Source organism: Camelina sativa, chromosome 11 (genome assembly GCF_030686135.1).
Source record: "Camelina sativa cultivar CO46 ecotype springtype chromosome 11, ASM3068613v1".
NCBI lineage: Eukaryota > Viridiplantae > Streptophyta > Magnoliopsida > Brassicales > Brassicaceae > Camelina > Camelina sativa.
The window spans coordinates 17,100,973-17,211,389 of NC_141890.1; the positions used below are offsets into that span (position 1 = coordinate 17,100,973).

The 110,417-nt window shown below is 36.5% G+C and overlaps 9 protein-coding genes, 2 long non-coding RNA genes, 2 other non-coding genes and 5 pseudogenes across 20 annotated transcripts; 13 read left to right on the forward strand and 5 right to left on the reverse strand.

Moving 5' to 3' along the window:
* Positions 1–2,866: 2,866 nt before the first annotated feature.
* LOC147934135 (small nucleolar RNA R71) lies at positions 2,867–2,973 on the forward strand. Its single transcript, XR_015573299.1, has one exon. It is a non-coding gene; the product is annotated as a small nucleolar RNA R71 (small nucleolar RNA).
* Positions 2,974–12,993: 10,020 nt separating this feature from the next.
* LOC147934136 (small nucleolar RNA R71) lies at positions 12,994–13,100 on the forward strand. Its single transcript, XR_015573395.1, has one exon. It is a non-coding gene; the product is annotated as a small nucleolar RNA R71 (small nucleolar RNA).
* Positions 13,101–22,961: 9,861 nt separating this feature from the next.
* LOC104728071 (putative F-box/LRR-repeat protein At4g15060) lies at positions 22,962–25,213 on the forward strand. The gene is made up of 4 exons (XM_019232743.2): positions 22,962–23,121; positions 23,442–24,428; positions 24,511–24,651; positions 24,739–25,213. The coding sequence occupies exons 2-4, from the start codon at positions 23,664–23,666 to the stop codon at positions 25,009–25,011; spliced, it is 1,179 nt and encodes a 392-aa protein (XP_019088288.2). The 5' UTR covers positions 22,962–23,121; positions 23,442–23,663; the 3' UTR covers positions 25,012–25,213.
* Positions 25,214–25,673: 460 nt separating this feature from the next.
* LOC109125146 (putative F-box/LRR-repeat protein At4g15060) lies at positions 25,674–27,560 on the forward strand. 4 transcript variants are annotated; one of them, XM_087471882.1, is made up of 4 exons: positions 25,711–25,845; positions 26,108–26,697; positions 26,800–26,940; positions 27,029–27,560. In XM_087471882.1, exons 2-4 carry the CDS (start codon positions 26,152–26,154, stop codon positions 27,314–27,316), a joined length of 975 nt encoding a protein of 324 aa, XP_087328008.1. In that variant the 5' UTR covers positions 25,711–25,845; positions 26,108–26,151; the 3' UTR covers positions 27,317–27,560. The 4 variants fall into 4 exon arrangements, with proteins under 4 accessions (XP_087328009.1, XP_087328007.1, XP_087328008.1 ...); XM_087471884.1 differs by having other exon boundaries at positions 27,018–27,533; XM_087471883.1 differs by having other exon boundaries at positions 25,674–26,697.
* Positions 27,561–27,811: 251 nt separating this feature from the next.
* Positions 27,812–30,909, reverse strand: LOC104728070 (indole-3-acetic acid-amido synthetase GH3.17-like; annotated as a pseudogene).
* Positions 30,910–32,056: 1,147 nt separating this feature from the next.
* Positions 32,057–34,396, forward strand: LOC147934137 (uncharacterized). The gene is made up of 2 exons (XM_087476302.1): positions 32,057–33,826; positions 34,028–34,396. The coding sequence occupies exon 1, from the start codon at positions 33,029–33,031 to the stop codon at positions 33,752–33,754; it is 726 nt and encodes a 241-aa protein (XP_087332428.1). The 5' UTR covers positions 32,057–33,028; the 3' UTR covers positions 33,755–33,826; positions 34,028–34,396.
* Positions 34,397–42,434: 8,038 nt separating this feature from the next.
* Positions 42,435–45,831, reverse strand: LOC147934138 (zinc finger BED domain-containing protein RICESLEEPER 2-like). Its single transcript, XM_087471027.1, has 2 exons — positions 45,580–45,831; positions 42,435–44,839 (listed from the first exon to the last, which is right to left on the reverse strand). Exon 2 carries the CDS (start codon positions 44,414–44,416, stop codon positions 43,148–43,150), a length of 1,269 nt encoding a protein of 422 aa, XP_087327153.1. The 5' UTR covers positions 44,417–44,839; positions 45,580–45,831; the 3' UTR covers positions 42,435–43,147.
* A 4,475-nt stretch (positions 45,832–50,306) lies between these two features.
* Positions 50,307–52,430, forward strand: LOC104723652 (uncharacterized). Of its 4 annotated transcripts, none has more exons than XR_015571786.1 (5): positions 50,307–50,864; positions 50,948–51,108; positions 51,633–51,694; positions 51,874–52,059; positions 52,223–52,430. It is a non-coding gene; the product is annotated as an uncharacterized LOC104723652 (long non-coding RNA). The 4 variants fall into 4 exon arrangements; XR_015571787.1 differs by having other exon boundaries at positions 50,319–50,898; positions 50,988–51,108; XR_015571785.1 differs by having other exon boundaries at positions 50,452–50,898; positions 50,988–51,108; positions 51,633–51,777.
* A 1,488-nt stretch (positions 52,431–53,918) lies between these two features.
* Positions 53,919–58,142, reverse strand: LOC104723651 (putative protein S-acyltransferase 19). Of its 2 annotated transcripts, none has more exons than XM_010442043.3 (10): positions 57,988–58,142; positions 57,599–57,884; positions 57,329–57,442; positions 56,738–57,127; positions 56,557–56,625; positions 56,385–56,456; positions 56,175–56,303; positions 56,004–56,084; positions 55,460–55,660; positions 53,919–55,350 (listed from the first exon to the last, which is right to left on the reverse strand). In XM_010442043.3, exons 2-10 carry the CDS (start codon positions 57,641–57,643, stop codon positions 54,295–54,297), a joined length of 2,157 nt encoding a protein of 718 aa, XP_010440345.1. In that variant the 5' UTR covers positions 57,644–57,884; positions 57,988–58,142; the 3' UTR covers positions 53,919–54,294. The 2 variants fall into 2 exon arrangements, with proteins under 2 accessions (XP_010440345.1, XP_010440346.1); XM_010442044.3 differs by having other exon boundaries at positions 57,599–57,881; positions 57,988–58,129.
* Positions 58,143–58,897: 755 nt separating this feature from the next.
* LOC104723649 (DNA-directed RNA polymerase V subunit 7 pseudogene) lies at positions 58,898–67,360 on the forward strand (annotated as a pseudogene).
* Positions 67,361–68,034: 674 nt separating this feature from the next.
* On the reverse strand, positions 68,035–68,919 carry LOC147934139 (uncharacterized; annotated as a pseudogene).
* A 534-nt stretch (positions 68,920–69,453) lies between these two features.
* LOC104723648 (protein FAR-RED IMPAIRED RESPONSE 1) lies at positions 69,454–73,540 on the forward strand. Its single transcript, XM_010442041.3, has 8 exons — positions 69,454–69,742; positions 70,022–72,253; positions 72,342–72,395; positions 72,524–72,592; positions 72,687–72,749; positions 72,843–72,911; positions 72,992–73,039; positions 73,135–73,540. The coding sequence occupies exons 2-8, from the start codon at positions 70,136–70,138 to the stop codon at positions 73,186–73,188; spliced, it is 2,475 nt and encodes an 824-aa protein (XP_010440343.2). The 5' UTR covers positions 69,454–69,742; positions 70,022–70,135; the 3' UTR covers positions 73,189–73,540.
* A 298-nt stretch (positions 73,541–73,838) lies between these two features.
* LOC104723647 (extradiol ring-cleavage dioxygenase) lies at positions 73,839–75,278 on the forward strand. The gene is made up of 3 exons (XM_010442040.2): positions 73,839–74,264; positions 74,401–74,780; positions 74,860–75,278. Exons 1-3 carry the CDS (start codon positions 74,028–74,030, stop codon positions 75,050–75,052), a joined length of 810 nt encoding a protein of 269 aa, XP_010440342.1. The 5' UTR covers positions 73,839–74,027; the 3' UTR covers positions 75,053–75,278.
* Positions 75,279–83,588: 8,310 nt separating this feature from the next.
* LOC104728068 (putative serine carboxypeptidase-like 30) lies at positions 83,589–88,588 on the forward strand (annotated as a pseudogene).
* On the forward strand, positions 85,759–86,350 carry LOC147934140 (uncharacterized). Its single transcript, XR_015571677.1, has 2 exons — positions 85,759–85,925; positions 86,025–86,350. It is a non-coding gene; the product is annotated as an uncharacterized LOC147934140 (long non-coding RNA).
* A 28-nt stretch (positions 88,589–88,616) lies between the features above and the next one.
* LOC104723646 (cytochrome P450 97B3, chloroplastic) lies at positions 88,617–91,957 on the reverse strand. Its single transcript, XM_010442039.2, has 14 exons — positions 91,651–91,957; positions 91,252–91,432; positions 91,051–91,158; positions 90,885–90,969; positions 90,551–90,792; positions 90,287–90,460; positions 90,175–90,222; positions 90,041–90,100; positions 89,869–89,955; positions 89,703–89,791; positions 89,530–89,621; positions 89,363–89,424; positions 89,127–89,276; positions 88,617–88,994 (listed from the first exon to the last, which is right to left on the reverse strand). Exons 1-14 carry the CDS (start codon positions 91,788–91,790, stop codon positions 88,776–88,778), a joined length of 1,737 nt encoding a protein of 578 aa, XP_010440341.1. The 5' UTR covers positions 91,791–91,957; the 3' UTR covers positions 88,617–88,775.
* A 1,119-nt stretch (positions 91,958–93,076) lies between these two features.
* On the forward strand, positions 93,077–94,846 carry LOC104728067 (putative polyol transporter 2; annotated as a pseudogene).
* A 9,600-nt stretch (positions 94,847–104,446) lies between these two features.
* On the forward strand, positions 104,447–105,318 carry LOC104723645 (VQ motif-containing protein 22). Its single transcript, XM_010442038.3, has one exon. It carries the CDS (start codon positions 104,499–104,501, stop codon positions 105,078–105,080), a length of 582 nt encoding a protein of 193 aa, XP_010440340.2. The 5' UTR covers positions 104,447–104,498; the 3' UTR covers positions 105,081–105,318.
* Positions 105,319–110,417: the final 5,099 nt, after the last annotated feature.

The following is a 110,417-nucleotide window of genomic DNA, read 5'->3' on the forward strand; positions in this document are numbered from 1 at the left end:
ACCACCACTCGGCCGAGTGCATGATCGAGTGGGGCGTCGAGTGGCCCTTCCAGCTTCTCCTCTTGATTCAAGGCTAGCATCATGACGTTCCATGGAGGTTGCAGCGGTTTGTTGAGACTTCCTAGTGATTCTTGAAGACATTTTTCAAATAGAACTTAAGGGAATAGACTCAAAGCTCAAAGTTAATAGGTTAGTGAACCAAAAACTTGAAAGAACTAAGCTTGAGCAAAAGATAAGCTATGAGAGAGACTTTAAAACTTGAATTCAATGGTTTTGAGCAAATGAGAGAATGTGAGAGGTATAATTTCGTGCAAAGTCTATATAAAGAAGCTAAGGGGACAAAGAGACAAGGGTGGAGCGTCCATACCATTCAAATTTGAAATGGGAATCTTTGACCTGCTTTTTGCTGCCACTCGACCCCACACTCGACTGTACACGGTCGAGCACCTTGACCAAACTTTGAAATTTCAAAAATTTTCTTCTTGTTCTTCCCTCCACTCGATCGTTCTAGCGATTTGAAGATCAAATGGGCCTCAATTCCTTCCTAGCTCGGTCGAGTACCTCTCGTGGGTAGGTCGAGTGGGCTTGCGAGTCTCCTTCTCCAAGTCTAAATCTCTCCTTACCCAACTACATTTTCACCTAAAGGCCTGTCCAACGCAAATATAAAAGAAAACACATCAAAACTACAAGGAAAATAAACCATATTTACAAAGGATACCTTAGGGACTTCCTCCCTAGTGAGCTTGTTTAAAGTCACTAAGCTTGACTTTGGTTGCCTTCTTAAGCCTTGTTTAGATACCAAGGAGGTGATGAAATCCTCCCTGGAACCTCTTGATCACTGTGAAGTTGATCCTTGATCACCTCACCCTTAACACACAAACCATGTTTCTTCTTGATTTTGAGCATTGGTCTTGCCTTCCTTAAGGACCTCTTGTTCAGCTTAACTTGAAGATCCTCAACCATACTAGTCAACTCTTGAACTGACCTCTTAAGCTTTTCCACAGAATCATCTTGAAAGGAGAGCTTAGCCTTTGGAGTTGCTTCACCACTTGAACCTTCTTGACCTCCTTTGTCCTTGATAGTAAAAGGTTGATCATCAATGGTAGGAAGGTTGGTTGGGTTATAGATGTTAAACTTCATGGCTATATCTTCAGCTATGTTTAAGGTCACAAGACCCTCTTTGACATCAATAACTGCTCCAACAGTGGCTAGGAATGGCCTTCCAAGAATGATTGGATCTTCAGGTTCCTTGTCCATCTCCAACACCACAAAATCAGTGTGAACCCTTGCCTTCCCTATCTTGACTGGGGCATTCTCCAACCTTCCAACTATCTCCTTGTTTGACCCATCAACTAGACATATATGAAGGTTGGTGGACTTGAAATCAGTTCTCCCAAGCTTTTGTGCTATGGAGTATGGCATCACACTTGTTGAAGCTCCCAAATCACAAAGGCATTGGTTGTAGTGAAGATAGCTAAGTGTGCAAGGCAGATAGAATGGACCTGGATCCTTAAGCTTGATTGGAATGATAACTCCTCCAAGGTCCTTAAGATCCTTCTCATCTTGAGCTTCAGCCTTCTTCTTTGACAAATCAAGCAAAAAGTCTTTGTAGAGAGGATATGGATCATACTGTTCCAAGGCAGGTCCTCTCTCTTCTTCTTGGTAAGCAATGGTGATCTCTTGTATGGCCAACACTTCCTCAACCACAGCTTCTTCCTTTAAAACCCTCTCTTCTTCTTGTTGCTTAGCCATCATCTCCTTTCTCTCAATGATTTCCCTAAGCTCCTTAATCTTTTGTGCTTTGAAACGTCCTGGGAATGGAAGAGGTGGCTTGTAAGCAGGAGGAGTGTACTTAGCAGGTTTGACAGCTTCTGAGTCTGCAACTCGATCGACCACTCGAGCATGCACTCGATCGAGTGGCTGTTCGAGTACTTGGTCGAGTGCAATAACGGACTCCAGTTGCTTTGCACAAACGTCACTTGGGGCTTCAGTAACTAATGAATTCCCCCAAACTTGGACTTCACTGTCCTCAGTGACTTCCTCATCAGAGATATGAATGGCTTTTGCAGTGAACTCCCTTGGATTTTGAACAGCTTTTCCAGGGAGTTGGTTGGGTTTAGGAGCTGAAGTAGAGGCAATGTTACTCTCCATATACTTCATTCTGGAGTTGAGACCTTCAAACTTCATGTTCAGATCATTGTACTGTGATGTGAGCCTTTGATTCAACTCATCAAACTGCTTGGCTTCCTCAATCTTGCCTTGTGTTTGCCCAATCAACAACTGTTGCATCATTGCTCTTAACTCTTGTTCCTGGCCCTGGTTAGTCTGAAACCCTGGTGGGGGACACAATTGGGGCTGGAACACTTGGTGTTGTTGCTTGGGGATGTAGTTTTGTTGCTGTTGAGGTTGTTGAGGTGGATAGACCTGGTCTTGAGGGTTGGCCACATTGGTGCTCCTATAAGAGAGATTGTTGTTCTTGAAACCTCCTTGGTTGTAGCCTTTGAATCCTCCCTGGTTTTGCATGTAGCACAACTCAGCAAATTCAGGCTCCCCCTCTTGAACTGGAGCTTCCTCTTCACCAATGAAGTGAATGGACTTGGACTGGCTGAGGAGTATCTTGTCAAGCTTCTCATTGACCATCTTCAAATCCTTCTTATACTTGTCCTCTTGATCAGTTGAGGAGCTCCTTATGGTCCTATCATAGTCCTCATTATAATTGCCATCAGATTGAGCAAGATTCTCAACTAATTCCCATCCTTCTTCCACATTCTTGTTGAGGAAATTGCCATTAGAGGCTGTGTCAAGAAGCATTCTTATCCTGGGAAGCACTCCTCTATACAAGGTGCTTAGAAGTGACTCATTGCTGAAGCCATGGTGAGGACACTGAGTTTGGAATCCTTTAAACCTCTCCCAAGCTTCACAAAAGCTCTCATTATTCCTTTGAGCAAACCCAAAAATCTCATTCCTCAGCCTAGCAGTCCTTGCATTGGAGAAGAACTTGGCCAGAAAAGCTTTCTTGCATGCATCCCATGTGGTGATAGCTCCAGTAGGTAGAGTCTTCTCCCAAAGGTGAGCTTTGTCTCCAAGAGAAAATGGGAAGAGCCTTAATTTGAATCCATCTTCACTCACTCCATTGATCTTTGTGAGGCCACATATTCTGTCAAACTCATCAAGGTGATATAGTGGATCCTCCATTGGCAACCCATGAAACTTGTTGGCTTGTATCATTGAGATCAATCCACTCTTGATCTCAAAGTTATTGTTTGCTACTGAAGGTGGCACAATTCCAGCCCTTTGGTTGTGGGTATTGGGTGCATCTCCTGCACCAATGTGCCTTGGTCTTTGCTCATGGATAGCTTGTTGCTCCATGATGTCTTGACCTTGTTGTTGTTGAACTACTCTTCCTTGCTTATGTCTCAAACCCTTTTGTAGCCTGTGGATGTTGTCAATAGGCTGTTGAAGACTATCTTTGCCTTTTGACCTTGTGTGCATCAACAAACTCTACTACAGACTCGAACAAGTACACGGTCGAGCGCAGGCTCGAGTGGGTGGTCGAGTTGACTGGGAAGTAATGGCTAATTGGATCCGGCTTCTGGCTCGATCACAGCTCGGTCGAGTGGTGGTCGAGTAGGTGGTCGAGTGGGTACCTGAAACACAAAACAGCCAAGCAAAGGAAGATTCGAGTTCAGTAACGTCACAAGTGTTTAAACAAACTTAATCTTAGACTAATAATGATCCTAAATGTCACAAAACACACTCAAATGGGCAACGGCGCCAAATTGAAACTGACTTTCTTTGTGGTGTATGAATGAATGATGTATGGAATGAATAGAAGTCAGGGTGTTTCAATTCCCCTTATGCAGTTGCAGTATAAGAGGTGTCAATCCTATCTGAGTGATTGTGAACAATTAAGATGTGCTTATGAGTCTAAGTCAAGCCAATTGTAAAGATTGTTTGTCACTAACAATCCTAAAATGAGATATGAAATGCAGAAAGTAAAAACAACTAGAACAAGATACTAAATGCAAACAGAACAGACAAATTAAAGCTATAATGAAACTAAAACAGAGATAGAAACTATGCTAATGAACTAATGCAAGACAAGTAATGAACAGGAAACTACGTGAATGCAATGGAAATGAAACAGGAATGAAACAAGACAATCACAAATCAAAAACACAAGTTCTGGGGATGAACTCGAGCAGCACTCGACCGAGTGTAGGTCGAGTACGTGGTCGAGCTAGACTTAAACGTGAAAACAGAGCAACACAAGAAAAACAGAGCAATGCTAAAACTAATCAAACAACAAGCAAGCAATGATATTTAGACTAAGATTTCAATAAACAAAGAAGGCCTTGAGGAGGGATTCATGGGCTGAGCTAATCATTGTGGTTATCTAACTTGGTCAACAAATCTCAAGCAAACTTTGAGCTGATCTCTAGACATACTATTCCAAGACATGTTTAATCCACTCTCATGGCAAGAAACAATCACACCTATGCAATTCTAGACTTGTTCTCACAAAGTAAAGAATCTACACAAGCAGGCATTAAGCAATACATCTCAAACCAAACAAGACTCCTAATCTCTTAGCAAGCCTAATGGTAAGCTCTAGATCTAGCCTTATTTATGCTTCTTAGACATTGGTGTGATGTTAAGATGCTTGAAATCAAACCCTACCTTCTCAGATATAGGATCAGCATTAAGATCATCTAGCCTAGAAGAGATCTACAACAATCAAGCTTGACCAAATCAAACAAACCACAAGATCAACCCAGCCTAACCCATCCTCAAGGTCCTAAACAAACTACTCACAAGAACACATGGTGAAATATGTCAAAAACCCAGAAAATAATGAAACTTGCATCATTAGAAAGATGAAACAGAGATCTACAATATTGATGAAGGAATAAAACTCGAAATCTTAATACTTTGAAAGTTATGAAACAAACAAAATATAAGAATCTAGTCTTTCTCTCTCAAACAAGTACAAAATCTAAAATAAAAGAAAAGTGCAAAAGGAATAAAATCTAAAAAAGGTAAAAACTAGGTTTTAGACTCTCTAAAAAGCTGGACTCTTTGGTGGCTGCAGGTACAAGGGCTTTATATAGGAGATGAGGTGGAAGCCCTAAAAATACAAAAAGTCAAAGTAGTCAACGGCTCGGTCAACTCGACCAGTGCTCGGTCGAGTGGCTGGTCGAGCTGGCTTCTCTCGTGCATTCTCCACTCGGTCGAGTCCTCCTCAGCACACGGTCGAGTGGTGGTCGAGTGGTGCGGTCGAGTTGGACTCCGGACCTTGATTCTACAGCCTTAACTCTCTTGTTTTCTCCTCAGGACAGCTTCACTTCTCCTCAGCATTGCTTCCATGCTCCTTAAGCTCCAAAATCACCTGTTTATGCATGAAAAGATGCAAATGCAATGCAACTATACTCTAATGCATGATTAGTCCTAAAGCTACACAATAATGGCCTAAATGGATAGCAAAAGATGCAAAAGTTGTGAATAAACTAAGGGAAAACAAGGTAAAATATATGAACATCATTTAGTGGCGAGATGGCGAGACTTCCGCGTACGAGACCTTGGCGAGCTCAAGTTCATGATGTTGTCATGGGGTCACCATACGAGACACGTTGATGAGATTACCATTTGCGAAGAAATTGACGAGCTCGTACGAGTCGAGATGTGCGCGTGTAGCTGGACAGTGGATGTTGTATGCGGGTGATAATGGTATGCGAGATAGAGCAGTACGCTGGATGGTACATGTTGCGCAGTATGGAAAACGAGGCAGTACAATATGCGGGATGGTGATAATGCGCAGTGCATGGATAATTCTGGTGTGATCGATCTATCTCGAATACTATGGCGTTTTTGATGTGGTTGTCGCTTTAGTACTGATCGGTTGCTTGGTTGGTTTTACAAGGTCTCGCGCCATGGCTTCTGGAGATGATGTCTTTGGTGACGTTCCGGAGGAGTTTGGAGATGATCAGTATTGTGCGCTAGAGAGAGGTCTCGATGAAACTAGAGTGGGCTGTCCTTCATGGTGGAAACCGATGGAGGAGGAGGGCGTCCTACCTGATCTTACGGACGAGGATGTTCGGAATCTCGAAGACATGTTTCCTGCGGATAACCAGCACCTTAGTCTGATCCCACATCCTTCAGGTCAGCACCGCGCAAAGGTGCTCTCGTACGAATGTGGTGGTCACTCTCGTAATCTCATCAAGATTGACCTCTTCTTCTGCTTCTTCCAATCGGTCGAGTCCCTCTCCTCACACGGTTGAGTGTCTGGTCGAGTATGGTGGTCGAGTGGACTTCCGGACCTTGGTTCTCTTCTGCTCTAGCTCCTTTTTCTGCTTCTCTTGATGGCTCCACTCTCCTTCAGCACTTCTCCATGGTCCTTTGGGTCCTAAATCACCTGATTATGCAATAAACAATGCAATGCAATGCAAACCTACTCTAATGCATAAACAGTCCTAAAATTACTCAATAATGGCTAAACAAGCTAGTAAATCATGCAAAAGGTGTAAATAAACTAAGGTAAAACAAGGTAACATATATGAACATTAACACCCCCAAACTTAGTCTTTGCTTGCCCTCAAGCAAATAAATAAGACATAAATAGGGAAGTGAGGTTTAAAAGTGGGATCTCAGCTCCTAAAGCTTGATAATACACTAGCTAGAATCAATGTCCAAGTTACTAATACTATGATGCAAGGTGAATGAGTTGTACTTAAAGATTTTAGACAAGCCTTTCACAACCTTAACTGATTCAAGCCTTAGACTTCCACATGCATTCAAATCAACCATTTCCTTTAACATTCATTAAACAAGAACATGAATCAACTTATGCAATGCTTAAACTCATTTGGCTTGGTAGTAAAAGATTTAGAGACAATGATGGTCTCTCTTTAGAGTGGGGCTTATCAATATCAAGGTTCTCTCATAAAAAATGGATTGAGCTTTAGAAGAAGGCTAAAGGTAAGAACACTTAGACACATACAAGATCAAAACCTTGTCTACCCAAAGGCACCCAAAGTGTTTGATCCTAAAATTCTAATCCCAAATGATCCTAGTTCTACCATTTAACTTCATCTCTTCTCAAATACCCTTTTCTCTTTTGGTTTTTTAGCCTTAGGAGAGGTTTCTTATTTGAACTCTCTAGTGGAATGGAGGTTTCTTTCTTATTGCTATAGTTCCCTTTTCTTTTTATTTCTTAAGACATTAAAGCTTTTTGCTAGCCTCTTCTTTACTTTCTTTCTTTTCTTTGACTAGAACCATCTCTTATCAAATTTAGACTTCCCCATTCTTTCACTAGAACTTAAATTATTTAAACACATTTCCCTCATAAAGACTCTAACCTTTTCTTTTTGTTTTCCCTCTTTTCTTTTTTTTTTCAAACAAACCAAGTCCCAAACCCAGAAATCAAACCACCTAGTCCTATCTAACTTGAAAATTGCAAACTAGAACTACACAAGGCTTTATTCCTGTCAGCTCAAACCTAACACTTTCTTCCAAGCTCAATCCCAAAAAGGCCTCACACACACAAGAATAGACATGGCTTGAAAGAAAGGTTGGTTAAGGGTAGGGAAAACTGATTTTAATGATGAAATCAGCTACTTGGATCAACAAGAGTGGTAAAAAGGGGAAACATGATCCAAATATGTATATGGTATCCATGAGTTTTAAGCAATGCACAAACTGATAATTAAAAGTCAATATTAGGTTCTTATAAATAGGAAATGACATCAAATCACAACATGCTTCAGTTTAGACAGAATGCAATATAGGAATTCTAGACTTGGTTCAATCTTATGTTTCTAACCACTCAACTAGCATCAAAGTACTATTAACCTGGGCATTGATCCTAGTTTAGTGAATTTAAACAAGTTAACAAGGCTAAACTCATCATTGATCTCTAATACAACATATGAAACAATCCTATATGAAACATGCTAGCAAGATCCTAATATGCAATGCAAACTACATGAACACTCTTTTTTTTTTATAAAGATTTTTGTAAAAATTTTCAAAAAAATTTTGGTTTTTCTATGCCTTATATGAAATGCAAATATAAACATGATAATGCTAAAAATTTGAAATAAGAAAATAAAACACAACATCAAATACTATCTCAAACCCTTCCCCCAAACTTAAATTACACAGTCCACTGTGTAAGAGAAATTTGAAAGAGGATTCAAGACTCAAAATAAAACAAAACAAGAAATGCAATGGTATTTATATTGAAATGGGTGATGGTGGTACCTCATGGGTTGTGGAAGAAGCTATCTACAGCATCGCTCATGCGGTCATAGGTGTAGTTGGGGTCTTGATTATGACTTGGAGATGGAGAAACAGGGTACTCGACTATGGCCATCGATTTGGACTCGGTCGAGTGCTCGGTCAAGTGGACTGGTCGAGTGAGTGGTGGTGGGTAGAATGGTTGACCTTGCTGCCCATAGTATTGTTGCATGAGGGATGGGTACATGAAGTACTGAGGTGGAAAGGGAGGGTAAACTTGGCTATAGGGATAGCATGTAGGAGCTGGAAAACCATAGGGAGGTCTGGGCAAGTACTCGGCCGAGTGCATTGAAGGTGCTCGGTCGAGTGGGTGCTCGAGTGTACCGGTCGAGTGCCTTGGAAACTGTTGTTCTGTGCGAACTGGACCTCTTTTCCTCTGAATTGGCTCATGCAGCGAGGCTCTTGCTGGTACCACCGGATTTTCAGCTCTAGACAATGCTCTAGTTGAGCTACTCCTCCTCAAAGGTCTAGCTGGTGATGAATTTCCACTTTTCAATTCAGCAATCTCTTTCTTTAAACCCTTTATGGACTTAGTCATCTTCACCACTTTCTTCTTCAATTTATCCGCAGTCTTGCCATGCCACTTGTTCCACTTTTGAAGAAGTGTCACCCTCGTGCTAGTCTCACTAACTCCTTTAAAAACTCTTGGACTTGGCTCATAATCTTCAAAATAGAACTGCTCTTCCCCATCAGCCATCTCCACATCTTCAGCTTGGTATTCTCTCCTTTGGGTTGTACCATCAAACAACAATTCAGCAGCTGGCCAAAAGTCAATGTTTAGCCCTTCTCTTATGGTGGTGAGTGCTTGATTAGGTAGAACGAGCTGAGTCTTCCCCAATGTTGGATGCTCAAAGTTGAAAAGGTGCTTCCCATGGTGCATCTCCTTGGCTAGAATGAGAATGGAGGTGAGGTATTGGGTGTCAATCCATCTTGGTTTGACATTCTCTCCTTGAAGTGGTACACTGGCAGCTACTAGGATTGGAGTGATGATGCCTCCAATGGTTAGAACTCCAGTTGAGTTCCTCTTATGTAGCTTGCTCACCCAGCTTCTATAATAAGTAAATTGGTCAATGAGGACCATAGCCAAATCTGTTTCCACAGTACTCCCAAGAATGATGGTCCCATCTCTTGTTTGTGTGATGATGCCATAGAGTGCTGCATCAATCATCTTAAGCTCTCCTTCATTCAAGTTTCCAGTCTCCTTCCTAGCAAAGAATGGGTTTGCTAAGGCCTTGTGGAAGTACCTTAGGACTGGACTCCTTATCTTTGAGCTCTTGGTCTTGGAAGAAGAATAGAGCTTGTTATTTCCAATTGTTTCCCAAACAGCAAAGAGTTCTTCCCTTGGTATGACCATGTTCTCTTCACTTCCAACTTCAAACCCATATAGTGTAGCTAGCTGCTTGAGTGACAACTCATACTTCTTGCCCTTGATGGTAAAATCAATGTAACCAGCTCCCATCTCTTGATCCATCCTTGTGAAGAAATGCAACTTGATGGTGGCTAAGAGTTCACAGCTCTCTTCTCTATACCCCTCCATGCACAATCCCATGAATTTGCTTAAATTGCATTTCTCAAAGAGAAACTCAACATCTTCAGCAATACCCAACTTCTCCATGGTCTCCTTATGTGGGTATCTTGTTCCTTGGAAGCTCATTTTCATGAAGGCTTCATAGAGTTGGCTAGGAGTTAGGGCACCAGATTCTTCTTCTACCTCTTCTTCTTCCTCACTCTCATTCTCTTCTTGTTGCACTTCAGCTGATGGCCTCTTCCCTTTTGCATTGTTTCTTTTTATGTGCTCTTCAAGAGTAAACTCCATCTCCTCATCACTCTCAGTTCTCTCTGGATCTTCCTCAGCAGGTTGATCTTTCTTCTTTGACGTGCCACTCGACCCCCTACTCAAACTGGCACTCGGTCCCCTCGAGTATGTGGTCGAGTGCGCTCACCAATCTCTCTTTTTGAGACCAACAGTGCATCACGACGATCCATAAAACGATCAGTGGCTTCCTTGGCAGCAGCTTCGCTGATAGCAGCTTGTTGTGGTATTTTCTGTATTTGGAAGACATTTCAAAAGAAAACTGAAAGGAATAGACTCAAAGCTCAGAGTTAATAGGTTAGTAACCCAAAACCAAAAAAACTAAGGTTGAGCAAGAAAATGAAACTTGAGAGAGATTTTCTAGCTAGATTTTGAGTGTTTAAGCAAATGAGAGAGTGTGAGAGGCTTAGGATCGAGTTTACCTCTATATAAAGAGGCTAAGGGAACAAAGAGACAAGGGTGGAGCGTCCATACCATTAAAAATTTGAATTTGGAATCTTTGACTCACTTTTGCTGCCACTCGACCCCACATGGTCGAGTGCTTGACGGAAAATTGAATTTCGAATTTGAATTTCGAATTTGTCTCTCCCTCCACTCGATCGTGCAAGAGAAATTTGAACTGAGTGGGCTTGGGCTTCCATGTCACCCGATCGAGTACCTCTCATGAGCTGGTCGTGTGGCCTTAAAAACCCATTTCTACAAGTCCATTTCTTCTCAAACCCATCTATACTCTCCTTAAAAAGTCTGCCCAACACAAACATAAAAGAAAAAGATCAAAACTACAAGGAAAATCAAACTTATGTACAATGATACCTTAGGGATTTCCTCCCTAGTGAGCTTGTTTAAAGTCACTAAGCTTGACTTTTGATGTCTTTTCAGGCTTGGTTTGGAGACCAAGGAGGTGATGAGATCCTCCCTGGTATAACTTTATCACCATGAACCTTGTCCTTGGTCAAAACATGCAATCCATTTGAAACTTGTTTATTCTTGATCTTGAGCCTTGGCCTTGCTTTCTTAACAGACTTCTTGTTGAGTTGCACTTGGAGATCCTTCACCAGATCAGTCAACACTTGAACTGAAGTCTTAAGGTTTTGAACAGCTACCTCATTGTTTGAAACCTTGACCTTCGAGTCCATTTCTTTCTTAAGAGACTCATCAGCTGCTTTATCTTCTAAAACAAAGGGTTGGCCTCCTATGGTTGGTTGGTTTGTTGCATTCTTGACATTAAACCTCATAGTCAACCCATCAGCAATGTCCAGGCTGATCATACCCTTTTTAACATCAATGACAGCTCCAGCAGTGGCCAAAAATGGTCTTCCAAGAATAATAGGATCATCAAGCTCCTGTTCCATCTCTATAATGATGAAGTCAGTTGGTATCCTTGCCTTGCCAATCATTACTGGAAAGTTCTCTAGCTTGCCAACCACATCTTTCCTAGACCCATCAGCAAGACTTATGAAGAGGTTGCTTGGCCTGAACTCTTCATATCCTAGCTTCTCTGCTATTGAGAAGGGCATGACACTCACAGAAGCTCCAAAGTCACATAAACACTTGTTGAAGTGCATATAGTTCAGTGAGCATGGTAGATTGAATGGGCCTGGGTCTTCTAGTTTTGTTAGGATAACAGCTTCCCCAATCTCTTCAAGATCCCTCTTGTCCTGATTCTGAGCTTTCTACTTGGATATCTCAAGTAGCATGCCTTTGTATAGAGGGTATGGAGCATAATGTTCCAAAGCAGGTCCTCTCTCTTCTTCTTTCTCTTCAATGACAACCTCTTGTTTCAAAGCCATCACTTCTTTTTTTTCAATTCTTTCCCTGAGTTCCTTTAGCTTTTGTTCCTTGAATCATCCTGGGAATGGCAAAGGTGGTTTGTAAGCAGGGGGAATGTATCTGGCAGGTTTAAAAGCTTATGCGGGAGCAACTCGATGATGTGCTCGATCGTGTGTGTGGTCGAGTACATGGTCGAGTTGTTTTTCTGCTTCAATCTGTTGAGTAAAACCTTCACTTTGAGCTTCATCTTGCGACAAATCCTCCCCAACTTGAACCTCACTGTCCTCAGTGACAGCTTCCTCATAGAAATGGATAGATTTAGCTGTAAACTCCTTTGGATATTAAATAGCTTTACTTGGTAGTTGGTTTGGCTTAGGAGCTGATGTAGAAGCAATGTTGCTCTCCATGAACTTGACTTTAGAATTCAAGCTCTCAAACTTAATGTTCAGGTCATTATAAGAAGAATCCAGCCTTTGGTTTATCTCAGCAAACTTTTTTGCTGTCTCAAACTGCCCATTTGCTTGTCAAAGTAACAATTGCTGCATCATAGCTCTTAAGTTTGGTTCCTAGGCTTGGTTGGTCTGAAACCCTGGTGGGGGAGACATTGGAGCCTGATAACCTTGTTGTTGCTGCTTGGGTACATAATTGTGCTGCTGTTGTGCTTGTTGTGGTGGATAGACTTAGTCTTGTGGGTTTGCCACATTTGTACTCCTATAAGATAGATTGTTGGGCTTGAACTGGTTGTAAGGCTTGAAACCACCTTGGTTCTGCACATAACACAGCTCAGCTACCTCATTCTCCCCATCTGAATTGTTGTATCCTCATCACCAAGAAAGTGAATGTTCTTCTGTTGACTAAGCAGAATCTTGTCTAACTTATCATTAACAATCTTCAAGTCTTTTTTATACTTCTCATCTTGTGCAGAATCAACAAACCTTATTGTTCTATCATAGTACTCACTGTAGTTCCCATCAGATTAGGCCAAGTTCTCAACTAGCTCCCAGCCGTCATCTACATGCTTGTTGAGGAAGTTTCCATTTGATGTTGTGTCCAGCAACATCTTTATCTTGGGAAGAACCCCTCTGTACACTGTGCTGAGCAGTGACTCATTACTGAACCCATGGTGTGGACACTGTGTTTGGTAGCCCTTGAATCTCTCCCAAGCTTCACAAAATGTCTCATTGTTCTTCTGTGCAAAGCCTGAAATCGCATTCCTTAACCTTGCTGTTCTGGCATTGGAGAAGAATTTGGCTAAGAAGACCTTCTTACACCTATCCCATGTGGTTATGGCTCCTGTTGGTAGTGTCTTCTCCCATAAGTGAGCTTTGTCTCCTAGAGAGAATGGAAACAACCTGAGCTTAAAGCTATCCTCACTCACACCATTGATCTTTGTGAGGACACAAAGCCTATCAAATTCATCTAGATGATTCAAAGGATCCTCCATTGGCAATCCATGGAATTTGTTGGACTGGATTATAGTGATTAGCCCACTCTTAATTTCAAAATTGTTGTTGGCTACTGCAGGAGGTATTATGCCAGCTCTCTGTGTATGTGTATTGGGAGCATCTCCTGCTCCAATTTGCCTTGGCCTTTGATTCTGTTGCATTGGTGGATCCATCAGTAACTGTTGTTCCTATTCCTGAAGGATTCTGGTTTTCTGTTGCCGCAAGTCTCTTGGTAGGCGGTTGATATGATCAAGGTACCTTTGAAGATTCTGGTTTCCCTTGGATCTAGTTTGCATCAACTGACTCGATCGCTAGCTCGAACAAACACTCGGTCGAGCACAGGCTCGAGTTGAAGACTGAACCGACTGAGACGAGAAGACTAATGGCTCGATCAATCACTCAGACGTGCAGACGGTCGAGTGTTGGGTCGAGTTGGTACCTGAGATTCAAAACAACCAAGCAGATGAAGAAGTTAATCAGTAGTGATCAAGTGAACAATAGAACTTAATCTTAAACTTGTGTATATCCTGAATGTCACAAACATTTACTCAAATGGCAACGGCGCCAAATTGAAACACTTTGTTTTGGTGTGGTTTCTTATGAATGAATGAATGATGCAATCAAACAAACAGACATAAGTATGGATGATGATGAATGGTCAGGTGGAATGTAAGAGGTTTCAATTACTCTTATGTTGTTGTAATATAAGAGATGTCAATCCATAATGAGTAAGATGCAAGCAATCAGGATGTGAACACTTATCTAAGTTAAACCAAGTATGAAAATGGTTTTGTTCTAACAACCTAGTGATAATGATGAAATGCAGAATGTAAAACTACTAAGATAAGAGACTAAATGCAAAGTGAACAATGTAAATAAAACAAAAATGATCCTCACAAGAGCAAAAACTACACTAATACAAGACAGTAAATGCAGCAGGATTAAACAAGGGTGAATGCAATGAAACAGGAATGAAACTAGAAAGATGCAGAACATAAACAAGAACTCTGGAAGGAGCTCGAGCAAGCACTCGATCGTATGCTCGATCGAGTACTAGGTCGAGTGGGTTGATACGAAGAACAAAACCAAAATCAACAATCAAAACAGAGCAAAATGAAAGCGAATCAAACAGGAAGCCAATAACAGTAATCAAATAGAGAAATCAATAAACAAAGTAGGTCCTAGGGATGGGTTCATGGGTTGGACTTAAGTTATAATCACCTAAACTGATCAACAAATCTCAATCAACAGTGAGCTATCTCTAGACAATGATCTTCTAATACTTGTTAATCCATTCTCATGACAATAACAATCAAGCTTAGATACTCCTAGACCTAGTTCTCACTAGCTAAGACATATAAAAGCAGGCATTAAGATCCAGATCATCAATGTCAAAAATCATCTTAAACATCCAATCTCTCAGGTTAAGCATGATAATCTCTAGCATTAGCTTTATCTAACAACTTAAACATTGGTATGATGCTAAGAAGCTTAAGATCTATTCTTACCCTCTTAGATATAAGAACAACATAGAGCATATCTAATCTAGAAGAGACATTTAAACAATCAATCTTGATCAATCTAAGCAACCATAACTCTTATCCAGCCTTATCCATCCCTAAGATCCTAACACACTACTCAGAATCACTAAACATGATGAACTAAATCATAAACCCAGAAATTAATGAAACTTGCATGATTAGAAAGATGAGACAAAGATCTACAATATTGAACAAAGAAGCAAACTCAAATTAATACTTTGAAAGTTATGGAACCAACAAGTATCAAAAATCTAGAGAAAAATACAAGAAAAAGTGGCTAATGATCTAAGCAAAAACTAAATCATGATGAACAAAATCATAAACCCAGAAATTAATGAAACTTGCATGATTAGAAAGATGAGACAAAGATCTACAATATTGAACAAAGAAGCAAACTCAAATTCTTAATACTTTGAAAGTTAGGGAACCAACAAGTATCAAAAATCTAGAGAAAAATACAAGAAAAAGTGGCTAATGATCTAAGCAAAAAATAAATATTTCCAAAAGGGTAAAAACTAGGTTTCTTAGATATTTTCTCTCTAAAGTGGCTTCTTGGCGGCCATAGAGTACAATAGGTTTATATAGGAAGGAAGGGAAGCACTAAAATGGCTAGAAGACAAAATAGGGAGGCGGCTCAGTCAACTCGACCATGTGCTCGGTCGAGTGCATGGACCTCTTCTTTTGCTTCTTCCAATCGGTTGAGTCCCTCTCCTCACACGGTCGAGTGTCTTGTCGAGTGTGGTGGTCGAGTGGACTTCCGGATCTTAGTTCTCTTCTGCTCTAGCACCTTTGTCTGCTTCTCTTGATGGCTCCACTCTCCTTCAGCACTTCTCCATGCTCCTTTGGGTCCTAAATCACCTGATTATGCAAGAAACAATGCAATGCAATGCAACCCTACTCTAATGCATAAACAGTCCTAAAATTACTCAATAATGGCTAAACAAGCTAGTAAATCATGCAAAATGTGTAAATAAACTAAGATAAAACAAGGTGAAATATATGAACATCACTCTCTATATCAGTCATGACCCTCTTTATATTCTCTTTGCAGTCAATTTGAAATGACCTGATCCATTTTTTTTTAATAATAAATAATAAATATATAAAATAATAATAATAATAAATACACTACAACTAGTGGTCCCATACCCACTAGCCACCTAACCACAAGCACACCAAACAACAGAAATAATAAACAATACTAATGAATATACAATAATAAACAACCAATATTCAATAATCGGCTTTAACTCATAATAAATAATCAAACTACATGAATCAAAGAACCAGCAATCCTAAACAATGTTCTAATGACTCAACTCTAGCAACCTAGCATAACCAGACAACCACCAAATGAGACACTAGAACATCCTCCTCTTCATTGTCTGGATTCCACGATCACACTTTGCCTTTACCTGCACCACAAACACAAATTGCAATGCATGAGTATTTTATAAACACTCAGTAAGGCAATCCTCCCACCTACTGGGCTATACACACAAGAAATAGAGATATCTCTAACCATCAACCAACAATCAATAACCAAACAACAACAAACTAGGGCTCTGCATCGACCGACACCAACACATGCATCGACTGACACCAACTGGGGTTTGCATCGACCGACGCATGGTCTAAATCGACCGATGCAAGGTTCACTTGCATCAACCGATACTCACATCGCATCGACCGACGCATGCTTGACATAGTACGAAATCCCTAATAGCATCGACCGACGCCTCCACATGGCATCGACCGATGCTCCTAGGTCAAACGCGCCGTCCTTGCAATGCATACACCGACACACATGCCGAGCATCAATTTCCCCAAACCTTCTCGCCGGATCTTCGTTCCTACAAACGTCAAACTCGATCCCAAGCCACAAGAAAGCCTCACAAAGCCTTAAATAACATTCTAAGATGCCACACAACACATAATCAAGCAGATCAGAGAAATCTCCAGCTTAGATAAGCCATGGTCATGCACTTACCTTTTCCAAGACGATTATGAACCTTACACAAGAAGGAAAACGTTCTTAGGAAGCTCCTACAACGATCCCAGCTACAGATCTCTACAGGAACCGCCTCAAATCATCCAAAATCTTCAAGAAAACTCAAGAACACTTTTCTCTCTTTCTTTTCTCTCAAAAGCGGCTAAACACGACTAATGAGACAAAACCTCGACTTAAGGGTTTTTTCCCTAACCCAAAACGCAGCGTTTTACTTAAGTTGAACCGCACAAACGGGACCTTGCATCAACCGATGCATTACCAGCATCGACTGATGCACATCTCAAACCGGGATTCCGGTTCGCGGATGTTACACAATTATATTCTTCAGAGACTAACCATGGCTGAGAGCATATTCTGATCATAAGTCGCAAATGTCAATGTCCTCAACAAAAGCACCATCAGAATTTGATACCAGTAAGAGCCAGTAAAGGGAGGCTGTTCGATCAAGAGGTGAGTATGGAATTCTGTTGTTGTAGACTGACAAGATTAGAATCAAAGTACAGCTTTTTTCTTAAAGTTGAGATACAACTGTGATTGTCTGATTGTCTGGTTAAAAATCATATCTCGTTTGGTTATAACTTACATTTATAAAGTGAGTTATCAATTTGACGAAAACTTGGGTCCACTTAGAAAACATACAGTTCTCATATCGACTGGCTTATGTTTGCTCATAAACAGCATATAGAGATCAGAAAACGTCCCTGTTTACATGCATCATATATTCTTTAAAGGTTCTAGAGGTCAGCTTTTCATATACTTATTGTTCTATAGTGACGTGTAGTATGGATCCTGCTAGTATTGTATCATCTCTCCGTTTGATTCATTTGTTAGTGTTTTTTTTGTTTTCAAATTCCTGTTTTGCATCTAAATGATGAATAATCAGAGTTTTCTTGTTTTTAAATCATACTTTTAGTAATCTGTATTTTTTTGTTTTGCAAAATTGAAGTCTTTAGTATTTACTTTTCTCATATCTTTGTTGATTTTTGTTATGATTTCAAAGGTATTTCCTTCTCTCACTGCTTATTAGCTTCTCGCATCTTCGCTTGTTGCATCTTCACCACTTCTTAGGTATGTAGAATTCCATTACAATTTATTTGAAACCATTTATCATGTCTAAATATGTGATTTGTAATATTTGATTTATTTTAGTTGTGGCTAATTCATACTAATTCATCTTTTATTTTATTTGGCAGGAATGGAAAACAGGTATCCTAAGCGCCTTATGGAAGTTAGAAATGAGCCACAAGTTGGCCAGATAAATAACTCATATCGAACGTCTATTTTACACAAGATCAAGAGCGCATTACCAGAGGAGTATGAGATTGTGAAGGGTGATCCAGTTTTCTCACATATATTTGCATTGTATGAGAATGGTCTTGGGTACTCAGCTCGGTTGATACACAACATCATGTGTAGGCAGTTGGTGACAAAGAGAATACATGAGCTGTGGTTTGTGTTTGGTAAGAAGCCACTTAGATTTTCCATGCAAGAATTTCATGCAGTTACTGGGCTAAAGTACAATGACGATTTAATGGTGATTCAGAGAATTGGACAGACTATAATGGGTTTTGGAGTAAATAATTGAAGAGAGGTGGGATCATTACCATTCAAAGTTTGATGAAAACCCACCTTGAAGCAGCTCCCACGTGGGGAAAAAAAGAAGATGAGAAGATGAGAAGATGAGAAGAAAGCAGCTCCCAACATTGAAGCAGCTCCCAACATTCGGTTTGTGTATGTTTGTGTAATTGTTGGGTTGGTAATGGCTAAAGATGAGAAGAAAGCTATACCACATTCATACATCAAGCTGGCAATGGATCTTGATAAGGTCAGGACTTATCCTTGGGGTCTTGTAGCTTTTGACCATTTAGTTAACTCTATCATGGAAGCAAGGAAAAAACTGAAGAATCCCATAAGTTACATCCTCAATGGTTTCTCATATGCTCTCCAAGTTCGTGTTATTGGAGAACTGTTGGGAGAGAAGATTGACAAGGAGATTACAGCTACTCGATGTTCTAATTGGAGAGGTGCTGCAAAAGTATCCTATGATGAACTCCTCCTCGTAGAAAAAAATCAATTGGAAAAAAGGTTAGTTGACTACTATTCATTTTTTATTTATCTCCCTTATCTTTGAATATATTGAATTTTTTAATAATTGATAAACGAATTGAATGTATGTTGATTTGTTTTTTTTGGCAGGATGTAGTTTATCCATACATTTCCTCCACCAAAAACTATGATCTATTGGAGGCTGCAGAATTTATGAGTCACTAGATCAGTACTTGCGCTACGCCGCGGGTTTTTCCTATTCGTATTTTATAGTATGATAGTATATAATAGATGTGTCTTCAACATATGCTCAAATGGACAGTTCGGTTGAGTTATTATAAACCTTTACATTTACAATCATTTAGAATCTAGAACTACAACCGTGCAAGCGCTTTTGTATTTTATATTAGATTTTCTCTACTTACGTGGGAGAGATATCAATTTTCTCTACTTAATTAACTGCAGTTCGATTTTTCTTTAAATCAATTATTTTTAGCATTGTTTGAGTTTTCTTCTTGTACTTTAGTTTTTTCAACGTCTTAGATAGATAAGAAAAAACCTTGAAAAAATAGACTCATCTTCTTTCCTGAGAACTCCATCTACTCTTTCATCCTAAATAGATTCAAGTTTATTTTCAATGGGAAGAGGATCTCAACAACATTTTGTTATTTAGGATTGCTGCAACATCCATCAGTGTATTTTGTATTTTAGAGTCTGCTTGTTAGTGGTTTTGCCTTTAACCCAAGTACCGAATACAATTGACATAGTGCTGAAAACACTACAAACTCAGAAAGAAATTTTTTAGCATATATATCTGATGAAGCATCGCCTAAGATAAAATTACTCTCTGGGATATCGTACGTAGAATATTTTGGAGATTTATTTACCCTAACTAATTTAGTTTTGAATGCGTTTTGCAGTAGTCGTGCTCATGATTTATATTGAACAGCCATCCACAACAATGTCAAGAAATCCTCTTTGTGGTAATTCTTCACCTATAAACCTACAATAAATTCAAAAATGTTAGGATGTGTATGTATTCTAAAAGTTAAAAGTCTGTAATATGTTACCCGATAAATGAAAGATTATTTTATTGAATCAAAGATCATTTTTTTTTTTTTTTTAATTACATGTGAAACTGTGTTCAAAAGGAAAAATAACTTTTTACATTTCTTTTGGCAGCTAATACAGAGTATTGCTTTTAAATGCTGAAAAAATTTAGGACTTTTTAATGCTGGAAAAAAAAACTTTAGGACGAGACAAAGTTTAGAGGTTGAGTCGTTAGACACGAGTTGCAAGCCAAGCTTGTAGGCCTTTCCCAAAGACCATTCTTTAAGAATCCTATATAGGAGAAGATTGAACATCTTAATCTTATTCATCTCAGAGCTTCATATACGTTATAATCAAACTCGATTTGTTTTTTATTGGTCGTATATGTACCTGTTATTTTTACCTATAATATTTCATGAAAATTATTGTTTTGTTGCAGGTTGATTTTAAAAGCTCAAATGAGGAGACTACGTCTAGAGCTATAACAAACTATGGATATGTTTATAAAACCTTAAAAATTACAAATCGGTTCTACATAATTGAGAACCATCTCTGAGGATTTTACCTTGACAATATGCATTTGGCAGATCAAAGGCTTTTACATCTCCTCCGATAATGAGTTTCATAATCATTGTGCTACCATCTTAATTAAGACCCTGCAGGAATAAGCTGATTCTTCCACCTACCAAACAAAAATAAAACAACATTTCTACTCTACACTCGGTTAAATCTTAGTTTCATTAATGAATAATACCTAACAACAATTAAAAAAAGAGACAATGAGAACAGATACGAGCAAAGCTCTCAAAAGAGGTTTCTGTACTGAGGGTATCCTTGAACAGTCTCTTAGCCAGCCTTGCTCAGTTTTCCTATGCCTCAAAGCTAAAGTATTTCTAGAAGAACCGTCGACTCAGCTCATCAGCTTCTTAGCATTTTTAGTTTTTCCTCTCCTCATCTTCAAATAATATACATCCTTCATCGATCTCACTGTAATCATTCCGTGCGGCTTCTTGTTTGGATATCCCATGAGGCTGAATCTCAATGCGTACAATACCTTAGCGATCGCTGATCTTTATCTAGATTTCAAGTCATATTGCGCGGCTGCCAAAGACTTTGGCGGGGAGTGGCTTCTGTTTGGCCTAGGAGTCCTCATGAAACAAACATATTAATTAGTCTAGTATGCAGATTGCAGAAGATAGAGAAGATGAAACTGAAGAAGAGAGCCAATTGAGTGTATTTGTGTAGGTAACGGAGAAAACGTCAATATATACCGGTATTACAATAATGATCTTCCTCAATTCTGATTTTTATTATTAGAGCAGTTATACCATCTTCTAAAACGTAAGAGAAGTCCAAAAGCTTAGGATTTTTTTTTTGTGCTTATAGGTGGCACATTCTTGCATGCTGATGTGGCACTCAAAAAAGGACAGTTGGTCATCTTTCATATTATAGATGATTAGATTCTAGTTATTTTTAAAATATATAAGTCATTCTACTTATTAACTCCAACATATTAGTCATTCTAGTTATTTTCCCTTAATTTTTTGTTTGATATCGAGTAGGCTTATAGAATATACGGAACCTAAAAGGCTTTGTGGGATATATGGTTGTTCAAGATTTTACAAAAATAAGTATGATATCAAATAGATTGAGTGAACATTTATGATTAAATTTATGGAATTGACATTCATCGACGCCAACAATTTTTAATTAACCATCATGAAATTTAAATTAAGAGGACAAGCATGTTTGTCGGCCTAGGCCGTAATTAGATATATCATCCCAAGTCCAAACCTATGATAATTAGAGAAAAGTACGATTATTCTGAAAAGTACGATTATTCTGCCACTTGTTCACTAAAAAAAGAAATGTCAAAATCTGAACCAAGCGGACAAATAACTCTCTCTCGTAACATAGTCCAAGAAGAAGCTAAGAGGTTGCTGCAGTCCGTATAGGCTAAGTTGTATCTAAACTTCCAGTTTTCTCTATTAAATCACAGTTTTTGGACGGTGTATGTACCTACGTACGTACCTGAGAGTTGGTGTGACACCCTGGTTTCAGAGACTTACGCAGAGGTTTAAAAGAATTGATTTGGCAACCTATGTCACCAAAGTGCACTTATTTTTACGGTCAAGGGTCCTGAGAGAACTTCACAGTTAAGCGTGTTTATGATGGAGTAGTCTTAGCTTGGGTGACCTTCCGGGAAGTGACTGTCGGAACTGTGCGAGTGAGGACAAAACACAGGAAAAGATCATGTGGTGATTTGTAGGGACGGTAACAAGTCTTTAAAAGCCTCCCGGAGATAGCAAACCGGCCGTCGGATATGGGTGGGCTCACGGGCCTAGTGAGAGAACATGAGACCCATTAAGGAAGGTGGCCTCATGGACTGGGATTAGACATAGGACCCACTAAGAGGTGGCGGTCGGGACGTTACAGTTGGGGAGTGTTTGATGGTTTTGAAATTGCATAGTTTGTTTTTTTGAATTCGCTCTGAGTTTTGGAACATTGTACGTACCTGTTACCTAGTCTAAAATATCATGGAAATCATAGGGTTGGGAGTGTTTGATGGGAGAAGAATGAAGACCATACCTCTGTAGCTAGAGAAGACTAAAGAAAAACAACTTTTATTTTGTTTTTCAAGATTCAACATATAGAAGAAAGTAACATGAAATGTTTATATAAAAAAAAAGTGGGCATTGATAGCAAATTATAACAGCATGGAATTTGTAAATGCTATATATTAAGATGGTACTTGAAATTTGGCCATATACCATGAAAGACTACCCAAAGATTCGTAACATTTTTGTTTGACAATGTTAGATTTTGGTTTACATACTTTGACCATATTTAAATAAGTCAAACTATTTTTGAATACTTAAACGGAAATTACTTTATAAAATAGGACAACGTCGTTTTTGGTTCTTCTCGAAATGACGTCGTTTGGAAATTTTAAAGGGTATTTAGATATTCCTAGGCTTTGAAGATAAGACATGATACCTACTAAGAGAGAGAGAGAAAAAAACGGCGATTTTAATGGATAGAAGAGGGTAGACGGAATTTCTAAAGAGTTCATAATTAAGAAGCAAGCGAGATCTAAACCGATTCTATATCAAGACGCAGTTGGATACTCCATTTTCTTGAGAACATGGGGTAAGTTGATACAATTATGATTTTTACATAATCGGAGAAATGGGTGTGACATTAAATTTGTTACACATGAAATTTTTGGTTTGATTTTGAATACGCTTGTATATATGGAACATAAAAGGGTTTGCTGGATATATGTTTGTTCAAGATTTTACATAAATATGGTATCAAATATTGAGTGAACATTTACGATAATTTCAAGGAATCAAGAGGACAACCATGTTTGTCGGCCTAGTCCTTATATATATTATTTCAACTCCCAACCTATGACAATTTAAGATTTTCTTCGGTTATCTTATGTTCTTCTTTTATTACTTACTCAGAGAGACCACAATATTGGTATTGCAAGACGGCGCGTAAGTCATTGACAAGAGAAATGACAAGAGAATCAACGATGAGAAAAAAAAGAGAAATGTCAAGATTCTGAAGATAAGGATAAGATTAGTGGGTTGCCTGATGAATTACTCTTGAAGATATTGCTGCTTCTCCCAACTAAAACTGCAGTTAGGACAAGTATTTTATCCAAGCGATGGGAGTTTCTTTGGATGTGGTTGCCTAAGCTTGAGTACGATTGCTCTGATTATTCTCCTGATGAGCAAGAGAGGTTTAATCGTTTTATCAATCTGAATTTGCCACTTCATAAGGCTCCAGTTATAGAAAGTTTGCGTCTCAAGTTCAATGGACCAGTTCAAACATTTGAGCCTCAAGCTATTGAACTATGGGTTGCATTTGCAGTTTCTCACTGTATCCGTGAGTTTAGTCTTGCCTTCAGGGTAATTCATTCAGATTATGTTATGAGGCATCCTGCTAGATTGCCTAGTAGTTTGTATATATGCAAATCGCTAGTGATCTTGAACCTGAATGACGATGTTCTCATCGATGTTCCTCGCATGGCATGTCTCCCCTTCTTGAAAACTTTGTTCCTTCGACGTGTGACTTACTCATATGAGAATTCTCTTACGAAACTCCTTTCCAGTTGCCCTGTTCTTGAAGATCTAGTGTTGGAACGAAGTGAATTTGACTATCTTGGAACATGGAAGGTAATTGTCCCCTCCTTACAGAGACTAACTGTTGAGATATTAAGAACTAATGATTTTCGTGAGCTTGTGGTAAGAACTCCTTCTTTGAAGTATTTCAAAATTATTGATGGCGGTGCTAGTGAGGATGATAATTACTCCTTTGATTCTAACACTATGCCCAACCTGGAGGAGGTTTATATTGATTCCGTAAACCTTGGTTTGGACAAGTTTGTTTCATCGATCACATATGTTAAGCGTCTTACATTATGCATAAGAGTCGATACCCAAGAGGTAATAAATATTTTCATATCGATATCATTTTAGACACTAAACCAGGTTTCCTTAATTTTGAATCATTTGCCGTCGTGTGCAGGCGTTATATCGTGCGGGTATTGCCTTCAATCATCTTAAACATCTGAAGTTGTGTCAATGTGATTCAAATTGGTCAAAGTTACTTGCCCGGTTACTCAACGACTCTCCTAATTTACAAGAGCTGGAGATCTATCAGCATGCTGTGAGTTTGTTCGTTTAAAGTCATTTTCATTTGGTTTAATTTACTTTTCAATTAATGTTTAAGCTAAGCTCTCATGTTTGATCTCAGGATCATGAAATGAGTCTTTTCAATCCATGGGTTAGCTGGGAGAATGAACTAAATTGTGTTCCTAAATGTTTGTTATCGACTCTTGAAACTTTCAAGTGGACAAAGATGATTGCGACGGAGAAAGCGAGTCATCTGTTGAAATATATCTTTAAATATGCTTCTCGCTTAAAGACTGCGACAGTCGTGCTTGAGAACGCTCCAGAGGCGACGGTCCAGGAGACTGCAATCACTTTTAGTTCAACAGCATGCCAATTCGTATGTGAATTTGAGTAAGGATTTTTATCAGTGCATGTTTTCGTTTATATGAACTTTGATGATCTTGCATAATGAATTTTATCTAAACAAAAATAAAGTTATTTGATCATGTTGTTTTTGTAGCTCTTACATGACTTTGAGCTCCTCCAGATTTTATACATCTGAATAAATGTGGCTTGTAATATCATTTTTTCATTGGCTATGACCAATTATTTCCCTCTAGATAATTGGTTTTTATTATTTGGTCATATATATTACGTCATCATTATATGTTTTTATTATTAAATATATAATCTCGTTCAGACATTCACGAAAAAAAAACAATATACTTATATGTAACATTTAAACTGAAAAAAATTTCATAGACAACTTTAAAAGTTTACTTAAAAAATGGTATACTTGTACTATTTTTATTATGGATTCTTTACATAACCACTACAAGTACGAACAGCTCACAACAGCTTCCACATTTTTTTTTTCTTTTTTTATTCAAAACCCAAAGTTTCTTATAAAAAAATTTCCATAAATGTTGTCAAAAAAAAAACAATTTCTATAAATTTTATTCATTGAAATAATTAACTAAAGGACTAAAGAATTGTTGTCTGTCCCAAGCCCTAGATAGTAATTAGATATGTTAGAGCCCGGCCCTAGTGAAGCCTGTTCATCATTAACCCTAAGCTACAAATATTAGGTTTTCTTCTGTTTCGTTGCTTCTTTGTGGCTGTTCTTCCACAAGGTTGTGTTTATGTCAATGATAAAAGCATCTTGGTTAAAATCAACAAAAGATCTTGGAAAAATTGTGAAGAGATGGACGACAGGATCGGTCAGTTACCTGATGAACTGCTATTGAAGGTACTATTTTTTCTTCCAACAAGAACCGCTGTAAGCACGAGTATTTTGTCGAAGAGATGGGAGTTTCTTTGGATGTTTTTGCCTAAGCTTGAGTACGAGTATACCAATCTCTCACCCTCTGAAAAATTGAGTTTAAGGGCTTTTGTTAATTTAAATATGCCATTACATAGAGCTCCCGTCATAGAAACCTTTCGTCTCAACTTGACCAATAGCTTTGGATCAATTAAGTCTAAGGATATCAAAATGTGGGTTGTAATTGCAGTTTATCGCTGCGTCCGTGAGTTAAGTATCAACCTTCATTGTACTATGTGTCGTCCTGCTAAACTGCCGAGTAGTTTGTATACCTGCGAATCGCTAGTGGTCTTGAAACTGATAGAAGAAATATTCGTGGACGTTCCTCGTATAGCTTATCTTCCCTCTTTGAAAACTTTGCTCCTTCGTCGTGTGACTTACTTAAATGACAAGTCTCTTCAGCGACTTCTTTCCAGTTGCCCTGTTCTTGAGGATCTTGTTATGGAACGAGGTTTAATGGACTTTCCCGACTATCCAGAGGATTTAGTACCACTGAAGGTAACCATGCCGTCCTTGCAGAGACTAGCCCTAAAGATAGCAAGAGATGTTGATTTGAATGAGCTTGTCATAAACACTCCTTCTTTGAAGTATTTCAAATTAATTACACACTATGATTGTGAAAGTGAAGTTGATCATAGCTACTCCTACGATTTTAAAGATATGCCTAAGTTAGAGGATGCTGATATCGAATCTAGATACCATGATACCAACAACTTCATTAGATCCATCACATCCCTCAAGCGGCTTTCGTTATGCATAAGATCATTCAACGGGGAAGAGGTAATTTGTTTACATCACATCAATAGTTCTCATTTTAGAACACCAATTTAATTAACCTGGCTATTCATTAACCTTTGTTTATTCGTTTTCCATCTTGTACAGGCTTTAAATTGTGACGGTATTGTCTTCAACCAGCTTAAGAATTTGAAGCTCTGTCCATGTGATACAAATTGGTCAAAGTTGCTTGCCCGGTTACTCGAGAAATCTCCTAATTTACGAGAGCTACAGATTGATCTGAATGATGTAAGTTTTTTTTCGATATAGTCCTTTTTTCTTTTGGTTTAATTTAGTGCAATTAATCTTTATTCCAAACACTCAAGTTTGATCTCAGGATCATAAAGATAGTTGTGTGGATCCACCACTGGTTTCCTTGGAGAGTGAATTGAATCCTGTTCCTCAATGCATGAGGTCGAGTCTCGAAACTTTCAAGTGGAAAGGGATACATGGATCGCAGAAAGAGGTAGATGTGGTTAAATACATTTTAAGAAATGCTTGTTGCTTAAAGACTGCGGCAATCTTGTCTCAGTCTACTCCAGAGACAGAGGATAAACGTAAGGTGATGATCCAGGAGTTGTTACATTCTTTTCGAAGTTCAGCAACCTGCCAACTCGTGCTTTAGTGAAGATATCTAATTTAGGATTCTCACTTGCATTTATATGAACATTGAGGATCTTAAACAGCGGTTTTGTGGATCTGTTTTTGAAGTTTCTTCTTAATTTTTTAGATTTTCGAATTTAATAAAAACTCTTAGTTTTAAGAAAAGCCATTCTTGTGACCAAGGATGTAATACATTAAGAAAACCACATCACTTTGGTGATCTTAAACAGCGGTTTTGTGAATCGGTATGAAATTTCTTCTTAGTTTTTCAGATTTTCCAATTTAGTAAAAACTCTTGGTTTCGAGAAAGCCATTTTTGTGACCAAGGATGTAACACATCAAGAAAAACACATCACTTTGGTCTCTTACTTGCATTTTCACCCAAATAAAAGTTTGCTACGATAAAGTCTAAAATTTATTCTTCATGCGTAATCTCACATGACTATGAGAACTCTTAGTAGAAGTTGCATTAGAGGATTCTCACTCCCTCTTAAAAAATTAAAAATAAACAGAAAAGCTAAGAATCTAAGCCAAGTTGTTCCCATTGAGGAACTCTTTTGCTGAAGAACCTCCCAATAACTCTGGAATCGAGAATCTGAAGAGCTCCTCCAGATTTCACACATCTTGGAGTCTTATACTGATTCACTGAAGATCCTTGAGAGATACTAAAGTCCATTAACGAATCAAAAGTACCCAAACTCACCACTCTTATCTCCAATGGACCTATTGATTTGTCTTTGTTCCTGCATCTTCTGTACACGTAATCCAAACTATCCTCCACCTCAGAGCAACAATCCTCCATTATCTTCTCGTTTAGCTTTGGAGGGTCGTTATCGTGAAGTGACTTCAGCTCCCAGAAGAGCACGTAATGCCCTGGGATTGATGACGTGTCCGCATAGCTCGTGTACTCAGTGAGCAAGAAGCTTGAGGGTTTGGCTTGTGCCACTGCCTTCATTAAATCTTCTTCGCTAGTTTTGTCTGTGTCGATGCTTAAGACAACGTTTCTTCGCTCCACGAAACTGAACTGAGGCGCCTTGTTGTGGAAACCGGTCACCTTCAGAATATTACTTTGTATCTGTATAAACCTGTTTAGAAAAAAGAGCCCAAAGAACTCTTGTGTTACACGTTTCCCTCACTAGGTCAAAGAATCTAAATTGAACATATAAAAATCAAACTAAACTGAACTGATTAAAATTTCTTCAAACAGTTTACAGAACATAACATTTTTTTTTTGTATGGTAAACATGTTAATCGTGTCAATTTCAAGAGAGAACTGACCTGCGAACGTGGTGATGACGAGTTCATAGTATCGGCCGGTTTCAACATTAACAAGATCGACAATACGATCTTCGTCCTTAAGAGTACCATATGATCCAGAGTGAATCTCTTCATGTGATTTTTCATCGACGGGCAAGAACTCAAAGTAAGCCATGTTAGGAAGAAGTGTGTAGGAGACATCAGATGGCTTACACAGTGGATTAATGTTGATACCAAAGAAACACTCAGAGGAAGCATACATTACCGAAACCAAAGGCAAACCTCCGCTATAGAACTCGAGTGTCGGAATGTATTGAGCCATTGAGCCAGTTACAATCACCTCTATGTACTTGGTCTTAGGCCATATCCTTCTCAAGATTCCTTCCCATGACTTAGAAGAGCACAAAGCCTCAACCTCATCAGCCAATTCAGGATTTGGACCATTAAGGATGGACAAAACCGACTCTCGACATGTCGAGTCAGTGATCCAGCTTGTGACAGTACCTGTCCTGATGTCGGCACAGAGCTGAGTGAAATTATTCTCCAAGAACTTGACGGCTCGGAGAAAGGCAGAGGCGAAGATAGCACCGAGTCTTAGGACATGCGATCGCTGGACTAAGCCGCAGAGAAGCTGACAGTACATGCTTTGCTTGCTGTCTTCACAAAAAATGGTCTCGTTAGGACTGGTGATAACATTGTACTTGTTGAATGGTCTGTTCTTGAATTGTTGACTTTTGTAGTAACTTGTTAACACAGGACGAGCCTTTAGACCAGAAGGAGTCTTGATCTCTGGTTTTATGAACAGAAGATACATTCCCTTACCTTCATCTAGTCCATTCACATACCTAAAAAAACCCATATATAACACTGTTAATCTCATTCCCTTTTTAATTCTTCTTAATTGAGATGTGAATCAACAAGTTATTATTAGACTTACTTATTCATGACGGGGACAAGCATGTTGTAAAAAAACGTCTTCCTATCCAATTCTTCAGCCATAGAAGGCATCAATTTCGGTTTGCCACCAGAAGTACCCGAGCTGCATCATATATTTAATTATTTATCCAAGAATTACTAAATGCAACCCCAATAATTCAAGAATATGCGAGTTTGATAATGTAACCTGATTTATTTCACTGTTTTCAAAAATATTTTAGATTTATATTTGTATACGAAATACAGTAGAACCTCTATAAATTAATACTCGGTAAATTAATAATCTATATAAATTAATAATTTTTTTAGGTCCCAAGATGAGACTAGTGTAACTTTGGACACAATTCTATAATATAATAAGATAATAATTTTTTTGAAAATCTTTTGGAAATATATGGTCCATCAATAATATAAATTAATAATTATATAAAATTATCTAAATATATGTATATATATATATACACATCAATTTTTATTTGAGTTTATTTTTAATATTTTTCCTATATAAAAATCTTTGAGTGTTATATTCAAAACATGATAATTGTTATTTTCCTTGTAATTGATTTTATAAAAATATTAGTTATAGCGATTAAATCTTATTTTTTATTTTTTTCTAGCAAATTAGGAAAGTCTCTCTATAAATTAATAATTATTAATTTATTGAAAAATAAAACCTCTATAAATTAATAGATTTCCATGGTCCCAACATTATTAATTTATAGAGGTTTTACTATATGATGTAAAAAATACAAATCAATATAGGTAATACCATAATAGTTGTGTTACATTAATTGTTAACTTACATAATGCACAAAACTAATACTTCTTAAGTTTTGGTATTACATGCTAAAATTATAATAATTATTTATTGAACGTTTTAATAAAAACATATAGATCAAAAAAAACATAGGTTATTAGTTTAAACATCTCCTCAACAAAATATAGGTTATAAATGAGAATAAATGTTTTTAAAAGTTATTATTTTAAAACCATGTGGGGTAATACAAAAAAAAAGGAAGACAACTTCAAGAATTGATTTGGAGATGACAAAGTATAACATAGTTTTGTAGAGTTTTTTATATTTGTATAGATCATTATATATTTTGATATACACAAAATGTGTTACCTAGTGAGGAGCTCAACGATAGGTTGAGAAGAGAGGATATCAGATGATTCTCCATCAGTGATTCGTTCGATGAAAGGCTTCATGTCCTCATAATTCACCACCGGGACTTTGTTCTTGAAGCTTTCTTGATTCTTATCAGATTCTCCATCAAGAAACGACTTGAGATACTCGGTTCCACAGTTTCGAGACAGTATTTGGTGGAGAACTTCTTGCTGGATTGTATCTGCATTTGTGGTTAGATCATCGAGAAGCTTTAGACCAGCCTCTGTATTAGTTGGATCGTAACTTGGAATCATTACTGTTGTTTGTTTGTTGAGTGAGAAAATCACTTCTTCTATGTTCTTGAGGGTTGGTTTTGGTTGTATTGTAGGACTAGAGGGGAGGCAAGGGGGGTTAAATAGTAAAGTGGTGGATAAGATTTTTATGAAATGGTGAAATAATTGCTACAAGAAAAAAAAATTGTATACTATTAACACAAAATTAGATTTTGACTGTTGTAATATAGAAAGCAAATATTTTGGCGTAGAAACTATTTGTTGACAGAAGAGTAGAAAATTTCTTATTTCCAAGTTCAAAATATATTCCATCTTCTAGTCAACTGTAAAAAACGGAAATAAAATCTCAAAGAATCGTAAATACATGATATATAATAGTTAAGTATAGTTTATTTGTAAAAGTCATCATCACACCAAAGATCGAGTCCTGCTTCTTATTAACGTAGGAATTTGGTTAATGGCCCAGCCAGTTGTGGTCCAATGGTTGATAAGAAAAACAAATTATAGACCTACGAAAAAATAAATCTCAAAAATCCTAAATACATACAAACAGTTATATTATTTTATAAACTACATTTGAAAAAAAAAACTATTTATGCATTATTTGAAATTCTTAAATAGAAGTACTAGTCTTGTAAAATTAATATATTATATCTTCTTAATATAATTGGAAAATATCTGAACGTTTATGGTAATGTTTTTTTTTTACGGGCTGTGTCTACCATATCATTGTGGATCTCAGTTGGCTTTCTAAAAGAATGAGTGACAGACAAAATAAGATTTTTACTAATAGAGAAAAAAAAATTTAACTTATTGATAAATATAAAAATTGTTCAAAATAATTTATATGCCAATCTTATTATATAAGTCTTGATGTCAAAATTACTTATTAACAAGATCGTGACACGTGTCGATTGTATCATTTAGATGTTGACACATGTCAATTCTATAATTATTAAAACAATTTAAAATAAAAATGTAAAAAATTCAAAACCTACCACAAAAAGGTTTTATATAAAAGTAAAATAGAGAAAAGAAAACCTAATTTTATTTAAAATCTTTTAAAGAAAAAATACCTTTGTAAACTTCCAAATGTAAAACAAAAGTATTGTTTTTAACAGTTTTAAAAATATTAAAAGGCAATTATAAGAAAATTATAAAAAAAATTGAATTGAATCAAAAAATAAAAATAAAGCTCGAATGGCGATGGCGATGGCAATGGCGATTACTGCTGTTTGAGGTTTTTGAATGGTGGGATTGGGTGTCGATGAGAGACAGAGGGAGGGTATCTCGTGTTCTCCGCGGAGTGAGAGGTTTCGGGGGCAGATCGGAAGTCTCTCTCTCCTTTTGAATGGGATTACCCCTTTGTCTCGAGGTCCTGATTGTGCAAGAGGGATCTTGTTGCAGTCGGATCTATGGGATTGGATCGGATTTGATAGACAGGTCTCTGTGTGAGATGTTAGAGGGATTTGTTTCCGGGTTGTGGGGTTGTTCCCTGAATCGGATTTGGATTCGATGGTATTAACGGTAGGGATTTCGATTTCGATCGGGGTATTTAAGTCTAAGATCTAATGGTCATATCGAGTTGGGAGATTAAGTTTCCATATCTTCTGGTGTGTGGGATCTGGGTTTGATAGGGGATTAAAGAAGGTTTTGCAATTTGGGATTCTTTTGTTTGGCGTATCCCACCAAACGATTCCAAGAATTAGGGTTTCCGTATGGGTATATATGTTACGCATTGCATACGACTTGTTATACCATTGGTCTCTGTTCAGTGTGTTTCTCTATTTTTTTGGCTGTCATCGGCGGTGTGTGGTGGTTCGGGTTGTTCGACGAATTCTGATGTCTCAATCAAACTTCCTCAAGGGTAAGGCTCCTTTGGTGCGCACAGAGACTGTGAAGATCTCTAACTCAGTCTTGGCTCAAAGGATTCAGCAGTTCTCTCTCACCCTTATTGAGAGACTGATGAATCCTTCGGTTCAGAGAATGGATTCCTTGGTATCCACTTTGCCGAATTTGGAAGCTTGAGGACGATGTGGTGGGAGCAGATCTGGGCCAAGACACCTTTCAGTTCAATTTCTCAGAGGAGGCTGACCTGCAAGGAGTTTTACACAACGGTCCTTATCATTTTGATGGCTGGATGATCTCTTTGGTTAAATGGGAGCCAATCATATCATCAACTTATCCTTCTGCTATCAATTTCTGGGTGAAAGTTACTGGTATTCCGATGCACCTTTGGGAGGTTGCCACTTTGGAGGCAATTGGTAAGAAGATTGGACTTATTCGAAGCATTGATGAAGAATCGGGTAGTATATGTGTTACTGTTAATGGCTTTAATCCCCTGCTCTTTAAACTGGTAGTGCCATTTGATTCTGGGGATGAAGTTATAGTTAATCTTGAGTATGAAAAGTTGTTGGGATTTTGTGAGAATTGCTCTCGGCTCACTCATGATGTGAGGGTTTGTCCGGAGCTTAGTAAGTCAGATGGTGTTCAGGTTTTTGAGCAGCAACATGATAAGAGAGGGATTCAGCGACAGCAAGGTATGGTGAAACAAGGGGTGTTTCATAATGAGGGTGGATGGGAGAAACCTAGGAAGTTTGCCAAGAGGGCTCTAGATTTCCAATCACATGATGGTTCAGTTGGGGCTGGTAGTTCCGGTTCTTACTATCAGGGCAGACATGGAGCGGCATGTGATCAGAAACGTTCAGTTGGTGTGTCTGAGTTGGGCAATGTTGGTGGCAAGCGTGGACCTCTGGTTGCTACAGGTGAGCAAACGAGTCAGGTTCCTCCTTTTCATCTAAACAGGAAGGGGTCAGGGTCAATTTGGCCTAAGCCTTTAGTCTCCCACAGGAGTGTGATGTTGTGAATGGGCAGGATACTGAACCTTTGAGGGGTTTAGGATCGGAGGTCTTTGATTCATCTGAGGTTAATGTGCAAGGTATCCTTTCCTCCTCTTTACCGATTGATTTGGGTGTAAGTGTTGTTAGTTCTGCTTTGCGCAAGGTTGATCTAGGATCAAAGGCTGGTGATTGTTCGAGACTTCATAGTTCTCGAGTCAAGAACATTTTAAAAAAACCGGTCTTGTCATTGGCTTCTCTCGGCAAGCGTTTGCTAGCTAAAGCTCTATCTAATCATGCAGGTGAGGGTCTCAAACTAAAAGGGATGGGCAAACAAGGGACTAAAGCCATGGATGGCAAACCTAATGGTGGCGGTCGACCAGTCAAGAAGGGGATGGTGGCTCTCCCAAAACCACCGGCTCAAACATGAAGGTCATGAGTTGGAACTGTCAGGGTATTGGGGCAGACCTGACAGAGGAGTACTTGGGAGATTTGTGGAAGAAACACCGCCCAGATATTTTATTTTTATCACAAAACAAAAAAATGTTAATTCTTATTTACAAAAGTTTCAGAATAAATTTGGTTATGATAATTTTAATTCGGTTGATCCATGCGGTTCCCGTGGTGGGTTAGCTATTTTTTATATGAATGAAATAAAACTTTCTATTTTATTTGAAAGTAATCGGTTAATCGATGTTCAAGCCTTTGTGGGACAACAGACGGTATTTTTGACTTTTGTTTATGGGGATCCAGTTCCTCAACATAGACATAAGGTTTGGGACAAGTTAATTGATATTGGTTCGTATCGAATTGACCCATGGTTAATGATAGGCGATTTTAATGAACTTGTGGGGAATCATGAGAAAAGAGGTGGTGCTTTAAGACCAATATCCTCATTTGTACCCTTTAATTCTATGATCCGACATTGCGGAATGCTAGAGTTTTCCTGTTATAGTGAGCAGCTATCCTGGCGAGGTAATAGACGAAATAATCAGATCGTCTGATGCCGCCTAGATTGTGCTTTAGCTAATAAGGATTGGCATTGTCTTTTCCCACATTCAAAGGTTGATTATTTAGAGATGATTGCCTCTGATCACTGTCCTATTTTGGCCTCCTGCTTTAAAACGGATTTTCGGTGGCAACATCAATTTCGGTTTGACAAGCGTTGGCTAGGCAAGGATGGGTTATCTGGGGCGGTGGAGTTTGGGTGGAATCGTACAAAAAAATTTCGGATACCGGTATTTGTGGACAAGTTAAAGAATTGTCGTAATTCTATTTCTTGGTGGCGGAAGAACAATGTTTCTTTTGGGCCCACGCTTATCTCCTCCTTGAAGGCAGCCTTACAGGAGGCAAAAATGGATGACTCGATTTCGCAGAAAGAGATCCATAGTATAGAGAGGAAACTGAAGGAGGCATACCGGGATGAGGAGGTTTATTGGCAACAGAAGAGTCGGAAGTTCTGGTTACGGGTTGGTGACAAAAATACTAAGTACTTTCACGCTTCTACAAAACAGCGGCGGGCTAGAAATAGGATCTCTGGCTTATTCAGTCCTGAGAATGTATGGACGGAATCAGACTCTGATATGGAGGATATTGCGACTAAATATTTTGCGGATCTTTTTAAGCGGTCTGATGTGAGGGGGATTTACCAGATGCTACAGGAAGTTCCCACTTTGATTTCAGATAGTATGAACAGGATTTTAATAAAGGAAATTACGGAAGCAGAGATTCGCAGGGCTTTGTTTGCGATGCACCCCGAGAAAACACCAGGACCTGATGGGATGACAACCTTGTTTTTCCAGAGGTTCTGGGCAACCCTAAAAGAGGACTTGGTGGCTTTGATTAAAGAGTTTTTTCGTACGGATCGCTTTGATCCGCGATTGAATGAAACAAATATTTGTCTCATTCCTAAAAACGAAAGGCCTCAACGGATGACAGAATTTAGACCGATCAGTCTTTGTAATGTGAGTTATAAGATTATCTCTAAAGTCCTCTGTTTTCGTTTGAAACGGCTCCTTCTGTCTCTTGTCTCAGACACCCAATCGGCATTTGTTTCTGGTCGTTTAATTACAGATACTATACTGGTTGCTCAAGAAATGTTTCATGGCTTAAATACAAATCCTCGATGTAAGACGGACTTTCTTGCCTTTAAGACGGATATGAGTAAAGCTTATGATCGCGTTGAATGGGACTTTTTAGAAGCTTTAATGGTTAAATTGGGGTTTGATAGGAAATGGATCTCCTGGATTATGTGGTGTGTATCCTCGGTTACATATCAGGTACTTATCAATGGACAGCCACGGGGTTCTATTAGGCCACAGAGGGGTTTACGTCAAGGAGATCCCTTATCTCCTTACTTGTTCATACTTTGCACAGAGGTTTTAATTGCTAATATTAAGAAGGCTGAAAGAGAGGATAGGATCACCGATATTAAGTTGGCTCGGGATTGTCCGCCCATCTCACATCTGTTGTTTGCAGATGACAGTTTCTTTTTCTGTAAAGCAGAGGCGGCAGAATGTTCTAAGGTTATGGAAATTATAGGAGATTATGGGAAAGCGTCAGGGCAAGAGGTAAATTTAGAAAAATCCTCTATTATGTTTGGGAAGAAAGTTCCGTCTGATCGAAGGATTCAATTGAAATTTGTTATGGGTATCTCCAAAGAAGGTGGTATTGGTTCGTATCTAGGTATTCCCGAGAACCTCCAGGGTTCGAGAACTAAGGTTTTTAGTTATGTGAACGACCGTTTGGATGATCGAGTGAATGGTTGGTCGGCTAAGTATTTATCCAAAGGGGGGGAAGGAAGTTATGATAAAATCAGTAGCGTTGGCTCTCCCAACTCATTTCATGTCTTGTTATAAATTAACGAAGGAGCTGACCTCTAAATTAATGAGTGCTATCTCAAACTTTTGGTGGAAGTCGAATGATAAGGCATGAGGCATGCATTGGTTAGCATGGGATAAGTTGTGCACGGATAAATGTGATGGTGGTTTGGGGTTCCGGTCTTTGGAACAATTCAACGATGCAATGTTGGCAAAGCAGTTTTGGCGGTTAATTCATTATCCGAATTCGCTGATGGCTCGGGTAATGCGAGGACGTTATTTTCGAAAACAACATCCTTTACAAGCCAAAAAGCCATACTCCCCCTCTTTTTCTTGGAGGAGTATTTTTTCAACTAAATGTTTGGTGGTACACTGATCACGTTGGGCGATAGGTTCAGGTTGTCAGATTTCGGTCTGGCGGGATCCCTGGATTCCGGATAATCCACCACGACCAGCGAATGGTCGAGGAAGATTGTTACTTCCCAGTTTAATGGTTAATCATTTGATTAATCCAACTACTAAGGAGTGGCACATGCCAATTCTTGAGGAGTTTTTGGACCCCTTGGATGTCCAAATTATTCACTCTATGGAGATTAGTAAAGTTTATAAACCCGATAAATTGATTTGGCACTATACTAAATCAGGGAAATACACGGTTAAATCGGGTTATCGGTTAGCCCGGTAATTAATCAAGGAGGTAGAATATGGACCGTCGTGCACGACGCTTAGGGCACAAGCTTGGAAACTTGAGGTTCCTCCGAAGGTTCAACATTTCTTCTGGTAGATTGCTTCCGGCTCCCTCCCTGTAATGGAGCGGCTGGCACATCGGGGTGTCCGGTGCGATACTCTATGTAAACGATGTGACTCGGAGGTGGAGACTATAAATCACGCTCTTTTTAAGTGTTCCCATTCACGTCGGATCTAGGATTTGTCCCCGATTGCCTCGAACCCTGGGGGGTTTCCCTATGGTTCAATATATTCGAATCTAGATTTTCTCTTTTGGCGGGCATTATCCCAGACGGATGTCCCGGATATATTTCTACGTTTACCATGGCTTTTATGGTCAATTTGGAAGGATAGAAATAAAAAAAAAATCAAGGAATTGAAGCGGAACCAATTGAGGTTATTAATCAGGCGACCCATGACAAAGTGTTATGGGAAGAGGCCAGGTCCTTCTACTCAGCTGCACTAGATCCTTTGCCTGTGGAGGTTCGGGACCCTTCTCCCCGGTGTCAGGTTGATGGTTCTTGGAAGGTCTCGGACCCTTTTGTAGGATTGGGTTGGTTGTTTTGTGACAGGGAGGATATCACTGTGTTAATGGGAGCACGAAGTCAACGACAGAGCCCTTCTCCCCTACATTCGGAGCTTCAGGCCTTGATTTGGGCGATGGAATCCCTGCTGGCGAGGGATGTCGATTGTCAACGTTTTGAGACGGATTGTACAGAATTAGTGGCGATGGTACAGTCTCCTGATGAGCGGCCCGCTTTCTCCAACCTGTTGGATGATTTTTGCTTGCTCCGCTCTTCCTTTCCTTCTTTCACGCTTTCGAAGATTCCAAGGACATCTAATGTTCGGACATATCGTCTTGCTCGTTCCTCGAGATCTTTACCTTCTGAAATTTCTTTTGTAAACTCTTATCGTCCGGTTTGGGCAACGAACCTTGGAGTTATTTTCTAGATCAATGTTTGGTTGACAAAAAAAAAATTATAAAATTTAAACAGCTTTAAAATTTAGAAAATATAATTATAAGGAAATTATATATATATATATACATCTTATTATATAAATCTTGATGTCAAAGTTACTCATTAACAAGATCGTGACACGTGTCAATTCTATCATTTAGATGTTGACACATGTCAATTCTACATTTATTAAAACAATTTAAAATAAAAATGTAAAAATTCAAAACCTACCATAAAAAAGATTTATATAAAAGTAAAATAGAGAAAAGAAAACCTAATATTATTTAAAATCTTTTAAAGAAAAAAAACCTTTGTAAAATTCCAAATGTAAAACAAAAGTTTTGTTTTTAACAGTTTTAAAAATATTATAAGGCAATTATAAGTAAATTATAAAATTTAAACAGCTTTAAAATTTAGAAAATATAATTAAAAGGAATTCATATATATATATATATATATATCATAAAATTCGAAGTTATAATATTGTTTACTTATTTTAAGTTTAAGTTGCTAATTTTAAAAGAAAAATGATTACGTTTTATATAAGATAAAAAAAATGATTGTGAAAATTATACAATTAATTACTATTTCTAAAAAAAATGTAAATACTCACCTTCACATAAAGAAAAAGACTGTTGAAGTAAAAAATAAAAAATAAAAATAGAGCATCTCATATTTTTTCACCAATCAAATCATTTATTCAAAAAGACTGCTATTGTAATATATAAGATAGGAGTATGTAAGATTAACATATACGTTTTTGTAACTATAAAAATGTTAAAGTGAAGAGACATATAATAGATTATTTAATGTGTCGTAAAGACAATTTATTGATAGTAGTAAAGACTAAAAAGTATATTTTAACAGTAAAATATATTTGTGTGTACAAATACACTTTTAGTAGTAATGTAGATAATAGATTTGTAAATTAGCAAAAAAAAACAAAAAAAAAAATTTTTGTTAAATTTAATTTAATTTTAATAACTTTGAACTCATCTACAATTTTTTTTGTTACTAAAAGTGTATCTATTTACTTTTTTTTCAACCAAACAATAAATTAAAAAGAAATTTCTCGGTTAGTTCCCAAGCCGGAGGGAAGGGATTTACAAAAGAAATTTCAGAGATAAAAGAAAACGAAGCACGGGTAAGACAATCAACCTTCGTATTTGACGCACGCAGGATCCAAGAGATGGAGAATAGTGGGAAGGACTCTTCCCAGGCTAATTTATCGCCCAAAGCCTGAGCAATTATATCATTCATCTCGATCTCTAAACCTTGAAAAACTTTTTTATTTATGGCCTTCCAGATTGCCCATAAAATCCATGGTAATTGAATAAATTGATCGGGATCACCTTGTTGAGAGACATCCCTACAAAAAACAAAATCCAAATACGAATACACCAACTTATATGGAAAACCCTCTGACAAGATCGGAGTACACCGACACGACAACATCGCCAAGGCCCAAGGCTTCCCTCATAGCCTCAAATGAAGATGACAGCGTTCAATGAGTACCAAACTGTGAGCCGTTTTGAAAATCTAACATAAAATACCTGCTATTTTTTATTTATGAGTTATACGAAAAGAGAGACAGTGTGCCGTCTCTCTTTTTGCCTTTTTCAGTCAAGTGATTACTTATTATTAGACCAGGTCTATTACTCTAATAAGTTTTTGATAAATTTCTAAAATTTTTCCAAAACACCAATTTAACCATATTAATTTTCACAGAATTGTCCAGATTCAATCACCACAACACTAGTAGTAGACTCATCATCACAAGAAATCACCAATAAAACTTAGTTATTCAAATTTCAAAAGAGTCAGAGATAACAACTAATAAATCACAATTTCAGAGCCTTGGTTAAATCACAATTTTCAGAGCCTTAGAGTAGTCTTGGATTTATATAATGAAGCATAACTCCACAAGGGAGTAAGAGACTTTAAATCAACTATTTCTTTGCATAAATTAAAATTTTGGATAGGAAATGAATTTAAGGAGGTTGGTTGAATATCTACATGGTTATTGGGTGGGCACGTGCCCCACCCTAAGGTTTAAAAATTGTCTAATGGACTACAGTATAATTTGTTCTCCTAGTTCATTTGGTATTAGTGTGCCCCATGCACCATTGGTAAACGAGTTCGATTCTCCTCTGAACCTTTCGGTTGTATTCATTTTTTTTTCTTCCTTTTTCCATAGCCAAAGTTCCCTTATTAAGTGGTCTACCATATGTTTTTAATTATTCTTTATGATTGGTTCAATAGTGTTTCAGTCTTATTTATTTTCCTACTTCTTTATACTTATTAACAATATTTAAATCTTCTTTCCTACTACTAACTATAATTATATTTACATTAAAAAGTATTTGAAAAATTAGTATACAATATTGTCAAATTTTTGTAGTTTATCTAATATATATAGAGGATAATCTTGTGTGAATAATATATGTTTAAATATAATTTTTATTTTAACTATATCTAATATGCAATTATATATACATTTAGAAATCATATAAAAATAAAATTTAAATTACTAAAAATGGAAAATTATATTTAATATTTTTGTTATGTAATTTTAATATTAATAATAATGAATTATTTGTGCCCATACTAATAATTTTTCTGGATCCGCCATTGATTGCTTACCTGCAACTTGGAGACATTTTTGCACAAATTTTTCTCTTTTAATCAATAAAAGGAATTCATTAATATTCAAGCAGTAGAATGATAGAGTTCAAAACATGAGAGCCTTTATCAAGCTGAGCTAAAAGTAAAGCCTCTAACCTTAGGTATTTGTTATGGTGTTTAAATGGAAGTACTTTATGACATAGTATGTCTCCATTAATAATCTTGGGAACTTAGCTGCATAGAACTGGTCTAACCCTTCAAGATTGCAAGGTCAGTGTCATGGTAATGAAATATGTTACTAGCTTCTTGTAAGAAAGTAAGTCTTATCTCAGATTCCCAAAACATTGGATGGAGCAGATTCTAATGCACTAAGCCTGTCAGTGATCATTTTGTTTAATGATTTAGAAAACAAATCCAATTTCTGATGTGTCACTTGCAGGCCTAGTGCATCAGAAGCTCTGCTCCATCATAGGTTAAACCAAAAAATCTTCCCTCATAGGTTCAACAAAAAAAATATTCCCTCACATTTAGACATTTATGAATTTAGTTAGTAGTTTCATTATCAACCTAGACCACAATGTTGCTCTGCTCTTAGATTAATTTTGATTTCGAAAGTTATTCAACCTATATATATATATATATATTAATCAAAAAAAATTACTTAAGTGACTGAGGGGATGACTCATGAGATAGATGCTAGTTGGTCCCATATTTGAAAGCTTTGCAATCAAAGTATTTGCTTACTTATAATTTGGACACTTCAGATTTCAAGTTTCAATAAACTACTTCCAATTAATGTAAATATGCAAGTCCATTAGGTATATTCATACATCACATCACAAATAGCCCAAAAAATATTAGTCGTAAAATTAAAAGTATAACATCAGAACAAAAATATTATAAATTAAGCATAAAATTTGAAATTTAACTTAATCTCATTAACTATTGCACTACATGTGGCATAAGGTCCACAACTTCTCACAAGACATTTCCATCCAATGGTATCTCTAAATAACCTTAGCTGGTTTGCTTTTTTCTTTACTTTGTCCATGAAAAAGATGATCAAATCTTCTAGATCACATATCCAAGCCTCAAATCAGAGCTAATTAAGTGAAGTACTCTCAAAATCATAACCATGGAAACATATGACTCTTGCGTATTTGTATGATGCATTGTGAAAATTTTGTTCAAAATCTTGGACCTCAGATTGGGATATTACAAAGACATTTTACATCCACTGCTTTTCATGATTGAGAAAAACCCTCAAATACAGATGACTTTTTCATTTGCAATATTTTTATTCATTATAAAGATCTATTAATTTTTAGATCTTTTGTTTTCAAGTCTGGAACACCAAACATATATTCAGAAAAATATATATATATCAAAATTATAGTTATAATAGTAATTATATTTAATCTAAAATTTTAATTTTACATTTACCGTAGGTCTTTTAGTTTATATATGTGGTAATAAAAATAACAAATTATATATGTTAAATGATATTGGGTTGTAGCCTAATAATAATATGAAGAATTCGAACAAGTTAAAGGAAAAAAAAAAATAAAAGAAGACATAAATAGTAATGGTGTTGACCGTAGATTAGTAGATTCAAATTTAATTGCTTTATACAAATGACATATAATTAAAATATCCTATAACTATAACATGGATCCATCCACCAGTATTGATAACAATCACAAAAAATGCATCTAATCTAAACATATGAAAATTACTTTTATTGCATATGAATTTTTGGACTTTTTTCAGAACCTGAAGTTTGCTGCTTAATAGTAGATTACTCAAAATTTTGAACAAATTTTTTATTAGTACGCATTTGTTGAGTAGTAATCACTCATTTCTCATTCAACTGAATTTCACTCTTTAATCACTGCGCACTGTACATTAGAACTTTAATCATGTAGTGAGTCAAGCAACTTCTATATGGGTCTAGGATTCTATTACTGTTGCTAAAAGCTTATTCATATGCAACAGAAGACACTTGCATAGCAAATACATCCTTTGCTATTGAGGCTAGAATAGGATACTTAGGACTGTTGATCCTCCACCATCCCAAGACATCAAACTGCATCCCTAGCTGGTTAGCCTTTGAAATTTCTACTTTCTCCTTCAAATATATTTCCAACTTTGTACTTACATCTTGAAAAACGATCTCATTAACCAACTCATTGTACATAGTGTCCATCCTTTGATATTCAATATCACTGTCAAAATCCATTTTGTGGTTCATATCACCCTGAGACTCTTGTCTACTCTGAGATGATGTTGCAGTTTATGGTTGAGAGCTTGATCCAATCGCATTAGCATTACACTCGTCAAACAGCTTTCCTAGAACATCAGTAACTGCTTTATTAAGCTCCTTAGACTCGTCACTGTCTTTACCATACAGCATATCAAAACAAAGACTTGCAAACTTCATTTTGTTCCTTGGATCAAACACACTAGCTATGATCAACATCTTATTTAGCTTCTTTGATCTATCCCAGTACTTATTGAACTTATCTCTCATTGCCTCTGCCTTTAACCTAAGCTTCTGATCAGAATTAGTACTCAATGCTAATAGATTCCTTTCTATTGTTACAATTTCTTTGTAACACTTGTAGGAGCTAACAGTAGATGATGCTGAAACCACTAAGGTAGAGTTATAAAAGATTACTAAAAACCTTATTAACCTTTCAATTCCATCCCAATTATCTTTACTTGGCGGTCCAATCCTCTTTTTCTCTTCAACGGTTTCAAGAAAATAATCATTATACAGCTTATCTTCAGCCTTCATTCTATCAAAAGCCAACCTGAACTTCAATGCTCTTGTTAACATCAGAAAAGTGGAGTTCCATCTTGTTTTGCAGTCCAATGATAAATTGCCTCTTGTCATCTTTCCTGACTCAACTTTCTGTTCAAATGCTTCAAGTCTTTTACTAGAAGCTCTAACATACTGAACACCATTCTGAATAGCCTCCACATTATCATTAAGCTCATATAAACCATCTCTCGCAATTAAATTAATAATGTGAGCACAACAACGCAAATGCAGAAACTTACCACCTAACACCATTGCATCATTTGCTACTAAGCTGAATGATTCCTTAAACTTCTTCATAGCATTAGTGTTGGCTGTGGCATTGTCAACAGTGATTGTGAAGATCTTCTTTATCCCCCATTCAGCCAAACAATCAAGAAGAACAGAACTTATGGTTGACCATGTATGATCAGAGACATGCTTGAATCCAATTATCACCTTGCGTAGGCGCCAACTTGCATCAATAAAATGTGTTGTGATGACCATGTAGCTAGCTCCACTCGTAGCTGCAACCCAAATATATGTTGTCAGAGAGACCCTTTGCTTATTAGCACCAATAGCCTCCATCATGTCTGCTTTCTTCTTCACGTAAGCCTCCACAATATCTCTTGTTGCAGTTCTCCGGGAGTGAGGTTTGTAGAGTTTAACCTTATTGCAAAAGTTTTTCCAAGCCAAACTTTCAATAAATGAAAGTGGCAATTCACCGAGAACCAACATCTGATTAGAAGCTTCTCTAAACATATCCTCAGTAACTCTGGCCAACTACAAACTACCGTTATCATCACTAGGATTGAGAACATTTTGAGTCTGACTTCTGCTTTCCTTCCATGCCTTGTACTACTTGCAGATAAGGAGATGATCCTTCAAACAAGAAGTTCCATTTTGAGTCGCACAGCCCATATTGACAGTATAATAATGACAGCAGAATCTATCTTTTTCCCCGTGGATTCTTGTGAAATGATCCCATACCCATGACCTTTGTATTACCCTAGCTGCCTTCTTCTTCTTTGTCTTAACCTTAGGAACTGAACCATCTGCATCTGCTTGTTTTTTCCTTTTTGACCCAGTTTCATGACTGATTGTGTGACCAGCTTCATGAGACTCTACTACTTCTCCATCCTTTTCATTTTCATCATTTCCGGGTTGATATGAGCAAGAATCCATCTTTAATAATCCATTTGCAGAGAAGAGACAACTAATTAGACAACACACTAGACAGCACACATTAGATAACAAAATTAGACACATTAGACAACACACTAGACAACACACATTAGACAACACACTAGACAACACACTAGACACATTAGACAAACGCAGCTTAGACAGTTAGACAACACACAACAATCCATAATGGATTATCCATTTTCAGAGAAAAACGGAGCTTAGACAGTTAGACACATTAGACAACATTAGACAACACACTAGACAACACACTATACAACACATTAGACACATTAGAAAAACGGAGCTTAGACAGTTAGGCACATTTGCAGAGACAAACGAACCTTAGACAACAAAACTGAGAAAGAATAGAGAAAGAACAGTTTCATAAATCATCATCAACATTCAACAACCTAAGATCAAATATTCTGTCTCTAGGTTTCATAAATCATCATAGACATTCAACAACCTAAGATCAAACGAAGCTCAAAGAGAGAAAGAGAAACAGAGAAACCATAAACAGAGCTCATCTTAAGTCTTAAGACTCTTAACATTGAAACTTATTAAATGAAGCACAAAGAGAGAAAGAGAAACCATAAACAGAGCTCATCTTAAGTCTTAAGACTCTTAACATTGAAATTTATTAAACGAAGCACAAAGAGAGAAAGAGAAACCATAAACAGATCTCATCTTAAGTTCTTAACATTAAACGGCCTAGATTCTGGGAAGAACATACATACCTGCGATTGATTCCTTGATGCGGCTGACAAAGGATAAGGTAGGTCTCCTTGGGTTTCCAGTTTAACAATTGGGCATTTGGGGGTTTATAAAGCAAATAAAAGTAGGAAACTAGGGTTGAGAGTTGAGATCAGCTTTGAGTCGGCAAAAGTTGTGTCGAGAGGTGAGAGTCGAGACAAAATAGGTTTGGGAGAGGAAGGACAGTCACGGTCTCACAGAGGTGTTGGGGAGAAGAAGGACAGTCGACTCGAGACAAAACATGTATCCTTATGTGTGTTTCGATTTAACGGATAACCGATCGGATTTCGGTTTAAAACTGAAAACCGAATCACAATCAACATAGAATCTGATCGGTTTTAACAGTGAATCCGAAACCGATCCAAATCGGTTTTTTCGGATTGGTTCGGATCGGTTTCTTCGGTTTTGAATTATTTGCCCAGGGCTAATTAGTAGTGTGACTGGAACAAAAGAGGCTCATAAGCAATACGACATCGTCTGCTTCTTATTTTACTTTTATCAATACGATGTCGGTTTACGAAAGGGTTTATTCCTTGTTTACAACGTAAGGTTTTTTATCTTTTATTCTTCTTTTCGATCACTCCTTTTAGGTTTCGTTATGTTGGTGTTGTAAGGAATGGAATCCTTGGTTGTGCTTTTCGATTAATCCAGGTTCGTATTGCTTACCTAGTTTGATATCCTTGTCGATATCTTCTCGGCTCTGCGTCTCAGTTCCAATTTGTCAGATTTTATTTGAATTGAGTTTTCTCCCCTGATTGTCTATGTGTTGATGATGCAGGAACATTTGTTGGGTGAGTCGAGGATGATGATTTCGGATTGCCACAAACGTCTCGAGGCTGCATTAGCTGACCTCAAGTCCACTTTGGTAAATACACTTTCCATTCTGTATTGCTTTCTAAGTGTCGTTCTACTTCTACCTTTACTATTAGTCCATAAGAAAACGTAGAGCATTTCATTCTCGCAAACTTCAGCCTTTATATAAGAAAAATAACGAATAAGCACGCAGAGATAGTGGAACCATGAAAACTGCTACTTTGTATTGTTTTATCTCTTAATAAAAAAAACTGAATTTTGCTGGCAGAATTGGAAGAGATGGATGAGCAAGAAGGTCAAGAGATTGAATATGCAAAGAATACAGTCGCTGACGTCCAATAGCCATTTCACACTGAAGAATGATGCCTGATTTTAGCATTGGCCGTTGCTCTTCTTAAAAAGCTTGTGGACGAGTGGAAGGATCATTCCCTCAAACTAACATCATCACCGAGAGATACTCTCACTCTCACTCAAACTATGAAGAAGAGCTTCAGGCTAAAAGTTAATACCTCTTACTCTTCTAAGCTTTAACTAATTTCACCCTTTACCTCAGTTGTAATTTCCATCTCTGACTTAAAGCTGTTGTGATATTTTGTTTAGAACAAAAAAGCCATCACTAAAGGAGGAGCCAATGCTTCTCTTTACAAAGAAGCTGACAAGTCCTGCAAAATTTATCTCGCGGAGACTCTCCCATGGAAGGTTTACAAACATTACTGCCTCAAATCTACTGCTTCAGTTGTTCTATCTTTCAAACCGGAGCTTAAGAACCTCTGGGGAACTCATTGCATCCGCAGCTATACGTCAATGCAATCACCACAGCATTAAACAACTAAGAGAGAAACATCTGATATTGGGATTTTGTGATTGTCTATATAAGTTGTCTTAACTACTGTCACCTGCTGAACTCATTGGATCTGGTGAACTCATTGGATATGCAGCTATGGTGAATGCATCGCCGTACATAGGTGCAGATCCAATGAGGTCACCAGGTGCTTAAGCTCGGTTGTAGCAAAGATAGAACTACTTGTTCTAGCAGCTGCAGCAGATCCAATGAGTTCACCTGGTGAACTTTCACAATATCTACTCTCATAGCAATGACCACAATCAGAAATTCACAAGAAAAAAGATACCTGGTAGGAGATATTACTAATGCCTCCAAGGCAAGACCATATGAAACCTCTACTCTGAAGCTGGCTAACGAAATATCTCCCGTGTTCAATACAAACAAGAACTTTCAAGTTCCACTGCTCCAACACATACAGTGATATCATAACTTAATTATTAAAACCTTAAGTTAATAAATAGACAACACTTTTTACAATAATATATACAATCAACAGCTAAAATGCAATATGCGCAAGTACAAAACGCCATTTTTTTTATTTTTTATAAAGGTTACAAGGCAAAAAGCCCAAGACGGCCACAGGCTCAGTACAATATAGTTAAGAGAGAATTTAGCTTACCGTGACACTTACCAACAGAAGGGTCATAATTCCGAGCAAGTTCAGAGGCATCAAGGATCCTGCCAAATGACCAGAGAAGATCATGTCATGCAATAATGTTCAAGAATGCTTAACTTATCCTGTCTATCATATACGTACCATAATATTTGTTACTATTTTTTTTTTCACCACTTAGATTTTGTTATATGAGCGAAAAAAAAAAAACAACGAAGGAAGATTTTTTTTTTTTTTAAAACATAGTACAAGATTGTTTTTTTTTTACAACGACGAAAGAAAATTTTGTTATATGAATAAACCATAAATATAACTTATTACAAACTGAATACATTTGAAAAGTTTAACAAAAGGAAAAATTTAATACTATAAAGTTTTCAAATTAAACTATATTAAAGATATTTAACTACACGATGGTAATATTATATCGATCATGGATTTGAATTTGAGATTGAATGTTTGGATTTTAGTTTTAATTTAAGGTTTACAGAATATGGAAAAATAAAATAAAAAAGTCACAAATTAACCACGAAATAATTACAAATATCTTGAAACACAATATGTCGATAATTAGCCACAGTAAATTTATGGCAAAGATTGTTGCTAAATAGCCACATACTTGTTGTTAGCTAATTTATGTCTAATTAACCACAATTAGCCATAAAATATTTCTTTTGGCTATATTGCCACAAATTATTACAACTTAGCTACGAATTGACCACAACATTTTTTTTTGTCTGCTTTGTAGCTAATATATGAGCTATAAAAGGTTTGTGGCTGATTAGTGGCTTGAAGAGTTTTTCTTGTAGTAAATGAAAAATCTAATAGACTTGTTGGGTATTTAAAGAGTGTTTTGAAACTCTCATTTCATAAGCATTGTCATAGGTTCAACCAAAAAATATTCCTTAGCATTTAGACATTTATGAATTAACTTGGAAATCATTTTCATTATCAACCTAGACCACAATATTGTTGTTCTGCTCTTATAGTTAATTTTGTTTTCAGAAATTATTCAACCTATCAATTGATATAGAAATCAAGCAAACACCAAGAGAAAAAAAAAAGAACCTACTTGGGTGACTTAAGATGACTCATGAGAGAGACACTTTGTTCTCCATATTTGAAAGTTTTGCAATCAAAGTATTACCTTACGATATAATTAATTTGTACATTTTTAGGTTTAAATATCCATAAATTACTTCCAATTTATGTAAGTAGGCAATCCCATAAGCTATATTCCTACGTCATTCACAAATAGCTCAGCAAATATTAGTTGTAAATTAAAAAGTATAACACTACAACATAAATATTATGAATTAAACATAAAATTTGCAAATATTATGATGCGTTGTGGAAATATTGTTCAAAATATTTGAGACCTCAGATTCAGATAAACCAAGGCGTTTAACAGCCACTGTATCATGGTTGACAAAATCCCTCAAATACCAAATACTCTCTTCCATTTGCAATATTCTTATTCATAATAATTTTTTTACAATGAATAAGAATATTACAAATGCAAGAGAGTATTTGGTATTTGCATGAAGTCTCCAAAATTGTTAACTTTTTTACGATTGAAAGAGCTTTTAGTACATTTTTATCGGAATGATTTTTTTTGCTTTTTATTTGAGAACATCCAGCATATATTAAGATATATATATAAATATATATATATATATATATATATCAAAATAATTATCATAATAGTTATTATGTTTAATCTAAAATTTTATTTTACATCTACCGTAGGTTTTTAATTATTATATATATGCTGATAAAAAGAACAACTTATAGTGTATATTTATATATGTTAAACGATTGGATTTTTAGCCTAATAATAATGAGAAGGGGTCGAATAAGTTAAAGTAAAAAAAATAAAGAACACAGATATGCAAAATGAACGACATACAGTATGTAAAATTACTTTTGTTGTCATACAAGCAATACGACGTCGTCGGTTTTTTAGTTTTTTTATTTTATTTTTGACAACACGCCGTCGTATTGCTCGTGAGTTGATTCTATTTCACAGTTTTTTCTAATTTTCCCTTTAGTGAAGAGTAATTGAGTAAATGTGATTGATTCTCGTAGTAATATCGAGATTTTGCTGTGTAAGTTTTGCATAGAACTCGACGATTTCAAATCCAATCAATAAAATCAGTAATTGTATTCTTTGGTTGAGTTTAATTTTAACACACCAATTTTAAGCAATCACAACATAGGAATCAAAGCGTCTCTGAGTTGTTTGCTGGTGATGTAGAAACAACAACCGTAATCTTTGTGATTTGCATTCAGGCAGAATCAAATGGTAAGAAACGTGAAGGTAAAAATATCAACGTGTAAAAAGGATTGTGAAAGAACTTCACTCTCTATGAGAGATAGGTTGAGAGAGAACTGCTAAGAGTAAGACTGTTTATATGAAGGACAAAGGTGCTGATCCTTATGACCATTCCCGCAAACTATCATCATCACCAAGAAATGTTACTTTCAGTATTCTCACTCAAACTATGAAGAAGAGCTTTATTAGGGAAGATGTGTATCTTGCGGACCAAGTAATATAGACGGTAAAGCCCAAATTTTTTGTTTTTCATGACGAGAGAAAAAACAATCCTTTTTCGTCTTAAGTCTTAAAAAGAAAAAAGTTCTTCCTCTCATCCATTGTCCCTCTTTCCATTAACCCTAAATCTTAAAATTCCCAAAAATAAATGTTAAAGCCGACAAACTCTTCTCACACAAATCCTAAGGCTTCTCCTTCTTCCCAAATTCCTCTATCTCTCTCTGTTTTTTTTTCTCTCTATCTCTTTTGAAGAATATGAATTCGGCATCTTTCGATGAAGTTGAGATCTGCTGGAGCAAGAGAACCCAAACTTCCCGTCGAAGCTCCTTCCTCTTCGGGTATGACAACCGATGTTCCAGGCAAAACCACCAACGACGCTTCCGCTTCCCTCCGATTCAAATTCTGGATCTGAGATTGATTACGACTCTGAGCGAGCTTGGTGGTGGTGGGTTTGAGACCAAAGATTTCTCTAATTAATGGTATCTAAAATCTTCTTTCTCTTTTAGTTTACTTTGGATTTTTATCCAGCGAACGCTTAGTATCAGCGGCTAGAGACGGCGATTTATAGGAAGCCAAGTAGTCACCCTCGGTGTATCAAGATCTTGGTTTCGGACTATATACCAAGTGTTCCCATCTGTTGGAGCTTGTTGAAGAATAATAAATCCTCAATTGCTGATTTTTGATCCAAGGTAAAAAAGTGTTTTTATTTTTTTTATTAAGTCAAGATATTTAGGTGAAGTTAGTTTTTTTCTGGGATCTCATTGTAGATTGTTAGGTCTGCTAATTCGCATATTACCAATTCAGTGACTTGTGGTTCCAAATTCGTTTTGGTGGTCATAGTCTTCTTTAGTCATGGTTTGGTTCTAAGCGAGTAAGAATCTCTTTCCAATCTTCTCTGTTTTCTCTCTTGTGGTTATGTGGTTTCTGTTTTTCTCTCTTGAGTTCTTAGCAGATAAGTGATATCTTTTGGTGTGAAGAAACGTTGCAGATCTTAAGAAAACAAATACTTTTTGCAGATACAGATTTAGCTTACCAATGTTTGACACCTCACCCCATCTCACCTGATTACATGATTTGTATGATTAGCTGTGAATTGTACAGTCAGTGATTTGTTAATAACGTTGTCCGTTGATTTGTTACTTGACGGAGTTTAGTTAGCTTTGTAGGAATCTGTACTCACATGTGATTTGTGTTCTTTGGATGTGTTTTGCAGTGTTCTTCACGAAGTGGTCAACAGAGCAGACGATGGTGGAATCACACCTCTTCATAATGAATGTAGAGATTCTCTAATTGAAAAAAATAATTCTGTAGTTTTGTTTTCGCTTTGGCGCTTTGGTTATCCATTTTAGGTGCTGGGGGTAAACAACTCTCCATTATGCTTCATGTGGTGGAAACACGCAGTGTTTTGTTTCATTTGGATCATATATGAATTCATTTGGCATTTGTTTTCACAGCTATTGATCGATAAGGGGGCCTGTTTTATCTGCCATGAACTCCAACGAGTTTGTTCTTCTCTCTATTTCTCCGCCTGTAAGATGGCTGCAGGATAGGAAGCCAAAAGCACATCTGCTTTGAAGTCCCAGATTGAATAGCTACAACAGGAGAGGGATGGATTTCAGAGGATGGTGATTGGAAACCAGGTTTGTAAACACTTTAAATCCATTTTCCTGTTCTTCATATCCCTTGTTTAATCCTTTGTAACATTTGCGAGTTCACCAACCTTAGGAAAGTAAGATTTTTACCATTGCTTATGACCGATTCAATTTTATTATGCTGACACTCTTTTATTTTTCCCACTTACAGTTACTATAAGGTGATCTGCTGATGATATGAGTGGAGATCTATTAGCCTTCTTCGGTTTCTTTATGACTTGGTTTGGTGAAGAAATGTACTTGCCTTCTTTTTCTTTATGACTTGGTGATTCAAACATTTGTATTTTTTGGGTATTTGATAGAATGATTCTATGTAAAATATATGTTTTATAAATTTAATGTAAGATTAATTTTACTTATGAATCAATTTGCAATTTATATTTTATGCACTATAGGTTTCAAATAATTGAAATATAGAACATAATAATAATATACATTACAGCAGCATTACCAAAACAAAACAATATTTTATAGCACAAATAACATGATACAAAACAATAGTCTATAGCACTTACACAACACAAAATGTTTGCTATAAAAACAAACATAATAGCACGAATTAAGCGCTAGTTAATAATATTAAATAGCGGAGTATTAGCGCTATAATAGATCAATCTATCATACCGCGTAAAAAATGCTATGGTAGTGGGGGTCTACTATAGCTGCTCATTATACAGGTTTTTCAAATGCACTACGAAAACCCTTTAGTAGCATTTTTCGTGTGCTAGTAATGTCCATATTTCTTGTAGTGTCATGCAAAATTTATCTCGCAGAGACTCTTCCATGGAAGTTTTACAAACATTACTACCTCAAATCTACTGCTGCAGTTGTTCTATCTTTCAAATCGGAGCTTAAGAACTTCTGGTGAACTCATTAGATCCTCCTTAAGAACCTCTGGTGATTGCATTGTAACCAAACAAGTATATCCACATATAGAGCTCGGAGTACATTTTTGGAGTACAATAGGGTGCCATCACTTTTTGCCAACTTCGGGTCGGGTTTTTAACTAAAATTATAACCGATTCAATTATTTGGATCCTCCTTAAGATTGCCGAATATTTTGGACCGGTTTTTAATCCATAGCATACTTAATTACATCCAATTAATGCCCATTGTATCTTAGGAAAGCTCTAATTTGCATGCCGAATTTTTTGGACCGAGTTTGACAAAAAGAATTGATAACCCAAATTATGTAATCACATCCTCTTAATCACATCCCTATAATATAGCAACTAATTCAAGATGAGTACATCTTAGAAAATATCTAATTTGCGTTTAATAAACGATTACATATTTGGTAAGATCTTATTAGCTTTAAATGTACACTATTAATCCAATAATATCAATTGAGAATCATAATAAGAATATGCCAGATCATTCATTCCTAAATCATAACTAACAAATCGTAAAATATATATTCTCAACTTGCGAATCAAGAGTTTCTACAAAACTCTACCTACAACCATTAACAATATAATAGACCCGTGGTATACCACGGGGTAAAACCTAGTATAAAGTATAAACACGCAGTAAGGATTTGAGTAGGCATGGTACTTCCGTTCGGTTATTTTGGTTATTGCTTATTGGTTAACCAAAGTAAATTTGAAGGTCATCGAAATCAATCAAATAAATTTCGGTTTGGTTCTCGGTTAATATTAAAACAAAATTCACCGATTTTTAAAAGTCAAAACTATATAACTCAAAAAAAAAGAAAGTCATCGTCGTTTCTGTTGGTTTGGCAGCCGGGGCCGTCTACCGAGTGGTTTCCGCGTTGGCGCCAACAGTAGATTTTCATTTTCAGCGTGGTCTACTTTGTTCATATATGTAAGCAAAAGTTCACTCTTATATTTTTGGAGATAGAACAATAGATTACTCAATTTTCTGGATTTTAAAAAAAAAATAAAAGATGACAATAAGAGGAAGAGGTTAGAGATTCATGGAGTTATACAACAAATATTGGTTCTAAAAAGCGAATTGTGAAGAGTCATATCTGGCTAAGAATATCGAACCCGTGGGAGAAGAAATTATCACAAAGGATTCTACTTTCTACCTCATCAACTCATCTGCAAACCAATCCAAGAGATTCACACAATCATATCAATCCCAGAGACTTTCCTGCAACCGTTAAGCTAACTCCATCGGTTTTGGCCCTCAAGCCGCTACCTGTCCTTGTTCTGTCAGTCCTTATATCGGCGAGATCAAAGCCTTGAAAGAGTGATGGTTTTACTTGCGGGTACCCACAGGAGCAAACACTGGAAGTTGGTTTGAGGTTGTGTCTCTTTTGAATCTAGCTTCCCGAGGCAATGTCAATGTTATTCTGTCTTGTCCCTCTCTTCCCGAGTCTCCTTCGTGTCTTAGGCTATCTCTATTCGGGATATTTACCAAGGGGCCTCCAAAGAAGATTGAGTCACCTGTATACGTCAGCCTCTCTCCTTGCTGCTGCGGATGTGGAGCCTTTCCAGATGAAGAAGAATCTTGAGGTGGAAGAACAACTGGTCTTGGATTCTGAGTGTTACCAATGTGTGAGCTAGGAATGGGCTGGTTCTGTGAGGACAATCTGGTTTTTGGTTCAGATGTTGTTGCAGGAACTGATATATATCTGCCGGCTTCTTGGTCCCAAACAACTGATGTTCTTCTCACATCTCTCAGAAGAGAAGCGGCAGGAGCAGGGAGAAGCAGTGGATCAGGATGGTTTCCTTTTTGCATTATCTTTTCATCAAAGGTTGAGTGGAGCATGTGATTGGTTGCTGGATTAAGAGGTGGCCGGGAAGAATTCGACACAGCCGCTGCAGTGAAGCGGTGGCCAGCTGTATGATACTGGGGGAGAGGACTAAGTGAGACAGTCTCGTGAACATGACTTGGACTGCTGAAACTGCTCATACTGTGAGTCCCTGTCTCGTAATCGTCCCGACTACCTTGGCTTGGAGCAAAAGAGTTTCTAGAATGAGAAAACCTTGGATCATTGTTTCTCATCTCTTTACTCAACACACCCCCATTTGCATCTGTGCTTACACTGCTGACAACACTGATGGTGCCACTCCTGGAACTAAGTTCATCATCATGCAAATGACGGTTTTCTATTGGTCTAAGGACAGATGAGGATGCTCTGGCTCTGGCTGCTGCCCTAGTAGCTTCATTTGAATTCAACTTTGCAAGCTTCCAAGCACTAATTTTGACAGGTCTCTTTGGAATCTTGTTGCCCCTCTCTGCTGATTCAGTTGCATCTGGATCTACAGTCGATGGAATCATTCTGGGGTCCAAATGAGGAATCACTTCGTCCTGTAACATAGATAACAAGTACCAAGCAGACATATTATAACTAAACAGAAACCTAGTGGAAGCTCTATGAAAATTGTCTAACTAGAGCTCTTGGAAAAGCAAATGATACCTGATAATCAACAAATACTCTAGGAGGAGTGCACCAGGCACCCTTGTAAGGTAAACCGAGGGAGCTTCCACCACTAAAGCCAGTCGTGGCAGATCCAGAGGGAGAATACAGCACGTTAGGAAGTTCCTCATCAACAGAAGCTCCAGCTGGTGCCTCGCTCATCGCTCTCATTGCCACAACATACTCATAAGTTGTAATTCCCTATTGGTGTTACACAAGAAAAATGAGTTCACATCGCTTAGAACATGTGATCAGCCCAATTACAAACAAAGTAGAGGACATATATTATATACCACATCTTTAAAGCAGTGAGACGAGTCAGAGGAATGGATCATATGGACTTAATCATGAAGGGAAACAAATTCTATTTCACAACTATGAAGATCATGCATTTTCATGTGCTACTCAATTATTTTGGGAACCATGTTGACTACATGATTAAAATAACAATGAATTCTTTTTATACTTTCTTACCAAGATTCATACCAATAAAGCAAATACATTACAAGCATATAAAAGCGATATTGACTTCTTCCATACTCACCTTTTTAATGAGGAGCATGTGGAAAAAGAAAAGTTCACCCAGAGGAAACAATGCCAGCATGGAAACAGCAGTACAGACACCCTACATAAATTGTAAGAAAAAAATCAGGAACATCAACGATAGATGCTAACCCTATTGCAACTGCCACAGCCTTACACTAAGAACACTTACAACAACCGTAGCAAAAGGTGCGCGAGAAAATCCATTCCCAAGTCTATTGACGATTTCAGTTTCCATGTCCTTCTTATTAACAAATACACGCACTATAACTGCAATTCCAACTCCTGCTTCAATAAGGAGCTGAGAAGGAGAAAATATTATTAATTACTGGCTAAGAAAACAGTGAGCTTAAGAAATAGCATATCAGGAGAATATACGTACCCAGAGAAGACTGACAGCCATCAGTGATATAAACGTCATATAATTCTTGCGACCAACACAATTGTTAAGCCACTGTTACATTTAAATACAGCTGTGTCATTATTTGATCACACCCATAAACCGCTAGTCAATAAGTTCCAAGAAACAGTCAATTGTCATGTAAGAAATTTACCCGGCAATGATGATCGAAACAATCTACACATTTGTCGCAACTTCGACAATGCTTGCTGAACTTACGGACCTGTGACAGAGAACACAAATGAATATTAAGAACATACATATGCACATGAAATATTTATGCATTAGATGTAGCTTCCAAAAGCAAAGAACTAAAGCAATTGTAAACATAATACCTCAGCATTGCACAACGTACAAAACAGGGCTTCTTCCCTGTCCCCCTGCTGTTCATCGCTCTCTTCCTTGCCGCGACAATCTTCATAAACAAACACGCCACAGCATATCGCCAAAGGATTAAAGCAAGATTTTTTCTGAGTAGCTTCCACTCTCTGAGCATCTCCAACAGATCCCTTCACGCTAGAGTTTGCAGGTAAAGTAGAAGTCCTCGAGGCAACAGAAGGAGAAGACTGCAGCTGGCTGCCCATTTCATCAAATTTTCTCGAGATATCTTTGGCAGCAGGTAAGTCATCACCTCTGTTTGCACCTCTTTCGAATTCCGACATGATCCCTGGATCTGCAGGATTGATCGCAGTACACCGAACATAAAGAATGAAAACAACAAGAGCCTGCAAACACATGACATAAAGCAGCATAAGAGCGTCAGATATGATTGTCTCGTTACAAAAGCATCAAATAAACCCGGTTAGCCACCTAATCTGCCTTGTCCCCTAACTCTTTATCAGTTCAATGTCATTGCCTAAAGTGATCTAAACCCAACAACGAGCCTGAATCATAAAACCACAGCTTGAGGGAATAAGGTTACATACCACAGGAGAGTAAACACCAAGAAGAATATACTCCCAGATGCGTCCTCCAACAAAAGGAGCGAAGAAAGCATAGTATGCAACAGCCAACAAGCAGAACACCGTAATCGCAACCACCTGCACAAAAGTTCACAAAAGACCACAAATTTCATTAAGCAAAACGCATCAGAAGAAACAAATCAACTAAAACTCAAATTCGTGGACAAAGAAGCACAATGCAGAGAGAATCAAATGATATATCTAAAATTGTAGAGAAGGTTGGGAAATAAAGACCTGAAATTTGTGAGCAGGAAGTTGCCAACCATGTTTCCTCACCATTTTTGCTATCCCCCCCCCCCCCCAAAATAAAAACCTTACTACTTCAAGAATCACAAAATCCAAAAGCGAAACCCTAACGCCGCCGCAAATCGTGAAAAAGATACAATTTTGCTCGCAGTATCGTGGAACCCAGAAGAATAAAAGGGAAACCCAGCTGAGAAAATATCTTTTTTGTCTTCGTCTCTCTCTAAATATATGGTAGGTCAGTCATAGTCAAGTGACGAAAGAGGAAAGTAGACTGCTGTAAATAAATTAAATGTAAATATTAGAGATGAGCTAAGCAATTTCATAATTAGCCAAATATATCTATACTCGAATAATAGGAAGAAAAAGAAGAAACTTACAGGGTAGCCATGGCGGAAGACCAAAGTAGCTGGAGAAGGAAGAAGAAGAGAGAATGTTTTTAAGAAGAAGAGAGAAAAAAAAGACAAAATAGAAAAGCGTTGACAGGCTAAAAGAGTGCGAGACGGACAAATGAAAGTGGTTACTGGTTAGTAGTACCAAAGCTGTATTCTCTGCTGACGTGTCTACTAGGATATTTTCTCTTTTTTTTTTTTTTTTTGTAAATTTTAGAAAGATAGAAAGAAACTATGTGTAATGATTAAAAGAGAATATTGATATAGACTTTGTGTTTTCTTGTTTTTGGGTCAGAATATTTTGTATATTTATAATTTGGATTTTTTTTTATAAAGACAAAATGAATTTATAGAACTTTTGGATGTATGAGTACTTTTTTTGTTATGCTAAATTTGCTAAGCCAAAGCCAAAAAAGAAGTTTACATTTTGGATCTATTCATCCTAGCGCTAACGAGGTAACTTTAATCTTACAAAGTTCACATTTTTTTTTAATTACCCATATCTAAAAATCTTTCCTTGTTTTGTTGTTGTTGTTGTTATAATGATGTGGGAACAACACTTCTTATCTTTGAGAACTTTTTAGGGTTTAGTATGTTTTTGTGGATAGATTTAAAGACTTTAAAGACCATAGAGAACTTTTCACTGAGTGATTGACAATTGTGTAGTTTTCATTCCTATGAGTCCAGTTCATATTTGACATGGACAGTTGTTATGTTAATCTTTTGCTACTAGGAGGAAAAAAATATCTTCCAATATCCGGTTATAAGTTTTTATGTAAATGGGAAAAAATGACATAAAGAAAGAAGAATGTTCCTTTTTTTGGTATGCATATTTGGATGTATGATTTTGTTCCTTTATGTTCCTATTTGACAATGTTTTTGGTTTTGGTTTTGAAGGTTGAAAAATGTTTATCAAAGTCAAGTTACAATGGAACGTGATGATTGCAGCTAAAACATGGACGCGAAAGGGCTGATTTTAAAGAGAGCTATACTCGTAGAGTTACTAGACGCATTTGCTTCCAAGAAAGCAACCAAGGAGCTTGGCTACTACGTGGCAGTGACAAATCTGGACAAGACTGGAGAAGGCAAAATCAGGGAGCACACGGGTGAAGTTCTGTTCCCGGTGGTGTTCAGGGGAATGCCTTTCAAGATCTTTAAAGGAGAGATAATTCACGGTGTGGTGCACAAGGTTCTGAACCACGGTGTGTTCATGAGGTGTGGTCCTATCGAAAATGTTTACCTCTCATACACGAAGATGCCGGATTACAAGTACATCCCAGGAGAGAACCCGATCTTCATGAATAATAAGATGTCTAGATCCCTGATTACAAGTACATCCCACGGTGGCTTTTTGTTTTTTCAAGTCGTTCAACTAACAAAAACAATGATCTTTAAATGTAACAGGAAAGGCTGGTCTAATTTAGGTATGAATTTGTCGGGAAGTCATGATGGATTCCCAACGGCCTTACGAGTTTTCTCGGAGTTATGAATTTCACAGCCGCAAACCGACGGCCATATCCGTTGGCAACCCGTCGGGAAAACTCGTAAGGTCGTTGGGAATCCATCATGACTTCCCGACAGATTATCAACGGACTTATGATTTTTTTTTCAGGTTTAATATATTAAAATTTTTATAATTTACTTTTTAAATTATTGTCAACGGAAGATCGATGGATCACCGACAATTTTCAAAAAACTTTAATAACGGTAACATATGACCGGCGGAATAACGACAGTGTTCCGACGAAACTTTCTAACGGACATTGTCTGTTAGGATTCTGTCGGGATATGGTCCAAAATTCCCAACGGACTAAATCCCGTTGGTATTGTCCGACGGATTACCAACAGATTACGACGGTTCAAATCTCGTCATATATCATTCGAAAATCTATCAGAAATAGCCGACTGGAATTCCGTCGAATATCGCTTTGTTTTCTGCTTGCTTGGCAGGTCTAAGACCCTAAATAATATGACCCTACGGCTACGCGTATAAGTGGAGTATCTGATTATCAAGTCTGTTGATCTTAATCAACTCTCGTTGATCTCATCATCAAATCTCGTTGACCCTCTAAACATCAACTCTCTTGATTCTAATCAACGTCCCTCGTTGAGTTTTTGAAAAGAAGGAACTTGAATCTATCTCCATAGATTTACTTTCTTGTTTGGGCTTCCAAACTGAAAAGAAGGGGATGCATATGACCTTTACCATGACAGGTGCGCTTGCTTGGCAGGTCTAAGACCCTAAACAAAAAGATACAAAGTTTGGTTTCATGGATTGCAGGGTATTAATTGGTTAATATTCATTCTTGTCCTGGAGCTCCTTCCCCCTATACTGTGCGTCTCTCTTATCTTCCTGCTGTTTTCATATGTTTCTTGAATACGATCTTTGTGAATGAGAAGATGTCTTGGATTCAGGTTGAGACTACGGTTAGAATTTTGGTGATTGAAACGAAGTGGATGTAGCGTACCAAGTTTCAATTTCGGTGATTAAAGGAATAGACATCGTTTGGATTTTAAAATTGTTCAATATATAGTTTTTGGTCATATCATCATATGCTTGTGTTTGTAATACTCAAAATGATTTCTATGATTACTTTTTTTTCCTGGTTACTGGTTAGCTACCAAACTTTAAACAGACAAGATTAGCCAGTAAAGACATATACTCGATCGAGTAGTTTTATAAAGGACATATAACTCCAACCAAACTCCAACCGGAAGTCATCAACAAGAAAGATCTCTAACCAAAGTTAATCAAATTAAGCCAATATATCTACATAGTCGAGGTTTATATCTTTTATATATCGCATGGGTTATATATGCATTTTAATTTATGTATTAACTTGAAATAGAGATCGAAGTTTCTATTCAATTATATATGTCTTGCAAAATAATTTTCATAAAACTACGTTCAACTACAATATAATATTATAATTTATACATGTTATATATTGTTTCATAAAAGGCTCATGATGAGATAGAGAGAAAAGTTAAGTATATGTTACTAAATATTTGTGGTTACAATGTATTGTTGAAATTATTTAAACAATATATTTTTATAATAATAGAACCATTACTTACAGCAAAACTAATTATATTTGGAGTTTTTGTTACATATGAAAGCACATATTTGTGGCTAAGTCTACTTACGTGTATAATCAATTTCGAGTTTGTGTGAGTATAAAGTAAATAACACTCGAGCTTTGTTCACGACATTCAATTTTTCCTATATCATCGGGACCTAGTTCACAACAAATTCACTAGAACAAGATAGCAATTACAACTGCATATGATACAAGCACAATGCTTAAAGCACTACTATACTTATCATTCTTTTCTAGATGAATAAACTATCAAAAGATCTCTCTATCTTGTTGATGAGGCGATATGTCGTATAGGATTTCTTGTGGACACATCTTGTGTGCATCTCTTCAAACTACCTTGAAGCGCGCAAGTCTTCATGAAGGTATTTATATCAATTGCACAACCCATAAGATTGACAACTTTCCTATTATAAAACAAATAGGAAAGTTCCTATTATACAACAAATAGGAATTGTGAGATTAACAATTGCACAACCCCTAGGGTTAACAATTTTCTTATTATACAACAAATATGAAAGTTTTTCTCAATGATCACATCTTGAATCTTCCATTCAAGACAAGATGTTCATCCAGCTCAGCACCCGCCACTTGGCTTGTCCAAGTCGGCTTTAACCTTTTGTACTTCAAATTCTTCAATTCAGCTTCTTATACTACTTCTTGTATTAGCGTCAAAACTAGTACAAGAACTGCTTCAGACGTTTGATACATCCTCTGGTATATCTAATTGCATGTTCCTTGATTCAACACAACATATTCTCTAATTTGTGACAATTACTATGTCAGCACAATTACCAAGTGCTACTTTTGCTTTGCTCTACCAACATATGTATCAAGTAATAATTCATCCTCTGTATCAGCTTTACCAGCATTTATATAAAGTAATACTTCATCCTCTGTGTTAGTTTTGTTTGTCTTTGTCTTAACTATTGCACCATCATTGAGACATCTATGATGTATCTCTGTATTCATGTCTCATCTATTACAGTCACTTAGTAGCAATTTCACCACATGTTCTAAACCTTATAAAACTTCAGTCAACACAATATTTTCAAAATAGTTAAGATAAATTATATTTATATCTATATTTGCTTTTTTTGGAAAATAAAAAACTGAAGAGTAGTCTAGAAAGAAAAGTGTAAGACCTTACTTAATTACTTTATTATATAATTTTATGTTGTCCTATATATTAATTTCACTGTCACCTAAAAGTAATAGCTAACAACAAATAATTTTAAATACGATAAATCAATATTAAAATAATTTATTAAAATAATATCACAAAACAAGTATCTTATACTCTAAGTTTAACTCCTTTTTAATAAACATTCATGAAAATAAAAGTGTGTCAAATTGAATAGTTTTTTTTATTTTCTATATATTATCTCTATTTCTGATCATTTTAAAATAGATACTATGATTAACAATAAATTAAATTTTGAAACTATTTTTTTCTGTTATTACATTAGGTGATAAAGAAATTATGTTATGATACCATTCTGTTTATTTATTTTATTTCAGTACATATGTTTTAAAGACAGTCAAACTGTAACTTTAAAATAATAAATATAAATTAAAAATTATTTATGATTATTAAATATAATGTGAGTGTTTCATATATTAGAAAATCTACTTTATTTTTAAATTAGACTATCATAAATTAATTTAGTTTCAGTTTTTACTTTAAAATGTATGAAACATTTTCTAGTAATAGGAAAATTAGTTATAGTGAAGTCAATTAAATTTGGTCATTTTGTTAAATAGTTAATATAAATTAATTTATTTATAGAGATTAGTTATTTCTATATAGAGAACTCGCTTACGATCTTGCATCAATTCTTCAAAAACTGAAGAACATGATGTGGAAGAAGAAGATGATAGGATCGATGATGAGTTATTATTTCTGCAATTTTATGTCATCTTATTTTTATATATATATTTTTTGAAATCTCTCAAAATTACATCTTTGTGCTTTTTCATCCCTATTTTTTAACTAAAAAAGTATTAAATAATATGAGATTTTAATCAAAATCCTCCAAAAACTTTAGGGGGGCAAGGTATTGAATTAATTTTTTTTGGAGGATTTTGATTTTTTTTTGGGAGGGGGAGGGGGTATCTACTAAATATTAAAAACTAATGTTAAAAATAATGCATCAATATACTTTTAAAATATTATATATATATATATAGATATTTATATTTTTATATGTTAAAAGGAAATATATTTAGCAGATGACTATTTTTTATTAATTACAGTTGGTCGCGCTCGCGCATAGGGCATTGGTTACTCCCCTATTATTAATTCAGAAGTATATTTGGCAAAGTAAACTTTTATTTGTATAATTCAAATAATTAAACTATTGCCATGTGAATAAATATCAAAAGTTGAAGTTATTTATTTTTAGTATCCAAAAAACATACTTAAAGTAATTCTAAAAGAAATTAGTATATATAATTTAAATATTTTAAATACTTTAACTTGCTAAAAAAATATTCTTGCAGATCATATTATTGAGCGGGTTAGAGTTTACAAAAATATGATTATTTAGCTTTTTACAGGTTGGTCTTTGTGTATTTTAGTCTGATATCAAATAAGTTAAGTTAACAACATGTATTTTTTTTTCCTTCCAATGACTTTATTTAGGACCAAAATTAAGGTCTGAGTTCACAACAAAATACAAAAACATTGGACATACATTATACAAGGCATATAGTTGGGTACTAGCGACTGCCGCTTTACTTAGAATATTTGCACATGTATTCTGCTCTCGATATGTGAAAGAGAACCGTATGGCGGCCATGATCATATTCAGATAGTGTTGCAGGCGAGGATTTGTCATCTTAGTATTGATGAGCTTGATAATAGTGGAATTATCGCCTTCAAATTCTACAGAACGATATCCTAAACCCCATGATGATTGAATTGCCCAAATAAGTGTTGTACATTCTGATTCTTCAATGGTAGCGCGTCCATGGAATTTTCCCATGCCGGCTTCAAGGAATGCACCAGTTGTATTGCGGAGGATCCATCCTAAGCCTGAATCTCTGTCACCTTCATGGTGTGAGGTATCGTAGTTACATTTAACCCATCCTTGGTCTGGTGGTTTCCATTTCTCACCTCGTGGGCTGGATCTGTGACCCCCATGAACTTGGACTGTTTGTGATGACGTATTGGAAAGCCATTCATTTGCATCAGTAAGTGCTTGTGTGTTGATGACATTTTGATCAATCAATTTGTGACTGAATACCAGGTTGTTATGACTTTTCCAGATGTGAAACAGCAACCAGAACGGAGCATACCTAGTGATTTTAGGGAGGCTAGTGTCCTGATGAAGATTTAAGAGGTACCTCAGTTTGTCATCGTAGGCAATAGTCGAATCTGCTAACATGGTAGTAGGGATACTTAGTGTTCTCCATATCGCAATAGTCCTAGAACATGAGAAAAATATATGTTCACTTGTCTCAAATTCTATACAGCAGGTGGAGCAGTACAGGTTGACAAGGATGTTTCTTCGTCGTAGATTATCAGCAACTCCTATTGCTCGAGAAGCCAGTCTCCACAAGAAATGTTTTAGTTTTGGACTATTATCCGAATTCCAAATATTGGCAGAAATATTTGGCTTAGTAGCTAGTGGAGCTTTAGGTGTGTCTTCATTTCTTGTCAAGGCTAGAGCCTGCCAATAACCAGATTTCACATTGTACAGACCATCTGATGTGAGGCTCCAGAGATAGGCATCTGACGCATCTATCTGAGGGAGATATATCTTCCGTATAAGATAATGGTCGTTCGGGTCAATATATGTGGCTAGCTTATCCTCGTCCCATTGGTTGGTGGCCTGATCAATCAATAGTTGCACTGGTAGCTCAAGACTATGCGCATTAAGTACAGTCGGAGGACGTGGGGGTGAGGTTGGCAACCAAGGGTCTATTCCTATCCTTGTCTTTTGTCCATCTTCTATGGTATATTGGATTCCTTTAGCCAATAGTTCACATCCAAAGCGAAGAGAATTCCATCCATAAGAAGGTTTGTGACCTTTTGATGCATCAAAGACATTTTTATCACGAAAATATCTGGCCTTGAGAAGACGATATATCAAACTCTCCGGTCTCTTAATTATTTTCTAGATATGATTAGCCAGGAGTGCTTGGTAGAATAGGTGGAAGTCACAAAATCCTAATCCACCTTCTTTCTTTGTTGAAATGAGTTTTTTCCAAGCCACCCAAGATATCTTCCGTTTGTCTTTTGGTGATCCCCACCAAAAATTTGCAACTAGCCTATCCAGTTCTGAGCATAACTCCATCGGTAGTTGGAAGCAATTCATCGAAAACACTGGCATTGCATATGCTACAGCCTTGATGAGTGTTTCTTTGCCTGCGGGTGATAAGAACTTGGTTTGCCAACCACCTGTTTTTTTTGTAACTTGAGTATGGATATATTACAACATCTCCTTCTTTTTTCGGCCAAATTGCTCCGATAATCCTAGATATTTGCCACCACCTCCAATATTGGGGATCTGCAATTTATGTTTTATGCTCTCTCAAGTATGATGAAATACTTTGTCTCCAAAAGTGATAGAGGATTTGTCAAAATTTATGATTTGACCTGAAGCCTCACCATACTCCTTGAATATTTTCAGAAGATTAGAATTGTGTTGGTGATCCGCTTTAATGAAAAATAGGGAGTCATCAGCAAACAGTAGATGATAAACACGAGGTCCCCCATTACTAATTTGAATACCCTGGATGCGTCCTTCCCGGGTTGCCTTACTCATAAAAGAACTGAGTACATCAGCACATAGAATAAACAGAGCAGGTGATATAGGATCACCTTGGCGCAAACCTCGACTTGGTGAAAACAAACCGTATGGACTGCCATTGACTAATACATAAAATGTTACTGACTATACACAGGTCATTATCAAGTTGATCCAGACAGAGGCGAATCCCTTCTTAGCCAACACGTCTTTGAGAAACCTCCATTCAATACGGTCGTGAGCTTTGCTTATATCTGTTTTAACCGCCATGTATGAAGTAGCACAACGTTTTCGAACTTTCAACGAGTGTAGTAGCTCATGGGCGATCATGATGTTATCAATAATGTAGCGTCCAGGAATAAAGGCAGCCTGACTTTCGGAAACAACATCTGGTAGTACTGCTTTTAACCACTTTGTGAGGATCTTTGAAATAACCTTATAAGTGACATTGCATAGACTGATGGGCCGTAGGTCCTTCATTGTTTTTGGTTCCGTCATCTTTGGAATGAGACACATATTAGTGTGATTCCAGTTCTGTTGCATTACTCCAGTTTCGAAGAAAGCTTTAACTTCTGGTATGATTGATGGTCCAACGATCTCCCAATATTGTTGGTAAAAGGCTGCATTAAATCCATCCGGTCCGGGAGCTTTTGTTCTACCAATGGAAAACAGTGCAGTTTTAATCTCCAGGTCAGATACCTCCTTTGTTAAGCTCGTATTCATCTCATTCGTGACTACTCGATGTACATTGTGGAGGACATGTGGATCAAGAGTCTGAATTTTACTGGTGAATAGATCATGAAAATAGTTGGTTGCTTCTGAGGTGATATCCTTATTGCCATAAACCAATATACCATGTGAGTCCTGAATAAAAGTAAGTTGATTCCTTGCAATCCGGTTTTTTGTTGAGGCGTGAAAGAACCTGGTATTCCGGTCTCCATGATTCAACCATAAGTTACGACTCTTTAAATGCCAGTATTTTTCCTCATCCTTGTATGCATTTGCCAAAGATCTTCGAAGGTCATGAAGTTGAGCTGTAGGAATAGATGCATCTGTGTGAGCATCGTCAATTTCCTGAATAAGCTCCTTAATACGAAGCGCAGAGTTGGTACCATGATTACGTTTCCAAGCAGAAATTTCTCTTCAGCAATTCTGAATACGCTCGTAGAGTGTGAGATCATAGGAATCCATGTCATTCCAGCTCTGTTTAACTACACTCCCAAAGTCTGGATTTTGACATAGTCTCGTATCAAACTGAAATGGCTTAAATCCACTGTCTGTAGTGCGTTTTATTTTGATGATAGCTGGCCAGTGGTCGGATTCTATCATCTCGAGGTAAATAACTTCAGAAGTAGGATAAATTGCTTTCCACTAGTCGTTTGTCATTGCTCGATCTAACCAACACTGGACCGTGTGTTTACGTCTTTTACCAGCCAAAGTCATATTGTTTCCTTTGAAAGGGAGATCCAAGACTTTGCAAGCCTTAACCATGTTTCGAAAATCTACTAAAGTCCAGTTTTCATGAACAGGACCACCACGTTTTTCATTTGAGTTTAGTATTTCGTTAAAGTCACCACACATCAACCACTCTCCATGTCTAGTAGCAGATATCCTTTGTAAACGTTCCCAAAGTATATGTCTCAATTTGCGAGTAGGATGGCCATAAACACAAGAGAAGTAGAAAGAAACTTCTTTATTATTGATTTTGCAATCGATAAGTTGCTTGTTTACATCATAGAAACAAACTGAAACAGAGTTCTTCCAAAGTAAAGCTAAACCACCCCCAGTTCCCAAAGGAGAAACACACTTAACATTATCATAACCCAACTGAACAGCAACATTATCGACTAGAAAGAGTAAGTCCAGGGAATAAGTTGCCTTAATTCCCTTTAGGCGTCGAACTACTAGGGACCCCTTCAAGCCCCCGCAGTTCCAAAACGCTGTATTCATGGTGCTTCCGGTGGCTTATGGCCCACCGTACCGTCACTGTTGGTGTTTGGGTTAGTCGGAGTTCCTCTCCCTATCTTTTGTGTTGGTTGTGCGGATGTCTCTTGTGGTTGAAACCAGTTGCGAACCTCGAAGACTTCTGACTGACGAAAGTTACGCTTAGAGATGCACTGCTGAGTATCGTCTATAGCAAAGGTTTGTTGCATATCACAGCAGAGTAGAGGCCAAGTAATGTATTATGTAGAAGCATATACCTCTGGTTTCCTCTTTTTAGGAGCAGTCGGATTCCCATCTTCATTCTTGTCCTGTGTAGTCTGACAAACCGGTGCAATTGGTGGCTCTTCGGGGTTAACTGCAGGACCATCAGGGTTGTAGTCGGGATCATCATCTTCATCCTCCGGTGGTGGTGGTGGGGGGTTGTTCCCATTCGGACAATCAGATGCATCATGGGTCATTAGACCACAGATAGAGCAAAAGTTTCGGAGTTTCGCATACCGAAACTTCAGGACACAGGTCCTATCCCCAAACTGGAATTGTCTCTGGAACCTCAGAGGGGTGTCAATAATCCACATGAGGCGTACCCGGACGTAGTCCACCATCACAGCAGCCTCTCCACCGAAATCAGTCTCCATAAATTGGCCTAGAGTTTCGCCAATGAAAGTTACCATTCGGAGGGTGAGGAAATGAGTAGGGATTCCTCTTATCTGGATCCAAAATGGGATGGACTTAACTTCATCATCAGCAATCTCTGGATTCCATCGTTGAGTCACGCATATCCAATCATTAAAGGACCATGGGCCTCACCGGAGAACTGCAGCCATGGATTCCTCTGAATGAAACAAGAATTGAATCTTCTTGTTCTCCATTATCCGTCCTGATACCTCATCAGGAACGCCCCACAATCGTGGTAATGTACCTAGCATTGCACAGAGATTTTGCTTGCGAATGTTGACTGGCTTCACAATCAAGCTGAAGCGAGTCTCTTGGATCGCTTCTTCACACAAATCAACAGGGAGGGTGATCGTGTCATCGTCAATTCCTAGTGCAATTTCTTGCAGTTGCCGCCGGATTTTATCCGCCATTATCAATATGAACAAAGGAAAAGAGTAATTTTCACTCTGATCAACCTGACGGATCTAGAGAACAACGCAGGGTTTAAATAGGTTCGGGTAAGAGATGGTTATGGAAGTTGTAACCGTTTTTACCGTTATTATCTCTTGAAAAAACTGACGATAACCGGCGATCAACGTTCATAACAGAGAATGGACGCGAAGAGAATATGAAGCGATGCGAATGTCTCGAAAGAGAGATTCGTTCATTTTTTTTATTAACAAGAGGTGTTATGCCAATCTATCAAATACAAAAAGTATTATTCCATTTACTTTTTTTTAATAATTATTAAAAATTATCCGGCACTATAACGCATGATAAAATCTAGTACATAGTAATGCAAATCAAATTATTCTAAGCAACCTCATAAAAACAACATTCACCTCCTATATATTTCTTTTTTGGAAAAACAAAATTTCGTATTTCTGTTATAAAAAAAAGAAGTAAAATAAACGTCATACATATGTTGTTGATTCTTGACCGCGTCGAAATATGGAAACGCAACGCTTAGACGAGTGATCGAATAGAAAAGAACCTAAAACGACGACGCGCCTTAAACGCTAGACGCGCCTGTAAGAAGAAATCGCGTCAAGAACAAACGTCGTGTAAAGGCGAGTGAAACCCCAAAAAAAAAAACATGTTCAAGATCCCTAAAAATTCCAAAAAAAAATAAACGAACCCTAGATTTTCTCTTCTCTCACGCTCCTTTGTTCCTCACTCGCTTCGCTTCCCTCACTCGCCTCCTTTCGTGTTCTTCTCTTCTTTGCTCTTTTCACTTCTCAATTTTGCCTCCTCTCCCTTTGTCGCTCTCTGGGTGGCCTTAAAAAATATGAAGTAAGCCACCAAGCCCTGAGCAATCCCTCAAGGCTTGAAATTTCCATAATATTTCGTTCTTTCTTAGTTTGAATTCTCTATGATACAGTAAAGTCTCTATCTTTGATGCTTATACTATTGAAAGTTCAGTTCTTTCACCAATTTGTGTGAATGTTTTGGCTCAAAATTGAAACTTTTGTAGTATTATTAGTATGTTTGAAAAGTTCGTCTTTTTGGTTTGAGGGAATATAAAAACTGTTCAATGGTTCTTATGAAAGTTTGGTTGTGCCAATTTTTCAGGGGTTAATGTAGATTGTCTAGTAGTGGAAAGATTTTAGTTTCAAGTTTCATGGGAGCCAATGGTGGGCTAGTTGCTTTGGAGTGTGTTAGTGAATCCGAATGTGGCTAACTTGAATGATGGATTTGCAAGAGAATCTGGTTAGTGATCATGCAGGGGATGAATGTATGGTTGATTCGAATAGTAGCAGAGATGTAGGAATTGCTGATGATCTCAAAGCAGGAGGGGATCTTGGCTTTAGTGGTGATGTTCAGGATCATGAGCCAAGAAATGGTATAAACTTTGAGTCTAATGATGCAGCGTATTTGTTTTATCAAGAATACGCCAAATCCATGGGTTTTACTACTTCGATTAAAAACAGCAGACGCTCTAAGAAGACTAAAGAGTTCATTGACGCCAAGTTTGCTTGTTCTAGATATGGTGTGACTCCTGAGACTGAGGGTAGTAGTAGTAGTCGAAGGTCGAGTATCAAGAAAACAGATTGCAAAGCGAGTATGCATGTGAAGAGAAGACCCGATGGGAAATGGTTCATTCATGAGTTTATAAAGGATCACAATCATGAGCTTTTACCTGCCCTTGCTTATCATTTCCGGATTCAGAGGAATGTCAAATTAGCTGAGAAGAATAATATCGACATTTTGCACGCAGTTAGTGAACGGACCAGGAAAATGTATGTTGAGATGTCGAGGCAGTCTGGGGGATATAAGAATATCGGGCCTCTTCTTCAGAGTGATGTCAACAATCAGGTTGATAAGGGTAGGTATCTGGCTTTGGAAGCAGGAGATTCACAAGTGCTGCTTGAGTACTTTAAGCGTATTAAGAAAGAAAACCCCAAATTCTTTTATGCAATAGACCTAAACGGGGAGCAACGTTTGAGAAATCTCTTTTGGGCTGATGCTAAGAGTAGAGATGATTACTTGAGTTTCAATGATGTTGTATCCTTTGACACTACTTATGTCAAGTTTAATGATAAACTGCCACTTGCTTTGTTTATCGGTGTGAATCATCACTCCCAACCTATGTTACTTGGCTGTGCATTGGTTGCTGATGAGTCAAAGGAGACATTTGTGTGGCTGATAAAATCATGGCTTCGAGCAATGGGTGGTCGAGCTCCTAATGCTATACTCACTGACCAAGACAAATTCTTGATGGCCGCTGTTTCAGAGCTCCTACCAAACACTCGTCATTGCTTTGCATTATGGCATGTGATCGAAAAGATTCCTGAATATTTCTCCCTTGTGATGAAGCGGCACGAGAATTTCTTGCAGAAATTCAACGAATGCATCTTTAGATCTTGGACAGATGATGAGTTTGATATGAGATGGTGGAAAATGGTCAGCCAATTTGGACTTGAGAATGATGAATGGCTGCTATGGTTGCATGAACATCGCCAAAAGTGGGCACCCACTTTTATGAGCGGTGTGTTTCTGGCGGGTATGTCGACGTCTCAGCGTTCAGAAAGTGTGAACGCTTTTTTTGATAAGTACGTCCATAAGAAAATCACGCTGAAGGAGTTCTTGAGGCAGTATGGTGCGATTCTGCAGAATAGGTATGAAGAGGAATCTGTTGCAGATTTTGATACTTGCCACAAGCAACCTGCGTTGAAGTCTCCCTCGCCCTGGGAGAAGCAAATGGCAACAACCTACACCCACACGATATTTAAGAAATTTCAAGTCGAGGTCTTGGGGGTTGTTGCTTGCCATCCTAGAAAGGAAAAAGAAGATGACAATATGGCTACGTTTAGAGTTCAGGACTGTGAAAAAGAGGATGAATTTCTTGTAACGTGGAGCAAATCTAAGTTAGAACTTTGCTGTTTCTGCCGTATGTTTGAATACAAAGGGTATCTCTGTCGGCATGCCTTGATGATTCTGCAGATGTGTGGTTTCGCCAGCATCCCACCTGGATATATTTTGAAAAGATGGACAAAAGATGCTAAGAGTGGAGTATTGGCTGGTGAAGGAGCAGATCAGATACAGACCAGAGTTCAGCGTTATAATGATTTGTGTAGTCGAGCCATCGAATTAAGCGAGGAAGGTTGTGTGTCAGAAGAAAACTACAACATTGTATTGCGCACGCTAGTTGAGACTCTGAAAAGTTGTGTCGATCTGAATAATGCTAGAAACAGCATCACTGAGTCTAGTAGTCAGCTTAATAATGGTGCTCATGAAGAAGAAAATCAGGAAATGTCGGGCGTAAAAGCAACAAAAAAGAAGTCTGTTTGTAGGAAAAGAAAGGTTGGCTTTTATTGCAAACCAATATATTTGATAGTCGTGCATGTTCTTAGTTTCGAAGGCTTAAGCTCATCAAATTGATTTTATGCAGGGACCACAAGAAGCTGACCAAATGCTTGAATCACAACAGAGCTTGCAACCAATGGTTTGTGGTTTAATTTGAATTTCTGCAATTATTTTGGTCATTGTTACAGTGCATTTTCTTATATGAGATGAAGAGTAGGATGTCTTGAATATTACTTTATAGTTTAATCATTTTAATCGTTTCTGCAGGAAAGTATAAGTTCAGAGGGAATGGGCATGAATGGTTACTATGGTCCTCAACAAAACGGTCAAGGATTGGTATGCTATGTTAGTTCATTTTTACAAATCTGGCTAAGCGTTTCGACATCTTTTTCAACCCTGATACTCAAACCTGTTTTAACTGTGGATATAGTTAAATTTAATGGAGCCACCTCACGAAGGCTACTATGTTAATCAAAGAACCATCCAAGGCCTGGTGGGTTTAGTATATACTTGAATTCTTGAGTCGCTAAAATATGTGCCTAGTATAAGTTAGTAATATGATACGTTATGGTTTATGCGACTTCAGGGACAACTGAACTCCATAGCACCGGTGCAGGATAGTTTCTTTGCGAATCAGCAAGCCATGCCTGGGCTGGTACATTATAGAATCCTCTAGACTGATTATAGAAGCATGATCTTATTAGTAACTATTTTTCGTTTTATTGTCTGGCGCAGGGCCAAATGGATTTCAGGCCTCCACCCAATTTCACTTACAATTTACAGGTCTCAGCTGCTTGAATAGATTCTTCCTAGTTGCTTCACTTTGAATGAGGATTATTATCTGTACTTTAACCACATGTTGATTTTTTATCTTTCAGGAAGAGCATTTAAGATCTGCCCAATTGCCTGGTAGTTCATCAAGGCAGCTATAGTAACACGTTACTGAATATTTTTGAGAGAAGGTTTGTCCCAGGAAGAAGCTGTTTCAAACATGAGGAAGAAAAAACGAAAAAACTCTCAGATTCTTTCTTGGAGCTGAGTTGCTATGACAAGACGAAATCGTTTAGATTGGTTCTTTCTGTACATTATGGGAATTGGATGCTTTTGATGTGTGGATGTGGGTGAATTATTGTGTATCTGATTGAATAATTTGTGATTACATAGAATGAAACATCTGTAGGCTGTAACACTTTATCTAGAAGATACACAAAGTCTCTGTAATTTGGAAACACTCAAAAAAGTAGTCAAAGAAGACAAGCTAGAGAAGATTAAACTTGAACAAAATTATCTTCAAATGCAACATAACAAGAGTTGAATTACAAAAATTAGAGAAAAGTAGTTAGATAGATTTGTTGTATAACAACAAATCACAAGTTAAAATTACAAGAGATAACAAATTCACATGCTTGTATGGTTACAAATAGAAGAAACACAAATTCACATCTGTGGGCTGTAACACTTTTTATCTAAAAATACACAAAAGTCGCCTCTGTGATTTGAAATACTCAAAAAGTAGTCGAACTCGAAGGAGCCAAGAGAGAGATTATTATTATTCTTTTTTTGTTATTATTGCTAATCCCGTAAAGACACTCCATCCCTGGTCGGTCGTTGGGGTTTTGGTGGGTGTGACGTGACCCAGAGTTGGTGAAAAAGATAATTAATTGAGAAAAAGATCAGAAATTTACCAGAGTTGGTGAAACAAAACATTTGCAAATTAAAGAGAAAACATAAATCAAAGGTTGAGACTTTGAGAGAGATACAATAATTCCCAATGGAGAAAGTGAATCAAACCTTCTTCTTGTCTCATGGATCTCCAACTTTAAGCATAGACGATACCTTGGAAGCGAGACAATTCTTCAAATCATGGACTCACAAAGTTCTTCCTCAAAAACCTAAATCGATCTTAGTCATCTCTGCTCATTGGGACACCAAATACCCAACCGTCAACACTGTTCTTCGTAATTCAACGATCCACGATTTCTCTGGCTTCCCTGATCCCATGTACAAGGTAACCAAAAAAAAAACCCTAACTTTGCTTTGGTCAATCAACAGATTCACAATTAGGGTTCTTAGATCGTTGAATGATGCATAAAGTTTTGATTTTTATAAATCTATTGGGACTGTTTTTTGAATGTTTTCTGTAGTTGAAATATGAAGCCCCAGGAGCGATTGAATTAGGGAAAAGGGTTAAAGAGTTGTTGATGAAAGAAGGTGGAATGAAACGTGTTGATGAAGATACAAAGAGAGGGCTTGATCATGGAGCTTGGGTTCCTCTTATGTTGATGTATCCAGAAGCTGATATACCTATTGTTCAACTCTCTGTTCAATCAAACCAAAATGGGAGTTATCATTATAACATGGGTAAAGCATTAGCTTCGTTGAAAGATGAAGGTGTGCTTATCATTGGCTCTGGAAGTGCTACTCATAACTTGAGGAAGCTTGACAATAGTATCACTCATGGCGCATCGGTTCCTTGGGCTTTGGAGTTTGATATTTGGCTTAGAGATTCTCTCCTTCAAGGAAGGTTAGAGAAAGTTTAAACCTTTTTTTTTGCTGATTAAGTTTATGAAAACAAATCATTGATTGTGTATGTGTTTTTTCAGATATGGTGATGTGAATGAGTGGGAAGTGAAAGCTCCGAATGCGAAAATGGCGCACCCGTGGCCCGAGCATTTGTATCCGTTACATGTTGCGATGGGTGCAGCAGGTGAAGATGCAAAAGCAGAGCAAATCCATACAAGTTGGCAACTTGGTACCTTGTCTTATTCTTCCTATAGCTTCACTTCTCCTCTTTGAAACATTTTCAAGCTTCATCTCCTTCATTTGTCTTTGATTAAGCATTTTGTGTGTTCATCTAATAATCCTAATCCTGTCTTGTAGACAAAAATACAGATCCTCTGAGTCTGTACTATTATATATGAATATGCCATGTGAATTTGAATAAATTGTGTTCTTTGTATTTGTAACACTTTTCTCTGTTCAACATCTGAACCTTAAAATCTCAAGAGTGTTTCTGCTGTTATATATGCTGAGTGCTGACTAGTCACTATGTCTATGTGTTGGTACTTATTCTGAGCAAGTTTCTCACAATCGTATTATTAGTGGTTAATATAGCCCGTAGCCACTACTTTCATATCATTTATGTAATGTTTAACAACACGTACTTGTCAAGTTGTCATACATCCTAGGAATTCATGAGTCATCCTAGTATTAAAAAGGGGTTTGCTTAGTGAATATGACTCATCCTAGTATTCAACAGGTGACAAACACTAATCAATAGAAAAATATATCCAATGTGAAACCAACTTAAAGACAGAAAAATAGATCTAAGTTAAAGTAGATCGAGGTTGTTAAAAAAAACAAAAAAAGTTAAAAGTAGATCCAATGTGAAACCAACTAAAAGACAAAAAGAAGATGGATTTTTTTTTTTGTCACAAAAGAAGATGGATTAGTATTAGATTATTATCCAACTGTGAAACAAACCTAAATATAATTGGAAATTTATATGGTTTCTTATTCTTACAACGACTTGATTCATATAATTTTTGTTCATTTTTCAAATATGCGAAAAAGTATCTCTCTTAATAAATATAAAGAAATTATATCATTTTATTTAATAGAAGATCAAAAAAATTGACCCAAAAAAAAAACAAAAAAATAGAAGATCAAAGACAAAGATGTAAAGAGGAAATATGAAGATCGAATGGGAGAAAGGAAACAAAAAAACTCAAGAGATAAAATAGCATTGAGTCTTTAACTTAACACTTGATCATTACATCTGATCATTTCACACTTAATGTCACATTTTACACTTACACTATATGGCTTATCTCTTTATTTTGGAGTACATTTTATGACTTCCCTCTCACTCACCAAACAAAGTTTGAGACCATGTCATATACTCATATCCCAATAACCACTTTTCTTTTGTTTTATATATGTGTTCTCACATCTTCAAAACATGCTTTCAAAGTATTGCCGAGAGCCCGAGACGTACAGCTAGCTATCAAGTGAACTAAGCAAATAGCCAAGAGTAGGACGTATGCATAGTTTACGATTTATTGAGTGGATAAAAGTGCCCACATTAATTGAAAATCCATTTTAGTTTTGATAAACGTGGTAAAAATCACTTAATTATTAAACCATGTATAGTGGTATATTTGTTGTGCTAAAGTTCTTACACCACTACTCGGGTTGAATTCTAAGCCTGATCGAGAAAAGGAGAAATTAGGTCCGATGGTCCCCAAAACGGACTACAGTCTCATATCCCCTTTTTCATCAAAACAATTTTTCAAAAACCCTTCAATGGTAAAAAGACAATATTACCCTTAATGAAGGTTTTTAAAGGTTAAATATAATTAAACCAGTAAGTGTTCAACGAAAAACTCAGCAGCTCAGTGGTTGCGAGTTCCATGCACACATGCGCACGTCCAGGATTCGAATCCCACTATGCGGGGTACAACTAGGTACAACTAGGGTGCAACGGGTACAACGGGTACAACTGATATAACTAGGATGTTTGATTTTTATTTGAAAATTGTTAAAGGGGTAGTTTCGTCATTTATTAAAGAAGAGGGGTATGTAGAATTAAAGTGGATGTGTAGAAAAGAATTCTTGGAATAGGGGTACAAGAGAATTAAATCACCCCCAAAACACAATAATTCAGTTTTTTTTTTTGTCAACACTATAATTCACAGTCTAAAGTCTAAACATATAAATTTTATAATTCAAATGTCTTTGCTTTCGATCATTTCTAAAAGATTTATAGCATATTTGCATACGTTCATTTCAAGTGGTTCTACATCGTTATTTTATTTTATTTTTTAAAATATTGAATTTTTATTGCATATGTTATGATTTGAATTTCTAATAGATATGATGGATGTGTAACTAAATGAGAAATTTTGAAGTGCATTTTTTTTAGTATATATAAATTACCATTTTAATTATTAAACAAATGTGTTTTGTTTTTTTGTGTGGTAGATGACTGAATTTGAGAAAAAATGGTGTTTTTATCACTCCGAAATATCTAAGAGAGGAGGACATAATCGAGTTTGGTACAGTTTTAATTAACTCTAAGACGTTGATTCTAACGAATTACAAGCATATATGCATTAAAGCATCTAGTCTAGGTGTCCCTCACCTCAACAATGAATTATGTTTTCTGAGGTCCATAGGTTTATTTACACATATCTTGATAACAAAGAATATACCATAACATTGAGATTAATGGTTCGAAAAAACTGTTTAGTGACTCTAACAAATAAATTTCTAGAGTTGAATGCATGATACATATTATGGATTGATATAAAGAAAATTTTGGAGAGAGAATTGGTAATAAGTCGTTCGAAGGAGTTGCTAGACACTATCAAGCGGATATTGGAAAGATTGGAGAAAAACTTGTTTCTCAATCTAGCAAAAAATTGCAAGACTAGTAGGTGAATTTTGAAGTTTTTAAGTTTTCTATACACTCTAGGCGTAAAAAAATTGGCGGATATTCTAGCCGAAATCATATGATAAATAGAGGAAGAAATATCGGTTGCACCACACCACGAAAGAGGTAGACAAGGTGAGAGAGTTGGAAAAATGAGGTAGATTATGATTTTGATTTTTGATTTTTGATTAGCTTTTCTTTGTTTCGGTTTATTACCAAACTAGTTGTTGTTGGAGAAGAGAGAGAATGAGTTTGATCGGAGAAAGTTTGTTTGAAAATCTTATCTCATTCAATTGATTAAATGAAAACTATAAAAGTTATGTGTTATATACAAGTATAATCTAAACCAACTAAACCAGGGCTAACCAATAAACCTATATACAAACCAATAGTCCCCCTCAAGATGAGACGAATATATTTTGAAGACTCATCTTGGATTTCAAATGTTCAAATTGAGGAAGAAACAATGGTTTAGTTAAGATGTCTGCCACCTGATCTTCTGTTCGAACATGAAGCATCTTGATGAGACCTTTATCCAGCTTCTCTCGAACCGTGTGACAATCAACCTCGATATGTTTGGTTTGTTCATGGAAAACGGGGTTGGTGGCAATGTAGATAGCAGCAGTGCTATCAGAGAAAAGAACTGGAGTGGAAGGAAGACCAATTCTCAAATCAGACAGCAACGTAATCAACCACATCATTTCGCAGGAAGCAAGAGCAAGAGCAAGAGCAAGAGCAAGATACTCTGCTTCAGCAGAGGAACGAGAGATACTCTGTTGCTTCTTGGATCGCCATGATATAAGAGAGGACCCCAAGAAGATAGGAAAACCAGTAGTGGAACGTCTACTGTCGGGACAAGAAGCATAATCCAAATCAACAAAGCCTTTGAGAGTAAGGTCCGGGTCTGCAGAGTAGAAAATACCTTGTCCAATAGTTCCTTTGATGTATTGTAAGACCTGATAAACCGCTGTGAGATGAGAGGTGCGAGGAGCAGAGGAGAACTGGCACAACTTATTCACAACAAATGTAATGTCAGGACGAGTGATCGTTAAATACATCAATCTGCCAACGAGACTGCGATACATCTCCTTATCCTCTAATAAATCACCAGAAGTATTGGATAACTGCAAATTTGGGACCATAGGAGTATTTGCAGCCTTGCAAGCCAACATACCAGAAGTTGTAAGAAGTTCAAGAGCATACTTACGCTGACAGATCGAGATTCCAGAAGTATTGCGAGCAATCTCCAAGCCCAGAAAATATTTAAGAGGACCAAGCTCACGAAGCTTAAAACTCTGTTTTAAAGCAGCTGTTAAGGCATTAGCACTCGATTCTGAAGTGCTGGCAATGACTATATCATCAATGTAAACCAAAACAGCAAGAAAATCATTCCCACGGCTTTGAACAAAAAGTGTGTGATCACTATGACACTTTGTGATTCCCAATTGCAGAAGAGAGTCTGAAAATTTGAGAAACCATTGACGGGAAGCTTGTTTTAAACCGTAAATGGACTTCTTCAGGCGATAAACTGCATTCTTAGGCAAAGTAACTCCCATAATCTCTTCATAGCCCTCCGGTAGCCGCATATATATATATATATATATATATCTTCTTCCAAATCACCATTTAAGAAAGCATTTGATATATCAAGTTGGTGGAGAAACCATTTCTTTGAAGCGGATATCTTGAGTAACATCTTCACAGTGACCATTTTTGCAACTGGAGAAAATGTCTCATTATAATCCAGACCCTCTTTTTGAGTGTACCCTTTTGCTACCAAACGTCCCTTGTATCTTTCAAGAGTCCCGTCGGCATTGAACTTCAAGGTGAATACCCACTTGGAGCCAATGACTTTCTTGCCAGGAGGGAGGGTAGTGATATCCCAAGTGTGTGTATGTTCCATAGCTCCAATCTCCTTATGCGCTGCATCACACCATTCTTTGGAGTTCTTTGCCTCATTCTATGAATGAGGAATATGAATTTTAGTAATGTTATTGATATATAACATATATGATGGTGAGAGGTTCGAATAATAGAGAAAATAGGAAATGGGATGAGTGATATCATTGTTCAGAGAGTAACAATGATAATCATTTAAATGAGCAGGAGGTTTCCTTACTTTGTGAGAAATTTGTGTTGATGGAGAAATTTGTGATGATGGTGAGGAAGGAAGAGGAAGAGATATGGTGTTACCTGGAGACAAAGAATCCATCGGTGTGACGTTGTCGGCAGGAGGAGACTGTTGTGGGGGATCTGCCAGTGGAAAGATTTGTTCATGAAACTCAACATGTCGTGATACATAAACAACATTACTCACCAAATCCATCACCTTGTAACCTTTAAAACCAGTCGGATATCCCAGAAAAATACATGCTCTCGATCTTGCTTGAAATTTATGTTGTTGCTTTGGAGAAGTCGAGACATAGCATAAGCAACCGAAGGTTCTAATGCGAGAATAATCTGGTGGCTTGGTCGTAAGGATCTCATATGGAGTCTTGTCGGAGAGTAATGGAGAAGGAGTCCGGTTTATCAAGAAGACAGCGGTGAGAACACAACCTCCCCAGTAAGAGAGAGGCACTTGTGACTGAAAACATAAAGCTCTTGCAACGTTTAAAATATGTTGGTGCTTACGCTCCACAACTGAATTCTGTTCAGGTGTCTCAGGACATAAGTGATATGAAACAATCCCTTTTGATTGATAAAATTGAAGGAACTGCAACTCTGGAGCATTATCTGATATGACTGATTTAACTGCAGTGTTGTATTGTTTTTCAACTTGATTGATGAAAGCAGGAAATACTGAGAGAACATCACTTTTGTTCTTGAGTAAGTAAATCCAAGTAGCTCTGGAGTGATCATCAACAATTGTCAAAAAATACTTATACCCTTCAATTGTTTCTACTGAAAATGGTCCCCAAATGTCTATGTGCAACAGCTCAAAAACCGTATTACAAATATTGTTTTCAGAAGGAAAAGAAAGTTTCCTCTGCTTAGCCAAGTGACAAACATGACAATAAGCAGGCTTCTTATTCTTATGTGTAGTAGTTCCTAAAGCTTCAGAAATAACATCCAGTTTTGAATAAGAAGGATGACCAAGCCTCATGTTCCATGTTCCAACATCCACCATTGCATTTAGCGAAACTGATGAAGATGCCGTATCAAGCACATAGAGTTTTCCAATCCTGTGACCTTTACCAATCATCACCCCCTTGATAGGATCTTGTATTTCGCAACAAGAAGTATCAAAGGTCACACGAGAGCCAATGTCATCAGTTAAGGAACTGATACTAATAAGGCTCAAACGGAATTCGGGGATAAAAAGAACATTTTGTAGAAGGAGATCCTCGGTCAATTGAACCTTTCCAACTCCACTGATTTTCATACACTGACCAGTAGGCGAATTCACAAAACTAACCACAGAGGTATCCAAGGAAACAAAACTGTTTTTGTCATGTGACACATGGTGAGTTGCACCAGAGTCAATCACCCATATGTCAGTAGATAGCATATGTTTCGAGGCTGCTAGAATACCAATAAAAGAGTATGTGGAAGGAGAGAATGTGATACCCGGGTGATCAAGTGGAGATTGAGGTGTTTGTGAAGTACTCGCTTCAGTCGGAGTTGTAGCAGTCGGTGCATTAGACAACTGAGAGCTAAATAAAGCAATGATGTTCTGCAACTGATCCTTCGAGAGATTACCAATCAAACCATCAATGTTGACTGGAGACTTATCAGGTGTAGGAGAAAAAGAGACTTGTGCAGCAACAGCAGGTGGTTTCAAAGATTTGTCACCAGATTTACCTTTAGGTGTGAAACCAGGTGGAAATCCATGCTTCCTGTAACATCGCTCAGCAATGTGTCCAACTCGGTTGCAGAATGAGCAAATAGGACGACCTTTGTGCGGTCCATTTTGCACATACATGACAGTAGGAGAAACAGGAGAAAATGGAGAAGAAGGAACAACATTCTGAGAAAGTTGAAAAGCTGAAGAAGGAGCAATAGGTGGGAATCCTTTCTGACTGTCGTCCTGATCCAAAATGTTGTAAACTTCAACCAGAGTAGGCAAAACCTTCTTTGCAATTATCTGTCTACGGACAATAGCATAAGATTCATTGAGACCAGCCAAGAATTTAACAGTCTTTGCTCTCTCTGCTTTCAGGTGAAGCCGAGCTCCTTTACCAAAAATGCAAGGATCATCTGGTTCATCCGTACCATCAAGCTGATCCCAAAGTGTCTTCAGACGAGTATAGTACTCAGAAAGAGACATGGAACCTTGACGCAGGTCTTGAATCTCCTGAGTGAGATTATATGTACGTGGGAGATTGGTCAAGTGAAAGTGACCGTAAAGATCACGCCATATATTCGTAGCATCTCTTAAACGCAAGATACTACGGTAGATCTGAGGAGAAACAACATTTAATAACCAGGATTTCACCATACTGTTGCATCTGGACCAGAGATCAAAGTTTGCATCAGTCACCAAAGGCCTAGGTAAACTTCCATCAATAAACTTAATCTTATTCTTAGCATCCAGTGAAATACGCATAGCATAGCTCCAGTCATCATAGTTCGTTTCATCTAAACGAAGAGAAATGATGTTCAAACCTGGGTGGTCAGCGTTGTGCATATAGAACAGAAAACGAGAAGGATCAGCGATCAGCGGAAGAACAACATCTCGTGAAGCTCCAACAACCTAAGATTCGGTAGCTGGAGCAGAAATCAGAGCAGAGATGTTGACATCGGAGGTAGATCGCGTCGATCTTCGAGCAGCGGGACTTGATTGGACCTTCGAACGATTTGGTTTCCGATTCGCACGAGGTACAATCACCATTGAAGCTAAAAGCAAGAACAGCGAAGCTTAAAGCGAGGTCAAGGATGGAGATAGAGAGCTCGAAAACAAAAAATCAGGATGAAATCGGAGCAGATCGAAGCGTTGAAGGCTCTGATACCATGTTGGAGAAGAGAGAGAATGAGTTTGATCGAAGAAAGTTTGTTGGAAAATCTTATCTCATTCAATTGATTAAATGAAAACTATACAAGTTATGTGTTATATACAAGTATAATCTAAACCAACTAAACCAAGGCTAACCAATAAACCTATATACAAACCAATAGTTGTTTGTATAGAATGTAGTGGAACTGATATAAGACACAATATTTGTAACATTTTCTTATTTTTCTTTTGTATCTGCACTTGAACTTGAATGTAGAGCAATAACATATGGAACATTTTGAAAGTTTTTAACACAATTTCTGGGAATTACTCTTTTATTTTTTTTGATGATTTTCTTTTTGTGAAAATTTCCTTTTTGAATTGTCTGTTATATATTTAGGGTATAATTTTGATATAGTATGATTTAATATTTAAATTTAGATTTTAATTCTGAAATTTTAATGTCAAAATATTGTGCTATTTTTGGAATTTATATATAATGTGCTAAATTTGAAAACAAAATTTATTTTTTTACTATTTGTGAGAATTACCTTTTTAATTTCCCTACTGTTAGAATGATTTATCTCCCTATTTTCTTAGGTTATATATAACGTTTATTTAATCTTTTGTTACTTTTGACCATGACGTAGTTAAACCCCATCAAAGAGAAAGTGCTACGTCCACTAATCAATATACGATTTTATCCCCTATCCTTAGGTTTTATTTTAAAGAGATGGAACTGGTGAAGAAAAAAGATGGAATCATGCGACCACCTCAACAGACTAAAGCCACTAGTTACCACACAAGACTAGTCTTTACATGAAAATTTTAATGAAGAAAAATTGAAAAGCACACGAAAATTTCATGAGCGTAGCTTATATAATAGACATATAATCTTAGAGCTTTCTTAGCTTATAAATAGACATATCTAATCTTGGATCTTCTTCACAACCAAAACTTCTCAAATGGATTATCATACCAAGAGCATGCCTAATCTATTGTGGTTTACAGTTCTTTTAATACCAGTCGAAGTGGTTTCGTGTGCGAGACAACATCATATAAATTTCTTGGCAAAAGAGGCAGATCTCGTGACAGATTTGCCCGGACAGCCTGATGTGACTTTCAGACATTACGCTGGTTATGTTCCTGTCGATATATCCAACGGAAGAGCTTTGTTTTATTGGTTCTTTTAGGCCATGGATCTCCCTAAAGAGAAACCTTTAGTTCTCTGGCTTAATGGAGGTAAACCCGATATAACTACAAATATTGTAACATTTATTTTGTAATGATAACATGTGAAAAGTAGACTGATAAAGCGGTTCCATGCATGGTTAAGTTGGTATTTTTCTAATGTTGTCTGATGGGCGAGAACATTTGGACTTTTGTTATTGGTCCAGGGTGCTCTTCTGTGGGATATGGAGCAACACAAGAAATTGGTCCGTTTCTAGCGGACACCAAAGAAAAGGGACTTAAATTTAATATATACGCATGGAATAAAGGTAATCTTGTTTTATTATACAATTTTGCTACCATCATCATCATCATCATCATATAATTCTATAATAATTAATGAAAAGGGTTGGTTTGCTTATGCAGAGGTCAACATGCTGTTTTTAGAATCTCCCGTTGGCATTGGGTTTTCGTATTCAAACACAACTAGCGATTATCTAAATCTTGATGATCACTTTACAAATAGGTCTATTATTCATACTATATATATACTCTTTTTTTTAGGACAAACATATATATAGTTTTTGTCCTTAAACTAGCTAGCTAGGGGATTTTGTACATAATATTAGTAAACATAATTGTATGTTTTATTCTTTTTCTGTCATCAGAAAAAGATGCATACACCTTTCTTTGCAACTGGTTCAAGAGATTTCCAGAGCACAAAGGAAATGACTTCTAAATCGCAGGAGAAAGTTACGCAGGTTAAAATAAAAAAAATCATCTTATTTTAAATTTTAACAAATATATACCTCTAACTCTAAGATTCGGTTTTATAATTTTTTGTTGGCCAACGTGTATTATATAGGAATATACGTACCCCATTTTAGCAGAGGTCGTGTACGATAACAATAAAAAGAACAATGATTTGTCGCTTCACATCAATCTCAAGGGGTTTTTGGTAAGTTTGAATATCTCAAATACTTGCTAAGTGTAAATAAACTATACAATTTGCATGGCGAGATCTTAAATTCAAATCATATATGTAAATCTAATCCGACGTCCCATTTATTTCTTCTTTTTGCTATTCACACTACAAATAAAATGGTTGATTGCATCACTTAAACAGTATCACAAAAGTAAATGATATCACAAAAGTAAATGATTTATTAATAAATGATGCATGATTATGTGTTTAGCATCAATTATTATTATTGATGTCGTAATCGAATAATAAATTAAAGTGATATAATTTTATTTGAATTTGCATCAATTCAAAAATATTTAACAGAAAATATAATTTACATCACTTAATATAATGATACAAATTTTATATCAATTAAATAAATGATACAAAACTGATATCAATAATAAAATGATGTTAATTCACACACATTCTATTTAAATTAAATAAATGTATGTATTCCAGAATTTTATTATATCAGTTGCATATAACTGATGCAAGTCAATATTAATTTACATGTGTCAAAACTCAAAATATTCAATATTAATCTCTTTTATTCTCCAAGGATCAATTTATTTTTCCACAAAAAATCAGAATCAAACATATATTACTATTTCCCAAAAAAAAGTTTTATAAATTTCTATTATTAATTATTTTAAAGATACGAAAATAATATTTATAAAAAATAAATTATGTTTATTTTATTTTATTTATGAAAATATAATAAATACGTTTTCCACCTAACAAACCTGCAAAAATATTTTATTTTCAAATAATTAATCATTATTTCACAAATATTTCCATAATTAATAATTATTAAAAAAATCGTAAATGTTTAAAAATCAATATTATCACAAATGTTTAAAAAACAATATTATCACAATTAATCAATATTATCACAATTAATCAATATTATCAAAAATGTTTAAAAATTAATATTATCACAAATATTTTCCATAAATAATAATTATAAAAAGAAAAGAAAACAGATCTGTTTAGATATTGTAACCTGTTCTCCATCTATATAAGAAAAATAAAATTGAGAGTGATTAAATCAAAAACTTTTGTAGAAGTTCTTCTTTGAATGTCAACAAGACAACCACTGGTAAATCAAATTATGCATTTACAACACATCTTCAGCATATAATCATCACATCTAAAACATTTAAAGGTAAAATTTATTTTCTTCTCCCTATTTTATATCAACTTTTTTTTATGATCAAATATAGAATTCTAATTGTTCCTCTGTTATTTTTGTTTATGTATTCAGAAAATTTCAAGATGAAACAACAATATCATGAAGACAATGGAAAAGAAAGGGAGGGAACAAAAGCAATATGTGTTTCATATAACAGGATACATATGACATTTCAGCAAGAAGAAAAAAAAACTCAGTTATCAATTTATGATCTGAGTTCATATCAGTCTTTTTTTTTCTGTTTGTAATTCAACGTTGAATTTATGATCTGATCAGTTCATATCAGTTTTTTTTTCTTTTTGTTGAATCTATATTAAATTAGATGCATTGTATTTATGTTTATTTATTTATTTTGTAAATAACAATTTTAATAAAAGATATTAGTACAGATTCGAAAAGATTTTAATAGATATCAAAGACAATTTTTTTCATATTAAAATAATTTCGAATATATTTTAAATAAATGAATCTGTTATTATTATTAAAACAAGATTTCATTTATAAAAACTGACACAATAATTTAAAATCATTTGTTATAACTGATTTAATATAACATCAGTTTGAAATAAATTGATGTAAATTATTTGCATCAACAAATAGTAAATCATTTTTTAAAGTGATACAAATTATATTTACATCATTTAAATCTGATGCAAATAAAGAAAAAAAATGATTTAAAACAACATATTTTTTGTAGTGCCAGTTGGGGAATCCTGATATATCAAATCCAGATGATTGGAGAGGCTGGGTGGATTATGCATGGAGCCACGCAGTCATATCGGACGAGAGTCATAGAAACATAAACAAGTTGTGCAATTTCAGCAGCGACGATGTTTGGAGCAATGTTGAGTGCAATGAAGCCATGGCAGAAGTTGACAAGCAGTACAACGAGATCGATGTCTATAGCATCTATACCCCCGCTTGTGAAGGAGCTTCTGCGCAATCGTTTTACTTGGCATCAGCTCAATTCGAAACAAATTATCAAATTAAATCTAAGAGGGTATGTGTATAATATTTTAAAGTTATCACATCAACAAAATACGTTTTCTTTTATATTTTAGGCCAAAATTTACATTTCCAAACTACTCTTATCTTTAATACCAGAAAAAAATGTTAAAACAACATTTAATTTAAAAAGAAAACAAAAAGTGTATATATATGATCCTTAAAATTATTCTCTGTTTCACAAAGAGTGTTGCTTCAAAAATTATTTTTGTTTCATAACAGTATAACACTAACGACCATCTTTTTTTCAATGCAGATTTTTTAATAAAATATCAATTTTATCCCTAATTTTTCAAGTTAATTGAAGGGAAACTAGTTTAGTGTATTTACAGAAAGGATATAACTATCAAAAATTTCTTAACTGTGTTGAAAGTAGTAAAATGAGACTCTTTATAAAATATAGAGGTATTAAAAAAGCTATATCAAGTGTCTTTGGAACTTAACAAATTGCTGTTGTTTGCATGCATGCTTTAGATGCCGCGAAGGCGCTTGGGTGGATACGACCCGTGTTTAGACGATTACGTGAAAATATATTACAACAAAGCAGACGTTCAGAAAGCTCTTCACGCAAGTGACGGAGTTAATCTCAAGAACTGGAACATTTGCAAGTATGTGTTTTATATTTTCTTTCCGATTTTTTTTTTTGGGGTATGATATATGATAGAACTTGTCTGAATAGTTCTTGGTATTCTGAGATTACAGTATGTAGATCTTTCATGACTGGACTTATTTAGTGACCTCAGTATTGCCTATATACGAGAAACTCATCGCGGGAGGATTGAAGATATGGGTTTACAGGTAAATTGCAAAACAAAACCAGTACTATCAAGATTGAATATTTAATGGTTTCTAATTAGATGCAATATTTAATGGTATAGTTAGATGCACATCGTGTACTATTTATTCAAGATTTCAAGTCATTATTTTCAGCTCGTTTTCATTAAATAAAAAAAACTATGGGTTTATGCCAAAAAAAAACAAAAAAAGAATCAAGAAGAATAAAAAAACTTATGGACAGTGAAGCTTATATGTATTGTAGAAAAATAAAATAAAAATGTGTTGCTTCTTAAGCAAGTGACCACTATACGTTCTATTCTACAATACATAACGCCGGCCATCCCACTGGCTAAACCGTTGGCTTGGTTTCCTTTCTGTGATGGCTCTCAGTGGTGACACAGACGGATGTGTTCCAGTACTAGGAACTCGGTATAGCTTAAACACACTAGGCTTACCCATCAAGACACCTTGGAGGCCATGGTACCATGAGAAACAGGTCAATATATGATCACATATGATAGATCATCTAATTAACCGGTAATCTTAGATTCTTGATGATTCTTGTATTACAATAAACAATACAGGTAAGTGGGTGGGTTCAAGAATACGAGGGTCTAACATTTGCAACGTTTAGAGGAGCTGGACATACAGTGCCTAGCTTCAAACCAAGCAGCTCCCTCGCCTTTTTCTCGGCCTTTATCAAAGGGGTTCCTCTGCAGTCCTCACGGGCAGAGTCGAACATCAAGGATTAAAAAGATGATTTGGTACTCATATATGGAGTCTTTTAAGGTTTCAAAAGGTTTGGAAGATTATGGGTTTTGTAATGTGAACTTGTCTATATGGCATATGCATAGATAAAGATTGTAAGCGAGAAGATGTAACTTTCTATGGAATGATCATTATGATCAAAGGAAAGCTTTCAACACTACGTCAAGTAATTTTCAAAATGTACGTTTGCTGAATCATAAGCAATTCTTGTCTCCCATTTACACTCTTTCAGTTTCAAGTTAATATTGAGGTATTTTTTGCCTCTCCTAAATTTCATTTCGACCTTTTCTTTAGTTTACACCACATCCCATTTTTGGCATGAATCGTTGCGCCGCTCACGAGTTCAACGGATTCCGGCGATCCACGCAGCTCAACATCGAACTTCTGTAACAACATAGCTAGTGCAACGGTAGATTCCATCAGGGCAAACTGGTCACCAATGCATTTCCTTGGTCCTCCACCAAATGGTAAGAATGCAAAGTCTGCTATGATCTGTTCTCATCATAAATACAACTCAAAAGGTTTAGTCTTGTAACAAGGCACAAGAGAGGTAAATACAGAAGATTTTTCAGTTGTAGACTGATCCCTCACTAAGAGAAAGATTTGTAAGTTTTGGATTTTCACCTCGTTCGGATATAGTGCCCCAGGACTTCGAGATGGATCAAAGCCAGCCCATCCTTCAATTCCATTGCTCTCCTTTGTTCTTAAGAACCTCTCGGGCTCAAACTCGTGGGGATTATCCCAGAAGTAAGGAGATCTATGGAGATTGTACACCTGTAAGCAAATACACAACATGGGATTTTAAGAAAACTCCGGGTTCTATTGAGGAACCACTAAAATAATTAGAAACTGCGACTCACAGATATGAAGATATCAGTTCCTTTTGGAACTTGATAACCACTTTTTTCACCTTTGTATCCTCCTGTGAATGCAAGCAGTAGGGAAAGACATGGGTAAATTACAGATATATGAGCTATGGACTAAGTCACTCTCAAGTAGTTGTGCAGGTTTAGAATTTGAAATATACCGGGCAAGGTTTCTGGTTTGAGAGTGCGTCTGATGAGCAAAGGTGGCTGAGGATAGAGACGAAGGACTTCAACAACGATCAGTCGTATGTACCTGCAGAAGCATGGAAAAGTCAACGATTTAAGTAGAGACCAAAAGAAAATATTAAAGAAGATGTCTTTCAAGTTAACGTACTCAAGCTTTTTCATTGATTCATAAGTGGGTGCACCTTCACCAAGCACGGCATCAATCTCAGCTTGAGCTTTCCTTATTTTTTCCGGATTCTGCAAATTTAATAGAGAATGCTAAGACTGTACAATGAGGTTTAAAGCAGTCACGGAGAAAATGAAAAAGTGCATACTTGTGAGAGAAGGTATACAGCCCAAGTAAGAACTGCTGCTGTTGTCTCGTGACCAGCAATTAGCATAGTCATCAAGTCATCCCTCAGCTGTAGAAACAATTGTGTCAAAAACAGATAAACCAAACACAAAAGAGTAAAGTAAGTTTGTTAATCAGAAAGTGATAAATCTTACCTGCCGGTCATCAATATCAACACCGCGCATATCGACTAAGAACCGCAAGAGACTTGCATCCTATGGATATAAGAGTACACAATCAGAGGAGTTTCATAATGGGATTAAAAAAAGGTAAGGATTCTTAGATAAACCTTGAGATTAGAGTAGTCCCTTTGCTGGAGCTTCTCTACATCTGTTTCCTGATAGAACAAATAACAAAATGAGAACAGAACAGCAGAATCAAGAAGAAAAGAAGTGAAATACCTCTCTTGTCTCTTTGGCATTTTGAATGAGTCCATCAAGACAATCATTTATAATCTTCAGATCGCTTTGGAACTTCCGTTGCCTCGGAACTATCCATCTGGCAGGAGGAAAATTCCAATACGGGAAGTAAAAAGTAGATCGATGCTCTGCCTCGTAAAGAGTTCCATAAACTGCCTGTGATGTTAACAGAAAACATCAATGGTCTGCTTACCTTCGAAAGACTAGTGAAGAGCCAATTCGTAGAATGACTTAAAATTCAAAAACCTTAATCACAGGGGACTCTTTTGTGACAGAGCCAAAGTCGTAGTTGAACACGCTAAGCCCTATAATATCAAGAGCCAAACTCGAGAATTCTGCTTCCAGATCCAACTCGATCACGTCCTCTCCACTTGAAACTTCTTTGTCCCTTAAGAGTTTCTCAGATTTCAATATCATTTTCTCCGAACAGTCACTAAATACTTTGACCATGGCCTCCAGATACATTGTATGGAACGCAGGAGTTATAGCTACAACACATATTGGAAGGAAACAATCATTAGTGCCATGGGCTTATGATACTGCAATATCAGAAACTTAGAGATCACAACGTGCTTTATACCTCTTCTCCTTAGCTTCCAGGTATCTAGATCAGCCGGTATCAACCCTTTTCCCATAATCGGTTCTAAGATCTCAGCAAGAACTCCCTATATAAACACAGGACATTAACTGATGGTACAGAAGTAAACAAAAGAAATGTCTCTTCATCAATCGAATATTCCCGTTACCTTGTCATAAGAAAAAGCGTTTTCCCGTAGGACATGCCTTGCAACAATAGGATCTGAGATGACAACAAAAGCTTTTGGACCAAACGCAAGCTTGTACACTCCTCCATGCTTTTAAGGCAAGAAAAAAAAACCACAGAATCAAACAAACTAGCTACCAAAAACTAAAACATTGAGATGATGAATCCACATTATAATATGTACCTCCAAGAACCAGTCGTAAAGCGATAAAAAGAGAGGCTTTCCAAACAAATCAGAGACAGCTCCTTCAGCAGTAGGCATCGAACCCAAACTTCCACCACTTAAGAAATTAGTAAGAAGGTTGCTCGCATTGTCCAAAATGTTACCATTCGTCTTTGGTTCTTTGGTATCACTAGATTGGCACCTAACCAAAAAAAAAAAAAAGCTTCCCCACAAAATCAAACTCCGTTTACAATTCTATTCCAAAAGCTCTAACTTGGTCTTCTTCTTTGGTTCTAAATTAAAAATCAATACTTTATACTGCAAAAAGCCCCCAAATTTCATCAAACCTAGACCTAATCTTAAAGTTGCAAGCAAAAAAAAAGAGATTTTAGAAGGTGGAGAAAGCAGAGAAACCCCAACCTGATGGAAACTGAAGCTCTCCGGGAATTAACAGAAGAGGAAAGAGTCTGAGAGTAATCACTCCTACCCAGATGAACACCGCCGCCATGGAAGTAACATGAATGAGTAGCAGCGGCAGGGAAAGCCATGGCAGCTACCATCTTCAAATGAAACGAGAAGCTCTAATTCTAAAGATTGAACAACTTTGAACATGTTTTCTACTTCTTTACTTTATCTATTCGCTGAAAATGGCCACTTCCAGCATAAACGACACAAGATTGCTTGCACTTGCAACAAAAGATTGTTTAGTGCTGTTTAAACTGACACGTGTCTTTCTATTATCTAACTCAACAAAGATTTAGCACATTGGTCAGATGGTCAAAACCGCAAAAGTAGGTTTGGTAAATTAACTGAGCCAAACGTATCGACCCGAAACTGAAATTGGAGAACCGAACCAAATTTTTTGTAATATCAGAGTGTTATTATATAAAAGTTTGGTTTTTAACAATACATATATTATATCAAATTGATATAAACTTTTTTAAACCTCATCTTAATTTGGATATATATTTAGGCAATATTACTAAATGACTCTATTCGTTGTATTTAAAACCTCCATTTCTTGTAAATCAATTACACAGTTAAATGGCCAATTACGATATAAAAAAACAGAATAAAGAAAAATTAGAGAGAATATAAAGTATAAATTATTTTAGTTGAGATGTGCGATTTTGCATACTAGTATCATTTGGTATGACTAGTAATCTTTTTTTACTTAAAAAGGTTATGAGTTTTTCCAAAAACATTTAGGTTTTTTTTGCATTTTATGTTTCCTTTTTTACACTTAATATTTTTTATCTTATAAATATTATGCGTATTTTGTTTTTCTTAGAGGATGATGAAAAACAGCTAAAGAAAGAGGGACAAAGAGACAGAGAGGAAAACTTTTCATAACTCTAAAAAACTGATTATAGTTAAATTATGCGGTAGTGCCTGGAGAGAAAGAGACAACATCTTGTTTAAGGTGAATACATATGGATCTCTATTTACTTATGTTTCTAAATTTAGGTATGGTAATAACCAAATAAAAGTGAGACGACAAATCTTAAAATCTTAAATGATCTGTTCTTATTATAAATTACAAATTTTAGGACAAATCTTATAGATTAAAGTAAAACCATATGTAACTTGATATCCGATTTCTATCATTGGAATTTCAAGTAAATATTTTCTATAACTGATTAGTTAACTGGTTGCTCGTTTGTTATTTTCTAAAACATGTGATCTTAGTTGGCTTCAATTGTGAACATCGCACATCTATTTAAATTCTCATCTTCCAATTGATTTTGTAACTCACAAGAAACTTAGTTTTCTTTTCTACTAATAACACTCTCTTCTCCTTACCATTTACTTTTTCACTGTAAGTTTTACAATTACGGTGGGCACAATGAGCTCCTCAGGAGAAGAACGCGGTGTTGTTGTTGCGGAGGCCGAGCCGCCAAGAGGGAATAGAAGCCGATTTGCTTTTGCTTGTGCAATCTTAGCATCAATGACGTCTATCATCCTTGGTTACGGTTTGTATTCGTTATGAATTCTTATCATTCACTAACGACCCATATCAAGGTTGGTTTGATTTTATGGTTTAGATAATTATCCTTACATTTTATGGATGTTGCAGATATAGGAGTGATGAGTGGAGCTGCAATTTTCATAAAAGACGATTTGAAACTGTCGGACATACAACTTGAGATTCTTATGGGGATTCTAAATATCTACTCTCTAATCGGTTCAGGCGCAGCCGGTAGAACTTCCGATTGGATTGGAAGACGATATACCATAGTGTTGGCAGGAGCCTTCTTCTTTTGTGGTGCTCTTCTCATGGGTTTTGCCACAAACTATCCTTTCATTATGGTGGGTCGTTTTGTAGCTGGTATCGGTGTCGGTTATGCTATGATGATTGCACCTGTTTACACCGCTGAAGTCGCTCCTGCTTCTTCACGTGGTTTCCTTAGCTCTTTCCCTGAGGTACAATAGATTCTAGCTTTATTATTATTTGAACTATATCTATCTATATCTATCTATATATATATATATATATATATAAAGAATTTTACATGGAGGTTGATGATAATATGTTTCTTTTTCTATGTAGATATTTATCAACATTGGTATACTTTTAGGATATGTCATGTGTCCAACTACTTCTTCTCCAAGCTACCCGAGCATCTCGGCTGGAGGTTCATGTTAGGGATTGGAGCGGTTCCCGCGATATTACTAGCCATTGGAGTGTTGGCAATGTCGGAGTCTCCACGGTGGCTAGTCCTCCAAGGTCGCATTGGAGATGCTTTTAAAGTTCTTGACAAAACCTCAAACACTAAAGAAGAAGCCATCTCTAGGCTCAATGACATCAAACGTGCGGCTGGAATCCCTGATGATATGACAGACGATGTTATAGTCTTGCCAAACAAGAAGACTGCTGGGAAAGGGGTGTGGAAGGACCTTCTTGTTCGACCAACCCCGTCCGTTCGACACATCCTAATAGCATGCCTTGGCATCCACTTCGCCCAGCAAGCCTCTGGAATAGGTGCAGTTGTGCTTTACTCTCCGACCATCTTCTCAAAGGCTGGACTAAGATCCAAGAATGACCAGCTTTTAGCTACGGTGGCTGTCGGAGTTGTCAAGACCCTCTTCATCGTGGTAGGGACTTGTGTGGTTGATCGGTTTGGACGTCGTGCCTTGTTGCTTACAAGTATGGGGGAATTTTTATTTCCTTGACTACACTTGGAACTAGTCTCACAGTAATCGATAGGAACCCCAGAAAACTATCAAGTGGGCTATAAGGCTTAGCATTACAACAGTAATGTCTTTTGTGGCATCATTCTCAATAGGTGCAGGCCCCGTGACGTGGGTTTACTGCTCAGAGATATTCCCCGTGAGGCTAAGAGCTCAAGGTGCAAGTTTTGGAGTCATGTTGAATAGACTTATGAGTGGTATTATCGGAATGACATAACTGTCTCTTCCTAAGGGTCTCACCATCGATGGTGCGTTCCTTCTCTTCGCTGGAGTTGCGGCTGCCGCATGGGTCTTCTTCTTCACTTTCCTTCCGGAGACACGTGGTGTGGCTTTAGAAGAAATGGAGAGTCTCTTCGGGAGCTACAGCGCAAACAAAAAGAACAATATTATGAGTAAGGATAAAGAAGTTGTTGATGAATATTGAGTCTATATGAATAAGGGAAGACGTGATACGATTACTTATCTTTTACTTGCGTATCGATCTCTTTACTGTGCACATATTATGTTTCCTTGTATAGCTTCTAGACTCTATATAAAGTCGTATGTACTATCCTCTAATACAAATCATAAATTCATACATTTTTTATATGGTATCAGAGCAATCCTATACCGAGACCTAATTTTTTTTTTCTCTTCTATTCCGCCGCTCTCTTTTTCTTTTCTTTTTTGCTCATCTCCATCATGTCTCAATCCGACAACTCCCCTGTCAACACCACCGTGAATGCCACCTCTGAAACTGTCACACCAAACTCTGAAGCTCTTCTCAATGTCAATATGACAAATGTTACACGGCTCACTCCTACCAACTACATCATGTGGAGCCGTCAAGTCCATGCTCTTATTGATGGGTATGGTCTTGCCTCTTACCTTGATGGCTCCAAGGCGTTTCTTGCCGAAATTGTCACAGTCAATGGCACCGGTATCCCCAATCCTGCGTACACCAACTGTCTCCGTCAAGACATGCTTCTCTACAGTGCACTTCTCGGTGCTATCTTCGTCTCCATCCAGCCGATCCTCTCTCGTGCTCACACTACCGCTGAGATCTGGACCACACTTGCGTCCACCTATGCCAAACCGAGTCGTGGTCATATCCATCAAATGAAGATCCAACTCAAGAACTGGAAGAAAGATACCAAAACAATCGATGTGTATCTTCAAGACCTTACCACCCGTTTTGATGAACTGGCACTTTTGGGCAAGCCTCTTGATCACGAAGACCAAGTGGAGCTCATCCTTGAAGGTCTTCCCGGAGGAGTACAAGACCATCATTGACCAAGTCAAAGGTCGTGATACACCCCCCCCCACCCTCACTGAACTGCATGAGAAACTCATTAACCATGAGTCCAAGTTGCTGACAACCCAACCTCTCATGTCCACACCAATCACGGCCAACGTTGCTCTCCCTCAACGTACCAACACCAATACTCGCTCGCAGTATCGGTTCACTCAACGCAACACCAACTGGACTCCCTCGTCTCGTCATCCTAATGACTTCCGAGCACCCCGTCCGTATCTTGGTCGTTGTCAGATCTGTGGTACTCAAGGCCACAATGCCAAACACTGATCTCAACTCGCCATGTTCCAGCAACAGCAACCACATGCTAACTTAACCACTACTAATGCTTGGCTGCTTGACTCTGCTGCAACTCATCACATCTCCTCCGATCTTGCCAATCTCAGCCTGTATCAGCCTTATATTGGTGGAGAACAAGTGGTTGTTGGTGATGGCAAGGGTCTTCCCATCACTCACACTGGTTCGGTTTATCTCCCATCTCAAACTCAACCTCTCCCACTCACCAATGTTCTTTATGTGCCAGACATTAAAAAGAATCTCATTTCTGTTTATCGCTTGTGCAACGCTCACCGTGTTTCCGTTGAATTTTTTCCGGCGGCTTTTCAGGTGAAGGCTCTGAGCACGGGGATCCCGTTACTCCAAGGTCGTGTCCGCAATGAGCTCTATGAGTGGCCATCCTCCTTTTCTCCTCCTTCCGCCTAATCCACCACCACCACCAATCTCAAAGCTGATGCTTCTACTTGGCACTCTCGACTTGGCCATCCTTCATTCTCTATTTTACAGAAAATGCTTTCTAGTTTTAATTTACCTGTTTCAAATTATCCAATAAAACCACTTTCATGTGGTGATTGCTTCATCAATAAGAGTCATAAGTTATCTTTTTATAAGTCTTCTATACACTCCTCTCGCCCTCTTGAATATTTATTCACCGATGTGTGGACTTCCCCTCTTCTTTCTGTTGATAAGTTCAAGTATTATCTAGTTATTGTGGATCACTTTACTAGATATACTTGGCTTTATCCCCTCTCCCAAAAATCACAAGTCAAAGACACCTTCATCAAATTCACCTCTCTTGTTGAAAATCGATTTTCTACTAAAATTGGAACTCTCTTCTCCGATAATGGTGGCAAATTCATCGCTCTCCGCTCTTTTCTCTCCACACATGGCATCAGTCACCTTACCACTCCTCCTCACACCCCAGGAAAAAATGGCCTTGCCGAAAGACATCATCGTCATATTGTTGAAACAGGTCTTGCTCTCCTCACTCATTCTGGTCTTATGCTTTCTCTACTGCTGTTTTTCTTATTAACAGAATGCCCACTCCCATACTCTCCTTCCGATCTCCCTACTCTAAATTATTAGCCCAAACACCAAACTATACCAAACTAAAAATATTCGGCTCTCTATGCTATCCATGGCTAAAACCCTATACTACTCACAAACTTCAACCCAAATCTGCACCCTGTGTCTTCTTAGGCTACTCTCTCACTCAAAGTGCATATCTTTGTCTTGAACCAAAATCAAATCGTTTATATGTTTCATGCCATGTTGTCTTTGATGAAACCCAATTTCCCTATAAACTTCTCTCAAACTCTTTGTCTCCAGCTTCTCCTAAAACTACACAACCTTCCTCTTCATGGCTTCCTCCTCTCACCATTGTGCCCTTTTCTTCTCCACCACTCACAGCAGCTCCGTCGCGGTCTTTGGAGTCCCATGGTGCTTCCACGAGCTCCGCTCCTTCACCACCGTCAAGTCCACCGGAATCAACTCACCAATTGTCGCACCATCCTGCTTCACCGTCTACCCCGACGTATGTTACCAACACCACTCCGGACACATCGCCTCCACAATCGCTCTCCCCGACGTTGCCATCTCCCTCACACTCGGCCCAACAGAACTCATCACCACCAAACTTGGCCCATTCTGCAGGCCCATCCACTTCTTCTGAAGTCCACAATGCTCCATCTTCACCTTCGCAATCGTCCACAAGTCAAGATTCTCCATCCCCGACACGACAGCTTCCCTCCGCCTCTACTCAAAATCCTCAACAGCCGCATGTTCTTCTGCCTCAAAATCAGCATTCAATGCAAACACGATCAAAGAATCACATTGTCAAACCAAATCGGAAATTTGGTCTCTCGTCTATTCTCACTGCTGCCTCCACAACCGAACCCCAAACTGTGGCACAAGCTCTTCGTGATCCTCGATGGCGTCATTCCATGTCAGATGAATTTAACTCTCAACTCCGTTATCGCAACTGGAATCTGATTCCTCCGGACCCATCTTACAATGTCATTGACACCAAGTGGATTTTTCGAACCAAATTTCTTCCCGACGGTAGTGTGGACAAATTCAAATCTCGACTGGTTTCTAAGGGGTACAATCAACAGCAAGGGATTGATTATCAAGAGAATTTCAGTTCGGTTATAAAAGCAACAACCATTCGCGTTGTTCTTGATGTTGCTGTCTCTCGGTCATGGCCAATTTGACAGATCGATGTCAACAATGCTTTTTTGCAGGGAACACTCACCGAAGATGTCTATCTCTCTCAACCAGAAGGGTTCGTTGATCCTGATCGTCCAACTTATGTCTGCAAGTTGAACAAGGCGTTGTATGGGCTTAAACAAGCACCACATGTGTGGTATCTTGAACTCAAACAATACCTTGTAAGTGCTGGTTTTCGTAACTCTCTCTCTGACACGTCTTTGTTTGTTTTTCAACGTCATACACTCTTGCTCTACGTCCTGGTCTATGTTGATGACATCATAGTCACTGGCAACAATGCGGTAATGGTTGAACAAATTCTCACCAAGCTTGGCGATCGCTTCTCCGTCAAGGACATGGTGATGTGTCATATTTCTTAGGCATTGAAGCAATCCGCACAAAGTATGGTTTACATCTCAATCAACGAAAACATGTGTAAGATTTGTTGGTCAAAATGAACATGCAGGATGTGAAACCAGTAGCTACACCAATGGTAACAACTCCGAACTCACACTGGTTGGCAAATCTCATTCCAATCCCACTGAGTATCGCACCTTGGTTGGAAGTCTTCAATACCTCTCGTTCACCAGACCGGACATTGCGTACGCCGTTAATTGCTTATCACAGTTTATGCACTAACCCATGTCAGATCATTGGCAAGTAGCAAAGCGTGTGCTATGCTATCTCGCCGGAACCAGTTCCTATGGTATGTACTTCAAGAAGGGCAACCCCCTAACACTCCACTGTTTCTCTGATGCTGACTGGGCAGGTGATGTTTCCGATTGTGTTTCTACCAATGCCTATATCATTTATCTCGGTGGTCAGCCTATATAGTGGTCTGCTAAGAAACAGAAGGTTGCTGCGCGTTCATCAACTGAAGCTGAGTATAGAGTTGTCGCTAATGCTGCTTCCGAACTCATGTGGATATGTTCTCTCCTCTCTGAACTTGGCCTCTCACGGACTACTTCACCAACAATCTACTGTGATAACATTGGTGCCACCTACCTCTGTGCTAACCCAGTATTTCACTCACGAATGAAACACATCGCCATTGACTATCACTTTATCCGTGAACTCATCACCAATGGCAAACTACGGGTTGCTCATGTTTCCACAAATGATCAGCTTGCTGATGCGTTTACCAAACCTCTTCCGCGTTCAACATACCAGTATTTGCGCAATAAGATTGGAGTCACTTTAGTCCCTCCATCTTGAGGGGCGTATTGAGTCTATATGAATAAGGGAAGACGTGATACGATTACTTATCTTTTACTTGCGTATCAATCTCTTTATTGTGCACATATTATGTTTCCTTGAATAGCTTCTAGACTCTGTATAAAGTCGTATGTACTATCCTCTAATACAAATCATAAATTCATACATTTTCTATAATGAACAATGAACAAAATTTGTTTCCATTTCATTATTTGGTCAATGGAACGTCAAAAGATTCTCATAACCGAGTCTTCATGGGGCGAGTGCGACTACAAAGAAGATTAATAGAGGATTTGACTTGCCATGTTTAATCGATCATTTTGTATAGCTTTCATAAAAATAGTAAGAAACTCTTAATCTGTAATTTCTGTTAATATTAATGCCACATAGGTTTGATTACTTTGTTTGGACGATTTGCAAGTTTATAATTTAAAAGTGTGTTTGTTGTGGGTCAAAAAGTGATTGTAATGTAGTAGAAGATTCTAATGGAAATTAACGATTTTTCTAATTGTTTAGGCCATGAATGTTTGGATGATTGTAAGACGGTTTTAGATTATAGATTGTAGATTTTTGTTTTTGGTTTATAGATTTTGCAAAATAAAATAAAATTTTAGAAATAAAAATTGAAAATAAAAAATTCATAGAGGGAATTCTTAAAAACCCATTAACATGAACGTGACCAGTGGCGGATCCAGAACTAAAATTAACATGGGGCATATATAACTTTTTTTTTGATATAATAGTTATATCTTTTTTTTGCATCTCATATTTTTAAAATTTAAGTTTCTGAAAAACTTTAAAAATTCAACTTTTTTATAAGGAATATCATTGTCATTGATTTTTACATTTTTGAAATCTAAACTGAATCAAAAATTGATCTACTGAATTTACTAGATGTATTTATTAATATTTTAGAAAGTACAAAAGCAAATAACAAATTAACTTGTGCATTTTGGAATATAAGTAAAAAAGAAAGAAAAAATGTAAATAACAACCAATTAAAAATGTAAGAAACAAGAGAAAAAAATTGTGCATACAAAATGAAAAGACAAAACGTGGCATAATAAATGAAGAACAAATAATATTGGAAATATGAAACACATCATCCCTAACATCTACTCCGACACTAATAGTCATTTGAGCTAATAAGCTATAACAAACAATAGGTAATCTTTTTTTTAATATAATTAGCATGGGGCACGTGCCCCACCTAGTCCCTCTTTGGATCCTCCCCTGTTATGTGACATGTGTCATTTGTTTCAATAAGATGTTGACAAATGTTAATTAGAAATGTTTTTATGTTATGAAATATATAAAATATATTTAGAAAAATGGTAAATCCTACTATATTAATTGAGAAGTACAAATATGAAACTAACATTATAAAAAATTACATTATCATGCCATTGGTGTTAAGGCAAATATTTAATTTTTCAATAAAAGTTAAAATGTAATTTAATATTAGACAAATAAAATCTTTTAAATAACTTTTAGTTTCAAAATATTTATTTTCTTTATCTAATTAATTATATGGCTTTCTCTAATATCCTTGACGATTTCCACCTGCTTTGGGCCGCCTTTCCCCTCCTCTCCCTGTCCAAGAAACCTCGTTCTTCAAATTTGAGAGCAGATTGTCTTGCTCGGTCGTTTAGATGTTTAAGTTCATCTATTTCATTTGTAAACTCTTTCCCTCTGAGTTGGGTTACCAATTCTGGAGTACTTTTCTAATTAATGTTTGGTTGACAAAAAAAAAATTATAAAACAATCAGAATTTTAAAAACTAAGATTTTATATATAAGTATATTATATAAATATTTTTTAATAACTCTATTTAAAAGATTTTGTTTAGATTTTCAATTATGATTTTCCTATCATCTTTTTTTTATTTTATTTACAAATTGTTTTCAATTATCATATAATACTTATGTTTAATAATTAAGTAGAATTTTTTTCTGTATATGTTGTGATTTGAATTTTTTACAACAAACATATATTACTCAATCTATGAAGAAAGAAATGTGTGTTTTAATGTTCCACATTGACGGGTTGGTAAAACTAAATTTATGTTGATGATAAATTAAAAAAATTTATTTGCTCACAATTATTATATTATAATTAATACTTTATAATATTTCACAAAATAATGATGTAAATACAACAAACCAACAATATAAAACTGTAATATACATCAAACAAATTAAAATACTATAATATTCTATAATAACTACTATTCTAAAAGATGTATGTAAATTTACCAAATAATTTCAATATAAAAATAAATACTATCTTAGACAAAATAATTTTTATAAATAAATATAACAATAATTTTTAGAAAAACATGTTGAGTGGTGTTGTATACAGCATGAGATATCTCCTAGTTAATATATATTTAACTCTACAAATAAACAAAAATGGTATACTATATAATAAATAAATAATAACATTCTATTTTTATGATAAAGACTTTGATTAATTTTATTGAGGCTTGTAGAAACAGATTGTTTCTATTTAGTTGGTACATTGGCTTGTAAATTGTTAACTATGATTCAAAACCAAATTAAATTCTAAAACTAAGAATCAAAAGAGTTGAAATGGAACCGAGCCAAATATTCAAGTGGATTAGACAAAAGTTTTAGAAGGCAAGAAGAAAGACTCAAAAGTTTGTTTGAAAATCGCAAGCTATTGCAATTACAATTGAGATTGCAATTTTAAAACTATGGGATCGTTGCAATTAGTGATAAGATTATTCTTCTTTTTTTGTCACGCAATTGATCGTAAGGTTGTTCGGATTGTTATTTGTTGCGACTGATTTTTAAAAATTCGGAATTATTACATTTAATATTTATTTGTGTATTAGTTGTAACATTTTAAATTATGTATTCTATATATATAAATTTAAAAATATAAACTAAGTACTCTACCAGAAAATAAAATCATAAACCAAGTCATATATAGAGCAAAACAAAATAAGTTATAAATTTGAATCAATAATCAATAAGGTAGTCTACATCTTACTTGTAATGGTGTCACGTAAACCTTTCATAAATCTTTTAATGGATCATTTGATCAGCTCAGAGTTCTATCACTGATCGGCTACGTAAACTTTTCGTCACTAAATTTTTAAATCGCGTTACTGATTTATTGTGTACTCACAAGTTTTAATTAAAAATCGTAGCAAGTAGCAACTAATTACAGCGTTTAATTGCAAAAACATAACTGTCAAACGAACATCAAACATTTTTTAAACCAAAAAAAAAAGGGAAAATCACTAGTTTGACCCAAATTGAGCAGTTAATTGCTAGATTAACTCCTAAAATTTAAGGGTCAGTTAGGTTAGTTTTATACCGAAAATACCTTTTTTTGCTTTGTTAGGAAAAAAAAAAAGTCAATATTACCCTTGGTTAAAAATTCCTGCAATTTCGTTTTTTTTTTTTTTATAAAAGTCTGCCATACAAGTAATGGCAGATTAATTTGTAAGTGGCAGATTTATTGTCGATGGCAGTTTTTCTTTGGCAGACTTATTTTAGATGGCAGATTAATTTGCAGAGTTTGACGGCAGATTTTGTTTCTTTGGCAGATTTATTTGAAGTGTGTAACGACAGTTTTTTTGTGAACAACAGATTTTCTTAACGCGACATACTTATTTATAAAGTCATGACAGATTTTCATTGTTTTAGTCAATTTTCTTGGAATTTTGTGGCAGATTTTTTTATGATTGTTGTAACAGTTTTATTTTTCACTTAAAAAATCTGTCACATTGCGACAGATTTATAAACGTAAAATTAATTGCTAGTTTGACATATAGTGGTGACAAATTTTTTGTAAGTTATGACTGATTTTTGGATTGATGGAAAAATCTGTTGTTTGATAACAGATTTTCGAAAGTCTTTTTAAAATTGCTATATTGACCCACATGCACAATATACGTTATGACAGATTTTCTTATGTTATGACAGTTGTTTTTTCCTACTAAAAAATCTGCTGCTTGATAACAGATTTATTATATATGAATACAATGATAACAGATTTGTTTTATGTTGATATAGTGACAGCAGATTTTTTAGTCATATTTTATTTTTAAAAATTATATTAAAACAATAAACATCATATTTTTTAATCATTTTGTTTTTTTCATAATCATATTTTTTAAATCAAAATATTAAATGCTATATTGTATTTTCGTTTTAAAAAAAAATAACAATTTTTTAGGTTTTTAGTCTATTTTTTAATCATTTTATATTTTTCATTAATCATATTTTTAAATCAAAATATTAAATGCTAATATTAAATGCTATTGTATTTTCGTTTTAAAAAAAAAAAAAAAATAACATATTTTCTGGGGTTTTAGTCTATTTTTTAATCATTTTATATTTTTCATTAATCATATTTTTAAATCAATATATTAAATGCTATTGTATTTTCGTTTTAAAAAAAAAAATAACATATTTTCTGGGGTTTTAGTTTATTTTTTAATCATTTTATATTTTTCATTAATCATTTTTTTAAATCAAAATATTAAATGCTATATTGTATTTTCGTTTTAAAAAAAAGCTAAAAAAAATCTGGGTTTTTAGTCATTTTACCTAAAAATTGTGTCATTCTAGTTATTGGATAAATTGGAGTGTTAATCTAGCAATTAATTGCCAAATTTGTGTCAAACTGGTATATTTTCACAAAAAAAAAAAGAAACATCACACATTTTTTTCCTAGATCTTCTTCTCGTTACAATATTCTTCTAGTCCTTGCTTTTCCAAACATTTTTGGGTTAAATTTTGTCACTAACCAAAGCAAGATAAAAGTTCATCAAGAAAAAAAGAAAAAATTTAATTCCAGAATTGAGAAATACAAATCGACAACATCAAACGTTAGGCGACGACAACCTTTTTAAAATCCACGTGCACGAAGAAAACAAACCAAAAACCAACGGCTGTGATGTGTTAGATGGTCTTCCTTTGACCAAGTCGAACCAATTATTAAGTTTATACAATTTTTTTTTTAATAAAACAATGAGAAAGTCCATAAATACTCAACAAAAGGGTTCTCGTCTTTGATCTCTCTCCCATACCATAATAATAAGAAGAAGATGGCCAACTCCAACAACGACTGGTCTCAGTTCTACAACAACCAAACCTTCTTCACCACCGCTACAGCCTCCACAGTCACAACCACCACCACCACCACCGCCACATCAGCTGAATCTCCCCTGAACCCCGAAACCCGCCGTGTTGCAAAACCAACACGTCGGAGGTCTAGAGCCTCGCGTCGTACACCCACTACACTTCTCAACACCGACACAGCTAACTTTAGAGCCATGGTCCAACAGTTCACTGGTGGTCCATCAGCCGTGGCTTTCGGGTCTTCGTCTTCGTCTGGTTTTAGTCTTACCTCGTCGGATCCTAGTGCCGGAGCTCCGTCCATTGGCTATCAAGCTCCTTGGCAATACGCTAGTTTGCAGAACCAAACGGCTCATCATCACGAGCTTCCTCAGCAAGAGAGACCGTACATGTTCTCGTCGTCAAACAACGTGAGTACTCTAAGCTATCCTAACGCGGTGGTTTCCAATGGTTTTGTAGCGGCGGATGAGAGTAGAGACGGCGGAGAAGAAGGAGGAGGTTATGCTCCGTCGTCGGAGAGGAGTAACAATGTTGCTTCATGGTTGCAATGAGGAAACGGTGAATTATCATTCTTCAGAAATGGTTATTTATTTTTATTTTTTTTTACCAATTGGGAAGGGAAGAAAAAACACATAAAAGGAGGAAATGTTAGGTATACTGACTTTGTTTGTAGCAGAATGAAAACTTTGACTATTGTAACTTTTTTAAAGTTGTGTTTTATTTAAATTTCATATTTTGAGGACTTTGTCGACGCATAAATTTGAATAAACTAAAATAGCATTTACCAAATTGAGATATCGTCAATCCAAAAGTTAAGAGCTCATTTAGGAAGAATAAAGATGGCTTTGGAAACAAATGTAATGATCAATGTGATCATATGATATGGTAAATATTGATATATATTTTCGACTACAAAATTATACGTTATGTGAAATTTATGGAGTGTTACTGGATAGTGTATTTTAATGGAGTTAGATGTATTTCAAAATAAAAGTGAAATCTGCTGTTATTCAATTATGTAGTTGATAAAGAACAAGAAAATTCAGTGTTATATTCAATATCGACTTATTAGGTTAAGACTATCGAGTGTCATACGTACGTAATGTATATACATAAATAAGATTATAAGGATCCCGTAGTCGTATTCTATTGACCTCAAATTCTTGTTTATTTCTGAAAGACTGAAACTATATGGATCCATGATTTGGTTGCATGGGTGTGTGAAACTAACTTTTATATAAATATTAAGAATTGAATAGATGAAAGTTCTTTTCGTTTTGGCAATAGTTGCGGGTATCATATGACTTGTACAAAGAAAGGTCTATATATGAATTGTCTTTTCCATTTTCTCCTTCCTTCCATGTGATGATTAACTTTAAGAAAAATCTTAGTTGGCTTTTCAATTTAATGAAGAATTTTCTCTAAAGAAAGAGAAGTAAGGAATATTAGTTTACAATGCCGCCGTTGCTTTTCGTTCGGAAACAAGGGAAAGTGAGTCGGTGAAAGTAGGCTACCAACATGTGAAGAATCTTACGTGATGTTTTTCTCTTTTCTTTTCCTAAAAAGTGATTTATAATGGGAAAACGAGTGAAAAAACAAAAAAAAGGGTTAGAGCCTTATAGGACATGATGAAGGCACATATTTACATTTTTGGAGAAAAAAAATCCTTACGTGAATAATGTTTCCTTATTTCCTAATGTGTTTCCATTGTAGCATTTAACTTGAAGGGTGGCATTCCGGACATGAAAGGCGGGTTAGAAGCACTTAATGATCCTCTGTTCTTAACTCAGCTTTTAAAGCACTGTCAGTGAACCAGATATATGCACAATCAGCAGTAGTAGATGTGCTTCTTACATGCTCAGTAAAAAATGTTGACGTTGATGATGACCTCACATATCTTAGTGCTTCGGGGTCTATCTTATCTTCTTTAACCACATTTGGCCTCTGCTTCCTCTTCGTTGGTTTTGAATCTTGATATGTTGAGAAACATTGTTTTTACTGCGCTGAGACTCTCATGAAGCATCAATTTCATCTCTAGTCAAAATCATCTTACTTGTTGAGGCATTATTATTAGCCCTTCGGATGTGTCCAAAAACATCAAAAGATATTTTGTTGGCTCTAGCCAAATTCCGGAATGAAAAGTGATCAAGACCAGTCATACTGTTGATGTCTCCACTGAGTCTCCATCATACGTCTTCCTTAAGCAATTACCCAAAAATTTATAACTTATAAGTGGAAAAATGTTTTTTTTGGAGATTCAAAGTTAAACGTGAAAAAGATAATAATAATAATCATCATAATAAGTGAAGTGACCTTAGTGCAGTGGCTAATGGTAAGTATTTAATGCAAAATGCACCATCACACCATGATCAAATTCTGCTTTTTATGAATGTAGAAATTTGGCTAATAGATCGACCTGTTTTAGTCTAATGATTGACCAGAAAAAAATAGTCATCATAATAATAATTATTATTATTATAATAATAATAGTAGTAATAATAATAATAATCAACATATCAGAAAACTTTTTGTATTAATCAAAATAAATAGTGTCTCGCAACACCAAGGTCTTCGACTATAGTAAAACACAAAATCCATTACCAGATGACATCAAAACCTAATTGCTTGTGAAATATTTTGATTCCAATATAGAAAACTTATCACAAACTAAAAAAATAAAAAACAACCTCTCAAATCAGTAATATCCAAAAGAATCTAAAACTGTAATTTAAATAACACCAAGAAAATATAAAGTCATGCATCATTGCAAAATTATATTAACGAAAATAACTTAATACTACAATTATCAAGAAGAAAACAAACTCAAAACTACAAATTCTAGTCTACAATGTAATTTGTTCAACTAGCATTGAACAAAGTCTTATATAACAAATTATAAAAACAACATAAATAATAATTTGAGTATAATTTGGCCATGTTTTTGAAATTAGGTATAATGAATTATTTACTTCTTAAGTTAACCTTACAACCTATAACATAGTTAAATAAAAACTAATAAAAAATATATTATTAGATCACTAAGTTCTAGCAACTATTTATGTCAGTGATTTTTAAGTATCTTTGAGTTACTTTAAATATGTATCTATGTTATAAACTCACTGAGTCTAAGACCATCTCCAGTGATTTTTCCTGCTTTTTTCCTTTATAATAGAGATCCTCTATAATAGGGGTGAGTTTTACTCCAACCCACCTCTATTCTGATCGCTATTTTCTCCTCTATATATAGAGGAACCCTTTGTAGAAAAAATAGAATTCCTCTATAAATAGAGGAAAAAAATAGTAATCTCTATTTTAGAGGTGAAAATAGAGGTGGGTTGGAGTAAAACTTAATAGAAGACCACTAGAGATGCTCTTAGTCATAAACTCATAATATATACATATAAAATATGCAAAAAATTCTACTGTTTGTTTATGATTTTGATACACTGTTTTCAGTTGATTTACATCTCTCCTTAAAATCCTAAAGCTCAATCAACCATATAATCCTCGCCATAATTATTTCATATGCTACTAGATTTCAGTTCTCGTTTTCAAATTGATAACCTCTTTCTTCTATTCTTTGTTGATTTCTAGTGCACTTACACTTTTGTTTGTATGGATTTGTTAGATTTTGGGATTCTCCTCATTTTTAAGAATTTTTGTGCAATAAAGTTTTTTTAATTAAACGATCTTTACATGATAATTTTGATAATTTAGTTAGATTTTTCATTTCTCCGCATATCTGAGAAATTTTAATTATGAAAACACAAATCATAAATTGGCTATCCTGATAATCTTCTAATTTTTCATTGTTTTTTTTGTTTAATCGAGTTATGGTGCACATATCCTTTTTGTGTGATGAAATTGATGTATTTAAAGATTTTCCATGATTTAAGAAGTTTATGATTTGATTTATGTTTACCGCTTTGCAATTTGCATATGAAACACTAATATCATGTAACAATGAATCTATATGTTTTAAAGATCTTGTGGATTAAAAATGTATTTAAATAAGAATTCAAGAGTTTTTTTTTAACCAATCATTAAATTAAATTAAAAGAGAATTCCAAGATTGGTTGCCCAAACAGACAGATAAGAGTTTACAAAAGAAATTTCATAAATTAAAAATTTTGAAGAACGGATAAAACAATTTGATCCTGATCAAGGTGAAAGTAGGGAAAGAATTCAAGAGTTTTTTATGAGAAGATCAAATATATCGATATTCATCTATGTTTTATTATAAATGTTGTTGTAGAAAAGTCAATGGTTGTAACGCAAAGATCTAGGTCGATTCCGGTTTCTTCTTGATTTTTGTCACGGTGAAAATAGTTGAAAATTGCACCAACTTGCAAATTGCCACTGTTACTGTTGCAATCGAATTCACCGATCAGGATCTTCGTAGATCTGATTTGAAATTGAGAAAAGAAAAGAAGTAAAAACAAGAAAGAACACACGCGATTTAACGAGTTCGGTTAACCGATGTGGTTAACCTACGTCTCGCCGGAGTTTTATTTCCGGAATCCACTAACTTGCTCGAACTTGAGCTCACCACGACGGTTACAAGATCATACCGATCTACTCTCTCTCTCTTTCTCTACAACATACAACGAATGAATACAAAGGAAGAAGAAGAGCTTAGATAAGCATAAGTCCAACAACCTTTCTCACGTGTGAGGCGTGTGAAATAACCAAGAGAGAAAGAGGACGCGTGGCAACTTCTTAGCGGATCAAATAACCTAAAGCGGACCTCAAAGAATCCTCGGTTATCCAGCTTAACCAGCTGATTAATGAGAACCCTCTAAACGGATTAGAGTCACTCTCACACTTAAGCCAAAATCGAATTAACAATCTCAGACTACAACCTTCAAATCTCCACCTTAGTCTGAGATTACTTACTTGGTGAAACTCCCTTTTATCCAAAACTCGGATACCTGCTTAACGTCCAGCAGGACGACTTCAGTTCCTAGTAACCCGAAGCATTGGTAATGCTTCCTGAAACTTGGCAATAGGCAATACCTTGGTCAAAATGTCCGCAGGATTGTACTCAGTGGGAATCTTCACAACCGTGATCTCTCCTTTGTTGATAAGATCCCTAATAAAATGATACTTCACTGAAATGTGCTTAGTACGCTCATGGAACACAGCATTTTTAGCAAGTGCTATGGCACTCTGAGAATCACAATGAACCTCCACCGTCTTCTGTGGAAAACCAAGTTCCTCAACTAAACCTTTCAACCAAACAACTTCCTTTACTACTCCTAACAAAGCAACGTACTCTACTTCCGTTGAAGACTGAGCCACAACCTTTTGAAGTGACGACCTCCAACTCACAGCATTGCCTCCTACAGTGAAGACCATCCCAGAAGTCGATCTCCTATGATCAACATCTGCAGCATAGTCGGAATCACAGTAACCAGTAACGACAAAATCTCCTCTTCTTCTAAAGTCCAAACAAGTCCTAACCGAACCACGTATATATCAAAGAGCCCATTTAACTGCCAGCCAGTGATCCTTGATTGGATTGCTCATAAATCTGCTAATCAAACCTACCAGATATGCCAAGTCCGGTCTGGTACCAAGCATTGCGTATATAACACTTCCTACTGCACTCTGATACGACATCTTCTTCATGAAACCGACATCTTTCTTCAAGTTGTCTTCTGTAGCCGACTTTAGATTAAAATGAGCTCCCATGGGAGTATCCACAGACTTAGCTTGATCCATACGGAAATTGCTCGGAACCTTCATCAAATAGCCTTCCTGAGATATCTTTAAGCTTCCACTCGATATGTCCCTGATTATTTCCATACCCAGAATCTTCTTTGCTTCTTCAAGATCCTTCATCTCGAATTCTGAACTCAATACCGCCTTAAGAGCAACGATCTGAC

Excerpts from the sequence above, each read along its gene's own strand:
- LOC104728071 (XM_019232743.2), top strand. The coding sequence starts at position 23,664 with ATGTGGTTGCCTAAGCTTGAGTACGATTGCTCTGATTATTCTCCTGAT. Across the intron at positions 24,429-24,510 it reads TAAGAGTCGATACCCAAGAG|GCGTTATATCGTGCGGGTAT; the intron begins GTAATAAATATT and ends CGTCGTGTGCAG. Across the intron at positions 24,652-24,738 it reads TGGAGATCTATCAGCATGCT|GATCATGAAATGAGTCTTTT; the intron begins GTGAGTTTGTTC and ends GTTTGATCTCAG.
- LOC109125146 (XM_087471883.1), top strand. The coding sequence starts at position 25,801 with ATGGACGACAGGATCGGTCAGTTACCTGATGAACTGCTATTGAAGGTA. Across the intron at positions 26,698-26,799 it reads GATCATTCAACGGGGAAGAG|GCTTTAAATTGTGACGGTAT; the intron begins GTAATTTGTTTA and ends CATCTTGTACAG. Across the intron at positions 26,941-27,028 it reads TACAGATTGATCTGAATGAT|GATCATAAAGATAGTTGTGT; the intron begins GTAAGTTTTTTT and ends GTTTGATCTCAG.
- LOC147934137 (XM_087476302.1), top strand. The coding sequence starts at position 33,029 with ATGATCTCTTTGGTTAAATGGGAGCCAATCATATCATCAACTTATCCT.
- LOC147934138 (XM_087471027.1), bottom strand. The coding sequence starts at position 44,416 with ATGTTTAGAGAAGCTTCTAATCAGATGTTGGTTCTCGGTGAATTGCCA.
- LOC104723651 (XM_010442043.3), bottom strand. The coding sequence starts at position 57,643 with ATGGTGAGGAAACATGGTTGGCAACTTCCTGCTCACAAATTTCAG. Across the intron at positions 57,128-57,328 it reads TTGGTGTTTACTCTCCTGTG|GCTCTTGTTGTTTTCATTCT; the intron begins GTATGTAACCTT and ends ATGTGTTTGCAG. Across the intron at positions 56,304-56,384 it reads TGGCTGTCAGTCTTCTCTGG|CTCCTTATTGAAGCAGGAGT; the intron begins GTACGTATATTC and ends TCTCCTTCTCAG.
- LOC104723648 (XM_010442041.3), top strand. The coding sequence starts at position 70,136 with ATGATGGATTTGCAAGAGAATCTGGTTAGTGATCATGCAGGGGATGAA. Across the intron at positions 72,254-72,341 it reads CTGTTTGTAGGAAAAGAAAG|GGACCACAAGAAGCTGACCA; the intron begins GTTGGCTTTTAT and ends GATTTTATGCAG. Across the intron at positions 72,593-72,686 it reads AACAAAACGGTCAAGGATTG|TTAAATTTAATGGAGCCACC; the intron begins GTATGCTATGTT and ends CTGTGGATATAG.
- LOC104723647 (XM_010442040.2), top strand. The coding sequence starts at position 74,028 with ATGGAGAAAGTGAATCAAACCTTCTTCTTGTCTCATGGATCTCCAACT. Across the intron at positions 74,265-74,400 it reads TCCCTGATCCCATGTACAAG|TTGAAATATGAAGCCCCAGG; the intron begins GTAACCAAAAAA and ends TGTTTTCTGTAG. Across the intron at positions 74,781-74,859 it reads GATTCTCTCCTTCAAGGAAG|ATATGGTGATGTGAATGAGT; the intron begins GTTAGAGAAAGT and ends GTGTTTTTTCAG.
- LOC104723646 (XM_010442039.2), bottom strand. The coding sequence starts at position 91,790 with ATGGTAGCTGCCATGGCTTTCCCTGCCGCTGCTACTCATTCATGTTAC. Across the intron at positions 90,461-90,550 it reads AAGAGTCCCCTGTGATTAAG|GCAGTTTATGGAACTCTTTA; the intron begins GTTTTTGAATTT and ends TTAACATCACAG. Across the intron at positions 90,223-90,286 it reads ATGCCAAAGAGACAAGAGAG|GAAACAGATGTAGAGAAGCT; the intron begins GTATTTCACTTC and ends TTGTTCTATCAG.
- LOC104723645 (XM_010442038.3), top strand. The coding sequence starts at position 104,499 with ATGGCCAACTCCAACAACGACTGGTCTCAGTTCTACAACAACCAAACC.